This window comes from Pogoniulus pusillus, chromosome 33, assembly GCF_015220805.1.
Source record: "Pogoniulus pusillus isolate bPogPus1 chromosome 33, bPogPus1.pri, whole genome shotgun sequence".
Lineage (NCBI taxonomy): Eukaryota > Metazoa > Chordata > Aves > Piciformes > Lybiidae > Pogoniulus > Pogoniulus pusillus.
The window spans coordinates 2,962,580-3,093,043 of record NC_087296.1 but is presented as its reverse complement, the minus strand read 5'-3'; the positions used below and the strand labels follow the sequence as shown (position 1 = coordinate 3,093,043).

Below are 130,464 nucleotides of genomic sequence, written 5' to 3'. Positions count from 1 at the left end.
CTTCCCAAAGGCCGTGGAGGTGCCTGCCCTGCCCTGCCCTTCCCTTCCTTGCTGCTGTCCCTAATCGTGGGCACAGTTCTGGTCCCTGGCTTGCCCAGGGCCATCCCAGGGAGGAATGGGGCTGGAGGAGCACCTCCTGTGGCTGCCCAGTTTGCGGTGGCCAGGCCAAGCCCCCTAGTGCTGGGGGACCAGTGCAAGAGGCCAGAGGAGGCAGTGCAGGGTTTGGGGGCAGGCAGAGATGTGGGAAAAGATGCCCAGCCCTGGGATCTCAGCTCTGCACCCCATGATCAGGAGCTCTTAGGGTGGTGCTGAGGCCACAGCTCTCCAGGCAGCTTATGGCGCCGCTGATGAGGGCGTGAGGGGTTTGGCAGATTGGGATGCTCTGGTGAGAAGAAGCTCTCTGTGGCCATCCCCTCCCTCATTCTCTGTGCCTGAAGCACAGTTTCTCAGTTTGCAGTGTCAGGGGGCTGGGCACACCGTGAAGCTCTTTGGATTCTGCATCGATAGGGTGAGTGCAAACTGTCCCCACAGCTCTGGAGAGCAGAATCAAACTGAAACTCACCACTCAGAGTAGAAAGCTCCTGACACCCACAGCTACAGACATGCACAAATTGCTGCAACGCAGCTTAGGAAAGGAGCCCCACTCTGCACCCTCTGGTCTCACTAAAAACATCCCCCCAGGGCTTCTCTGAATGACTGTGAGCAGCCTCCCGGCCACCCCAGCAGCTCCTAACGGCCTGCTGAGAAGGCAGCTTTTCACTTTTCATCTGTCCTTGCTCCCTTTCACACCTGGCTGCAGCTTCTGCAACATCTGTAACTTTGGGGTTTTTTCAGGACCAGTAAAGTGAGACCTCTTGGGGCCACCACCCATCCTGCTTCACTGGGTCGCTGCCTGGGGACACAGCCCCAGCCCAGCCAGAAGAAACCAAACCTGCCCTCTCTCCTGAAGAGTTCCTGCACAGGGCTTGGGGGCTGAGAGGAACAGCAGAACGACCTGCACTTGCAGACCAGAAGGCCAGTGGCAGCCTGGGCTGCATCAGAAGAAGAGTGGCCAGCAGCTGGAGAGAGGGGATTCTACCTCCCTGCTCTGCTGAGACCACACCTGCACTACTGCATCCAGCTCTGGAGGGACATGGACCTGATGGAGAGGGTCCAGAAGAGGGCCAGAGACATGGGCAGGGGGCTGGAACGCCTCTCCTGTGAGGAAAGGCTGAAGCAGTTGGTGGTGTTTACTCTGGAGAAGGTTCTGGAGAGACCTAACAGCAGTCTTCCAGTGCCTGAAGGGGGATACAAGCCAGGGAGGGACTGTTTACAAGGGCTTGTAGCAACAGGAGAAGGGGCAATGGTTTTATACTAGAGAAGGGTGGACTGAGTTTGGACATCAGGAAGTTCTTTACTATGAGGATGGTGAAACACTACAGCAGCCTGCCAGGGAGGTGGTGGAGGCCCCATCCCTGAAGGCATTCAAGATCAGACTTGAGTGGGCTCTGAGCAACCTATTCTAGTTAGGGATGTTGGACTGGATGATCTTGGAGGTCTCTTCCAACCTGCTTGATTCTATGATTCTGTGTCCCTTGTTGCTGCAGGGCATTGGCCTGGATGACCTTTTGGGGTCCCTTCCAACCCCATGTGTTCTGTGATCTCAGCTGTAAGGCTGCACAGGACATGTCCTTAAAAAGCCAAGAAAGGCCACCAGAGCACACAAGGTAGACTATGGATGTGAGAGAGCAAACTCCTCCTGCAGTTTGCAGAGAGACAGCCCTTCACCCTGGAGGGAATCTCTAGGGAAGCTGGGAGCCAAGACTATCATATCCAAGAAATCCCACGTGGCCTACTGCCTGCCAGGCTCCTCTTCCTGCCCAGACCTCTCCAACCACAGCTTCTCTCCACTTTGCTCATTGAAATTAGGATTTAGCCTGCAAATCCCAGCTGGTAAAGGCAGGAGTGCTGGGGTCTGCCTAACCCTGAGACCACACCACAGTGTGACAGCTGAGTCCTCAGCCTCTCTCCTGCTGTGCCTGGTTTCAGCACTGCAGGGATCTCTGCTTCTCTTCCTAGCAGAGAGCAGCCACTTTGGGGCAGGAATGTGGTAAGGAATCTCACCTGCTCCATGGATAAGGAAGTGATCAAGGACTTGCCTATTCACAATTAATAGAAGAAAAAAAAAAAAAGAGCTGAAGGCCTTTATTAATCCTTGCACAAGAAGGAAGTCTTACTGGTTTGGCTCCCTTCAGCAGGGCCATTTGCTCACACCTACCTAAGTGGTTTGGCATCCCAAGCATCTCTGAGACAAGCCAAAGAGGAGGAGCAGGAGGAGGAGAAGGGAAGGGCCACTGCACCTGGGTGCCATCAAGGTGCCTGGCTGACAGCTCATGAGGCAGGAAGAGCTCTGAGTGCCCATCTCCCTTTGCTGAAGGGATGGGCACCTCTTTTAGGAGACCTTTGTCCAAGGCATACATCGGTGCCACCATCCCCATGCCCTGGGCACAGGGTTTCTGTCCCAAGCCCTGGCATCAGATAGGAGTTGAGGTTCACACATGTCCTGTGCTGGATGGACTGGCTGTAGGATGGCCTTTTGTCAGCACCTGGTGTGGAGTGAAGCCCCCATGGCTTTGGCTAAAAGTCATGCTCCCCTGCTTCGCAGGACTGCCAAGTGCTGAAGTCGCCAGGATTGCCACTTGTGACCCCAGCCCAGGCAGCTGCCCTGTCCTTGCCAGTCCACCCCAGCCCCATGCAGAGGGAACTCTGCAGTGGTGCCAGGGCAGCTACTCGGATACCAAGGTGAGTCCTCCTTAGGCTTCTGTGGTGGGTGGTGTTTGGCAGATACCTGCCCTGTGACAGGTACATTCTGTGGCTGCACCGCAGCCACTCAGCCCTGGCTCACACAGTAATTAGCCAAGGGCTTCCTGGCTGCCTTTAATTATGGCCACAGCTATTTCCCTGGTGCTAATGTAAGGGCTCTGAAGGGCATCAGAGGCTTTGAGCTGCCTCCTGAGGGTAGCTGTGGTTCCAGCACGTGCTGGGCTGCAGCTGCACACTGGCAGCCGCTCATTTGACCCCAAAGGGCTCATAGCCCCTCCACGAGTCACTGTTTTTGACCTCAAGGTCACAAGTCCCCACGCTGGGAATTAGCAGTGTCACCCCCAGTCCTCCTCTGAGACACACCAGGCTTTCACAATCAGGGTGAAGGGAAAGATCCTCCCAAAATCTGAGTCTGTCATCTAATTCAGCCTGGGCCGTGGCAAAGCACCTCAGCTGGCAGAGCCATGGAAGCCAAGGGCACATCTCCTTCTTGGCCGTGCCATGCTTCTCTCCTCCTGCACTTTCACACCAGCAATCACAGGCTGCAGGCAGCCCGTGGCCCTGTGCTGGGGTGCATGGCCTTGCAGAGCTGAGTCACAGAGTCACAGGGGCTGGAAGGGACCTGGGAAGGTCATCCAGTTGCGAGCAGGAGAACCTAGAGCAGATCACACAGGAACACATCCAGGTGGGTCTTCAATATCTCCAGAGAGGGAGCCTCCACACCCATCCTGGGCAGCCTGTTCCAGCTTTCTGTCACCCTCACAGGGAAAAAAAATCCTCCTCATGTTTCCATGGAAATTCCTATGCCTCAACTTCCATCCATTGCCCCTGGTCCTGTTGTTGGGCAGCACCCAGCAGAGCCTGGCTCTGTCCTCTTGGCACTCACCTTTTACATCTTTAGAAACATGACTGAGGTCACCCTCAGGCTCCTCCTCTCCGAGCCGAAGAGCCCCAGCTCCCTCAGCCTCTCCTGCTAAGGAAGATGTTCCACTCCCTCCATCCTTTATGGCAGCTCCCAAAAGGATGAGAAATGTCCTCCTGCACCTTGCCACCACCACTGAAGTTATCTGACCTGATGGTGATGGCTGAACCCCCTGGTATTTCTGGTGGCAACACAGGCCTGCAGCAGCTTCCAGCCAGCTTGGAGGCTGCCAGAACCCAAGGCAGCAGCTGCTGGGCTCAGCCTGGCGGGGCTGTGATCTATAACATGCCTCATCTTTGTATGTAATGTGTTTTATTAAACATCTTCTAAAGCTTACCAGTGTCCCCAGGACATAACTCTCCAGCCCACCGTGAGGCTTTGCCAAGTAATGCAACTTGATTGATGCTGGTAACCATTATCCCATGGCTTGCTTTTTTTTTTTTTTGCTTTGCTTTCCTCTTCTTTTTTTATTCAACCCAAAAATTATGGCAGCAATAGCTCTGTGGACTGCAGGGATATAACATGCTGCATTTGGCACGTTTATGACACCAGGGCTCTGGTTTTCTTAACTCCACAGTTCGGGGCTGGCAGCGTTTCAAGCTCTCCAGACAGATGGTTAAATGAATCTTTTAAGAGGACAGTGAAGTAGTTTTAAAGCATCACAGGGCCTGAGCAGCTCAATATGAGCAGGAACATGATTCTTGTGTCGTGCAGGTAGGGCAGGGCAGCACATGGCCTCTGCTTTGGCTCTCGCAGTGATGGAAGTGGCAAACAGCAACTGAGGAAGCTGGGGGTGGCTAGTGTGAGGCAGAGGAGGCTGAGGGCAGACCTCATTGCTGTCCACAGGGACATTGTGGAGAGGCTGCTGCTGGGCTCTGCTCACAGGTGACTGGAGACAGAACAAGGGGGAATGGCCTCAAGCTGAGGCTGGGCAGGTTTAGATTGGACATTAGGAAAAAGTTTTTCATGGAGAGAGTGGTCAGGGACTGGAATGAGCTGCCCAGGGAGGTGGTGGAGTCACCCAGCCTGGATGTGTTTCAGGGAGGTTTGGAAGTGGTGCTTGGGGCTATGGTTTAAAGTGAATCTTTGTGGGTAGGGTTCTAGGTTGGACTTGGTGGTCCTGAGGGGTTTTGCCAACCTGCATGTTTCTGTGATTCTGTGAATGAGCTTTTCTAGGGCACCCTGGCTGAGGTGGTGGTGGTGGGGTGGACACTTGGCCTTCCCCTGGCTGCAGCCTGCACTGGCATCTCCCTTGCCAGCAGCAGCAGCAGCAGCAGCAGCATGTTTGTTTTGAGTGCAGTTGCCACTGCTGGTACAGGGCAAAGTGGTCTCCTGCTGACATTTTGAGTGTGTCATTGTGGTCCCAGTGGTTAGGGTTTCAGGCTAGAAATGACAATCATTTGGAAGTATGTAAATGAGAAGCCTGGTCACATAGCTTGCAAGGCAATAGATAGCATTCAGGCATGGCCATCCAAACACTGGGAATTCTGGGCCTTAAAAAAAGGTCCTCTTTTTGCCTTGTGTTTGGAGCTTTTTGGTTGTTGTCTTTTTTTTACCTTTTTTGGTTTGTTTGTTTGTTTCTTGGGTAGTTTTTTTTTCAAGGCAGTGGCTAAACCAAACCAGAGGCCTGCACTGAACAAAGCTCTGGCTGTCAGTCACCAAGAGCATGCAGGCTGTTGGACTACAGAGTGCTTGATGCAACCTTCAGGTCAGGCTCTCTCTTGCAGAATGGCAAAACTAGGGGTTGGGAGCAGCCTGGAAAGGTCTCCAGCAGGACCTCCTGGTCACAGGGCAGCAATCTCTCTAGACCTGATCATCTCAGGCTCTCTACAGCTAAACTCTCACCAAGTCTGCTGGCAGCACAAGGCCTTTGCTGTCCTCTAACATCAGCCCAGCTTTGCCTTGCTGCAGGCTGCGACTTCTTGTGCTGTGCAGCTCTGGGAGGAGTCTGTCTGGTCACCAGCTGGGTGGTTACAGGAGCACTGGGAATCCTTCATCCCTCTCAGCCCTAGCTGGGGGACAGCAGCTTCCTTGGCCTCGGGGAGCTGCCTTCTCAGCAAGAAACATACAGATTTGGGGATATGGTTTGATGGGGGAGGTATAAGCTGGATGTTAGGAGGAAGTTGTTGGCAGAGAGAGTGATTTGCATTAGAATGGGCTGCCCAGGGAGGTGGTGGAGTTGCTGTGGCACTTAGTGCCATGGTCTGGTTGATTGGCCAGGGCTGGTGCTAGGTTGGACTGGATGATGTTGGAGGTCTCTTCCAACCTGGTTGATTCTATGATTCGATGGCCATGGCAGTGTTGGGTCAGTGTCAGACTCTTTGACATTGGAGGTCCTTTCCAATCAAAACAATTCTATGATTGCTGTTTGCAACTTTCAGTCAGGGCAAATCAAGAACCCCCAAAAGCAGGATGGTTGGAGGCATCACCACAGTCCTGTTTGCTGCCAGGAGGGGAAGGCACCCAGCAACTGAGCCAGTGCAGAGAGCGATTGAAGACAAGGGAAGCACCAGGAAAGCAATGAACACTTATATTTAATTTACATTTGACAATTTGCACATAAATAATGATGTAAACCCATACGTAAACATATGATAAGTTTGTTGTTCTAGCAAAGTAAAAAGCCTGGTAACTTTGGTCAGAGTCTTTCTTAAGAGAGACAAAAAATAAACCCAACCCAAAACAAAAATAAAACAACCCCAGAACACTGTTGATTGTTGCTACATTCACATGTAAAACCTCTAAGGGAAGGGGGGAAACAGGAAAGAGAAGTAACAATTCTTAAAGCTGATGCATATAAACTCTTGTAACGTTGGTATCAAATACAAGCACTACAGGCAAAGAATAGGAAGAGTGTGTGTCCAGTGCCAGAGTAGTGATACTTTGGTTTATCCTACACGTAAGTTACTAGAGCATGAACTATTGCTACATTTAGATGTCAGCCTCACAATTTGCAGGAGTGGAAATGTAATGAACTGTAGTCCTTCAAAAGCTATGCTGAGAGATTTGGATTTCAGGACGGTTTGGGTTTGGGTATTTCTTTTTTTGCTTAACAGAAGGCATTAAAGTGAAGTTTGCTGGAGCAAAACAACTGCAGCAAGATCAGAGGGAATCCTGGATTGCTGAGGTGGGCTGGTTTAAAATGTCTAAGGATATAACCAGACAAAAAGGGAGAGCTGGGGGGGAGGGGCGTGTGTAGTAATGCTACTTGAGTCGCCTGTGCAACTCCTTAATGGCAGGGTAAAAACGAGCCGAGAGGCTCGTCCCAACTAACCCCCACCCTGCCCTTTGCTGTGCTCCGTGCTCCACGCCACACACAGGGCATATTTGGCTTCGTTTCAAGTTCTCTCAGTGACATTTTTTTGGCTGTTTGTTCACTGACCACTCACCTCCTTCCCCCAACCCCATTACACACAGCTGGGTGAGCAGGGCACTGCTGACCCCTACCCTGTCCCGCAGGCAGAGTGATGCCCACCGAGAGTGATGTTGGTGACATCAGGCGTTTGCCCCCTGGGGAAGCTGTGCAAGTGATAAAATGCCTTGAGCACAGCCTTTTGGTTTTGAGGTCACTGGTTAGGATGCACAAGTGGAGAAGATTGGATTTTCACACTTAGATGAAAAATAGGTTTTATTACATGGTTTGGCTCACAACTTAAGTGGTATAAATATATATACATATATAGTATAGTGGTATAAATATATCTATAAATATACAGGTATTCTTTGCTACACCTCAAACGTCACCACATCATCTTTGGGCTTAGCAGAACAACAAGAAAACAAAACAAAACAAAAAGAAGCTAAAAGGATGTGCATTCTATCTTTCCCTGTGCACATTTTGGTTTCTTCTCTTGAAGTAGCAAAGCATTTAGATAAAAACAGCATTGTCTGCACCACTGGACACAAGCACTGAGGTATAACTGTTGTTCAACAACTTTTGCAATGCCCTTTTTTTTTTGTTGTTTGGTTGTGTTTTTTTTTTTTCTTCTTTAATTAAATTAACCACAAAAAAAATGTACAAACACAAATACTGAGGAGGGGAAAATAAAATAAAGGAAATAAATCTGAGTTGTACAGAAAGGACAAAAGTAAAAAGAGAAAGGAATATAAATGTATGTGCCAGGAAAGGACTTTTGCTCCCCCACTTCTACCCAGGTAAAGTGGGAGAGGAAAATAGAAGTAAAAACTCAACCTCCTTCTCCCTCAGGGAATCTGAACATGTCTCTTGGATTTTTGTTTTGTAATCCCTGGAAGGCTCTGGCCATTAAAAGGAAAAAAAAAAAAAGTAGGAAGAAAGAAACCTGCCCCCCCAAAAAAGCTCCTTTTAGGCAGAATCTGAACAATATTTGTGTGTTTGCTTTTAAACTTGCTCGGTGTTTTCTTTTGGAAACAAAAGAATGGGAGATGTGTTTTTCTTTTGGAAGAGCCACTTTGAGCTGATGCATTCCTTTGGTCATAAAGTTCCAGGATAATCTGTGGGGCTGTGTTGTTTGGTGTTTATTCCCTATATGTTATCCATGGCAGGGAGGTGGTTGCTGTGCCACAGCTGCTCCAGGTAGAGGTGCAGGTAGGAGAATCCCTCTGCTAGCCTGAGAGAGGCTGGGGTAGCAGTGTCTTCCCCTGCTTGCTGCTACTCGTGGTTGGTTGGTTTGGTTTTGGTTTTTATTCTCCTTTGGGATGGTCTGCACATTAAAGTATCTTCAAGCCAACAGATGTAGGATTCTGTATGTCAAACATCCAACTTTGGCAATGGAAAACAACCCACATTTGTTTAAAAGACATCAGTACATAAAACACATTTACTGAAACCCCAATCTTAGGTTCTTAAAACAGATGTGTGTGTGGGGGGGGAAGAGAGAGAGAGAGAGAGAGAGAGGAGGGGGAAAAAGAGAGAGAGAGGAGGGGGGAAAAAGAGAGAGAGAGAGGAGGGGGGAAAAAAGAGAGAGAGAGAGGAGGAGGGGGAAAGAGGGAGAGAGGAGGGGAAAAAAAGGGGGGGAAGAGAGAGGGGGGAAAAAAAGAGAGAGAAGGGGAGGAAAAAAAAAGGGGGAGGGGAAAGGGAGGGAAAAAGAGAGGGGAAAAAAATTCTACAAAGAATGGCCATAAAAGGAAAAAAAATAAACCCCTTTAAAGTCAAAATTACAATGAATTTTCCAGTCATTGTAAACATTTTCCTAATTATTGCTTTTAGAATGATTAATTTGCATAATAAATTACGAAGTACTATCATTGTAAAAATAATTATGGCTAGAGGATTGTCTTTTAGTAACTGGTGAGGCAACGCAGAGTCCTTTGCCCCTTCTTGGTTTCTTTTTATGCCCTGAGAAAACAGTAACTTTGGAGTTCCTTCTTTTCAGCTGGAGAGCGTAGGGACACTACTGTAAGCCAAGATTGCTTCGCAGCATTCAACCTATGTACAAGCAACTGCTACAGGCACCCTGACTTGCCAAGTCATAAATTAAAAACAAAAAAAAAATAGTATCATTTTGCCAAAACAAACAAAAAATTGAAGTCCTTAAGGGTCCATTGGTTCAACTGTTTCTTGCTTGACCTTTACAGGTAACAGAGGTAGTGGGTGACCGTGAGGCAACTTCATAATTGACATATCCGACGACTCGTAAAGGTTGCACCCTGAGGAGATGAGTCCGTTTCCCAGGTTCCTCTGCAGAGATGCTTTCAGGTTAGCTCCTTCCATTTCCCTCCTGAGCATGGTCAGTATATCCTTCTCCACGATGGCTGTCAGGTCGATATTGTCCTCCACCTCTTCCAGCTTGTCGGCGTTGTCGCTGATGTCGAACTTCTCGATCTCCTCGTTGATCCGGTTCAGGTCCTCCGCGGAGAGGCCGGAGGCGGGGGCAGCAGGGCAGTTGCCCTTCAGGTGGACCTGGAGGCTGCAGAGGTGAATGTAGCTCTTGTGGCAGTGGATGCATTTGTGGGGCCGTTCCCGGGTGTGGAGCCGCTTGTGCAGCTTCAGGTGCACGAACTGGGTGAATTTGGCTGGGCAGAGCTTGCACTGGTAAGGCTTCTCTCCAGAGTGGAGCCGCAGGTGGGTTTTGAGATTGCTGGTGCTGCTAAACCGCTTGTGACAAACCTGATGAGGGGGAGGGGGAGTGGCAGAGAGAGAGTGAATGAGTGGGAAGGGATTTGATGGCTTAAATCGCGGATAGCTAGGAGGAGAGAGCAGGACGAAGCAGCAGCTTTTTGTGTCTTGGTGCTTTCTCACACAGGGGAAAAAAGTCCCCCCCTCTTTCATTTAGATATTGCTGAGCAGCTTTGTGAGTGTGGCCCAGGGCAAAGCTCCACCGGCAGATGTGGGTCTAGCAGGCTGGAGGCAGCCCTGCTGTCTCACACAGGCTGCCGCAGCAGGGCTGGGAACGGCTGCGGGACAGACTCCAGGCCTGAGCAGTCGCGGCTTTGTCACAGCCCTCCCCGCGAACCACCAGGAGTGTGCATGAGCCCAGCCGGCCCTTCTGCCTCCCTGGAGAGCTGTGTCTCTGCGGTGTGCTACCTACCTGACACTCGTGGGGCTTTTCTCCCGTGTGTACCAGATAGTGCTTCTGGAGGTGAGCCAGCTGCGTGAAGCCCTTATTGCAAGTCTGACATTTAAACGGTCTCTCCCCGCTGTGTACTCGGAGGTGCACCTAGGGAGAAGCAAAGCAATCATCAAACAAAAGCTCTTTTGGACGGTTCCTGAAGCTAGCAGAAGGCTCCCCTTGCCAAGCTACAACGTTATCTAGTTAACTAGGTGCCATCAGAGCTAAAACTCTGTCTTTGCAGCCACGCTTTCTTGCTGGGGATGCTGTACCCAGGCCAGGCTGACAGTAGCCTGCCTTTCCAGAAGGCTGGTGTCTCATTCTCCACTGCCTACCTTGAGATTGGAGAGCTGGCCGAAGGTCTTGGAACAAACATTGCATTCGTACTTGATCTTCCCATTCTGCTTCTTCAGTGGGTATGGGAGGGTTTTGTACCCGGTCACATTCCTCTTGCTTTTGATGAGATTCATGGCTTCTTCGCCGCCGGTGGCAGCCAGCACCACTGAGGTAGGTTTAGGTTGCATTATGTGTTCTGAGCTGGCTGCCGTGCCAGCCGTGGGTGAGCCGCTGGTGGGGCTGCACGGCTTGTCCTTCATGCTGGCAGCAGCGCCCGTGATGGAGAAGGCACTGTTAGGTGCTGGGATGAGGAAGTCTCTCGGGTGATCAGGCTGCAGCAGTCGGCGGCCTCCTTCGCTGGGCAGTGAGCTGGGCAGGCTGGCAGGGTTCAGCATGGGGTGGGAGAGGCTACCTCCGCTGAGCAGGTTGCCATACAGAGGATACATCCTCGGGAAGAGATTGAAATTGTTGATGCCATTGATATTGTTCAAAGCGCTCAGGTTGTTACAGCTCATATTGAATGGAGGTAACAGGAATTTGGGATAGTGAGGGTTGTAGGATGGCAGAAAGGCAGGTGGGAGGTGGCCAGGGGGTGCATATCCAGGATAAGACCCCAATCCTTCCGAGCCATACGACCCGTTCAAGTAAGAGTAGGGCTCTCTGTGCTCTTGGGAAGTGGGTGCCAGAGGTGAAACCGTGACCCCTGGGCTGCTGTGAGGGCTTGAGCTTTTTAAACTTTGGTCTGGGCTGCTCCTCCCGGAAGGACTCGGCGTAGTAGACGTCTGGATGGGCGAGTGAGTGATGTAGCTGGGTCTGTCCATCCCATATGCTAGGGAAGCTTTCAGATAGTCATCTGGAATGTGAGGTCGGATCGGGTAAACAACTCGAGGGAAGAAACACCTCTCCGGGCTATAGTTCTTGCGCAAATCGTCCAAGTCTTTTTCTGGAGTAACTGGTGAAATGTTGCTCTGGTAGAAGTCTTTTCCCTTGGGAGGATTGGATTCCATTTTCAGGATTTCTTTCACGCTGTGCTCCTTCTTTGGGACGCTCTTCTGATAAAGCTCATCTTTATCAGCGCTGTGCTGCTTTGGATTCACGTGGGTTTGTGCTGAAACACCAAGGCAAGGTAATGATTAGATAAGGCCAGTGTCATTATCCCTTTTCAAAACACAATCTGACTCCTGCAAGTTTAGTGGGAAGGAAAGGCCCCTCTCAGAGGTGAGCAGCCATTCAGCTGCCCCCCAGAAAGCCAATTTCTGAGTGAAGGAATGCCTGTGGGTGTGAGTGTTAATCAGAGCATCGTTAATCGATGGGATACGACTCCTTTGCAGGGTCTTAGCCTCCACTTTGCAAATGAATTTCACCTTTCTTTCTCCTTACAGCTTTGCTGTCCAGTGACTGGTGGGGCGGACTGCTAATAAACACAGTAAGGAGCATTTGTTTGCGATGCAGGTCTAAGAGAAGGACTTTGCAGAAGGCAGGCTCCCAGAAACGTTCCTCAGTAAAATAACAAGGCATGACAAATCGGCTTTTGCCAAACCACAGCACTCACTTCACCAGCCAGTTCAATTACTTACAGTACCCAAAACCCCATGGCTGGCTAGGATGAAAGCCTTCTTCAAAGAGAAGGTATTCTCCATCAGTAAACAGATCATTACTCATTAAATATACTGCTCAGGAACATCTACAACAAAGCAGGCTATTTACTGCAGATTTCTGTGGCATTTGGTCTATGCAAAACTCCTCTGCTTACAGCTGTGCTTCATAAAAAAAAATGCTGAAGCACAGCAAAAGAAAGCAAGACTGGTTGGCTCCAGCTGAGGATGAAATGCACTTTAACAAATAAGGGAGGGTGGTGGAGGGGAGAAATATGTATTTAGAAGGAAACAGAAGCTAGCATCCACTTGGTTCAGTTCAGAGCATACACTCTCTGAGGGACTCTACCTTGTTATCTAAGCGTAACAGAAACAGGACCCTGAAAGATGACTTCAGGAGAAATAGAAGCCTGCTTTTGCCTAATCTCTCAAAGTCTATAGTAATATGATCTTGAAATGGTGACTTTTAAGATATTTCACTACAGAGGAAGAAAACTACAAGAAGGTTTCATATGTTTGTGGTTAGTTAGGTGCAAGGTTTTCCATCAGGAGGTACAAGTCAGCACCAATAGGTTTGTGACTTGCAAGTGTTGCAGCCCTTTAACCCGATTCTCCCTTTGTGGCTGCCTGTCCTTCCTTCACTAGCTGAGGTGAGAAAAGATTATGCTTTTCTATTTTTTGGAGGACCATTTCAACCCAGAGAGGAAGATGGAAAGAGGCAATGACCACACAGCTTTCACCAAGGATTCTTTGCTTCGCTATTCACTGCCCTGATGGAATCTATCCTTTGGCAACATTACCCTATAAGGCAAAGAAACAGGCATTTACTAACTGTACCTAAGAAAACAGCTGCTTTCAAAGCATGCTTCAGCTCACAGCAACTGACTTTTACAGCAGCATCCTTTCTCAAACAAACAGCAGACCAGCAGTAAGCAAATTCAGTTTAAGATAATGTGGGCAGCTTCTGTAATTTCAAGCTGCAGTGAAAAGCAACTGGAGAGTTATGTTCCACTAAAACATCTGGGACAAACCATAGGGTGTGTTGTACAGCAAACACGCAGGCACAGAACCATGAAGGCAGCTTCCCATTTGCTTCTCTTGTTGTTAAGGTTTAATGCAGAGCTCCTTCAAAAATAAATTAGTAACAGGTTGCACTGTCTGGCACTGAAAAGTCAACTCCTTTCTTTGGTCGTTCTGCACACTGGTAACTCATTTTCTAAGTGTCCACCCAGATTTTGGGGTATGGAGGGCCTGCTAGGTTCACACTGGCACTGTGGATAATATTATCTACATCTTCTTATCAGCTGCCTGTCACCACGCCAGCATCTGAGAGCAAACATTCCTGGTGACGCTATCAGCACGGGGAAGTATCCGGGAAGTATTGAAAGCTGGGCAGGGGTGGGGGAAGCAGGACTTGTGAAGACTTGCAGCAGAAAAAATAAATAAATACCACCTTATCAGGTCCATATCAGTTTCCCAGTGGGGTCTGTTGAGCAGGAAGTTCAAATTGACACTTTTCTCTTAAAAAAAAAAGAAAAGCCGGGGGGAGGGGAAGAGGAAGGAGAAGTGCTGCTGGAAAAGCGATAGAAAACCAGGGCTGCTGCAGCTGGAGAAACGGCCCCTGCTGGCACAGGGTTAAGCACTAGGGTGGGGACAAACATGCCTCACAGGCTGCAGCAAGCCGACAAGTGACAGAAAAGAAGCTCACATTGAGAACCTAACTTGCTTTGTATGACAGGCACATGTCCCCACTTGACAGACTAAAGCAATCTGCTCTCCCCTTCCCTTCGGAGTTTCCCCTCCTCCTAATATCCACATCCAGGCACAAGTCGCACTGTTTAGAGATTATTTTCAAAGTCTAACTGAGAGGTCTTTAGTTTGCAAACTATCTTTGGTCCATAAATCCCCTCTTGGCTTTTTCCATTAGTACCTGAGCACGAGGGATGCTTAGGAATACCAGAGAGAACAAAACATTGACAAGTGTGTCAGCACTGTGTAAAATGAGAGAAGGTAATGTTGGGGGCCAAGGAGAGGTTCTCAGGTTTTAGGCTGAATGTGGATTTAAAGCAGGGCTGAAACGGATTGAGAGGTTTACGACCTTTCTAGTTGCTCTTAAAGGAGCCATACTTGAAGGTTAAAGGAATGTATTTCTTATAAATCAATTTCTTCTTAAGACTTAAATTTAAGTTCTTACTCATCACAGTGTCTCACTCTCCCTCTCGAAATGCATTTCTCCCTCCCACCCCTCTTAGACACGTAAATACACTAAATATAGGCACATCCAAGCTCTGTCTAACTTCTGTGGTCAGAGAGATACAGAGAAAAGAGGCTCATGACAAAACAAGAACAGTGCAGCTGCATTTCTGAGTTACTGATCTGGGGGAGAAGGGAGGGGGGAAAAGAGAAAGAAAAAACCCCAAACGTGCCTTTTGAGGAGCCTGATCCACTTCTAACAGAGGTCTTCAGAGCGTTTGCTCAGATCTGAGATTAGTGAGTGTGTGCAAGAGGAAAAGGGGAAAATTCCTCTTAAGTATTAATAAAACTCGAGGGGCTGCCTGAAGTCGCTCCAGTGTGGGTGTTCCAGTTGCTAGAACCGCTTTGCTCTCATTTCCTATACTCTGAGCTGCAGCCCAAGAGAGACTTCATAAAAACAGTGCTCTGTCTCTTTCTAAAAGCTGGAGAAACGGTTGTAGGCAGCCAGCAACTTCAGCAGTAATTTCAGGAGTGAGATGGCACTGAGCAGGTCGAGCAGCGCAGCCCAATTGTGCCGATTCACATTTTCGATCTAAATTAAGCACCTCTTTTGCTAGTAGGGAGAGAACCTCGAAGTTGTGAGGCAGGCAAAACCAAAAGAGTGGTTCCACTCAAAATGAGAGTGGGGACCAGCATTTACAAGTATATGATTTGATCATCTGTTTTCTAAATGTGTCCAAAGCAGGGTGACACATCCCTTTGAAAGCGGTTTGCACAGAGAAAGCCTTTTAGGGAGCCTTCAAATCATCCTCAATACCAAGTCAGCTTTAGCCCACAGACTCTGGTTTTGTGAAGACAACCTTTCATATCATTTCAAAATCATTTTCCTGAGCCCTTTTGAAGATTCCAGGAGGGTTTGTTTTTTTTTTTTTTCAAAGCAAGTGCAGATGTTTCCTCTCAACCCAAATAGAAAAGCTTCAAAACCAGAAAGTGAAACTGCCCAGTAAACAAAAGGGAAAGCAAGCAGCAAGTGCTTAACTAATGGTCAGCAGGAAGAAGAAGAAAAGGATAAATCACTTTTAAACAACAATCTGCAGAGAATCAGAAAGGTTGCAAATAATTTAGCCTGGCTGAACCTGCCAGTGAAGCAAAAAGATTGCTCAATGTTTTGTAAATGTGCAAATTGCCTCCCCCTAGCTCAACCTTTCCTTCTGAAGCTTGACCAGAAGAAGATGTCACCTGCCTGCACTTGACTGAGGAGACAAACATGACATGAGCAGCAGGAAGTTGCGTCATGTGATTGCAGTACATGAGTGCTATTATCAAATAGTCACGTCCTGACTCAACGCAATTGTTTGGGGGGTTTTGGTCTGGTGGTTTGTAGTTTGCTTTTTTTTCACCTGTTAGCCTCTCCACCCTCCACCCCAAAATAAAGATGAGGCAGGAGTGAAATGGTAAACTATGCAAAACACCTGAAGCAAATTATTTCAGTCTGTTTGCTAGTCCATGAGGAGCACATCCCAGAGTAAAAGACATCTGAGGGCCCAGCTGAATGAGGTTAAGTACATTTAACAAATTACCAAAGACTGCTTTTGTGGTCAGCAGAATCTAGAAACCTTGTGCTTATTGCACTAGAAACCATTTACTGGACAACAGCATCATCTCAAGGTGGCACATCTCAAATCTTGATAGAAAGACCCAACATCAGTGGCCTCAAAACAGGCAGGAAGGAGAATGGGATGGTTTGAAACGAGACTGAGTTTCCACCACTGGGATAATGTGGATATTGTGCAACTCCTGCAGGCACTTCAACATCCAGTTACATAGCTCCACTTGGAGCTAATCACAGCCATGAAGGGAGGTGTGTGCTCCAGCGTCTGAAGGGCTGGGTCAAAGGCCCCAGTTCAAGAAAACACAGAGGACAGGGTTAAAGCCATAACTAAGTCCATGCCTAATTGCTGCCTTCAATCAAGATGCTTTCCTTCTACAGCACCAATGAACTAATGCTGGGGAAGTTACCTTTAATTTGAAAGTTTGCTGTTACAGAGGCAAGTAGATGTTCTGTGTGGATGTGTAAATATATTTACGCTCTCAAGTGGTAGTTCTCTCATTTTTGAGGCCACTAATTACAGGAAATAAAGCCAGAGAAATTCTCTCATACATTTTTCCACAGAGGCCCTTCCCACTCAGGTGCTTAAAGTGGAACTGAGGTGCTGAACTCCCAAGACCGTGATCCCCAACCCCCTGAGGCACCTAAAGCAGCTGCCTATATTTGAAGTTGGCAAGACTGGAAGCTCTCTGTAGGTGTGTGTCCCAGGTGGCCTCTCCTGTGCCGTGCTGGGCAACCAGCCAAGGCACAGCTCGTTCAAAGCCTCCCGCAGGCACCAACATGCTCTGCACAGCCAAGATGAGAGGGAGGGAGCTGGGCACAACACACCACTGCCACAGGCTGGCAGTGCTGCTGCCCCACACAGTGGGAGGGAACTCTGACTTCAGCCTGCACCGGGACCTGGACCCCAACCTTCCCTCCCTCTTCCTCAGAGGATGCCAAAACCTTCAGCCTTGGGCTGGGAGAGGCAGCAATGCTTGCCTGCTGCTGAGGAAAGCCAAGCCACTTTCAACCCCAAGTTATTTTGCAATCATTTGGATGGAGAGAGCTTTCCTGACTTTCTAGCAGGCTGAATAGGTCAGAGGGGTCCCCCTAAGCAAGATGCTGTTAAGATGTTTTGATGGGGTCTGCAGCAGGTGCAGGATGCACCTGGGGACAAGCCTTTTGCACTTTATTCATAGGTGAATATGGCATTGGGCACTTTGGCCAGGTTTGGGACAGAGGGAGAGGCTGGAGAGGCAATAGAATGCTTGCTGGTTTTAGATTTGCTTAGAAGAAATGGCCTGGGAGGAGAGAATAGAGAAAAACTGAACAGTGCTCATACTGACTTTCAACTCCTCTAGCTCCAGTGCTAATGCTGGGAAAACCATCCTTACTTCAGCTCTTGCTACAGGGCCTTCAGCAAGTACTGAGAAATCTGCCCTTTCAAACGTTAAGGCGGAACTACACAACTATTGCTCAAGATCCTGCCTCTTTAAATCCACTTTTACAGCTTTTTCTTCAAATTTCAGTGTAGGCACTGTCAGAAGGACAAGAGAATGGTCTGCTCTAGCTCAGATCAGCTAACAGGAAGACAGGCATCCTAAAATTCAAATCACAAGTCAGCAAGAACTCTTTTGAAGGGGCTTTGAGTGAGGTGCTAGGCAGTGATTAAGCTATGAGTAAAGCACTGAGGCTGGAAATGGTCAGAAACCACAGAGGAACATGAAGATAAACTCCTGGAAATACCTCTTCCCCCTGCTGCCAGCACTACTATTTTTGAACAGAAAATGAAAGCTGTGATACACAGCCAAGAAACAGGGACAAAATGAGCTTAAAGAACGAGTCACCAGATGAGAAGACCGCAGGAGGTTTGCTCCCATAAGATAAGTAAGAGTAGATGCAAGGTTCAAAGGGTACTGTGCAGTCAACATGTATTTTGTCAGACACCTAGACAGAGTCTCAGCACAGGGCCACTTCCTCCAATAGTGAGGGCAGCCCTTTGGGAGCAAGATTGGACAGCTTTGAGTATATGATGTCGAAGCAGGCTTCGGCTCAATGCAGTACAAGGCCTGGACTTGGAAAGCTTTAAAGTAACCCAACATCTAGGGCTCTGAGGGCAAAGGACATATTCAGCTTGCCTGTCCAGACTTTCAGACTGTAAACCAATAACTGTTCAGACTTTTTATGCTCTGTTTACATTTGAACAGCCACAAAGAACTCCTTCTGTTGTGTTGGGTTTAATTCCCTTTTTCCACTCCAAGCAGCCTACTGTGACACAACAGATGATGCAGCTGTATAATTATACAACTTATTATTAGATCATATAGGCAGAAGAGACATTGCTAGCATTCCTTGTTCATACTGTAATCCACTTACTGAGGTTCATCATTGTCAGCTCTCTGGAGGAGGGATAGTGCAGCCTCTCTGCAAAGTCTCGGCAGTACCACACAAGCAGCTCTTGGTTGGCAGGGATGGGCTTGATGGTGTAGAAGTAGATGTTCATTCCATTCTGACAAGCAGCCAAGTTCTGTTCCTGAACAGAGTAGCCAGGGTTTACATAACGCATCCAGTTGCTCTTGTCCTCGTTAAATCCATCAATGAAGTGGTGAAGCTCACCACTCGAATAGATCTGGAACAGAGAGGAAGTGCTCGTGAGGGTGTGCGCTCGCAACAAGCTCTGTGTGAGCACAGCGTCCTGGGGCACAAACAAGAAAGCTTCTTTTTCCCTACAGGTAGGTACTGCTGGAAGAATTGAAGCTGGGTTCTGCCTTTCCACCTGTGTTATCCTCTGTGTTAACAGAAGAGCTGCTTATTCAAAGGCCACAGTCACCTTTTCCTTTCTGCCTAGCCCATGCCTCTACTAGTACGGACACATCAGACCCAAAATGTGAAAGGCAGAGCACTCTCCCTGTCCCAACAGTCCACCCTGGAGTGCTTTTCCTGGTGCTATGATCAACAAGTGAGTGATGCTAATGACTGCAGGTCTGAGTGCATGCTTGCATTAATGCTTTGAGTCACCTGTGTATAAGGCTGTGCTACGTCAGAGTCCTCCTTGCCTTTTTCTATGGCCTCTGTACTTGCAGTTTCCTACCACCTCCACCCAAAGGTTTAAACTATGCAAACATCCTCCACACCCCCCCACAGAGTCCTAAAGCAACACTTGCTCATAGTTGGACTGTAACCCTTTTGTGGAAGGGCTGGGCGAGGCAAAGATGAACTTCACCTGCCATAATAAGGAAGACCTAGAGAGGGGCTGGCCGACAAGAATTCACTTTTCCTGTAGAGAGACATGTCCTGGCTTGTCCACAGAGGGGAGAGACAACCTGAATCTGACAAATGGGAGGCCTTGGTGGGGAAAAGAAATGCCAACCACTGAGAGAAGCTACTGTTTCTTTAAGAGGCAAAATTAAGAATATTAGCTCTTCTCCAAGGGAAAAAGAAGAAAATCGAGACAAATCCAGGAGGCACATTTGCTAAAGACAGGTCCCTTGCTCGTGGTGGCGAATAGCTCTGTGCTGGATGAAATGGGGTTCCTGAGAGTCACAAAACTGATGACTAGGCAAAAGCCAGACACTGGAAGCAGGAGCAGCTGGCACCGTCCATGCACCTCGCCGAGCAGGAAATGCCTTTCCAAAGGGCAGACAGAGCTTATCTCAGAGGGAAAACACTCAGTGGTGTATTCCTGTCTTGGTGCTCACACCAGCGTCTTTTGCACCTACCTGGCTGGGCAGCAGGCCCCGCGGGCACCCGCTGGCCAGCCGGGACCTCTTCTCTTCTCTCCGAGAGCCACCAGCAGAGAGGGGTGAGGCAGCCTGGCCCTTTAACGGGGGCAGTAAACACCAGAATCACTTTCTTTAAGAGTAACTTCCTGTAAACTGAGAAGGGGGAAATACATGTGGCCTCATCAAAGCGGCTTGCGAGAGATTCTGCGGTGTGTTTGTTATGAGAAAATGGAAGAGCGCCGGGCGAGCTGTGCTGCATCAAGAGGAGCCTTCGGGTTTCTCTGCTCACCCCGGCTCGCAAACTTCCAGGAACGCGGGGCTGCGGCGCTCGACACCCGCTGCTGCTTCCCGCAGCAGCCCTCCGCCGCTGCCACGGCAAGGCCACGATGCGGCGAGGAGCAGCCATGCTCCGGCCGAGGCGAAGCCACCCCACCGGGCTCCCAGCTCTTCTGGGGCAGGCAGGGCCAGATGTGCTGAGTCACGGCACGGTTCCCAGAAATGACGTTGGCTCCGCTCCCCTTGCGCGGGCAAGGCGCAGGCAGCGTCCCCCCGCGCACGCAGCAGATGTTCCCGCTCCTGCCAGCAAGCCCAGGATGCCTTTAACAACATGTGGGAAGTTATCTCCCACAATTTCCTTTGCATATGCAAGTCTGTGTGAGAGCCCGAGGAAGGAATTCATTTTTTGGTGTAGCAGCCTGTCTTGAACGCATCAAGAGATTATAGCAGGGAACTTAACGATGCTTAGATGGCTCCTAGGATATTATTTCCAAGGATGCTTCCGCACTGAGGCTTAAAATCTCATCATGGGAATGATGTCACCTTTCTCACTGCAATATAGAATGAAGTCCTGCAAGATGGCTAGCAGCCCCTCTTCCCAGTGTCTCATTAACAACCAGCAGGGCTGGGGCTGGTGTAGTGGTGTCACCTATGCCAGACACAGGCTCCCAAAAGATTCAGCTACAAGAAGCAAGCCTCATGAATGCGAAAGCAGCTGCCTGCTTGCTAAGAGCACTCATGCAAATAACTGCCTGTGCAATGCTCTATTACACTGCATACAGACAACATGAGAAAACCAAAATGATGCAATTAGGTAGGAAGAAAGGGGTGTGGGGAGCGCTGGTGCTTGCCCTGTGTTTCACCTGGATATGAGGTCAGGATGTTGCTAAGGTAGGCACCTGGGCACAGAGGCTTGGATATACTCCCAAATCCGCTGATTTAGACACAACCTAAATGGCTAGAAGGCAGCAAAACAAAGCCATGGAAGGAGATGAGGCTGAATGTTCTCTAACAATTAATAATGGGTCTGAAAGGAGACTGAGGATTATGTGAACTGATAAACTAGAAGTATATTCCCCAGCACAGATTTCCCAAGCAAAAACTAGCTAGCTGGTACTGCCTTCCAGCTTATACTAGAGAGTACAGATGAGGCATCACCTCTGGTTTGTCTGCCAGCAATGGATTTTTCCCTTGACTAAGAGCAGTAGGTCTGTGATACTGTGAAGAGGACTACAAAAGCTTATGACTTGAATGATGGATGCTGAAGACCACTACCACTGTATTATAGCAGTTCTATTCAGAATGGAAAAGGAAAAAATGCTACAATATGCATGATATTTCCAGAGTAAAAGATCATGCAGTACTTTTAAAGCTTCTTCAGAGATGGAAAAAAAAAACCAAGGATAGGTGATATTTGCAGAAAGGAGGCCTTTTCACTCTGAAGAAATGCAAAATCACCTGCCCTTACTGCAAGAAGCAGAACTATTTCTTTACACACTCAAGTACTGATCTGTTCCAGAAGACAGAGCCAGGAGAAGAACTATGCATCTCCTCTGCTCTCTCTCTGTCCCTAAAATCAAGGCAACCAGGCGTTTCTACTCATCTTAGCTCACCCTACAGACTCTGTTGGCGCCTGGCAGCGGACCACAGTTGCCCCCTGCACTCAGAGAGTTGTGAAGCAGGAAGTGACCCAGCTTCTCAGCTGTACTCATTTAGTGATCTGCTTACTGCCACAACATGGTGCTGTTTTTTCCTGCTTACCCGCCAGAAGTATTTTCTGTTTGCATTCTTGGGAACCGTATCGCTGGTGTAGATCTCTCCTATCAGGGGTCCGAAGCGCGTTCCTTTTGGGATGTACTCTTTGCTTATCACTCCAGTGACCTACAAGAAGAGCAGCACAAGATCAGTTCCTCGCCAGCAGAAATCGAAAGGTCTTCCTTCCTCTCCCCTGTCCCTCGAATTAAACAAGGTAAAGAAATCAATGCAAGATTTCTTTTGGTGATGGTTCAGCACAACAGAAATAGATTAACAACGGCGCTGGGTGTGACAGGACCAGCTTTGGTAGACACCAGCACCTTACCACATATACAGAAGCCAAAGTTGAACACTGCCTGAAAAATGTGTTCTGTAAAAATACATTTACAAAGAGGAACGGCAAGAGAAATGTACAGAGACTGTCAAACACCTTCTGAAGTAATTTCTCCTGTCGGAGGCAACTCCCACAAGTGTAGTTCCAGCAAACAAAAATAGTCAGCAGCTCTCAATCGCTTCACTGCTACAGAGCTCACTTTTCTAGTAAGTTAGGAACTGGAATGACTGTTCCTCCAGATCAAAATGAAACCTCCCTCCACACAATCTTCTTCACTCTAACCCCATCCTGATAGCTAAAAGGAGAAGAAAGAGAGCAAAGAGGAAAAAAAAGCCCAAACCCACAGTTCTCTCAGCAGCGGACAGTGGCATACCAAGGAGAATCTGAAATGGCTTTGGGACAGGTACTCACAGATCACTCTCCTTTATAAAAAGGAGGCAGCAGTTCCAGTAACATGGCAAGTGGGTTTGGTCAAAAAGGCGTAAGGGTTTTGGTGAAAATGCTAGGTCTAAGAAATGTACTCTACTTGTGCAGCTTCCTTCTTGACAGTAATTACACCCAAAAAAGTCACTGACCACAAATCAGGAAGCAATTCATCATTATTCAGAAGAACGTGCCTTGGAGTAACCCTTTGCAAAACACTGCTGAGTTACTGTGCTTGTCTCTCTCTGTTCTTCACCAACCTTTTTCATTTTATTGTGTCCAAACAATGTTAGGAAAACAGTGGTTCTGTAAACCCAACCTCCCAAGCCTTTGCCAGACCAATAGTGGGGAAAAAAGGAAGATAAAAAGCCTGTTACTTCAGTATCAGAATCAAACTCTTATAGCAGAATATCTTACTCCTGTCGCCTTGCTGCTTGTCTTTTGGCTCACCAGCATTTCAAACAAGACAGCAGCAGCAGAAGCAGTTGACCAACATTAAGAGTTGGGATTACTGCTGTCTGTGTCCCACAAGGAATCAACCTTCTTACCAAAGCAGCTTAGCACTCCACAAACCCTGCAGAGAGCTCACTTCAAGAAGTATTTCTTTTTCTTAACAGTCCTTCGCAGCAAAGGACAGTAAAAACCCTGGGCTGTAGAGAGCACCTCATAAATTAGCTAAGCCTTCTCATGCTGTATTTTCTTTATGGTATCACCCTTGGTGTGAGAGAGGGAGAGAGAGAAATAGCTGCCCGTGCTGGTCAAGATTAAAAATCCCAGTAAACATCTAACGCCTACCATAATTTCATGTTAAATGTCAAAATACAAGGGACAGATAACAGCTATGGAATCAAGGAGGTAATCCACCCGGAAACAGATTGCTGGGTGTATGTGGTGGCTGTTTGTGCTTGTCTGTGTTTCAACATACTACCAAAAAAATACCCAACCTATATATATATATATACATGTATACATACATACAACATCATCAGTAGAGGTAGTTAAATGCTCCATCGATCTGTGCATCTGGACTGAAGAGAGAGGAAAAAGGGCTTCCAGAAAATTTCCTACACCTACCACAAGCTGAAACAAGCTCAGTGGCTTGGTTTTATTTTTGTCTTGCTTGTACATTTCTCATAGAGAGCTGAAAAAGGCAGATGTTCTTCTCGTCTTCCCCATATATCTTGATTTACATCCAACTGCCCTCTCATGAAAAGTTCACAACCAAGCTACCAGCACACCCGACCAGTTTTACTGCATGGGAGCCTGAGTTTTTTCACAGTTTTAAAATATCTTGGCCATAATTAAGATGACTTTAGTGAAATTCTCAGAATCTCTAGAAATCACTCCTCAAACCAGTCAGTTTGAAACACTCACTGGTGTCTCTGACACAGCAGATACTTTTGGGTATCCATCTTACATGCAGCTTTTGCTTCTCCCCTGGCACAGCTGAACACGAAGCCAATTTCTCACCCTGCCCCAACAAAGGGGTTATTTTGGTAGAGAATGTTCTGCACATCCATGTATGCCAACACCGAATTTTTGCTAGACCACACTAAAGCCGACCTTTAACCGAGGACGCCTCTCTGGTCAGCACTTTTGGCCCCCCGTGTGCCCCCACAAGCTCAGCTGCCGTGGTGGACGAGGGGTACCCACGTCCAGAGCTCAGGGAAAGGCGTCTGCGGGCTGCCGAGGAGCTGTCTCGGGGCGGCATTTCAGACTTGCGTCCACCAGGTGTCCTTCAGCACATTGCTGCCTCTCGGCGATGAGCCCTTCCCGAGCAGCCCGGTGGCAGAGACCCACGGGCGACCGTGCCCCGAGCTCGCTGCCCGCTGATAAAAGCCCACTCAGGGGCAGTGCGCAGCCGCCTGGGTCCGAGCCGTGCCCTGCGCGGTTTCAGACCCATTTCCTCTCTACAGACACCTACCTGCCCGCTCTTCCTTCCAGCTCCAACTTCCAGCCCACTCGAAGCGGGCCGCCTGACACGTTCTCCCGGTCTGGAAAGAAGCGTTTCCAGGACAGGAGAACTGAGCCGGCACCTTGCAGCCTCAAGGACGGCTCCTGACACTTCGTGCCTCAGCGGCTGCTGCCGAACCCGGACTGAGCTCGCCCAGCCGAGCTGAGCCGGGACGGAGCCGGACGGCGAGCGAGGGCCAGCCGCGACCTGCATGCGCTGTAGCGGCGCTGCCCGGCCCGGGGAGCTCGGCGGGGGGAGCCCGGAGCCAGGAGCAGCCCGGGACGGCGGCAGCGGCCCTGGAACTGACCAGGGTCCTAATGCGGCGCCGGGGGCCGGGAGGCGGAAGCGGGGCGACGGGAACGGGCAGGGCTGGAGACCGCCGGGCCCGGAGCGGGGCACGTCCCGTCCTGCCCACTGCCCGCGGACAGCAGGCGGATGGGCTCTGGGCCCAGATCCGACATCAAAAGGCGCTATGGAAGACCCGCGCTCCTACATCTTGTTTGGAGAGAGGGCACTTGGTGTAAATCCGACCCCTCCTCCTGTATTTTGCAATGGGACCACTGCTTCTAGGGAAAACCAACAACTAAACCCCATCGAACAAACCCTTACTGACCTCAATGAAATAACAAGCCTCTCCAAAAGCAAACAGGGAGGGTCTTCACATGTCCTGCAGGAGCAGTTTCGTGTTTTCTTTTAAACTACTAGTTCAGTTACATAAGCCCAGGTAGGTTTTACCTAGTTTTCTAAAAGAGATCCCACGAACGAAAATACTTCCAGGCTGCTTCCTTGGTGATCACAATAAAAGAAACAAAACAGAAGCAATATGGGAAAGCAAGAGTCTGAGGTCAAAGAGGTGCTCTCCCTTAACAGTCTGAAATCATTGCTCTCATCGAAATCACCGATTCAGGGTTTCTCTCTAAGAAACAGGCTTATCAGAGAAAGGCAACAAGTAAAGGCTTTGCTGAGACATGCTCCTGTCAAGCTGACAGACCAGGATGAGGCACTAGTAAGACACAAGACAGCAGAATAACTGGCACTGTCTATCAAGAGGAGCTGCTTGGGCTTTAAGCACTGAGACCAGAGGGGGAAACCATTGGAGAAAAATATTTTAGAAGATCTGTATGAAAAAGATGATTCACATATTGCCTTTCTGGGGCATGATTTTGGTACCGGCATTTCATCATTTTTGGTCAGCTGCTAAAACTGAAGGACGAGATAAATAATTCACGCACAGAAATAAACAAACGACTTCATCTAAGTCAAGCAGCCTAAAATGTTACGAGCAGTAGTAACTCATTTCTTTTTTAAATGCTGACACATACTGTGAACTCACAATGAAAAATGTGTCCTTCAGAAAAATTCCCCGATCGAGATCCAAGAATAAACAAGAGTATGACGCGTCAGGGACTCTCTTGCAAATTCAATAAACCATTAAAGAGGAGTCACTCGTTTCACAAAGCATGCAAGGGAAAGAAAAGCAACCCTCCCCAAACAACAGCAGTTGTACTTCCTCCCTTCCAAGCAGGCATGCAGTATTTTTCCTACTCCAAGTTGGAGATACAATACTAATCGTGACAGTGCCAAGGTTTCATGATCTAATCATGACAGTATTAGCGTTTCACAAGCGATGTATTATATATGTTTTTGTCAATAAACTGACTCAGCATTTAAGACTCTCAACCAGATGAAGCTACACGAAGACAGCTCACATCTGAACCCCATGGCAAACACGCACACTTGCATCCCCCAAAGTCTTACCTCACCCTTTCGCAAGTGAAAAAATCCCCCCCTATTGAGCTGGAATTTGGTGGTTTTCCATGAGGTCAAAACCAGAATCAGGTCCCTTTGCTGACCCTACAAACGCTGATGTGCAGAACAACTTGCACCCAGTCCTGACCCCTCTGAACAAAACCAAACTTGGAAGGTAGCAGGAAAACACTAACATATGACAACAGAAGTTGATAGAATGTGAATGGATTATGCCATTTACAAGTACCTCAGCCTGTAGACAAGCAGCAAAGAACTGACCTGTCTGTACATTCACAGGACTGTAGCATTCACAGAAGGAGGGGGAAAAAGGATCAGGTCGGCTCATTCTTTCAGAGCTACCTTAGGAACACTCATAGTTTGAAAAGTTCTTATTGCTCCTCACAGTAGGTACTGTTCAGCACAAATAAAAGACTGAGGGAAACTCTGGAGAACAAAAGGAGGATGTCCTATATTCAGACTCCCACTAGCAGGGAGCTGCACAGGTCATATTTTACAAGGAAGAACAAGGAATCTTTCAACAACTTCTCTCTCTCCACACCTCTTACACAGAGATGGCAGCAATCCTTCTACCCTGATTCACTGACCTGAGCTATAGCATAAGGAAATTACACCTTGGTGTTTCCAAATAGGACTGGGAATTTTGAAAGCTCCTCGGCTGTCTCCTGCCACGGCAGCAAGACTAAACAGGGGCAGACAGAGCCAGCAACCTAAGCAGCCAATCAGTCACCCGAGCTGTGGTGCTGCGGGCTCATCCTTCAACCAAGAAATCCTCCCGTATCACACAGTGGAGCTGCAGCTCTATCTCCCTGTCTCAGCCAAAGTAAGCCCTATCTAACAGTGCAACACAAAATAAGGGTTCACACCTTTTTTTTCCTCTGGAGTGTGTGTTTTTTTCTCTGCCAAAGTTCTGCAGGGCAGGGCAGGGTAGATGGGAAGAGAAAAGTGATTTTAAAGAGAATTTAGCTTTGACCTCTTACCAAACCTACTAAGCACTTTATTATGCAGTGCCAAGCTAAATTCTGTGGTGCCAATACCCTCCAGCTGGGGGTCTGGCCCTATTTCTGTTTGTGGGATTAAACAAGCACCTACTTTGGAAGAAAATATTTGATAGGCACAGATGAGTGTACCTCTTCTTTTCAGCTCTGTGGTCAGTGTGTTTAGCCAAAGCAGCAGCACAGGTAATAGCTGCTAGACCACAAGTCTCAGCACAAGGAGAAATGAAGGGTTGTCCCTTGGGTTATTACCCCGCCGAACATCACACCTAGCTATAATAGCTACTCTATATGAAGGAGTAAACACAAAACCAAATTGCTCATCCGGGCTCATTTCTTTCCAGCCCTTCTGAAACAACAACAAAGAATGTACCCACTCCAGGGACAAGGATAGGACAGACTCGCACGGTGAGCTACCAGTGAAGATACTGTCCCAGATAAACAACAGTTAATTTAAGCTACGGCCACTCTTCTGTCAAGCTTGTTACAGTTCTACCATCACTTCCTTAACTGACCCGCTGGAGTTTTTAAGAATTTAGGAAGTTGGGAATACAGCAAGCTCATAAAAAAGAATAAAGCAATTTCATAACCAAAGGAAAACCCAAAAAGAAATAATTAAAACATATTTCCAGGAATTTGTTGGTTTGCCTTTTTTTTTTTTTTTACTTCACTCTATTTTTTTTTAAAAGCTATTTATTGGACAAGAGAGGCACTTTAATCTCTGAGCCAGAGGCAATGAATGGTCCTGGCAAAGAGCAGTCTAGAAATTGGCACGGAGGACTACCCCACAGTTTAAATATGCTTATTCAGATGCTGTTCAAATTGTGTGAAAATTTAACTATTTGTAAATTGGTTCAGAATCAGTTTCAGGGCCAGGCTGGCTGAGATTTCCAGTGCAGATATTACATGACACATGACCAGCTCGCAGGTTCTTTAAAGAGTTATTAGGGTCCCAGCGGGCAGCATTTGTTGGTGGTGTTGGGGTGCATGTGCACGTTAAAGAAGGGAAGCCAGGGTGAGCACACACTTTCCAAAGCACTGTGATTTGGCTTGTCTGACTCCAACCTTCCCCAGAGCATTGCCGCTTACCTCTTTGCAGTTAGATGAATATTTGAAAGTCAAGTTCCTTGGCAAAGAAGCCTCTGCCTGAGTTAGGGTGCCTCCATCGGCACTGGGATCCAGCGGGTGATCGTTTACAATGTATGTGCACTTCTCTTCAAAATCAGCTTCTGTCCACAGAGTCATGTCAGCATCCTCCATGTCCATTTTCATTGTCCACTCTCTCCCTTTCACCAGATTCTTGAAACTCACAGCGTCCGAGCTACACTGTGTAGCAGCCTGGAAAATAAGAAAAGAGCCTTTAATCCTCATTGTCCTTCAGTGTTGTGGTTTCCGTTGAGACAGCGTGACTAATACTGCAGTCTGTGACACTTTAAAAGCATACGCAGGATAGTTGGTACAGTTGAGTAATAGCCAAAAAGCAGTGTAAACGAAGCTGCTCTGACTGAAGCAGCGCCTCAGAACGCCAGCCTCAGTAATAATATGGAGCAAACAAAAACAAAGAGGAAAAAAAAATCCCTAGGCTGACAAAAGCTTTACCTTTTCCAAACCCTTTCCTTAATGCCTCAGAATAAAAAAAAGTATTCCATGCTGAAGAAAACGTGGGGTCATGGCCGTGAGACCACTTAGTCGCTTGTGGAAAAGCTGCCTCTGAAAAGTGTCACAAACAAGGAGAGGAAGAGGAAAGGAGCTGCTGTCTGCGTCTGAATGAAGCTAAAAATGGAAAGCGCATGTTGGAAGAGCGGAACCCAGCCTTGCCTCTTCCAAATGGGGAAGCCTGAACTTTCCCACCGGCTTTCAACACACAAACAACTTTCAAAACAACCTGCCCCCCCCCGCCTCCTCCTGACGTCCCCTTATCCTTTGGCATGGAAGGCTGAGAACGCCGACATCCTGCCAGCATCACTGCAGCAGTAACAGCCCTGTACAAAGCACTGCAACACGTTCTCGGGCGGGGGGTGTGGGGGGGTGTGTGGGGGGGGTGGTGTGTGGAGGTGGGTAAAAAAAAAAGGGGGGGGGGGAAAGAGCAAGGGAAATAAATAAAACAATGAAAGTTTTTTCTATCCCTTCTGATTGTGATGGTACCTCCATGAATGACTATCACGAAGTACTGGATAAGAGCCTGGCAGGACAATTCCACCAAGTTCTGCAGCCCCTCTGTCTACCCAGGACAGAAGCAGTGCTACCAAATCCCAAGCAGGGCAGGTTCGGTTCTTAAAGTTCTTTTTGGACTAAAACCTGTGCGTACACCGGTAGCTGGGAATGACCTTCAAGCCCGGCGTAAAATCCCTTCATTTTTCCCTTTCCGATAGGCAAATACTGCAAAATTTACAGCCCTGCTCCGGGAAAAAACGAAACACGAATACTGGAAGAACGCGGTTTCCCGAGGAAGCGGTTAAGGGCTGAGCGACTCCGGGTCAAGGGGAGACCCCCGGTGCCTGCCCCGTGACCGCCCGTCCGGCGCTGGAAAGGCACGATCGAGACTCAGAGACCGAGGCAGGGGGCAGCGGCACACGGCCGGCTCGGACCAGCCCCCGCGCCCTGTGCCGACAGCCGCCGAAGCGAGCGGCGCGATAGTTCCTGACTTTCGGCATTAAAAGGGAGAGAGGAAACTAATAGCGAAACTCGGGGTGGGGGGAGTGAGGGGAACGTGACAGCTCCGCGGCGGTGCGAAAAGGGTTAACGCTGATCACTGGAGCGATCCCGACTCGGGAGAGGCGACGAGGAAACTTGTGATCCGTGCTCCGGCCGCCGGTGCTGCCGGGGAAGGGTGAGCAGAAGGAGTCGCCGGGAAGGTGCGGGGTGAGGCGAGGAGTAGGAGGGTGGTGGTGAGGGGGGAGGCATGGCATTCCTTACCGGGGCAGAATCCGCAAGCGTTTCCACACCGAAGCCCACCGTCGGCGGCAAACCTGGCTCATCTCTACCGAGTAAACATTTCCCCTTCCTTCCAGCGGCCGGGTCCCCGGGAGACTGACTCACACCTCCAGCCGCCGCTCCGCTCCGCTCCTCCCCTCCTGTCAGACACAGGTGCTGCGCTGCCGCCCGCCCTCCGCTGCGCTCTGCTCTTGCCGCCGGGGAACGCTGGGGGGCCGCCTGCCACAGCGCCGCGCGCCGCCCGCTCGCGCACGGCTCGCGCCTCACGCACCGGCCCCTTCCCTCTCCGCTCCCCACAGGGCGGGAGCTGGGGCCGGGGTTGGCTCTACCTGAGGCCCCAGCCCTGGCCCCTGTTCACCGCAGGGAGGCTTTTTGGGGTGTTTGAGTTTGGTTTCGGGGCTTTTTATCTTGTTTTGTTGTGTGGGGCTTTATTCTTCTTATTTTTTTTTCCTCATCCCACTCTCCTCTTTCTTCACAGAGCAGGAGCTGGGGTCAGTGCCTTTAGCTTTGCCTGAGTCCCCTGCCCTACCTCTGCCCAGTGTGCCGTGGCTTTTTCTTTGATCTGATTTGGGTTTGTTTCTGGTTTTTGGTTGGTTTGGGGGTTGGTTTCTTTGTGGTTTTTTTTTTTTGAGGGGTGTGTAATTACTCTTCATTTCATGCCCTCTCCCCACAGGGCAGGAGCTGAGGCTGTCTCTACCTGACACCCTGCCCCCGTCCCACCCAAAGGGGCATTTTGGGGCTGGGGGCTTTGGGTGTATTTTGTTTTGTTAGTTATTATGACTAACATTTATAATTTTTCATCCCCTCTCCCCTCCCCACAGGGCAGGAGCTGAGGCTGGCTCTACCTAAGGACTCTGCCCTGCCCCTGTCCAACCCACAGGGAGCTTCTTGATTTGGTTGGTTTGGTTCTGTTTTGGGTTGGTTTGGGTTTTGCGTGCTGGGTTTTTGTTTGGTTTTGGGATTATTTAATATTAATATTCTCTTCATACCATATTGACCAAGCTGCCCAAGAGAGCTGGCAGGAGGGCGGGCAAGACTTCTCTGCTTCAGAAGCCTCACCACATGCAAGAGAGTTTTTAAGCAGAAATCTGTTTTCCCCGCTATTTTAAGCGCCAGAGAACAACACGTGCCCACTTTCATTTTCCCTCAATTTGACTAGAGCAGGACATTATAAAACTCAACAATTAAAAGGCTCCTCAGGTTCCAGAGCATTGATTAAAACCCTGATTTCAAGTGCTCACTCACAAACCTTAGATGTGTGGTACTATCTGATATGACCAGTTGGGGAGTTTCAGATTTTATCCCTTCCCAGCTTTCTCCTCCTAAATCAGCGCTTGTGAAACGAGTTAGGAAAAGCATTTTGTTTCTTCCTTTAAGAAGGATCTTCCCCCTCTGCCTCAGCACCAGCAGGGAAGCTGACAGAAGCAGGACAGGCAGCATTTGCTAACCCATGGCAAGAAAGCAGAGCACTGATCCCGCACAGGGCAATGCAAGGGGCTGGCTGGCAGCGTGCTGGTGATGGGAGAGGGATTGGCACAGCAATCAGCAGACCCCGGACCGAAAGGTTTTTTTCCCTCCAATCCCAGTCAGCGTGCTGGCTGAAGGAAGGACATCCTGTGATGATGGCATACAATGTCCTGTTTGTTTATTATTAAGAGCATTCCTGCTTCTCATTACCAAACAACCAGATGCCTTACTTCCTTCAGTGGTCCCTGTCTCTTCAGCGAGGCATCCTCAGGCTCAGAGGAACGGTGATGCACAACTCCATTTATAGCCATCCACGAGCCAGTGTGGATGCTAGCTGCTCTGCTGCGAAGCAGCTCTACTGCTCTTCCTTCTTCTCACACTTCTGCAAACACATTTCTCATTGCTTTCCCAGCACTTTACGTGGCAGCTAGCTTCACCTTCTCTTCTGAACACACAGTACACGTAAATTTTGTGGGTGAGCAGGGTACTGTGTATTTCTTCACAGGAAAAAGGGAGAAAGGGGAGCTGGGGAGAAGCCAGCACACTTTATGCAACCAGCTGCTTGTCTCTGACGGACTAACATATCCCTTTCCCTTAACCTACTCCTCCTCCCTCTGGTGAAAAGACCCGTGGAAAGGATTACTTGCCATTTTTGGAGCGTGGTGCTGAGAATAGTAGATCTGTGCAAAGACCTTCCGTGTGTGCTAGCACAGGAGGGCTCCTGGCTGCGGACATAAGTAGGGCAACTGCTAGCAAGTGAGTGCCCTGGCTTAACTTCCACCACAGGGTAATTCCACAAGAGAACTGGCCCGAGCACGAGGCCGAAGGATATAAATGTAATTGGATATATCCAGTAAAACCCAAGCACATCCAAAATGAGGTCTAGGAAGGCTCTGAAGTAGGAAGAACCATTCATTAAAGGAGAGAAATCCGGCCTACTTGATTGGGTTAATTAACTGATGCTGAGTCACCCTGCACAGAACAGAAAAACAATGTAGTCATACTGAAGGTGATTATTTTACTGAAAAATAGTCTCTCTCCGAGAGGCAGCTGCTTCACAGCTTTTCACTTCCCTGTTAGATTGAAAGGGAAAAAAAAAAATATATATATACATACAAACAAAAGGGAGGGGGCCAAGACCCAAAAAAAAGGGTTTCCTTCAAGGGTTGATCTTAATGTGAAGGAGAGTTGGGAGAAAAGTAAATCTGCCTTTCAAGGAGCTCAGAATGCTTTTGGGCTGGAGAAGAAGGAGAAACAGAGATTAGATCAAACCAGATGAAATAAAATATTCATCGGGATGACAGGAGGATGCCAGCATCCCAAGTCAGAGCAGCTCTCTCCCCAGATCCTGGGGAGCTGAGTACAGCCTATGAAGCCTACTGACTGCAAACATCTCCATGGCACACTCACAGGCTATCCTGATGTGAGCTCCAGTGTCTCAGCTAAGCTGAGCCCAGAACTGCTGCAGCACAGAGGAAGGGATTTCACTGGCATGCAGGCCTAGCCTAACGGTGTCTGATCTGGACTAAACCTAAGTTTTTTATCAAGGAAGAAGAGACAGAAGCACATTGCTAGGAAGGTGTACTAAAGCAAGAATCACAACGGAAACTCTGCCATTAAAGAAATATATAGACTGACCTTCTGACCTTCCTCCTTAATAGAGACACAAAAAGAGACACCCTGTTCAGCCAGAAGTTTTCTGCTCTTTTATAGAAATCTTTCATAGCAGTAGCTGCTATTGTCTGGAATGTGCAATCTCAACATGTAGTTCATTTCAGAAGAGCATTTTTAGTCATATTTTCATTTTTTCCTTCTTGCTCATAGAAAACCTCAATTACTGTATTAATCAGCATTTCTCAGGCAGCTCTCTCTGCAGCAGCTTTCAGCTTGGCAACAAATCATGAATGGCCCTAACAGCTCTGATCTCAGAAATCCCCATCCATTTCCTTTGATGCTATCACCACTTCAGCTCAACAACAAGCCTGCGCCACTCCGCCTCAGCCCCTGCTGCTGCTGCTGTTCTCCCTGCGCCTGCTGTAGTTGTAAGGGGAAGGAGGAGAGAAGGGAGCTGGCTCTAATACACGAAACTTCTTTAGAAAGTTGGAGGGGAGATAAAATGCACACAAGAGATTAAAGCAGAGTCTCATTTTCACATCCTCCCCTTCCCCAAACAAGGTCAGTGGCAGATTGACCACATCAAGAGTAACTACCAGACCCACCCCCATTTCCCACTTCCTGCATGTAGGCATCCTTGTGCTGGTAAACATTTGGGGACCAGTTGTGGTCAATACACTCAGGGAAGGTACATGATGTAGTTGCATGACTGCACATCTTTTAAACCAACTGAGAAATCAGACTCAAAGAGGAACTTACTTTCAAGTTCTGCTGAGATACACTCATGTTTTGGGGCCACGTTTCAGAAAACACGGTTGCTGTCAGATTCAAGGGAAAGAGAGAGACCCAGCAAGCTCCATGACTGTACAACAGGAAAAGTTAGAGCCTTCTTCCCACAGACTCGCCTGACCTCTGCCAAACACAGCCTATAGGCTTCAGATACCATCTCAGAGGCTTTGTATGCCCTAGACGACCTCACCATGGTATTGCCTATAAAGAGAGAAATTAAAATTGCACTTGAATCTACATGAAGGTTTTTGCAAGGGCATTTGGGGTGGTGTATGTTGTAGCCAGGAGGCTTTTGAATTAGCACATGCATCTTTCAGGGACTGCCTTTAATTACAGAGCACCCTGGTCATTGCCTTCTAGCACTTCCAAATGCCTTTACGTTTATTTTTGTCTCGGCTGTGTAATACCAAGAGCAGATCTTCTGGCTGCACTCTCAGCTACTGCCTAGTGCAAGCCCTAACAGCTCTTTTGATTTCTGTCAGTTTATCCTCTTAAAAAAATTTTTTTTCCCTTAAAAAGAGAAAAGAGGAGACAAACTAAAATACCATAGCCCTTTTTGTTTCCAGCCAGGCCTTCTTAAAATGCTGCTCTGATGACTTATGAATAAGCCAAAACAAGCCTCCTCCAATGGAAAAAAGCCATTCTTGCAGCACACAGAAGCAAGAACTAAGCTTCAGCCATTTCCTCTCTTTGAGGCTCAAGTCTGAGAAGATGAGGCTGTCTGGGCCTGCTATTAGGAGGGCAAGAAGTCACTGTGAGAAGTTTGGCTTCTCTTCACTGTGAATGCAGCTGAGAAGGACAAACTAGCGTAAGGCTGCTCACTCATTTCCCAGGAAGCAAGCAGGGCTGAAGGTACTGAGAAAACAGCATCACCAGAGGCTTTGTCACTGGGCAGCTTTTCACTGTGGGAAAAAGCAGCAGATCTCAGGGCCTGGCCTGAATGTAAGGAGACATCTCCTTGTCTCTTACAAGAAGGGAAATGCTGCTCAGCTAAGGTCACCCATGTTCCCCTCTTGGCTACCATCAGTCTTCTCATCCCACTTCTGAGAAATAGTGATCTTGGGCAAGGCTGGGATGATAGCCAGAAGCCCATACCACAACGCTTCTACTGTCTTTGCATGTTTCTACCAGCCCAAGTTTATACTGGACAAGAAAACCTGAGTACAAAAAACAACCTTCCACACCCCAAACAAGGACTTTCAAATGTCCTGTCCACAGCAACTGAGTCAGGAGAAAAAAAGAACGAAAACAGGTCAACCCATTCCAGTCTTGTTGGTGACAGAGGAGTGAAAAAAGGGTTTGCTTTTGGAAATTCCCCTTTAAAACAGGCTGACTTCCAGATTTTAACTGAGGAGGGATGGGATGGTGCACACATACTAGAGGGCTCACTCCTCTGAACATTTTAAAGGCATCAGCTCCACAATAAGCTGCCAACAATCTGAAATAACAAAGTTGCCTCAGAATTAATTGCATTAATTCAACTTTCATGCCTCTTCCCAGCTTGGCAGTTGTGACTCTTTTGGGGGTATCCTCTCCTCAGCATGCCTGGCAAGACATCATGATAGGAGAACGCTGTAAAACTTCAGGCTCCGTTGGTGCGCAAGTCACCTCTCACTCACTCCAGCTCCTCTCCAGGCTGCCCAAACACAGCAGAAGGAGGGTGAGCTGCATGGGTGGAACCACACCACTTTTCTCAGACAAAGGACTGGCCACGGAGCGCGTCTCAAAAGAGATTAACAAAAACAACAGTTCCACACCGTGACAAAGCTCATTCGCTGGAAATGAAAATGTTTACCCACAGATTATCACAGATCCAGCAACGCCACTACTGTGCGTCGAGGAGCAAAGGGTTCCCAAAAGCGACTGGCAGAGCTCTCCGGGGAATCCGGCAGGGGTGGGCTGAAGGAGCACTTTTTTTCACTTCCTAAGAGTACAGTTGTCATTTCTCCACCTTTCCTCCCCCAGGGTGGTGAAATAACAGTCTTTTCATACCTGTGTGTTGGCAGGGGGAGGGAAGAATTCCTCTGCTATTAAACACAACTTCTCATTAAATAGTTGACACCTTATCCTTCTTTAAATGTTGTAATGTTTACTTTGCAAAACCCGGGAAAGCTTTTAAAATAAAGATAGCAGAGAGATTCCTAAGCCGGCTGTCCTTGCTTATCTGCTCTTTATCAAGCAGCTATTGTTTCTGGAGGAGCTCGTTGGGGAAGGTGGAGCAAAGAGAGTTAATGTTCAATAGGTATCTATCAGTTCCCCTGAAGGAATAGGAATAGCGCTGCTGACAGAAGAGCAACACTGAGCTCTCAGCGACTTCCTGCAGAATGGGAGAAACCAGAGAGAAAAGGGGGAGGGGGGGGGGGGGGGGGGGGGGGAAGATGAGGGCTGCAGCCACTTGTTTCCCCCTTTCCTTCTTTCTTTCCCTCCCTCTCCCAAAACAACTAGTTTTAAGAAAGACATTGTCCTTAGGAGAGATAATCCCACAATAGAGAGTCCATTAGAGGTATTAAAGCATTGGCAGTGCCTGATCTACAAGAAGGGCTCTGTCCTGACAATAGACAATTAAAGCTGATAAATCTGCACTACTTGTTGCCGTTCTAATTCCTCGTAATTGTATGCTACTTGTCCCTGCCTCCTGCGTCCAGGGATGAAGCATGCTTCTTTAATCTTCAGAGTACCTGACCTAGTTCCTATGTGGTCTTTTCAGGACCTGTTTTCTTCCCATCTGGACTTCTTCCCTCCTACTCTCCTTTCCTGCTTCCCTCCCCTAAGCATTAAGAAGAGGTTACGATAGAGGGCACAGAAAACACCAGAGCACAGCACCCGGATCAATAATTCTGAAGCCCCAGACAATGCACTAATCTGCAATAACAGCTAATCATGGTCAATTTGGCACACCAGTGATTAAACTGTACTTTTCATTAGGCTCAACAAGTAGAGCAGACGCACACTGACAATCCAAATTGCCCTATCAGTAAGAGCTGCCAAACTTGGGATAGGCTCTCTGGGAGCCTATCTTTTTTCCTATACCATTTCACAAACTGGGACCCCCAGCTGTGTTTTCTGCAACAAGCTTGCCCCTGCCACCCTTTACTACCAGGAGTTCTCCTAGTTAAAGGGCTCAGTGAGTGAAACTGTGATGCGCAGGGCACTGAAAAATGATCGTCACAATGACATGTTCCCTCCTGGTGCTGACAGTGTTATTTGGTTTATTTTATGTCTCAAAAATATTTGGTGGTTTTCTCAATTTTTCTTTTCTCAAAAAAAGTTTGGAAGTCTGCTGGTGACAGAGCAGAAGCCTGCAAATGTGCATCACAGGACTTATAAGATGGAAAACAAGTGAAAATTGCCTTGGATCTGTTTACTTTTCGAACTGAACTGCTCATCCAACATCACGAAACATTCAGGGGCTAAAGGATGGTCTGAATTTTCTTTTTTTCACTCCTGAGCAAGTGAACAAGTCACTACTGTGTCCACTTCAGAAATCCACACAGTTATTAACCCTTACATGCCTATTTGATAGTCACCTTCCCAGAACAATTTCTTCTGACAACATCCTCTTCTGGTTACCACTGCACCTAGAGGACTCATTTTGCAAACTGCCCTGAAAGCCTCACCCATGAATTTACCACAATCTTTCTGTAAAGCACAGCACCAAATTCCAGGACTCCTAGAGATCGACCTCACACACTCAGGGGTCTCCTTCTGTTTAACTTTAGCTTATCAACCTTGTATTAACTTGAATAAGTGTTAAAACTGCACCCCAGGTTGCTGTTTAAAACAAACCAAGCCCCTCAAAACACCAAAAACCACCAATCAAATTAAAAGAAAAAAAAAAAAAGAAGAAGAAAAAGAAAGGAAAAAAGGAAAGAAAAAGAAGAAATAAAAAAGGGACCGTGGAAGATGTTAAAACGACTGCAGGAAGTGTCTATTCTACTATTAATATTAATGAATCCCTAATGCATTTGCAATCCACTGGAGGTAAGCCAGCAGAGTTCTTCCCCTGACAGCTATTCCTCATCAAACCACCACCACTGAAGATGTTGATGCTTTCCCTTTTGCTTTGTAATCTTTAAAACAAGTTTAAATCACAGCAGAGCCTACCACAAAATCGTGTATTTTACCCTAAGTGAACACAGAAAGCCCTGGAGACAGAGGTTTAGAAGAGAGCACACGTCCGCTCAATTCATCATTTTAAGATAGGAAGCTGCCGCAACAAACAAAACACCTCCTTGAAAGTGGGACAGCAGCAGATTGCGGTGCAGAAAGCTCTGGGATCTTTTGTTTTCCTGGAGAGCAACAACGGGGCTTTGCAGAGGGAGACAACAGCTTCCCCTTGCTGAAACCTAAATCAGTTCATATAGGAAAGCCTGCCAACTGCTAGTTAGACGGTAACAAAATATTGCAGATAATTCACTTTTCACGATAAAGCAGAAACAAGCAGGCATGCAGCACCCAGCAGGGGCTCAACTGATAAAACGGTGTCAAACTCAAACCATTTGTCAATTGGAAGGGAAGAGAGCAAGCTGAAAGATGGACTCAGGAAGTAGATTTATCTCGTGCGACACATTAACTAGTATAAATACTACGGCAAAAGTAAACACATTTACCCAGCGGTATCTCCAGCCAGCATGAAAAGGCTTCTGAGCCTCAGAGCCACGCTGGCCATCTCAGCACTCAGCTGTCAGCTCCACCAGCAGTAGCATTTTTCTTCCCGTGCAGGATTGCGATGCCATTTCATTCACGGCACTAAAAGGTTTTATTAAAAGCCTACATTGTAATTAAGCAAAACAAAAGCGTGACTCCTCTGCTGGTTTAGTCTCCTCCCTCCGCCCAGTAGCCAAAACAATAAAACCACCTCGGCGGCAAACAAGTCAGGTAACATACCCCAGAGAAGAGCACAGATTTGTTATATAATCATTCGCTGCTTTGCGTCCGGCTTGCTCAAAACTGCCTTATCAGAAACTTCTGTCCCGGAGGCTCCCGAGGCAACAGAGGGAGCTGACAATGCAGGTCAGGCACTGTAAGTCAGTCGCCAGCAGCGTAATGTGGGGCAGACAAACAGCCTGGACTAATGCCGGGCTGAAGGGCGCTCTGGATGTGTGCCTTCTGCTGGCAAGTCTGACCAAATAACACAGTTTGTGGGCAGCACATCTCTGCTGCAATCACCAGGAAGAAGGAAAGCGGTTCAAAGGGAGATTGGATACCAACGCGCAGCTACGTAACACACACCTTGTGTGGCTGGCAACCCATAATAACATCAGAGTGTGGCACGTCACATCAGCGAACCAGCCTAACAATCTGCCGTCAAACTTCAAAACTAACTAAACCCTGCGTCATTCCCCCGTCCCCCAACGTTAAAAAAAGAGAAAGAAAAAGGAAAGAAAAAGGTAATTGGTAAAGCAACAGGCAGCAGAGTTCTTTGTTCAGCTGTACCTTCATCTGTCCACACAGCACAGGCTCCCCACCTCCCGCTGAAGCATCTCAGGGTGTTAGTCCACATGGAAGCTCTGCCCCTCACTCTCACGCCGGTGCCCACAGACGCATGCTCGCACACTCCGCCAGGCACTCCGCACCCGCGCTGCGGCTCCCCGACACGCACTGCCTGCCACCGCGCCGGGGACTTTAGAGTTTCCTCTTGCTAGCAGATTCCTCCCTCCCCTCGCATCCACTCCACCCCGTTCTGTAATTAGGCTTAACAAGAGCAATTAACAAAACAAACTCCTCTCCGCCTGGTGGCCTGATAACTCTGATTGTCATAATGTATTAAGATGTGTAAGCCAGTTGAAAATAAAGGTAAATTACAACATTGCACAAGAGCCATTTTGCGGCTGTTTTTTACTGCTTTTAGCATGGGGGTAATGAACGCTCGACCACGCCTTCGATTTAAAACACAACCCCCGAACCTCACCTCTGAAGAGCGGGACTCAGAATTGTCACTTTTGGACCAGCAAGACTAATTTTTTTGCTAAGAGAGGGCAGTTCCCTCCTCCTGTGGATAGCAAACTCCATAGCAATACATTTTTCTGTTTGGCATGACTCTATGACTCTAAAATTCAAGTTTAAATCATGCCTCTGGCTTACAGACATCCACAGATAAATGGGTTGTGACTGTTCCTTTTGCCCTGCCTGGTGTCTAATGCCATGATACAGGAGAGCAAAGTCTCTATTTTTTTTCCCTGATGGTTTGTCCATCCACTTCCAGATCACTTTCCCTCAGCAATCAAATCAAAGAAATTTAGTGTGGGAATCATCAAAAAAAACCCCAAACCAACAACTGAGGACTAAATGATTTTGGGTGGCCAATGGGGAAACTCTGATGTCCTTTCCTTTCAATGACTCCAATACACTCAGAAGATTTACACATAGCTTGAATTCACTTGGCAAACATATCTCATTCTGGCAGTGTATAATTAAAACTGTCAACATAAAATTAGTAAATACATCCAAATCACCAGCACACAGAAAATCCATGAGCAGTAGAAAAACGTAGAACCACCCACCCACACACTTTGGTATGTGACATGGATTTGGGTTCCTATGAACTGAAAAACCATTCTGTACAACCTGATTCACAACACCATCTGCCAACGAGCCACAAATCATCAGAGACAGAGAGAGAGAGAGAGAGGGAGAAGGAGAAGGAAAAGGAATTAAAAAATAATAGCTGGTGTTGCAAGTGTATTGTTGGAATCCTGCAGTTTCTGACAAGCTGGGTATGTTTTCCTAAGTCAATGATTTCATCTCTGCTGGGTGTCAACATTTGCACAAGAATAATTTTGGGGGTCAGAAAGACATCAGCGAATGAGATTTCAGAAGGTTTCATAAGAGTGCAGATTGCTCAAACGCAGGGAAAGGAGGGTTTCAGCTTCCAGAGCCTCACTCTTCTGCTTCTTCGCTCGTCCTTCCCTGAAGCTGAGTCAAAGTTCTGTGAAAACCTACAGCAAACCCATCTGATTTGCAAGAAAGTCTCCTTCCATGAAACGCTGCGCTTCGCAGTGAGACAAACACTGCAAAATTACACTAAAAGGGGACCATTCCGGTGCCAAATTACACTGAAAGGAGACAATTCTGGTGCAAAGTCACAACAAAAGGACGTGATTCTGGTGCACAGTTACAATAAAAAGAGACCACTCTGGTGCAAAATCAGACACTCCTTCAACGGCAGGAGCAGCCAGGTTCAGGAATGCCTACTCGATGCTGTGTGCCCTGTATATGATGCACCATCGATTTATTTTTTTCTTCTCACCAGATCTCTTCCTCTTTCAGTGTTTAGAAAGATGAGTGGTCACAACAGAAGTCTTTCCCCCTGGATCTTTCCTCTCTTTCTATCTCCCTGAAAGGCCCAGTGCCTTATTTTCACCCTGCACTGTTCAAATGGAAGCCAAAACTCATTTTGTCTCGTGTTCTTTCTGCTTTGCTCCTCACAACAGGAGCACTTGAATGACTCCCAAATATCAAGTAATGACTAATCTGATATTCACAATGCCTCTCCCATATGCTGATGAAGGTATCATTGCTGTTCTCGCTCTGCAGGGGCAGTGTGGAGGCACAACGACAACAACATCAAAACCATCCATGAATTTTGAGATGCAGAGCAGCTGATGCACTTGGCATGGCCTATGTACTGTCTGCGTTCAAAGCGTTCCCTCTCCCTGGCACCTGTGATGGCTTTGTATTTTCAGGGCTCCACATCAGGCACCCGGGAAGATGTCAAAATGAATGACCACCTGCAAAAGGCTTTGCTGAAGTGACCTGGCCTGGATCTTAGTCAGAACCACAAGCAGAAAGAGCACCTGGTTCCTCAGAGCACAGCTCATCTGCCCGGAGAACTTCAACACTTCTTCCTGCCACAGCCATTTGACTTCCTTACACTGCAGCAAATGAGATGGAAGGAAGAGGTGATAACATTTCATTACACCACCCCAGCTTATCTCCCCTGGCAAGCTTGTCTGCTGCCTGAATGAGGCAAGTAACCAGTCAAAAAAAACCCCAGTAATTAAATGAGTAATCAAAGACACTATCATAATGTGCAAGGATCAAATTTGGGTTAGGCAAACAACCTAAACTCTGGAGAACATGAGTTTGCAACTTTAGCAAAGTTCTTCAGCAGCTTTTGTGCTGATTTTTGAAGCTGCAAATAGAAAAATCAGAGATCCCATGACCTGGCACCACACTGATGCCCACAGGGATCGTCACCAGAGCCAGGACATTCTGACCTGCCACAGGCAGACCTCTAGCAGAGCTGCCTCACAGCGACCATACAGCTGTTTTGGGCAAGGTCAGCACAAGCACTGGAAGGGATAGGGTATTTCTGCTGGTAGGCTTCCCCCAGCACTTGCTGGAAGCAAAGGAATGACTGCCTTCAGGCATCTTGGTTTCATGCTATGTTTGATGTGGAGTTTGGTCCTTCTCTCCTCTCTTTCTGTCTCAGTCCATCTTCCAGAACTCATCTCCCACACTTCTGATTGGTTTCCTTGCCCAGCATGTCCTCACTTTGCTCTTGCTGACCCCTCATGTAGTTTCCCTTTCCAGTCACTCCCATTTCCACTCCCACACCCATGTCCTGTGTGCCAAATCTTCCCATCAAGCCAGTTTCAGTCCCTCCTGGTTCCTCATCTGCACTGCACTTCTATCTAAGCAAACATGGCACACACTCCATTCCACATGTCCTTTCCTGCTGTCTAGCAGGACAGGACTCCTCAGCCTGAACAGCAGCATAGTGTAGTTAAATCTGCAGGCTTCTCGTGGTGCTCCTCTGCAGGCCTGCAGTGGCGAGTGGAGTTCACACGCAGAGCAGCCATGGTGTCAAGCCAACTGGAAGTCCTGTGACTATGTTAGTGTGGCACTGAGCCCGAGCTATTAAGCCCTGGTGAGAAGCCGGATATATTAGCTTGGGCTTAGCACCATGCTAATGCAGTCAGGCAGCTTTTGGATGAGAGCTGGCTTACATCCCACCCGCTTTTAACACTGAGCTTGCTCCTCTTTGTCTACCATAACCCATAAAGATAAATCCCTCAGTCTTGTACCAACCTTACTCTCAGTTTCCCAGCTCCCTGACACTGCTGATCTCCAGGCAGTCTCTCCTGCTTCATAATCCCCTCCAGGTTCAGCTCTTGTCCACAAGCTTTAGAAACCAGCTCCTTCTGATGACTCTCTGGCCTCAGAATGGTTTGCAGTAAGCACACACTAAACACAGGTTCTTCTGGTCTCAGTTCTAGACCCACTGCATTCACTGAATGAAGACAGCTGTGATGCCCTCCTATGGTTCCTGAGGTGTTGCTCTGCCAATTGTCTAGGTTGACTTCTAGCTGAAAAGCAATACTCCCAAGCATGGGAGTCAGAAATGGAGTGCCCTAGTCTTGCTCTGCCAAGGCTCCCGATATAAGTGAAGCATATGTGCAGATCCAGGGAATCTGGGAAGTGCTTCTGGCAGAGACATGGCATTCAATCAATGACCATCACCCTCCCCTGCCATTCTTTGGAGCAGATTACTTTTCAAAAGCAAAGGCACCACAGTTTCAATGTTACCAACCCAACTTTTGATGTAGCCATGTTCTTGGAAATGGCAGACCAGATTTTGGGAGGAAATGGTGTTTGAGGAAAGTGATCTGTAAGAAACAACTGAGAGTGTTGTTATGAGCACCTGAAAGTGGGACTTCTGAATACAAATGACCTGTCTTAGCAAGAGCTGATGCTGCCAGCCCTGCTTATAGTGGAGATTAGTTTCCTGAGATGAATTTTACAGGGGGGGAGAATATTGCCATCACTCACAAATAACATAGAAAGCACATGCAGAGATTTAAACCCTGCTTCCTCCTTGGCCTTTCAGTGGCCCAGGCCATCTCAGCAGAGCTGTATCAATTACACAGCATAAAGCCAGAGAGGATGCTGCTGTTCCAACCACTTCACCTAAAGTGCTTCTTTTCATACACCAAATCCTAAAGGGCAATGGAGACCAAAATGCTGACGCTACTATTTTTCATCGCTATTAAGAACTAACAATAGACAAGTGACTAATTGCAGTCCTTTGCTGCAATAAACCCAGAACCCTGACTGACTAATCTCATTACCAAATTACAACAATTTTATTCTCTTTTAAATTTGGGATATTCTGCCAGTCTGTGCTGCCATATCCCTCCTCATCTAAAGGCAGTAGGGCTGCGTGCACGCAAACCAGGCAGCAGGGAGCGAGGGAAGCTTGCAATCAGCCCTGATGCCTTCCGTTCCTCTCAGCCCCCAGTACAGGACAGCCACTTCCTTTCTACAAACGCTTTGCTCAGATCTGTACACAAGGCAGGCCACATCTTCCGGGGAGGCTCAAAGACTTTGCAGACACACAGTTGCCTTCAAAGCATCACTGGAAATCTGTGTGGGAAGACTCTCAAATATTAAAACCATCCTATACTCTTTTCTTCTCAGCCAACAACAAACACTCTTTAAAACTTATCACTTCTCTGTTCTGGGCTTGTTTATTCTGGGCTGCAGAATCAACATTCTGACTAGTGAAAAAGATGCACAAATACAGAAGCTGCACTACATGTGCAAAGGAAAAGAGCAAAAGAAGAGTTTAAGTACCCTTCTCCAGAAAGACAGTTCTCTTCCAGAACATTCAAGTTATGCATCAGCTTTTCCTCTGTGGCCACAGGCAGGCAAGGAGGCTGCTGTGCAAACACTGTGCTTCCAAATGTGGCTTACCTGTCCTAAATCCAAACTGACGTACCTTATGGAGCAACACTCCCTTACTGCCTTGCCAGATTTTCTTCTCCCAAAGGTAACTGCTTGTCCTCTAGCAGATTCACAAGTTATTTAAGCCATGATACTCACTCTTAAGAAGTCCCCAGCTGAAAGTTTGCTACGTCACCCGTAACCACAGCCCAGCAGCGAGCAGGACACGGTGCTCGGGTGGCCAGCCTGGGCTTGCTGACTGCAGACCAGAGATTGCCACGCTCTCTCAATTTCCCCATTTCTAACCTGAAAGCTGCTCTGTGCAGCAGGACAACTTTCTGAGACACATCCTTTGTACCCGCTCCTTGCTGCCAGATGTCCTCTGCAGCCAGTTCATGGCTTTCGGTTTGTATTTCACAACAGCTTAACAATTTTGCTACATATTTGCAGAGTACTACTATTACTGAGGGAAGTCTGCGTCCTCAGAGAAGGTGGAGAAGCCAAAAGATTTGATCTCAGTTAAATCCTCCGAACTTCTCTCATTTCACATTTCTCGCTGGCTGCCAAAGCCAATCTTTTGCCAGTCCCATGTATAGATAACTGAAGCATGGCCAAGCTGACAAGGTGTGGGGCAGCATGACCGAGATGCTATTTCCCTGAACACTTGGCATGTCTGCAGTGTGCCAGGGCACCAGGAAGGTGTACACTACCAAAACTCACAGAGGGAAGAGTGTCCTAACAAACCTCTGGAGGTCAGTTTGTGAGGATGGATGCTGTAGCCCCACAGATAGCAACGAGGCTGGGGAAATCAGTTTAAGTCTAGCGAGGCTCTAAAGACAAACAGGTACCCAAAATTCAGTCTGTGTGCTTGTTACTCAAACAGACAAGGCACACAGGAGGATTTTTTTTTTTGTCCAGGTTAATTTAGATTTAACAAAATTTAGATCTGACTCTTGGATGTACAGTAAATGTGATTTTGCAAATCCCCGTGTCGAAGAAAACCCAACAAAAGCCATATGCATGCTTCTAAGCATGTAAAAGTGTTTAAGGCTCACAATACACTTTAAAAACCCAACAATAATGGTTAGCCCATGCTTCCAATTATATTCCTTCTTCAATTAGTCTAGAAGAAACTAACACCTCTATTAATCATTTCAATTAACTCCACGCACCACATGACATCCGCACCAGCAGCCCATATGTTGCGTTCCAATCACCCAAATATTAAAGCCTTTTTAATTGATTGATCTAAAGAACATTCAACAGGCTCAAGGTGGCAGCCAGCCAGGAAATCCCAAAAGAAGATGACAAAAAGGTGGGGGTGCTAAACCAGCTTCCCAGTTTGTTTTTCCTCTTCCTCCAAGGGTTCACTAAGTTAATCCAATCACAGCCCATAAAGCCCTCCCCCCCCTCCCCCTTTTCTTTTTAATAAAATAAATAAATAGATAAGAGAACACACATGTTAGCTTTCCCCCAGAGCAGCCCCCTCCAGCAAAGCCGGAGGAGAGCCATCCTGTTAGGAAAGTGCTGCATACAAGGGTGCATTTTTGATCCGACAGAAATATTTAGCTTGGCTGCCCGCCAGGGAATGCTGAAAGAATAGACTGAATTAGGGGATTTACCTTCCACGTGTTTGGCACGCGTCATTAGAGGCTCTGAAGAGCTTGACTTGACTCTTTTGCTCTCTCACTCTCTGTTTTTTCTTCCCCCCCCACCCCTCCTCCTCCTCTCTCCTCACCATCCAGAGCTTTGATGCAGAGAATAAAGCAGGAGCTACAAAAGCAGTTGATATGTTGAGTCCCCAAGAGTTGGCACAGTGGCTTTTGTTCTGTCCAGGAAAACTGATGTCCAGTTTCTGAAGGTTCATTTTTGGTTTTACATTCCAGCCAGCCATGGGGTAAAAAGTTCCAAACCTTTAAATGCAGAAAAACAAACAAAATCCTCCCAACCTCCAACTGTAATTTTCTTCTTCATACAAGAAAAAGGAGGTGTTGAAGTTTCCCATAGACAGTGTGAAAGTTGGGAGAAAGTGGCTTGAAAGTTAAATTCCTTAAGTGAAACTCCAACCACAAAGCATCTTAGGAGCTCATTTGAAAGGTTAGATTTGTAGCAGTAAGCCATGAGCTGCTTTGTCATTTTGACTTTTATATGCTGTCATGGGGACTTAGGGTGTTTTACAAAACACTTCTTTACATAAGCACTTTGGAACTGCAAATACCTCTGAAGACCTATAATCGGAGCACACTACTTGGAATGGTAGCTCCATACCCCAAAGGAATCCATGCAGCTTCCCAGAGTTTCCAAAGTGGGAAGGGGAAGGCAATGTTTTTGAGTTAGTTAATTTACAGAAGAGGAGAAAGCAAAAAAAGAGGGAAAAAAAGCAAAAAAAAGGGGGAAAAAAGGCAAAAAAAAAGGGAAAAAAAAAAAAACAAAAAAGGGAGAAAAAAAGGCCCAAAAAAAAAAGGCAAAAAAAAAAAAAGGGAAAAAAAAAAAAAAGCAAAAAAAGGGAAAAAAAGGCAAAAAAAGGGAAAAAAGGCAAAAAAAGGGGGAAAGGCAAAAAAGGGGGGGAAAAGGCAAAAAAAAGGGGAACGAGAAAAAAAGGGGAAAAAAGGAAAAAAATGGGAAAAAAGGGCAAAAAATGGGAAAAAAGGGCAAAAAAATGGGGAAAAAAAGGGCAAAAAGCAAAAAAAAAAAGGGCAAAAAGGCAAAAGGCAGGCCTAAAAGCAAAAAAAAGGGCAAAACCAACCCCCCAAACACACAAACAAACAAAACCTGGGGAAAAAAAAGCCAACCCAACCAAGCCAGGAGGGTTTCTAGCTGATAAAAAGCCATGGGAGGCTCCTTAAGCCACCAGTGAATGCAGATGTTTGTGTCTAGCACACACCGCCAAACCTAGTTACAGGGCAGAGCTTTGCAGAGCAGCTCCCAGTGCCACTCGCACCTGTCCACTGAACTGGTGCTAGCAGCAGGAGAGCCCTGCTGCAGCTGCCTCTGTCACAGTGTCCTGTCGCAGCACCAGCTAGACACAGGCCCTGTTCACACTGTGGGGTGATCGTTTTTGGTTCAAGCAAATCAGGTGAGAAGGTCTTTGTTGCCAGCCTCACTCAAAGCAAGGTTCCAGCGGGGTTTCTGAAGTGGTGCTGGTTGTATTTTTATCCCACCTTTGCTTGCAAATAAATCTGGGTCTGCTGCTGGTTCAGCCACACTCATGTCACCAGTTGCCAGTGTGCGATTCTTCGCCTTCAGCAAACTGGTTCATTGCGCATCAGAGGGTCCTGGGTGCTACAGAAGAGTGATTAAAGGGATGGACGCTGGCTGGAGAACAACTGAAAACACAAGACATGAGCTGCAGTGCCAGAAGGATGCCGAAGCCCTTCTCCTGCCTGAATGTAAACCAGCCCAGCTGTGAGCACCTCCTCGGGGCTGAAGGGCAGGCCCGTAGTTTATCACGTCTCAGATAAATCATTCGTAGTTCAGAGCCAGGTTGAAAACCACACACATAATAAGCTCTCGGTATTACTCAGTGGAAAGTGAGAACTGGAGTTTTCCACCCAAACCTGTAAAGGCTGACAAGCTCAGACATGTTTTTGTGATCTCTTTTCTGGGCTCCACGGTTTGAGTTCAGTTTAAGAAATCCAGGCAGCCACTTGCCTCTGTCTTTTAAGATGTTAACGTCCGTGCTACCGATACAGCTTCCCTTATCAAAGGCTTCAGCAATAGCAGAGGCTTTCATTACATTACAAGTGAAAACTGCAGAAGTAAAGCTGCCTGCTTCTGCTGCTGACAGGGCAGGTTTGGCTCCAGACACTGCAGAGATGCCAGTCAGTGGCTGAAGCACTGCTTTATGTTCCCAGCAGAGCATCTTTGCTGCTGATTCAGTCTCCAAACGCAGCACCTGACCGCTGCAAGCCAGCAGCAGTAGGAACTGCAATAGAAAATTCCCCACTGGTTGTTTCCACTTTACCAGAAAAGAGAGCAAAGTGTTCTGGAGTGAGAGTGCCAAGGGGGAGAATTGTTCTGTGGAAAGACTGCAGATTAAATAGAAAATAATTGTGGATGCAGCTGTGGATGCTGCAGACTGACACTCCACGACAAAGGGCAGGCTTTCAGCGCTCCCTGCCCCCCTAGCCTCCTGGAAAACACTCACCAGCACAAAAAGTGCACTCTGCCATCTCCATGAGCAGTGCCAGGAATATGGGGTTGGCGGTGACTGGGAACTGCCTGGGCATTGCCTGCTTGCTTTGCCTCCTGAGAGTCTCCAGTGAGGAGTGAGGCCAAGCCCCTCTCAGCTGTGTGGCTGGTGTTTTGAAACCCAAGTCAAACAACACAGAGCACTGGCCTGACAGCACCGTTTCAGTGGCAAACTGCTGATGGATTTGTCACCGCTGCAACAAACCTGTGTTTAAACACAGCCTGCCAAGCTTATCATATTTACAGATTCAAAATATGACCTTTATAAGTGAAATAAAAGAACTCTTCCCCCCTCCACCCCCCGCATCTCCTCCCTCTGTGCCTTTAATTAAACCCACAAACCAACACACGTATCCAACCTGCTTTCTGCAGCAGTTTGGGACTCCTCTCTCCCATGTGGCACAGAGCAAACGAACCTTTCTGTGCTAGCGATTTGCAGTGCACTAAATTCTCCTTTCCAAACCTGCCGTCTTCATTAAAATCTTATTTGCTTGGTAATCTCCTTTGATCGCTAAAGTTATAAGAAGCCCCCTCCTCTTCTCTTGATACTATCAGTGTAGCTTTTGACCAGAGAGCGTGATGAATTAAATGTATGACAGATATGACAGGTGAGGAGTGCTTGGAGAGGGCTTAAACAGCAGGGATAAGACAAAGCCCCCATTTAAGAACAAAACCCCTACCCGATGGCTAGCCCGTTAATGACCAACCACTCTATTTGTCCTGGTGGATGAGGAGCAAGCTGATACTACAGACAAAGCTTTGTTAGCCAAGGGGCTGTTCTTCAATCAGGCCACACAACCAACTAATTGAAATGCCTACTTTTCCCCCCTCCACCCCGCAGGATTTGATATAGAAGCTAGGGGGGTTGTAGGTAAACTCTTTTTTCCCCCTCTCTCTTATATATTTGTCCCCCCTATAATGTATTAATTCAGCCACCACAAGTTTACAGCTGGACTAAGTGGAATTACAGCATATAAACCTGAAAATCTATCTGCAGGGATCCAGCTAAGCCCTGGAGAGAGACAAGTCCAGCAATACAAATCCAAGGAATTTTGGAAGTCAATCCATTAGGATTAATAGGCCTTTGATTTTGGAAGTCTCAGGCTCAAAATATGGAACCGATGAACTCTCAATCTTCCTTCCTTTTAGCCTCTTTCCAGAGGCCTTACTGACCCCATTTTCCCCCTATTAAAACACATTGATAAATAGGGATGAATGATGATGGGTTTCCATTACATTTGCCATGGAGGAGGACAGGGAAACATCTACTTTCCTGAACTCATAGCTAACATTTTGTGCCTATTTCCTATACATTTAGAGCTGTCAGAAGCTAACTCATCACCCTTTCTCCTCAGCTAAAGACCATGCCTCCCCCTTAAACTTCAGGACGATTTTCAGCACACTGGGCTGTACCTTCACAAGGGGACTCAGGCTCTAGTCGCTCTGAACTACAGGCTGCTTTCCAGAGGTGAAGAAATCTCTTTCCCCCCTGCAGACCAGGATTATGTCCTCCAAGGGCAGTCTCCTGCCTTAGCAGCTTCCCAACACGACATTCATCACGAAACCCAACTGTTACAGAAAAGGAAAATTGGATTACAGGGATGCAACAGTGAGTCTGGCTCTAAAGGAAAACACTACCTGAAGCAAAAAGAATCTTCACTTTCAGAAGAAATTCGGCATTTATCTCTTGCTTCCTTTCTGCCCTGCCCTTGGTGCGTGCTGGAGGTGACTCACAGGTGCTGGTATCACAGGTGCTGGGTTCTGTTCTTAGCTGCCACTTCTAACGTGGCTTCTGGCATGCCTTGCACCCTCTGTTTCCTGATATAAAGATGCAAATATTCCTACCTATTTCAGACAGAGTGTGGTCTAGTGGTTTAAACCACAGAATCAAGACATCCGAATTCTCAAACTGAACGCGGCAGCAGCCTCTGCTGTGGCTTTAAAGCGACTTACTCTTACATCTACCCAGGGGATCAGCTTCCCCTGGAAAACGGTGAATGGCCAACCCCCAGACTTACCCCTGAGACACGTGTGCTGCTTGTCTAAGTGAGTCACGTTTCTGGCTGGATGAGAGCTCAGCCTCACTTTGCAGTGAGATCATTTACCTGGAGCGCAAGAGGAAAGAAAATCTGAGCTATGGGCAGCAAAGCTTTTGGGAGCTGCTCTCCTTGGCATGTTGTTGTGCTCACCTCTCTGAGGGCTTCTCCTCAGGCCATGCAGCAGAGGTGGCCTGCCTCTGGCCTAGCCAATAGGATCTTAATCCAGCATGTGGAGGGATGAAGTCCCAAATCCTCATCAAGCAGGAAGCTTTTCCTTCCTCAGGGCGCACCTCCCCTATCTTTCAGCTGTTTGCAGCTCTCTCCTCCCTCTACTTTTCCTCCAAACAGAACTCCCTGAAGTTCTGATTCCCTACTGCTCTGATTCCCTCAGTAGCAATCTGAAAATCTGATAGGATAGAAAACCTTTTCCTGCCTGGCACTACCTCGTGATGTTTGGCTCACTGGACACTTGCAAAGGTTAAGTAATGCTTAGATATTCATAATATACAAAGTCCAAGACCAAATCGTAAGCATTAACATTAAAGAGTAAAAGGTCACTCAGAGAGAATAACCTTAAAGAAGTCTAGAGGAAGATGTTGTTAACCCCACAGGAGTATGGTTTTTCTTCACTGCAGACTCTATCTAATAAAGCCTGTAGAAGTTGTTACAGCACCATCACAAATCTTGTACTGAAAAAAAAACCACACCAGGCTGATTTTTAGGATCAGATCCATAAATTAGGGGAGGAAGAAATGCCCCCCCCCAAAAAAACCATTCACTGGTGCCTTTTGGTTTTTGAATGTGCTGATCTAAATGGGAGCTGCTTTTTGCTGAGGCAGCTTCCCAACCTCCCCATTAGATATAATGTTATAGTCTTATTACACATGTTGTCTACTGGATGGGCTCTGACTTTTATAGATGTCAACCCCATTTCTTAATTCAAGACATTTGTCTCTTGTGATCTCTGCGCCTCTGGGTTAGAGTTCCAGCCAAAGAGGTGAGCCAGCTCGTATCTGCAGTGCAGCCATAAAACTCTCCAGCACTGCATCCCTGAAAGCTGCTGCTGCCCTGAGAAAAGGCCTGGATTGTGTCTGTCTGCAGCTCAGCACCCAGAGAGGACGTTTTGCAGAAGGATTCAGTGGACATCCAGGAAAACTGCTTTCAGGACCTTATCTGAAGGACAATACTTAACTTTCACCACCTGGGCCTGGCCCCTGAAAGGAAACAGTCACACTCAATTATTGTCTTTTTCTGGACAATTACTATTTAATCAAACCTCCAGCTGATATTAACCGGTGTGGGGGGGAACAAAAAGGGCTATTTTTAGTCAGGACAGTGATTCCCCCTCACTCTCTTTCATCTATGAGTAATGTATTTCCTTTTGCTCTCAGTACCACAAACCAGTCCACACCAGATGCTCAGTATTAGGTAAAATTAAAAATGTGGGCATCATACCCTTTGAAAGATGCTTTGAACTCAAATGAATATACCTAAACCCCACTATTTAAATTGAAGATATCCTGTCTCTCCGCTGTGTAGTTTTCCCTTTTATCAGAAGGGGAATTTCAGCCCCATTTAGAGGAGTTTTGGTTCAGCTCCACAGACCCACACTTTTGACTTAACAACGCATTGCAATTTCCTTTCAGCCACAAGAATAAAGGAAATGGATAGAAGCAACACCAGCGTCTTGTCAAGCACCCTCTTTTGTTTCCCTGAACAAGCCTGCTGGAGAAAACGCAAGCCTAAGATTTTTAAGATGTTTAGATCACGAAATCCTTTTATTGCAAACAGACACAGGTACTTTTAGGCATCTACTGATGTATCCACGCACATAAAATATGTTCCTACTCAATTCCTTCATGGAAGAGAGCAGCACAGGCTGCAGCCTGCGGAGGTTTGGCACAATTCAATCCTCTGGCCTCAGCATTTTAGTCTTCCTAGGCTTTTGCCCAGAATCTGCATGGATACTGGAGGCATTCTTACAGCCGGGGAGCACCTGCACCCAGCCTCACCTGCGAGCTGCACTCACCAGCTGCTGCCAGAAGCAAAGACTCTCTGAGCAATGCCAACTGCACCCATTTCTTGTGTGTCCCTAGGTAGGAAATGGGCTCCCACCTGGCTCATGCCATTTATTTGCATCTTAAAATCTTTTTTTTTTTTTTCCCAAACCAAAATGATTTAGATGCAACTGCCCCACCCTGGAGAGCCACAGGACTGATGCAGTTTGCTGAATGCACTCTGATTTTCCATCCTACAGGGAAAAGCTGTCCACCTTCACATTCAGGCTGTGCCCTCTTGATGTCACCACTGACAACACTCAGAGCGGAGGCAGAGGTTTTAGAGCTACCTTTCGCCTTTGGAGCTGGGCCACGGAGCTGCAAGTGCCATAGCCATGGAGAGCTGGCCTCGTTTGAGGGTCCCACTGGACCAAGAGGCATGTCCCAACACAAACAGCAAGCCCTGGGGGCAGCCATGTGTGCTCTGTGGGCACTCACCTATGCACAGGATGTAGCTGCCTCTGCAGACCCTGACAGCCCTCCCTCGGTCCCTGTGAGCTTCACGGAGGTGCCAGTGAGGCACTGACCCTGGCCACAGCATGAGGAGGAGGAGCTGCCAGGAGGAAACCCAAGCAGCAGTCTGCAGAAACCAACGCTGAACCTGCTGCGCCAAACGAGGGGAAAGCAGCGCTCAGGGTGCCAAGGGAAGGTACTTTGGCACAAAGCAAAGGGGCAAGCTGAGCACCTGGGAGTTCTCTTGGAGCAGGTTAGACAGCGACAGTAAGGGCAGTTTATCCCCAAGAGCTTTCTCCTCGCTGGAGGTGTTGAGTTAACTGGCGGTGACCTCGCCCTGACCCACAGGCAGCATCTGCAAGCAGTGGCAGCCAGGAAGCACTTCTCCCAAACAGAGTCCTTTCAAAACACCACTCCGAAAAGCAACAGCTGAAGTGACCCAGGAGTCAGCCGCCCAGCCCCGGCCAGCATGGAGGACGTCTCCCTTCACCCTCCTGGGGTTCCATCCATCTTCATTTGCTTTTTCTTGCTGCCATTTCCTCTGGCTTCTCAGTCTCGGGACACTGGTAGCTATTATTCATTCTCTTGTTTCTTACCAGCCACGCAGCCAAGAGCTGCAGCTTTCCTCCAATAAATACCAGACCAGTGCTTATAAGGCCATTCATTTATCTGATGGTTTTGCTTCTCATCAGGTATCTCTTGAGCAACAGCAGGTTTGGCTGCCATGACTGAAGTTCAGCTTTCTAAGGGAGCAACATCTCAGTGTGATCCACACAACGTAGCCACAAAATCATTTGCTCATGAAAACTCCGGATAGGAACAAAAACACAAACTGAGCTATGAAGGAAGTTAACCATCCAAACCGTTTGAGGAGGAGCAAAGCAAGTATGAACAAACAACTTCACTGTGCACCCTTTCTGTCTACCAAAAAGGGGTGAAGAGGTGCAGCAGCAGGACTTATCCTTGCCACCGTGAACGACGCTGTAAACACCAGAGGCTCTCCAGTTTCTAGCTACAACAAATCATTTAGCTCTGAGTAATTCCAAGCATTTTAGTCAGCAACTTGCAAAACTGTGTCACTTGTACTCAGCTGACATCACTTTGAGTAATTTTGATCCCACATCTGGTTAAGAGGAGACTTGCAACAACATGTTTTGACTTCACAGTGGGGAGGGGGAAAGCTTGCCCTTCTCTTCCTCTCTGTTTCTGGGTGGTTCAGGAGGGATGGGGGAGAAAAGGAAGTGTTGGGAGGGAGAGAGCTGGAGGAGAAGTGGAACAGCGAGTAGGAGTGCTGGTGTGAGATCACCTTCTCTGTTCCATAAGCAGACTCCAAAACTCTTACACCTGAGCCCACATGTGAGGGGGCAGGCTGCCCAGCCTGCCCAGCGGGCAGCAGTGGTGGGGAAGGCACACAACTGTGCAGCTGACGACAAGAGCCTCTCTGCTCCACAGCAAAGATGAAGGAGTTGGAGATTTTGCGTAAGAGGAAGATCAAATGACTTCCCCAAGGGCTCCCTGAGAGCAGGCAGCAGGGACAGGAGCTGAACCCACGCATCCTGAATCACAGCTCTTCATCCCGATCACGAGACCCTCCCCTTCCTCTTGCATGTTTTGCATTATCTGGGGTAATCAAGGAGTCTGCCTTGCCCCCCTCGATCGAGAGCTGAGTAGGAAGCCTATAAATCACCTGGAAGAGTCCGAGGGCAGCGGGCTCCAAAGCCATGGCAAGGCTTGCTATTGTTGCAGAAGGAGGGTGTCATTTCCTATGCTGGGCATCTGTGTCGAATCAAGATCAATTTAGATGGCAATAGGTTAGCAAACACTGAGCCTTTCTGAGGCAAACCCCCGTGCCTACGCCTTGTCGCCAAGCCCACGGAGCCAGCTGCAAGCCTGCTGACGGCAGGAGAGTGCAGTGTCGTGAGGGTCACTGCTGCATCAGGAGAGGGACACAGATACATCAGCAGCTAAGTTAATAAGCTTTACAGCTCAAAAGGCAAACAAATGTGAGTCCTGGGACATACTTACAGTTTCTGAGGCTATCTCAGTCACCGCTCATGCTCTCCAAGGCCACTGAACCTTGTTCCTTTATGCAACACAAGCATGATTTGCCTTGCTTTCTGGCTTTGCCAAGGTTGGGAAAGGATATGGTTGTGCTCCATAAATATGTCATGGGGTAAACAGCAAGGAGCTATTTCTTGAGCTTTTTCAGCTGAAGAACAAAACTGATCTGAGCAAGTTTGGGCCAGAAGTTGTTTAGTCTGAAAGGGGCTTTTCTATCACCGCAGTGCAGCAAAAAGCTTTGGCAGGACAGGTCTTGCTCTTTAGTAAACTCATTTCTTTTTTACCAAGTTGCCCTTCCCATCAGGAGACTGGCCTGGGTGGCCTGGGAGACTTGCTTTAGAGCCCTCTTTTCTAGGAAAAGATGCATCTCACCAGCCTCATAGCAAAGAACTTCTTCCTAAGGCCTAATCTCAATCTTCCTGCTCTAGTTTCAAACCATTGCTCCTTGTCCTGTCACCACAAGCCCCTACAAAAAGTCTCTCTGCAGCCATAGAATCATAGACTCACTCAGGGTTGGAAGGAACCACAAGGAGCAGCCAGTTCCAACCCCCTGCCATGCTCAGGGACACCGTACCCTAGAGCAGGCTGCCCACAGCCTCAGCCAGCCTGGCCTCAAACACCTCCAGGGACAGGGCCTCAGCCACCTCCCTGGGCAACCCCTTCCAGGCTCTCACCACCCTCATGCTGAACAACTTCTTCCTAACATTCAGTCTGAATCTCCCCATTCCCAGCTTTGTTCCATTCCTCCCAGTCCTATCACCCCCTGACAGCCTAAAAAATCCCTCTCCAGCTTTCTTGCCTCCTTGCAGCCCCCTTTAGTTACTGAAAGGCTGTTCCTAGGTCTCTCTGGAGTCAGGCTGAGCAGACCCAGCTGTCTCTGCCTGTCCTAATGGCAGAGGTACTAATATTTAATGCCTAGGGAGAATGTCACCCTTGGTGGCACCACTTTTTAAAGTGCCTGTGCCTAGTGGAGTGAAGAACAACCACAGGAGAAAAGCTTCAAAAGTTAGAAATGAAGATCTGCACTAGAAGGGAGTTGGGGTGGGGGAGAGGAAACATGAATGATCCTTAAGGCAAAATAATTCAGAGCTGCCTTTTAAATTAAAAAAGATCTTTTTTTTTTTCTTTAAAGTCTTCCCTTTTCATCCCACACCCAAATGAAGTGAGAAGCATTTCCCCCCCTTGATGATGGAAGTAATAGAAGTATTATGTTAGCAGCAAGTGAACCTCCCTCTCACCCATTCGCATTGGTTTAATGTCCTCTGACCCAGATGCAATTAATAGAAGTGATCTGTTCAGTTCCAACAAACTAAAGCCTCCCAAGTTTATAGGGAGAATAGCTTCAGGCTCCTCCCAGGGTTGATCAAGCAGAGTGTCTGTTGAAGGAACTCAAGGAAAGACATTTTCCCTCCTGTCAGGCCTAGATTAATATCCCTGCTAATTGCACTTTAAGGACAGCTAATTAGTTCTAGTTCTAGAAGCTCCCATGGGTGAGGGGAGCAGCAGCCTGTTATCACCGCCAGCACTCATTGTTCCCCTGAACTGATTTGTGTCCCAAACCCCAAGAACCTCAGTGGTTTGACTGCAAGCCCCCTCCCCACTGCACCCGTTTGTCCTGGGGCTGAACCCGCTTTAATGCTGATGGAGACAGCAGAGATGCCCACGGTTGTAAAAGGAAAATAAACTGGTGCTCTGCTGGGATGACAAAGCCCAGCACCCCCTTCCCAGCTAGCAGCACTTTGATGAGGTTTCCTCATTATCCCAATTGATTCTTTTGTCTCAGATAAAAATATTCTGGCTCTGAAGGGGCAGTGCTTGGTTTGTAATAAAACACTGGCTCCTGCGAGAAAAACACCACCAGAGGGTCAGAGAATGATAGGGGTTGGAAGGGACCTCTGAACATCATCCAGTCTAACTCCCTTGCCAAAGCAGGATCACCTCAGGCAGGTCATGCAGGGATCATAGAATGAAGCAGGTTGGAAGAGACCTCTAAGATCATCCAGTCCAACCTAGCACCCAGCCCTACACAATCAACCAAATCATGGCACTAAGTGCCCCAGCCAGGCTTGGCTTCAACACCTCCAGCCACAGCCACTCCACCACCTCCCTGGGCAGCCCATTCCAATGCCAATCACTCTCTCTGCCAACAGCTTCCTCCTAACATCCAGCCTGGACCTGCCCTGGCACAACTTCACACTGTGTCCCCTTTTTCTGTTGCTGCTTGCCTGGCAGAAGAGACCACCCCCACCTGGCTACAGCCTCCCTTCAAGGAGCTGCAGACAGCAATGAGCTCTGCCCTGAGCCTCCTCTGCTGCAGGCTGCACACCCCCAGCTCCCTCAGCCTCTCCTCACAGGGCTGTGCTCCAGGCCCCTCCCCAGCCTTGCTGCCCTTCTCTGGACATGTTTCCAGCACCTCAACATCTCTCTTGAATTGAGAGCCCAGAACTGGACACAGCACTCAAGGTGTGGCCTGAGCAGTGCTGAGCACAGAGGCAGAATGCATCCATGTGGGTCTCGAAAGCCTCCAGAAGAGACTCCACAAGCACCCTGGGCAGCCTGTTCCAGTGCTCTGCCACTTCTGCAGCAAAAACGTTTTTCCCTTGTGTTGAGGTGTTCCTGTGTAAACAGCCCCAGACCTCTCAGCCTTTCCTCACGAGACAGTAATGTTGCTGAATTTGCAGAAGGGGCATAAGTAAAGTTCTGGCCTTGAGGCAGCAGCCTGAAGAGCGCCAACCGCAGAGCCAACACCACCGGTGGGACGCTTGAAAACAAGTCAGGGACCAAGGGTTAGTCCAGCCATTCGAACAGGACAGGAAGGCTAGTTAATAAACACCAGCTAACCCCTTCAATTACAGCAATAAATTGTTCAATTGGTTAAATGTCCACAGGTTCTGCCCCAAACACCACTGTGAACTGTTTAATTAGCAAACTCTTGCATCACTGGACAAACAGCTCCGGGCAGCTCCCCCTGGCAGGGCTCACCTCTGGCAGCACCGCAGCAGTTCCACAGCTCTGCAGATTATTCACTCTATTTTTTTTTCTCCATAGCATTATGGGGCAAATATGGCTTAATCACCATCCTTTCCACATCGGTTTGGTGTCTTTTGATAAGAGCTCCCCCCCTCCAAGTTACAGCTTCTCACCTGCCCCGAGATTAGATAGGCGCGCACGCGAGACGGCTTGCGCAGCACAGGAGATACCGAGGAGCTGGAAACTGCAGGCTGCACAAAACAGGCCTGCAGATGAAAAGTCAGCAAGCTTGGTGCTTGCAAATATTTAACACACTCGAGCTGGGATTATCTGCCCCCAGAGTTAAGAGCGTTCATGAGTTTTCATCGAGATCACTGCTGGCTACGAAGGGTACTCGAGAGCACAGCCATGAGGAAAATGGCACTGTCAGATGGAAGTAGTCTGGTACCAAAAAAAGGGGGTTGAGAAAAGCTGTTTTATGAGGGAGGAAGAGAGAGGGAGGAAGAGAGAGGGAGGAAGAGAGAGGGAGGAAGAGAGAGGGAGGAAGAGAGAGGGAGGAAGAGAGAGGGAGGAAGAGAGAGGGAGGAAGAGAGAGGGAGGAAGAGAGAGGGAGGAAGAGAGAGGGAGGAAGAGAGAGGGAGGAAGAGAGAGGGAGGAAGAGAGAGGGAGGAAGAGAGAGGGAGGAAGAGAGAGGGAGGAAGAGAGAGGGAGGAAGAGAGAGGGAGGAAGAGAGAGGGAGGAAGAGAGAGGGAGGAAGAGAGAGGGAGGAAGAGAGAGGGAGGAAGAGAGAGGGAGGAAGAGAGAGGGAGGAAGAGAGAGGGAGGAAGAGAGAGGGAGGAAGAGAGAGGGAGGAAGAGAGAGGGAGGAAGAGAGAGGGAGGAAGAGAGAGGGAGGAAGAGAGAGGGAGGAAGAGAGAGGGAGGAAGAGAGAGGGAGGAAGAGAGAGGGAGGAAGCAAAAAAAGAAAAAAAAGGAAAAAAGAAAAAAGATTAAAAAAGAGAGGAGAGAAAAATGAATTATTTCTAGCAGATAAAGCAACAAGTTTAGCTCTGAATTGATCCTCAGCGATCAAGACTCACACAAGATGCTAACCTTTCATCACTTCGATGAACCACTGACCCATTGTGCTCCAACTGTAAGCCACACACTGACGCGAGGGGGGACAAGGAGGTTTGGTTTGTGGATTAATTAGATCCATCTACCAGGAATCTCAGGTCTGAAAAAACAAGCCAAGGGCAGAGGCACTATTTGTTATGTTTACACAAGGAGAAGAAACTGCGTTCCCCTAGCCATCTAAACAGAGATAAATTCATCACCGCTGGGAGGAAAACACAGACAGCGTTTGCCCGTGGGAAGCTGCAAGCGACTGCTCCCTGCCCCTCTAGCAAAGTATTTCTTTGGAAAAGGCCTTTAGGCAGAAATGTTTGTTTAGAAGCACTTTTTGGGTTTATAACCTTGAGGAAATCTACCATTTTGCACTTCTGCCTGAGAGGTCAAGCCTGGATCCTCAAAGGATATTGAAAGCACAGGGCAGGCAATTCAATTTCTTGGGGGGAGGCTGGGGTTGGACTATGTCCCACCCTCCCGTCCGCAAACTCATAGCATTGGAGTCAGCTCGGGATGCTTGTGGCTGAGCCTGCTGGCTCCTGGGAGTCTCCTGAGCAGTAGCTTCTCCCAGTGAGCCACCTGGAGAGCCTCAGCGTCTAATTCACGCTAAACGCCTAAATTTGGATTCACAAGAAGACTTCTCTTGCCTCCAGCAGTCATTGGGGAAATCTTGTTCAGCATTTTGAGTGCAGATTTCAATCTTTATGTTGCCAGACCCAAAGAGAAGAAAAAAATGCTGCAAATAGACCCTTTGCTGCTACCAGATTCCATCTAGCTGATGCACGGTGCTGAACGCTAAAGAGAGCACTTCTATTCTTCAATTAGTACCATTAAAAGCAGTGGAGTGACTTAAAGAGCTTGCTGAATCCAGAGGTTTAATGTCTGCGCCTCTGGAGGGGACAATTTAGACCTACTCTTCTCTTTTCCCCCCAAGTTTTGTAAAGCAAATTAACATCTCTGAGAAGACTGAAGGTCTTAGGACAGGCTTCTGTTGACACAGATTAGCATGGCCACACTGAATTAAAGACTGGAGCAGGGCAGGCCATTGGGAATCCACGGGGGCAGGGAGGAGAGAAACTGCAAATTAGGAAAAGAATAGAGCAGACAATAGCAGCACTGATGTCCTGGCACACAGGCTTTTATTCTGGAGACAGTTTACAAGCAGTTCGTAACCTTTGGACTCCAGACAGTCTGTAGAACCAACAGGAGGAGGTTCAAGATTTGGTCTGAACTTTCCATCCAGCCCCAGCACTGTCAATATTTGGAAGGTGCACTGGAACTTATGAAGCATCCATAAAATGAATGTTGGTGAAACAAAACAACACTCTCCCCCCCTCCCCCGCCCCCCCCCCAAACCTTGTATTGGTAAAGGCATTTATTACTTTGATCCAAAAAGGTATTAAGGAGATAAAGATTTATAACTTGGCTGTGCTTAGAAGAGGAATTTCCCAGCAAAACAGCTAAATAAAGCATTTTTGCCTAACAAATACGGGTCCAGACCCAGCTTCTCATTCCAGACTCCCTAATTTCAGACACACTTCCAGAACTTTCGTTTCTGATCTGAAACCTTCTGCATTTAATAGAGCAATTCGTAGGAATGGTCCAAGTGTGATTTTTCTGCCTAAGCAAAATCAGGACCGGAGAATTCACAAAACAAACCCATCTGTGTTTCAGGGCTGTCGATATCTCATTCACCTCTTTAAAATGCTTTCGGTTTTCTCTCATTCTCCATTAAAGATCAATTCAGTCACCACATCAAACCATACTCATGCATGAATTAAGTCTGTCAAGAGCAAAGTCTTTTAACAAACTCACTTCAGGCTACAAATTAAGGTTTTGTTCTCTGATAGTTGCTTTTAAAGAGTGAATAAGAAAAGATTTATAGCTATGGATTTTACTCTGCTGAATGAGAGAGTCTTAAACTAATCACTGTGTACTCTTGAGGCTTTCAGGACGTGTTAACTAGAGAGTGACATTTACTATTAACCTGGTTGACAAGAGCTTTTGTGCAACCAAAGTCAAGGATGCTGTTAATAAACAACACAATAAAAGAGTTATGCTTTAAATTCTCTCATCCTTTTGTTTCTTCTCACACAGGTTTCATGTTCTAAGTTCACCGAACTTCCTTGAAGTAAATGTACTTAGAGCAGAGTAAGCACAACCTAAGTGAGGAGGGATCTGAACACTCAGCTACGCTTTATCTGGTCAATAAAAATACCTTAAATGCATCAAATTCTAACTTCTGTCCCAAGCAGAGGCTTCTATTGTGTGCAGAAGATGCTACACAGTTATAAAGCCATGGCTTTCTTTGAAGCTGGCAATCTCATTTGTTTGTCGAAGCAGGCCACTTAATTCAGCCAGGGAGGAAAAGTTAGTCCGAAAAAGCAATCACGAAGAGGCAGTTTCTGAAGTACTTGGGTTAACTCCCACTAGTTATGGTCCAAAAACTGAAATACCAACTTACTCTGCCTGTAGCTGTGAAAAAAACACCCCAATGCATATTGCTTTTGAAGCCTCCCATGCTGAGTTCTGGGGTTTCTGCCTGTCGGGAAGAATGATTTGCTCAGGCTCAACAAAATCCTGCTTTCCTTATCTCCAGTGCAGAGAGAAGATTCGTGTTTGCCATTAACTGAGAGACAATGACAACTCGCTCAAACCCAGCACTTTTCCAACAGTCCAAGAGCTGCTCAGATGAGAGATCCAAACTCCACCCATTGATACAAGCCAAGAGAATTCACCAAGCTGGCCATGCAGTACAAGAACTGCGCTTGGTAGAAAGGTCTCTCCCGCAGAGAAGAGGCACCTCGTTGCCTCGGTAGGAGTTCAGAAAGCAGGATTGTTATCCTGCATGCCTCACGAGTGACAGCCACAGAGTTTGCAAAGCCCCCAGCACGTAAGCAAGACCCAGAGAGTTTTGACTCACCTGATCTATTAGGGTTTTGCCTTGAATAGAAAGCTGAAAGCTTCAGCACTATCTTGCCCCTTCATTCAGCGTACAGAGTATCTCCGCATGGGAAGCTCCTGTGCAAAGCATGATCTTGCCTATTTCTCTCCCCTTTCTCAAAGCGTGGAAGCAAAGCTACGCCAACTATCCTGAGCAGCTTTGTACTGCATCCAGCACCTGTTCAGACCACAGTCAGTGAGAAAATCAAAGGAACAGCTGAGTTGAGGTCAGCCACCCTACCAGCTCCAGGACATACTCAGAGATCCCACTGCCCTCATCCCTCCTGCCTTCGCTTGAAAATAGCAGCTCTAGTAACGTGATGCCTGTTGGAGCAGGCACTAAGAGCTCTCCTGCTCTCTTCTGCTGCCGAGAAGAAAGCAGCACTCTCCAACCTGCACTACGCCTGTCTGCGGGAATAAGACAACCCATCCCACGCTGATAGCGTTTGTTTAAGGAGGGCAGGTTAACCATTAGCTTGCACCCCTACAGATCGTATTACACTCACTGGGCATACTTGTTAAGGTATCCTTACACGAAGTTTAGTCTCAGAGCAGCACTCGAGGCAGTCTGTGCTCTCTGAGCATCCCTTAAGGGTAACGCTGACTACCTCAACATGCTGCCCTCGATGCACACTCAGCCAGCACAAGCCCCACGCTTGCAGATTGTCAAATACCTCACTTGCACAGCACAAATGTTGATTACTGATACCAAACACCCCTCTGCAGGAATAAACAAGCAGGAAAAACTCCTGTTAGATGCCTGCAGATGTATAAATGTCCTCAAACCCAGTTCTAGGCAAACTTTCTCCTGCACTCGTCCATAACTCCAGAGGCTGAACACAGCAGCTGCCTGCCTGAAAAAAAAAGCAGTGGGAAGTTGCCACTTCTTCTTCAAAACTTTTCCCCTGGGGTCTCCTGAGTTGCTCATGCTGGTCAGAAAACCACTTAGTGCTGCCGTTCCTTGGTATTAACCTAAATCTTGACAGAAACTTTAGCTGCAGCACTCTGTCATGTCACACAAATTACTCTGTCAAGTCCCAAGCACAAGATTTATGATTATGCACTTCAGCTACAAAACCACTGAGAAGCCACAAGCCAGAGCAACGTGCCAGGAGCTAGGTAAATGTGTAGAAGGAAATCTCACCAGCACCTCACAAGCTCACAGGATGTCAGGGGTTGGAAGGGACCCAAAGAGATCATCCAGTCCAAACCCCTGTGCCACAGCAGCACCACACAACCTAGCTCCAGTCACACAGCAACACGTCCAGACAGGCCTTGAAAGGCTCCACAGAAGGAGACTCCACAGCCGCTCTGTGCCTGTGCCAGTGCTCTGGGACCCTTACAGGAAAGAAGTTCCCCCTTGTGTTGAGCTGGAACCTGCTGTGCTGCTGCTTCCACCCATTGCTCCTTGTCCTATCCTAGGGAGCAGTGAGCAGAGCCTGTCCCCCCCCTCCTGACCCCCAGCCCTCAGAGATTTATAACCATTTATTAGATCCCCTCTCAGGCTTCTCTTTTCCAGACTAAGCAGCCCCAGGTCCCTCAGCCTCTCCTCACCAGGCAGTGCTCCAGTCCCCTCATCATCCTCAGAGACTGGCTCCAAGAGTTTGCCGTCAGATAGAGAAGGGGAGAGGGGCACAAAGTGAAGGAAAAGGCAGTGGAGTCACCTTCACTTTAGGAGACTAACAGAGCCTGTATGGAGGCTTAGAAAGATTAAGCCTCTTCTCCTGCAACTTCAGACTTAGCACAGCAGCTATGAATGTTAGAGGGCTTTTTGTGCATGCCAGGGCTCACCAGCCCCAGGAGTGAAGCACAAGGGATTGTCAATCTCGAGTGGTTTAGTCTCAAACAGACGTAGGAAGCAAAGGCACATCCCTGCTGTGTCCTACCCACGATGTGAGCAGCCTCAGCTGTACCCCACTTTACACCTATGCACCCTTCTTGTGACAGTTGGTGCTACCCTCTTCCTGCTTCACATTAATTCAAGATCCAAATCTAGTGCCTAGCTTTTCAATCTTTGTAGCACAAATAAGATTACTTTTTAATTTTAAGGCCCTGATTCAGCAAAACATTCAACTCTCTGCTTAATTCTATCCCTATTCAGTAAAGTACTTAAGTATTTGCTTAATTCTCATTTACTCCGCTGAGACTTGAACATGTGCTTAAAGATAAGCCTCTTCTTAAGTACTTTGCTGAACTAGGGCCTAAACTGTGACCTGGGAGCCAGGGAGAGGGAAAAATAGAAGAGAACTACAAAATAGATCAATACTGCCCAGTGTTATCTCCTCACAAATATTAAGCCAGCTGAGAGGAAAAGATGAGGAAAGATAAAAAGAAGCACTTGGATTTGAGTAGTCCATACAGTTAGCACAGGGCTTTGAGAGGGGAGGCACAGTTTATAAAAGTCCTACTAACAAATCACTCTTAAAAATACTCCTGTTTGTTGCTCATTTGTATCTCTTAACCCAAACACTCTCTGTTCTCTCACTGGAACCTGGGAATTTTTCAAGGGAGCTACCCGATGACTAAACACAATGTAGAGCAGAGCTGTGTGAGTTTGAGGCTGGCTGGAATAGTCTAGGGAAAGAAATTAGATGATGAGCTGTGAAAAGGAAACAGTGGTGATGTCTGCTTCACTCCTAGGCTTGCTGAGATGGATAAAACAAGAACACAAAAGACAGGTAAGACAGTTGCAGTGGCTCTCTGTTGCAGCTGGTGCCTGTGCTTTTCTCCCTACTCTGCAGTCTGTGTAACTAATCCCTCTGCTTTCTAACCCCCCTGGCCAATCCTTCAAACTCACCTTGCACGTAAGGCAAAGTCTGGGATAAGGTAGAGGGGTGGAAAGGAGGTGGAAGGGTGATTGGGAGCCCCTCCTGGGGACTCTGGTTTCTGTGAGGGCTGCTGTGTTTCTGTATTGCCTTTAACTTGTCTATTTCTTTATATAACTGCATATACTTGTGTATGTCTGCTTGTATCTTGTGCTAAGCTGGGACTATAAAGCTTCATTCCTTAATTTCAAGTCTGGGTGATTTCATAAGACTGGGGAGAAGGGCAGGTAACTCCCTCCCAAACCATCACAAGAATTCAATTCAGTAAGTACAGCTGAACACAACTCTGGTTTGTGTTAAGAGCAAAGTAATGGAGAGACAGCAGGGAAGGGCCCTCTTGGTGAAAAGGAGGAAGGGGGAAAAAAAAGCAGATACTGAAACTTCAGTAGGAAGAAACTGGTAGAGTTTGGTCACCATCAGCAGAGATCATAGAATCAACCAGGTTGGAAGAGACCTCCAAGATCATTCAGTCCAACCTCGCACCCAGCCCCATCCGATCAACCAGACCATGGCACTAAGTGCCTCATCCAGGCTTCTCTTGAGCACCTCCAGGCATGGCAACTCCACCACCTCCCTGGGCAGCCCATTCCAATGCCAATCACTCTCTCTGCCAATAACTTCCTCCTAACATCCAGCCTAGACCTCCCCTGGCACAACTTGAGACTGTGTCCCCTTCTTCTGTTGCTGCTTGCCTGGCAGAAGAGACAAATAAAGGTCTCATCGTGGGTGGATCCTTGGGCCAGCATGGAGGTGACACAAGATTAGGATCAAAGAGGCCCTTGGCAGGCAGAGGGAAATGTATCTACACAGCCAAGCTCAGGCTTAGACAGCAGAGAAAGCAAAACACTCCCTTATGTTAGCAAAGACAAACACCATGGCTAGTGGCTTATTTTCTGATGACCCTGAGTCATTCAGCAAAGCATCCTTCTCCTGTGGCAAGCTCCTAAGATGACCAAACCCCCTCCTTGGACTGCAGGCTCACTGTTCAATGTAAAGCTACCTTGTCTGCTTTAAGGTACCAGTACCAGTGCAACTGTCCACAGAAAATACTGAGGAGCTTCAAGTCAGGATAAATATCTGCAGTCAAAACTTGTGCTCTGCTTCTTTCAACAGTGCCTCTGATACCTTACTGGAAAAAAGGCTGGTCAAGCCCAAACTGCTTGAACTGCTGAACTGTAGAAACCTCCACCACATGTGTGTCCATGCATGTGGAACTGGATGCCCAGGTAATTCCCACCCTCAGAGAGCCTGGTCCATCAGCACTTTGCCAGGAGAAGGATCCTTCTCACAAGGAAAGGCCAAACAGTGTCCCTGGCAGGTCCTTTGCTGGCAAGCCTTTCATGCCAGCTGCTGCTCCTCCTTCAGGAACTGCTGAAGGCTGTGGTCACCCTTTTCATCTACCTTTTGATTTCCAGAGAGCAGGAATGCTATTTAACCTTTGCAGTTCCCAGCTTACACATATGCTTAACTTCATGGCACTGCGAATGCCTCTGCTGACGCCTGACTTAGGGAACACAAAGCTAAAACATATGCCTGCAGGGTTGGGGGCTAAAAACCTGAACATTTACTGGTTGTTCCCCTTTTGATGGATCCACCACAGTGGAATGAGGGATAAAAGTGTTTAGAAAAGAAGCTTTGAAGATGAGGGATGCTCCATAAGGACATGTGTGGGGTAAGGGAAGTGGAAAGGGCTAGAGACACAGATTGCACTGGCTGCTCTGATGCTTGCCATAGAAACCACACATCATTATTAGCAGCTGCAGGATTAAGAAGCTTACATAGCTGAGGTAGTTCCTCCTATTTTGGAGGAGCACAGCCAGGAAGCAGAAGATGCAGTTTCTAAGCCCCCAACTCAGTTCAGTCCCAGAAAGAGAGATCATAGAATGGCTTAGGCTGCAAGAGATGAGCACAGCCAGAGAGCAAAAGATGCAGATTTTTAAGCTCCCAACTCAGTTCAGTCCTAGAAAGGAAGATCATAGAATGGCTTAGGCTGCAAGAGGTCCCTAGAGATCATCTAATTCAACCTCCCTGCTATGGGCAGGGACACCTCTCAATTGGACCAGGCTACTTGAGGCCTCATGCAACCTGGCTTTGAACATTTCCAGGGAGGGGTTAACTCACAACCCCTCTGGACAGTCCATTCCAGCGTAGTGAAGGATTTCATCCCAAGCTGTCCCACAAAGCACTCCTTGGGAGGCTCTGCTGCAGCCATACCCAGGTTCACTGTCGAGATGCACAAGCACCCCTGTCAATGTGCCCTTTGTCTCTCTCTCCTGCCCCTGCAGCAGTGGTCATGTCCAACGGCTAAGAGAGAGGATGGCAAAGGGATGCAAAACGTTTGCTCTGTCCTCCGGTTGTCAGCAGGGTAGGAAAGGTCACCCAGCACTCCCCTTCAGTCACACACAGAGGCAGCTACCTGCTGCCCCTCCGGAGCTGCTCAAGCTGTGGAGGTATAAACTATTTTCTAACCAAAAGAAACTGGATCAGTTGCCCGGGGGAGCCAGGACGTTTATGCTGAGGACAGTGAAAGGCAGCTTTGGTCAGCAGCAGCCTGCAGACAGCAAACGCACCTAGCGCGGTTGCTGCGCGTGTATCGGCCCCCTCGCTCCGGCCGGGCTGCATGGCAGGCTAAGCAGTTTGAGCTGACAGGTTTTAATTCAATTAATTAAGACCTTTCTGAAGGGGCTTGATTAGTATTCCACAGAGGAACCTCTCATGAAAAGAACCCCTGTCAGGCAAGGCACTAAGATGTTTTTTTTCTCCTCTCACACTGAGAATTCTCTTGGGTTGTTCTCAGATTTTCACTGTATTTTTTTTTGGCGTCCTCAATAAAAACATTTCCTGAGCAGGTAGCATGGGATTGCTTCCCGAGGCTTGCCACCCGATTGCACTCAATTAACAGCTGCCTTTCACAAGCAGACAGAAGAGTTTTCCTGTCTCCCTTCAAGCAGTTCTGTTGCTCTGCAGGTACTGCCAACTCCAGCATTTCAGATGGGACCACTTCTCCCGACTGACTCTTGCTTGTTTCTCTTTCAAGGTGCCAAACGATCCTGATCACTTCCAATCAACCTCCTCAGAGCGGCTTCTGGTACAAATACTGTAGGAATGCAGTGCTGCTGACACAGAGAGGCTTGCTCCCCACCTTGGGTTGTACAAGAAGAGAGTATTTGTGTTCCACTTGGCTGAGGATATGTCAGCATCATTTTGGAAGGGCTCTTCTTGGTGATGCCCAGCGACAGGACAAAAGGCAATGGGTGGAAGGTGAGGCATAGGAAGTTTCATGGGAATCACGAGGAGGACTTTTTTTCCCTGTGAGGGTGACAGAGCTCTGGAACAGGCTGCCCAGTGTGGGTTGCAGAGTCTCCCTCTCTGAAGGTACTCAAGACTTGCCTGGATGTGTTCCTGTGTGATCTGCTCTAGGTTGTCCTGCTCTGGCAGGATGATTCTTGAGGTTCCTTCCAGCCTTGGCAATTCTATGATTCTATTTACAGTAAAGGTAACCTCAACCAGATGATAACCATTAAAACACAGGTAACTCTCAGAACTACTTTAAATTAGAGGCACTCACCTCTAAAACTACTATTCTTCTTCTTCTTTCTTTACCAGGCAGAAAATGGACTTCTTTGTGAGTTTGTTTTTAATCTCCTGTTTTTCCTCACTTTGCAGGTTGGATTTAATAGCAAATGAGGCTTCCCCCCAAAAGCTGCAAAGGATTTTGAATTCAAGCTGAGAGGAAGAAGCAGTCATCTTGCTGTGGCTGAAAGAATGCTGAAAGCTCAGGTGCTGAAAAATCACTACATCTACCAACACTTCCTTTCCCTCTGAAGTTACCATGTCATTCAAAACACTTCATCTCTAAGTGTCAAGTGATGGTGTGCCCTACAATTATTTCCTTCTGACACAAGCTGAAGAGGTAGGAAGACCTTCCTCTGAGGTAGGAAGATACTGCATTTGGGATGGAAGCCAACATGAAGGAGGGAAAAAAGGAAGGCAATGGGAAAAGGATAGAAAAAAGAGGCAAAAAGGGTGGAACAACGAGGTAGAGAGAGAGATGATGAAGATACAGAGTACCCTGAAGGAGAGTGAATGAGAAAAGAGGTGAGGCTGATGTCCTCCGAAGGGGGAAACAAAAAAGATCCTGAAAAAGAGAAAACGGTGGAGAAAATAGGACTTTACTGGATGAGAGGAAAGAAGAAAGTAAGTCAGTCAGAATCTCTATTCCACATCCTTCTCTCTGCATTTTGTTTTGCTTTCCCATTTCATTTTCAACGTACCTGTGATGCCATACAAGTCCCAGGAGCATGCTGTATTTTGCTGGGTCAGCCCCCTTTTTCTCTAGTGCTTCAATAACCAAAAGCTATCCCAGTTTGTCTGCTGGCTCCTTTGAATCCGGCAGACCCAAATGGTTGTGTTTTTTTGGGTGCTGGTTTGATTAGATTTTCGTGGTTATCTGCACTTTAAATTCATTTATTCTGAGCCTGAGCCAATAACTAAAGCCTTTCCACTGCTCTGAGATTAGATTTACATCTCAATGTACAAATCCCAGACTCAAAAATATACCTGGTTGCAGCAACTACTGCAGTTTATTCTCAGAACCACACTCAGGCAGGAAATAGAAACTGGCCACAGTGTAATTCTGTCTAGAAATTCGTAGGATCAGTCAGGGTTGGAAGGGACCACAAGGAGCAGCCAGTTCCAACCCCCTTGCCATGGGCAGGGACACCCTACCCTAGATGAGGCTGCCCACAGCCTCAGCCAGCCTGGCCTTAAACACCTCCAGGGCAACCCATTCCAGGCTCTCACCACTCTCATGCTGAACAACTTCCTCCTCATCTCCAGTCTGACTCTCTCCACCTCCAGCTTTGCTCCATTCCCCCCAGTTCTGGGCCTGAAAAGTCCTTCCCCAGCTTTTTTTGTAGCCCCCTTCAGATACTGGAAGGCCACAAGAAGGCCACCTGGGAGCCTCCTCTTCTGCAGGCTGCACAGCCCCAACTCTTTCAGTCTATCCTCACAGCAGAGCTGCTGCAGCCCTCTGAGCATCCCAGTGGCTCTTCTCTGGACATGCTGCAATGTTTCCAACAGAAACCTCTGGTTTGGGGACTTTCAGGGCTGTTTTATAACAGAACACAGGTAAAGAGGGGAAGATTTGCCCTTGCAGGAAACAAACAAACAAACAAAAGGTATTTGTCTAATACATTATACAAAGAAAGGCAGGATGCAATGAAAAATAAAGAGACACAACCAGGAAGAAAAGAAATTCAGTGTGACTGACCTTCAAGTTCCCTCTGCTCTTTCATTAACTGTCCACTGAGGTGATCCCTGGCCAAATACGGGCACAATTCAGAGCCTGTCATAGAATTACAAGATGAATTAGGAACTGCTGCCACAAATTTACAGCTACCAAGGTCTCTGCTGATTAAATTTTCCCAGACTTGAAAAGTAATTTCACTGGAAACACTCTTAATGTGGCTCCACCATCAGAACAAATGTGGAAGGGGAATAATAACAACACTTTTCCCTTGCAGTTATGAGGTGGTTTGGTTGTTGGGTTTTTTTTCCTCCTATGTGATTTGTAAGCAAATAGACATAACTTAGAATCACAGAATCAGGCAGGGTTGGAAGGGACCACAAGGATCATCTAGTTCCAACCCCCCTGCTATAGGCAGGGACACCCTACCCTAGATCAGGTAGGGTATCACCCTTAAACTAAGCCCGACATAGAAGTGCCAGACCTAACAGGGATTGTTTGCATCCTGAAGAACCAATCTCAGTTTGCAGCTGCCTTCAGGGGAGCTGCCTCCTGCATCTTAACTTCTGCCTCGCAGAGCTTAGCAAACGACTTCAATCATCACACCAAACAATTACTGACTCACGGCAAAATCAATCGAGAAGCTAATGCAGTTGAAACTGTACACAGATACGCTTCCTACAGGTGAGTAACTTCTCATGCATGAGTAGTGTGGCTGCTCTCAGTGGCATAACTCATGTGCAGAACCATTTGCAAAACCCAGGGCCCGGGATTGTAAAAGTCGCCCGAGCAGAAACCAGATCTTATCTGCCCGTAAAGCACCTGGCAGGGCACCTATCTTTGCCACTACATAAATTAATTATCACCACCATCTGAATTTTGTCAGCTCCAGCACTCTCCCCTAGCCTCAGACAGCAAATCCCTTCCCGCTTGCGCGCAGTGGATGCTGCTCACAAGCCCAGCCAGTTTCGATTGATCTCCTCGCGTCAGATTACAGATGTGAATATTTAACTGTTTGGGGGAGGATGGCCATGTAGAGCTGTTCCCAAAATTTGAATGCGAGGTGAACATGTGTAAGACATCTGAGCGACTTCTAAGGGCTGAGGGCCGGGTGGGGCAAGGGAAAACTTTAAAGGTTAAAAATATACCAAATTGAAATCCTGAAACATTTTGACCTTTAAACGGAACCTTCCTCCCCTCCTGAGCTTTAAAGATAAGTTTAGCAAACAAAATTTCACCCTGGGCTTGACACATAATCTGCTGAACTACTGAAGAAAGAAACAAACACTTTTTCTTTTAAGGAAAGAAAAAAAAAGGCATCTCGATATAATTTTAGGGAAGAGGCTCCCATAACTGCTGGGGATGGCTTCTACGCAGGAGTTTGGAGGCAAGGTGAAGCCCTTTTAGGTTTCAACAGGAAACAGAAACTTAGAAAGACAGAAAGAGTTGTGAAATAGCAGCTCAAAGATAAGGAAGCCTCGGCAAGATGACTTTTGGTCATCTGAAGAGAAAGAGAGTCATCGTCCTTAATCATTTCGGACTGATTGCTTCAGCTTGCCAATCTCACATTTCAGTAGGGGTTTACTGCTGAACCCACAGAAACAGGGAGGAGGGGGATGGGGAATGGTGGGACTGGAAGTGCCAGGCAGTTCCCTCAAGCCTTTTGGTGCACCTCAGCGACCAGTTTTTAGAAGTTCTCCCTTTTTCCCTTCAGGATTCTACCTCTAGATTTCATTTCCAAAGACAAAAGAAAACCAAACAAACCTCCAAAGACAACAACAACAAAACCACCACCAACAAAAAAACACCCCAAGAAACCCAGAAATACCAGGGGCAAGTAAGTCAATAGGGGAAAAATAAATGCTTCTTCCTCCCTTCCTTCTTTTTTTCCCCCACTCCTTCTCCCTAGGACAAACACCACATTTGAAGGGAACATTTCCATGTGTGATCGTTCGTTGGTAAAGCAAATCTTACTCATCAAGGCAGCAGCTGGTTTATCTGCTCCGTATGGGTACTCAGTGCACCTCTTTCTCTTCCGAGGTGTAGCTTTTGCTAGTGGAGTACTCAGCTCCTGCAGCAGGCAGGAAATACTCCAGCGAGCAATGAAAGTGCTCACCAGAGCAAAGCCAACCCAAAAGGGAGAAAAATAAACAACACCAATCAAAAATAGAATCACAGAATCAACCAGGTTGGAAGAGACCTCCAAGATCAAAGGAGTAAAGTTTAGGTGAGATAGAACTCCTAACCTACTGACCACATGCAGGCTAAGACATTGGTTTTAACTCCAATCACAAAGACTCTGATTAAATTATACATTACACCAAAAAAACACCCAACCTGTCTCACTGAAATGGGGGAGGGAAAAAAAACACCCCAAGGTTGTTTATTCTTATTCAAGAGACCTGCTTGGGTGCACACAACAACTCCTCACCTGCTACCTTATTTCTATACCTTATGGACGCACACTACAGCTCCTCACCTGCTACCTTAGTTCCATACCTTCTGGATGCACACAACAGCTCCTCACCTGCTACCTTAGTTCCATACCTTCTGGATGCACACCACAGCTCCTCACCTGCTACCTTAGTTCCATACCTTCTGGATGCACACAACAGCTCCTCACCTGCTACCTTAGTTCTATACCTTATGGATGCACACAACAGCTCCTCACCTGCTACCTTAGTTCTAAAAGCTTTTTCTTTTGTTGCTCCACACAACCAGAGAAGCTCCACAAGGCAGTTTCTGGTAATGTATCTTCAAATTCTTAACTAGGTCCTTGAAAAGCTCCCAAATGTCCTGATGAGTTTATTGGTGTTTACCATTTCTGTAGGCAGTGTGGTGCCAAGCTCTACATCCCAGAGCAATACTATTAATTCTCAAGCTTTAAGTGAAAGAAAGCACTCAAGTGGATGATTAAAAATACAGGGGGTGGGGGAGATGTCAGCTTAAACCTGTCACCAAAAGAATTCCAGAAATAAACAGTGCATGATTAAAATCCAAACAGGGACAACATCAATATCATCCACTCTGAACCTTCACCTCTTTGCCTACTGGTGCTGTGCAATAGAAAACTGAACGCACAACATCCCACCCCGGAGACAACTCACCACGCTGCACCCAAAACCCGAGTACATCTTGAAAAAGGAGGGGAGGGAAGAGAAAGTCATTCAGGTGAGAAGTGACACAAAGCACAACTGACACTTGCCTGCACAAGCGCTTCCTTCAGTGGTACATCACCCTAGCGGCTGCGTCCACCTCAGGCGTTAACCCTTGGTGGCAGCTACTTACTCACAGCTCTCTCTCTCTCCATCACAAACACCAAGTGGAAACCTCACCTGGGATACAGGTCAGAATAAAGTGCAGTCTGCTGGCCGGTGCTAGGGCAGGTGTGAACAAGGGCCAGTCGGCAGCTTTCACACTGATGGCCAGGCCAGCAGCTCAGAGTCTTTATGAAGTGAGAAAGTAGAGCAGAAGCTCAGAGTACATCTTTTAAGCAGGATATTTAGGAGCCTCTGCAATCCTTTTACCAGACACACAAATGCAACCTGGCTGCTTGCTGCTGCCTCTTTTTTTTTCTCTTCCCCCCCCCCCCCCCCCCCCCCCCCCCAAGTCCTCCACTCTAAAAATACCAATCCTTCTCCCGAACGAGTTGGAAAGGACTTGAGAAGGGGTGGAGTAAGGGAAATCAGTGCAGCAAGTCACCTTTCAGCCACCTATGACATCAGCCTGCTGCCCTGATTCCTTCATTAATACCTTTGAGCTGAAAACAATGGGGCTGCCATTAAGCACCACACAGTTCGAGATAAGAAAGCCCTAAGCAGATAATAATCGGTGCATTTAGCTGGATTTCAAACATTCAGCTGCTTAATCATTTCTTCCTCACTGCATGCTACCCAAACACAGGGGGAATGCTTTGGATGCCTTGGGCTAAGGAAGAAGGAGCTCTGGGGTGTGGGGAAGAGGAGGGAGAGAGCGGTGTGGGGATTGGGGAGGGGGGGGGAAGGGGATTTCATTGGCAATCCTCTCGCTGGGAAATGAAAACATTTCTTAATTGCCATTAGGGAAATAGGTTAAATACAGGCTTGGTAAGCTGCTAAGGGCTGGCTAACAGATTACTGAGCGGATGGCTGCCGAGGTACACTCATTTCCACCGTATGACAGAGCAGGGAGTTCTTATTTTCTTCATAGTCTGCAAAGTCTGTTCCTGTCAGGCACTGGGTGTGAGACTGCTAGTTAGATTTTAACTAGTCACCTTCCAGCTGATGAAACGAGGCGCAGTTCCCCAGCCCTGAAGTGATTGCTTTAGTGCTTCATGCAGGGAAGCAGAAACTGCAGGACACGCTGAGGAGGAAGGCACTGCAAGAGCTGCCTGCTTTGCTCGCACGAATAGCAGTGAGTAATCACAGAATCAGAGGCACCCGAGACAGGATGCACATACCTGCCACACCAGGGAAAAGCACCAAACATCTCAGGATCCCCCCAAAGTGAAAGGAATCAGCGCCAAGCTTGAGCACCACAGTGGTCCTGCCAGCGTTGGGTGACTCTTCACCTCTGACACCTTGGGGCCCATGAGGGTGGGAGTACAGGCAACTGATGAACCCAAATGCCATCACTTGCCTGCTAAGACTTTCACAGCCTCTCCTGCCCCACATTCATCCAAGGCATCTTCACCTGTAGCCCACAAAGAGGATGGGAAAATAAAGTTTCCTTAAACCCTGCAGGAGCAAACCGAAACCAAGTTTCTCCCTAAATGGGCACAGCCTTACTCATCCACGACACTCAAAAGCGGCTCCAAGCAGCGCACACTGAGACACCATCCTGTAATCCTTCGTCATGCAAAACTCCCTCAGGCAGGAGTGGGAGTTCTATCCGAGCAAGGGCTGGGTTGCTCTAAGGAAAGCCTTTGTTCTGGGGCTCCCTGAAGCCAACGTACCGAGCTATGCAAACGATCCCGGGCTGGCAGGTGAAGCCGACAGGGGGTCATCTGAAGAACAAGTTTCTGGCAGCAATGCTACTTTACAGCAGTTGCTGCCACCCTCCTCTTTCTACCTGCGGACTCACTGACCTCCCCCCCACCCCAGCCCTCCCCCATGTGATGAAGACACAAGAACCTGGCTGTGCAAAATGGAGCAAAGAACTGCTCCAGCTGATAACTACCCTGTCTGGATGCTCTTCCACAAGCTTTACCTCACGCCCAGAACCAACTCGCAGGCAGGAAACACTCTGGCCATCATTTAATAAGCAAGGGACAGGCAGGCCACAGATATTCTACAGCACTGCAGATTAATCACCCAGAAAGGCCAATGCCCAATGCCCACCCTACCCACATCTTTTAGCCTCTGTGACAGGGTTGCACCCAGGCCACCTACCATCAATGACCCAAAATGTGTCCAGAAATTGCCCAAAAGAATGCTGGTTGACTCAGAGCAAAACTGTTAGCAGCCATCCCAACCAACACCACTGACAACCATCCCCACCAGTGAGCAGCAACAGATTGCCAGCACCTAGGGCAGTGTGCAGCATCCTCATTCTTACTCCTGGAAAGGGGTAAGAGTCATTTCTGCCCACCAGTACCAGGCAAGCTCATGGCTCAAACTGGGACAGGCTATGCCTTGTGCTAGCATCATTAACCCAGAGGCTCAGGGGCTGATTGTTAAAGGTATTTTGTCTCCTCGGGAAACAGGGCAGAGCCTACATTAATCTCCACCACCTTTTGACGTGTTCAGTGTATGCCTGTCTGCACCACTGGACATCTTAACACGTTTTAAAGTCTGGTGCTAAGTGTTGGTTTTATCTGATTATATGTAAACCTCTTCCTTGCAGATGTCTGAAAGAGATTGATAAATGTGTTGTAAACTTTGGCTGCTTTTCTCCACAGCTGGTAAGGGGAGCTCTGAGAGAACAGACTCAAATTCAGGCACATGAAGCTGGGTCAAAAATCCCCCAGAAACACACTGGAGAGGCAGAGAATCACAGAATCACAGAATGCCAGGGGCTGGAAGGGACCTCCAAAGCTCATCCAGTCCAAACTCCCTGCCAGAGGAGGATCACCTAGAGCAGATCACTCAGGAACATGTCCAAGTGAGTTCTGAGTATCTCCAGAGAGGGAGATTCCACAACCCCCCTGGGCAGCCTGTTCCAGGGCTCTGTCACCCTCACAGGAAAACAATTCCTCCTCATGTTTAAATGAAACTTCCTATGCCTCAGCTTCCACCCATTGCTCCTTATGCTGTCACTGGGCATCACCCAGCAGAGCCTGGCTGCAGCCTCCTGGCACTCACCTGCACATCTTTATGACCACTGATGAGGTCACCTCTCAGTTTCCTCTCAGCAGCACAGCCCCAGCTCCCTCAGGCTCTCCTCCTAACAGAGATGTTCCATTCCCTTCATCATCTTTGTGGCTCTGTGCTGGACTCTCTCAAGCAGTTCTATGTCCCTCTCAAACTGAGGGGGAGGGAGCAGAACTGGACAAAGTCAACATTCTGCTGACTGGAGACAGACAACATTCCATTTGGATGGTCTGTCTCTTCCAAGTCAATATGCCTGCTATGAGATGAGACTTAAAGCCTGCTTTCCTGCGTGTGCAGCCAGGAAAAGATCACTGTGGAACAGCACCCACACTGCTAAGGGCTGCTGCCAAAGAGCACTGGCTCAGCTGTGCTGCTGTCACAGCCTGAGCTGGCACGGGCAGGAAGCCTGTTCACTTACAGAGCAGCAGACAGCATTTTACACTTGGCTTCATTTGCATGGAGTGTATTTCCCAGGAACACACTGGATCTTGATCCAAAGTCCACAAGACATGCACAGCTCAGCACTTTCCTTGGCTCTTGCTTGCCTTTATCACTTCTCACTCAGCAATGCCTGCCTGCTTCCTGTGCATATCAAGGACCTGTGAATTGACACAAGTCCCTGAGCTATGGAGAAGTATCCAAGGCTGATCCAACAGTGGAGAGGAATCTGAACACCCACCAGGGCAGCTGGGGAACCAAGGCTATAGCATGCTTGTTTCAAAGAGCCTGGGACAGATTCTTTGCATCTGCCAATCATCTGAGGTCAGATGTTTTCGTGCATGTTTTTCCTGTGACCACATATTTAGCCAAGGCCAACCTAAACTGGCCACAGCACTGCCAGAAGACAACTGAGTATGAAAGCATGATTTTTTTGCCAGGCTGGATGGGTGGGCAGAGGCCAATGGGATGAGATTGAACAAGGCCAAGTGCAGAGTTCTACACTTTGGCAACAACAACCCCAAGCAGCAATACAGACTGGGGACAGAATGGCTGAGAGCAGCCACTCAGAAAGGGACCTGGGGGTGCTGGTAGATAGGAGCTGAAAATGAGCCAGCAGAGTGCCCAGGTGGCCAAGAGAGCCAATGGCATCCTGGGCTGGCTCAGGAGCAGTGTGGCCAGCAGCACAAGGGAGGTTATTCTGCCCCTGTGCTCAGCACTGCTCAGGCTACATCTTGAGTGTTGTGTCCAGTTCTGACCTCCTCAGTTCAAGAGAGATGTTGAGGTACTGGAACACATCCAGAGAAGGGCAGCAAGGCTGGGGAGGGGCCTGGAGTACATGAGGAGGGGCTGAGGGAGCTGGGGGTGTGCTGCCTGCAGAAGAGGAGGCCCAGGGCAGAGCTCATTGCTGTCTGCAGCTACTCGAAGGGAGGCTGTAGCCAGGTGGGGTTGGGCTCTGCTGCCAGGCAAGCAGCAACAGAAGAAGGGGACACAGTCTCAAGCTGTGGCAGGGGAGTTCTAGGCTGGATGTTAGGAGGAAGTTGTTGACAGAGAGAGTGATTGGCATTGGAATGGGCTGCCCAGGGAGGTGGTGGAGTGGCTGTGCCTAAAGGTGTTGAAGCCAAGCCTGGCTGGGGCACTTAGTGCCATGGTCTGATTGATTGTCTAGAGCTGGGTGCTAGGTTGGACTGGGTGAGCTTGGAGGTCTCTTCCAACCTGGTTGATTCTGTAATTCTATGTATCAGAATATCCTTAGCAGCTGAGTGCAGCCAGCAAACTCTGGCTGGGTATAAGCAACACTGGGTTAGGTCCATGGAAATCAGTAGTGATGCAGAGAGTTAGGCAAGCTGAGAATGTGTCTTTTGTAACCTCTTTTGTGTAGGAACACTGAAATCTTCTCAAAAATAATCATTAATGCAGTGTTCATCTATGCTGTGCTTCCTTTTTTTGGCAGGGGAGTAACAGAGGTGTTCACTGTTATCTCAGTCTTTGGGACAAGCCTTTTCTTTTTTCTCAGCACAGATAACAGTTCAAGATGTGCACCTTGCAGCTCTTTTCATCTGGACATGCAAGCACAAGCATGACATACACTGTAAGCCTTTTTGAACATAGGACTAGGCTCTGGTTCAACACTTCTTAGCAAACAGGGGGGAAGGGGGGAAGGAGGAGAAAGGAGGGGAAAGGAGGAGCAAGGAGAGGAAAGAAGGAGAAAGGAGAGGAAAGAAGGAGAAAGGAGAGGAAAGAAGGGGAAAGGAGGGGAAAGGATGAGGTGAGGAAGGGGAAGAGTGGGTTGAGAGTAGCTCTGAAGAAAGAGACCTGGGTGTATTGATTGATGAGAAGCTGGAATAGGTTGCCCAGGGAGGCTTTGGATGCCTCCTCCCTGAGGATGTTCAAGGCCAGGTTGGATGAGGCCTTGAGCAGCCAAGTCTAGTTGAGAGGTGTCCCTGTCCGTGGCAGGGAGCTTGGAGTAGATGATCTCTAAGGTCCTTTCCAACCTAATCCATTCTATGAACTACATCAGAGCAGCTTCACTACAGCCCAGTACAGCCACATTAACAAGAAAATGAAGCTGGATGAAGTTATGGAGAACTAAGGAGGCAGTTTAAAGACTAAGCTTACTTAAAATAACTAATAACAAAGTGAACAACCTGACATGGGAGGGCTGAGTTTCTGTGTCACTTAATGCCTTTCAATCAAGATTAGATGGCTTCCTGAAAACAACTTTTAGGCCATTCAGTTAGGACTTGAGACCTGTGCAGGAATTACTGTGTGAACTTCTCTGACTGATGTTCTGCTGAAGATAACAACAAATTGTAGGCTTTAAACTCTTCATGCCTGGGAATGTGACCCACCATCACTTATGATGTGACAAAAACAGCTCCCTCAACTATTTATTAGAGAAGGGAAATTAATTTTAAAGACTATTAACTGAGCTTTTCATTACCCAAGTGCAATTTTTTGTGGCTGTCAGCCTCCTCTCCCTGCTTCTATCCGCAGCACAAACACACAACCCCCCCCAGCTCCTTTCAAGATGAGACCGAGTTAACGCTGGACTGACTGCACGAAAGGAAAAGAAGCTTGAGTTCCTATAAACCTTTCCAACTCCCCTCCCAGCTCCCCTCCCAGCTTGCACAGAGGAGTCTACTTTACAGCTTTATCCATGTAATGGTCCTGCAGACCTCTTCTTCGTGCCAAAACTTCCCTTTGAAGTCTGCTCTCCCATTAGCGTTTCAGTGGAGGTATTCGAACTGATCGCGCAAGCACAGCAGAGCTCCAGAACTGTCCAGGTTCCACCCCGTACAGTTGTTTCATGTTGCCTGTGATTTACAGGCTTAATTAATGCTCAAAAGAAGAGGAGCACATCTTTGGAGGAGCGTTCCCCCTCCCTCTGCACACAGACACACACGCACACCCCTCCTGCTTTGCTTTCTCTCCCGCACAAAGCAGCGCTCTCAGGGGCCCGCTGGACATTGTGCAGGATGGCTTTGCCAAGCAGAACGGAGCACACTTAATACTTCTCCTTTATAACCTTTGCAATAAATCAGCTACCACTCCACTTGCACGAGAACGGCCATTAGTGTCCTGTCCCCTCCCCCAGGCACTTCCCGAATGTTAAACAAAGTAGGAATAAACTGAAGCTGAGCAGAGCCAGCGAGCCCAGTAAATCAGTTTAATGAGAACTGCATCGCTCCTATGAAGTCCACTACTGAGCAAATAAGGTGGGCAGGAGAGGCTGAGCTCTCCACGGAGGCACTGGGGATGGGGAAGCACCAAGGTAGCGCTCGCACAGCCGATCCTCAGCAGCGGTGCATGCCTGTTGTGAACTCTGCTCTCCAGAGCCACACTGCCTGCAGCTTGCTGCTGCAATCCATTGTTTGGATTTGGCTGTTTCCTCTCCCGTCTGTGGTTTTGCTCCTCCATGCTTTCCCACAGAAGTGGAGGGGTTGGGTTTTTTTTTGTTGTTGTTTACCCATTTTCACCACTTATCTCCTCTGAGATTCACTTTGACTCTCTACATATCCTTCTCAGGTCTCCCCTAGTCCCATATCTACTGCGAGTGACCACATCTACACAGCTACACGAGACACTGCTGCTCCAAAGCTGGAAAGCAACTCAGCCTGTATTTGCAGGAAGGCAGAATGCTAAAGAAACCACATCAAATTCTGTATGTGACAGCCTGTAGACTCCAGACATTCAGCATTAAAAAGACCTCAAAAGTGTAAACATCCCCCTTCCAAAGAAAACCAAACCCAAACCCAACCAATGCGAGCTGGCTCAACCATTTCTCCAAACCAAGGGCAGTAGCTCGCACAAATGGGGCCAAGAATTAATTTTCTTGGTCAAAGGGGACTAAGAAGCCTATTACCACCCACATGTCAGTTCCCATCTCACTGCTTCAGCCTGTCCTTGTTCACTCAATCTCATGCACTCAGAAAAAAGAGCTGAGCAAGCTCAGGACTGAGCATGTCCCCTCTGCACAGCGCTCCAGCCACAAAGCTGATGGACAGGAGAAGGCACGGCCCAGCCATTCAGATCACCTCTGTGGATCATCAGACTTCACTGCTGGTGCCCCAGCCCCAGCTGTAACTCTCTCCTGCTTGAAATGGGCACCTCTTTAAAACTTAAAGGCAGAAACATGGATCAGACTGGGAGGTGATGTGCTGGAGAGCAGCCCTGTGGAGAGAGACCTGGGAGTGCTGGTGGATAACCTCTATGGGACTGTAATGTGCCCTTGCGGGCAAGAGGGCTAATGGGATCCTGGGGTGCATTAAGCAGTGTTTAGCAGATCCAGGGAGGTTCTCTTCCCTCTCTACTCTGCCCTGGTAAGACCTCATCTGGAATACTGCCTTCAGTTTTGGGCTCTCCAGTTTAAGAGGGGCAGGGATCTGCTAGAAAGGGTCCAGCAGAGGGCTATGAGGATGATGAAGGAACTGGACCACTGCCTGATGAGGAGAGGCTGAGGGACCTGGGGCTGCTTAGTCTGGAGAAGAGAAGACTGAGAGCAGATCTAATAAATGTTTATAACTATCTGAGGGCTGGGGGTCGGGGGGGGGGCTCTGCTCACTGCTCCCTGTGATAGGACAAGGAGCAATGGATGGAAGCAGCAGCACAGGAGGTTCCAGCTCAACACAAGGGGGAACTTCTTTCCTGTAAGTGTCTCAGAGAACTGGAACGGAGAGGTTGTGGAGCCTCCTACTCTGGAGCATTTCAAGGCCTGTCTGGATGTGTTCCTGTGTGAGCTGAGCTAGACTGTACAGTCCTGCTCTGGCAGGAGGGTTGGACTGGATGATCTCTTTGGGTCTCTTCTAATCCCTGACATCCTGTGAGCCTGTGATCACCTTTTGTCTTCTGTCTTCTTACCTTCTCCAGAAAGAGCAAGCAGAGCCCACTTGTGAGATCCTGCTAGCACACAAAGTTTGGACCAAGATATAAACCTGTAAGCTTATATGCAAAGCTGATTTGTAAATCCTGCTCCCAGAACGTTGCTCTCTGCCCTGGGTGAAGAGTGGAACTTGATTCCCTCACATCACCGCACAGCCACACTTCTAACCCCAGCAGGAGGGTCATGAAACCCACTAGGAGCATCCTGTGCTGCTTCTCTGCCAGTGCACCAGTTCCTCAGCTGCACAATTACCTGAGAAATTTCCATCTTCATGCAATTTCCAGACTTGTCAATAGGAAAGCATATTATTACTGGCACCCCTCCACCCTCTGCATGGCTTCTGGGAAAAGGCAACTAATTGCTGCTAATCAGAGAGACAGAGCCCACTTTGCACTCTTTGGCCTCATGCTTTCTCCTCCCTCAGTGCAATGGAGAGGACACAGCTGGAGCTGCCAGCCTGGCCTGGGAGATGCAGAACCTCTGTCACTGCAGGCACAGCAAAGTCTCTTCTGTACAGCTAAGGGGAGCAGGTCCTTCAGAGCTTATGAACACAATATTTAAGGATGTTAACATGGTATCTGTCAGATGAGGAGAGGAGCAGAATACATGTACTAGGGTTAGTTTGGAGACCCTGCTTATCTACCATCAGCTTGCACTTTATGCAAAGCCAGTGCTGAGAGCTCTTAAGAATTCCACTGTTGAGTTCTACAGCAGAGACTTTGTTTAAATCCTTGCATTAGAAAAGAAGTAATTGTGTGGGAATCAACCTTCATGAGAGAAAGAAATTAAGCATCTAGCCTTCTTGATGACAAAACCAGCCTGAAACTGAACTAGTTGTCTAGTTCAGACTAGCCAAACCAGAAAACTAGTTTTCTAGTTCCAAACTAGCCAAATTCAGAAGGCTAATTGAAGAACTCAAAAGACTGCTTTCAAAACCCGTGATTTTTAAGCCAGCTTCATGATCTTAGAACCTGACTTGGAAGCTGAGGTTTGGTCACACCACAAGTGATAACCTAAAGACCTCGTTCCCTGCACTGTTTAATTCTCCCTCTTCCTTGGGCTTTTCTGCAGGTAAAAAACACTCCAAACAAACTCCTTTCTCCAACCTCTAGACCAATGCCTTACTCTAAGTTGTATTCAGCAGCCCTCTCCCGATAAAGGCAGAGGTTTTCTGACGAAGCAAATGCCCTCTGTGTCCACCGTTCTCAGGTTAATGACCACAACCCAAAGCCAAACGCTAAAAAAGCTGAGCTCAAGGCTTTTGGTACCAACAAAGAAGCAGTTTCAAGCTCCCATTCCGCACAAGCGCTCAATACGCGACACATAAATTAGGACGAACTTTGAGTTGCTCTTTCAGTCCCCGCCGCTCTCTGTCTCTTCTTCTGTGTTGCGGGTATTCAAACTACCTGGGATGACCCAGGGCTTCAGATAATCCAACAAACCCAGCACTTAAGGGAAACAAAGCAAAAGGCGAGCGGAAAGCACTAGAAGCCCCCGGCGCAGCTAATTCACCTTTCATTCTAAACGGCTGCATTTATCTCCCCCCTTTGTCCAAAGAGAGGGGAAAAGGTACTGCGTTCAGAGGAGAATAATAAAACAGTCCATAAATTCCACTTTCAAAGAGTTTGGAGAAGAGAAGGAGGCCTCCTTCACCTTCTCTCACCAGAACTTTGCAGGCGCCTGCACAGCAGGAATCTCACAGAGGTGGCACTGAGCCTCAGCAAGTTTGCTGCCCACACCAAGCTGTGCAGCGCAGCAGACAGGCTGGAGGCGCAGGGAGGTGCTTGAGGCTCTGTCCCTGGAGGTGTTTCAGGCCAGCCTGGCTGAGGCTGTGGGCAGCCTGCTCTAGGGTAGGGTGTCCCTGGCCATGGCAGGGGGGCTGGAACTGGCCGCTCCTTGTGGTCCCTTCCAACCCTGCCTGATTCTATGATTCTATGATTTATTGTACCAGACTCATCAGCTTTGGTCATAGCCACCAAGGGGCCAGACCCAAAGCCCTCTGCACTGAGAGTCTTCCCTGTTGCCTTCACAGCTTTGGCTCAAGACCAGTGTTTGTCCATTCCTTTCAAGGAGCAACTTTCCCAAATAAGCCAGGGTTTATTTGGGATTCTTCCAAGGGCTACGTGACACTTCCAAGACTTTAGATGCATCCAAGTGACTTTCAGGAGCCAGTTCTCTGGTTTGGGTATTTTTTTTACATGGATAAAGCTTGAAGGAGGATAAAGCTTGAAGGAGGAGGGGATGGAAAGAGTCCCATATGAATCCATCTAGGGTTTTCTAGAGCCTTCTTCAGAAGTCTCCCTCAGGTCTGCAGGCACAAGCACACCACACCATCACCAGGCAGCCCTTTCCAAGCAGCAACCACAGCTTCTGAAGCAGTTGTGCCCAGGGGTGCTTATGAGGAGGGAATTGGTCAAACTGCCCACCTTAGACATTTTAGTGCTGGGGACCAGAGTGACCTGTTCTAGTGGGAGGTGTTCCTGGCTATGGTCAGGGACTGGAACTAGATGATCTTTGTGGTCCAAGGGGGCAGGAGAGCCCTGGGCTGGCTCAGGAGCAGTGTGTCCGGCAGGACAAGGGAGGTTCTTCTGCCCCTGTGCTCAGCACTGCTCAGGCCACAGCTCAAGTGCTGTGTCCAGTTCTGGGCTCCTCAGTTCAAGAGAGATGTTGAGGAGCTGGAAGGTGTTTGGAGAAGGGCAGCAAGGCTGGGGAGGGGCCTGGAGCACAGCCCTGTGAGGAGAGGCTGAGGGAGCTGGGGGTGTGCAGCCTGTTCAGGGCAGACCTCGTTGCTCTCTACAGCTCCCTGAAGGGAGGCTGTAGCCAGGTGGGGTTGGGCTCTTCTGCCAGGCAAGCAGCAACAGAAGAAGGGGACACAGTCTCAAGCTGTGCCAGGGAAGGTCTAGGCTGGATGTTAGGAGGAAGTTGTTGGCAGAGAGAGTGATTGGCATTGGAATGGGCTGCCCAGGGAGGTGGTGGAGTGGCTGTCCCTGGAGGTGTTGAAGCCATGCCTGGCTGGGGCACTTAGTGCCATGGTCTGGTTGATTGTCTAGGGCTGGGTGCTAGGTTGGACTGGATGAGCTTGGGGGTCTCTTCCAACCTGCTTGATTCTATGATTCTGTTATTCTGTGACTTGGCCAGTGCTACATTTGTTTGGTGTGTCTGGAGTGGAGCAGGTGGCAGTGTGCCTGCCATGGAGTGTCTCCCAGGTGGGGTGAACCCAGCATCCTGCTGTCCTTTCTGCCTGCAGCCCTGTGCACCCAGCATTTGGAGCACTGGCTTTGCATGGCCATCCTGAACTACTTGCAGAGCTCCTTGGGCAGACCTCTTCTCCAGAGCCTACAGTCTCCCACTCTGCCAGTTTTCCAGAAGTAACAAGTGGCTTGAGTTTGACAGGTCCTACAGCTGCTCGAGCTCACCTGGTAGGCTGAACCTGCCCTCAGTCACCAGCAAGTGAGGAAGAAGAGGGAGGTTTGAGGCTAATTGGAGTATTTTAATGAGAGAAATTAGATTGTTGGCTGTGAAAAGGAAACAATAGTGATGTCTATTTCACTGATAGGTTTTGCTTAGACATATCAAAGCAAGGACACAAAGGTGAGTGAGTCTCTGCCTGGCTGTCACCATATTAACTCTTCTGCCTGAACCTGCATATTCCCAACTGTTCATTCTGCTTCTAATACCTCTTGATGACCTTTCCAGCTCACCCTGCATGTAAGAGGGGATCCTGAGATAGAGGAGAGGGCAGAAAGGGTGGAAAGAAGGAGGGAGGTTGGTCGGGAGCCCCCTCTTGGGCTGCTGGGAGGTAGTTTGTATTTCTGTATTAGTTTTAGCTTGCATATAGCTGTAAATATTTGTAATATATTGTATATAAATGCTTGTAAATTGTACTAAGCTGTAAATGTAGCTTCCACAACTTCCAGCTGACTGAGTCTAGTCTGGTGAATTTGTGTGGGGAAGATGGGTTAAGTCCCAAACCACTACAACCATCTCCCTGGCCTTCCACTTTTGCTGCATGCTGGGACACCAGAGGCGGCTCAGAGCACCTACTGTGGGGCAGGCTGGTTCTCAGCAAGCACAGAAAAACTCTCAACATTGCATTTTGATCAGTGCCTGCTCCTTTACTAGGACTGGGGACCATCACCAGCCTCTGACTGTCTTCATCTTAAACATAAAAGCCTTCCCCTCAACAGTATCCAAAGGAATCTGGTGACAGCTCTAAAGCATGAGCAGGCAAAAATGCAACAGCCTTTCTCACCTTCATGGGGTGTAATAAGAGGAAAGTCTGAAGAAGCTTCACTCACTGCTGAACCTCCTGCTCACTAACAGATATATTTATATATATTTTTAGTGCTTAGAAATGCCTGTGGCACGTTTGAAATAAATACCCAGCTACAGAAATACTTTAACATTAAAATCACATGAAAAAAAAACCTCCTTGGCAGACCTGTGAGATCTACCCAACCCACATTCAATACCAGAGGGCTTATGGATGTCATGGTGAAGAACTTCTTCCCAGTGTCTAATCTAAATCTCCCTTCCTCTGGCTTGGATCCACTCCCCTCAGTCCTATCACTCCCTGACATCTAAAAAAGTCCCTCACCAGCTTTCTTGTAGCTTCCTTCAGATAGTGGAAGGCTACAATAAGGTCTCCTGGGAGCCTTCTCCTCTCCAAACTGAACAACCCCAACTCTTTCAGCCTGTGCTCACACGAGAGGCGCTGGAGGCTTTCCAGGCCTGTTTGGATGCTTTCCTCTGTGACCTGAGCTAGATTGTATTGTCCTGATCTGGCAGAGGGGTTGGACTCAATGATCTCTTTGGGTCCTTTCCAACCCCTCACATCCTGTGATCTAATTAACACAGCTTGAACCCTTCAGTACAAACGTTAAGCAGCCTGAAGAGGTGCAGGTTTTACAGCAGTACCTCTGCACAGGTGGAATTAGAACACGATTTGTTACAGCAGCACAGCACTGCAGACAAGGCAGCATCCTTATTTAGCAAGCTGCTAACATCCTGCAGTGACCACAGGAAAGTATTCAGGCTCTGGAAGAGTATTCCAGGTGGTCTTTAGGGCCAATATCCTGAGGTAGTTAGGTGCTTAACCTCCCTTCAAATCAAACAGGTTTGTTGGTATGCAAGGAGCTATATTTTGACTCTTTAGCAGCATTTTTACAGTATTCCCTTAAGAAGCTTGCTGCCAAAAAGCTGCATCTACCAAATTCCTACCAGCAGCAAATCCCTGTTTCCATCCAAAAATTAAGAGGGTCTTAATTCGACCTGAGCTGTGGCACAGACCTGCTCCTATGCACTCTGTGATTTTTTTAACTGCCCCTCGCAAGCACTACTGTGAAAACTCAACAGCACTTTGCCAAATGAAAGAAAATCAGAGTGTCCAGGGCAAGGCCCTGCAAAGTCCCTGCATGTTTACACTTGGCATCGGATTACACACGTTTGACTCCTTGATTTAGTGCCTGCACTTGTGTGTTTTCCCTGCTTTTGTCAGGAATAAAATACTGCTATTCCAAAGAGAAGTCTTTTGTTTAAAAAAGGGGGGAAAAAGAGGGAAAAAAAGGGGAAAAAAAGAAAATAAAAAAGAAAATTAAGAAAGAGAATAGAGAGATAAAAGAGAAAAAAGAGATAAGAGAGATAAGAGAAAAGAGAAGAGAGAAGAGAGAAAGGAAAAGAGAGAAGAGAAAAGAAAAAGAGAGAAGAGAAAAGAAAAAGAGAGAAGAGAAAAGAAAAAGAGAGAAGAGAAAAGAAAAAGAGAGAAGAGAAAAGAAAAAGAGAGAAGAGAAAAGAAAAAGAGAGAAGAGAAAAGAAAAAGAGAGAAGAGAAAAGAAAAAGAGAGAAGAGAGAAAAGAGAAAAGGGAAAAGAGAAAAGACAGAAAAAAGAAGAGCAAAGAGAAAAAAGGGAGAAAAGAGAGAAAACAGAAGAGAGCAGAGAGAAAATAGAGAAAAGAGAGAAGAGAAAAAAGAGAAAAAAGAGAAAAAAGAGAAAAAAGAGAAAAAAGAGAAAAAAGAGAAAAAAGAGAAAAAAGAGAAAAAAGAGAAAAAAAGAGAAAAAAGAAAAAAAAAGAAAAAAGAAAAGAGAGAAAAGAGAAAAAAGAGGTAAGAGAGAAAGGAGAGAAGAGAGTAGAGAGAAAAGGGAAGAGAGAAAAGAGAGAAGACAGAAAAGAGAAGAGCAAAGAGAAAAGAGAAAAGGGAGAAAAGAGAGAAAAGAGACAGAAGGGAAAAGAGAGAAGAGAGAAAAGAGAGAAGAGAAAAAAGAGAAAAAAGAGTAAAAAGAAAAGACAGAAAAGAGAGACGAGAGTAGAGAGAAAAGGGAAGAGAAAAGAGAGAAGAGTGGAAAGAGAGAAAAAAGAAAAGAGAAAAAAGAGAAGAGACAAAAGAGAAAAGAGAGAGAAAAGAGAGAAAAAAGAGGTAAGAGAGAAAAGGGAAAAGAGAAAAAGAAGAGAAAAGAGAGGAGAAAAAAAAGAAGCAAAAAGAAAAAGGAAAATATGAAAAAGGAAAAGGAAAAAGAAATAAGAAAAAAAGAAAAGGGAAAAAAATAAAAGAGAAAAAGAAAAGAAGAAAAAAAAAAGAAAAATAGAAAGAGAAAAAAAAGGGGGGAAAAGGCCTAGTTTGTACTGTGTGTACTTTTTGCCCCAGCCACAGAGAGGAGAAAAAAATTAAATAAATACATTTTAAGAAGAAATAAATAACCCAATAGTCAGAGGAGGGACTTTTTAGGCTGTCAGGGAGTGATAAGACTGGGGGGAATGGAGCAGAGCTGGAAATGGGGAGATTCAGCCTGGATGTTAACAAGTTCTTCACCATGAAGGTGGTGAGGGCCTGCAATGGGTTGCTCAGGGAGGTGTTTGAGGCCCCACGGCTGGAGGTATCACAGTATCACAGTACTGGATTGGAAGAGACCTCATAGATCATCAAGTCCAACCCTTTAGCACAGAGCTCAAGGCCAGACCATGGCATCAAGTGCCAAATCCAATCTTACCTTGAACAGCTCCAGGGACGGCGACTCCACCACCTCCCCGGGCAGCCCATTCCAGTGTCCAATGACTCTCTCAGGGAAGAACTTTCTCCTCACCTCCAGCCTAAATCTCCCCTGGTGCAGCCTGAGGCTGTGTCCTCTCGTTCTGGTGCTGGCCACCTGAGAGAAGAGAGCAACCTCCTCCTGGCCACAACCACCCCTCAGGCAGTTGTAGACAGCAATGAGGTCTCCCCTGAGCCTCCTCTTCTCCAGGCTAACCAATCCCAGCTCCCTCAGCCTCTCCTCGTAGGGCTGTGCTCAAGGCCTCTCCCCAGCCTCGTCGCCCTTCTCTGGACACGCCAAGTGTTTCAGGCCAGGCTGGCTGAGGCTGTGTGCAGCCTGCTCTAGGGCAGGGTGTCCCTGGGCACGGCAGGGGGGTTGGAACTGGCTGCTCCTTGTGGTCCCTTCCCACCCTGCCTGATTCTATGCTTCTGTGATGGCAGTCTGAGTAGTGGCGACGCCTGCTTGCAAGGCCGACGAGGGAGAAAGGCCCAGAGACAGAACACAAACAGTGGAGCCTTTGGACAGCTGTGTGGGTTTGGTGTTTTTTTTGCTGCATCACAAAAGCAGTTCTGCTGAAATCTTGACTCGGAACATTGCCTGAGTAAGAAAGAGAAACACACTTCTTAAATTGTTCTGTACTTTCCACGTAGAGAGGAAGAGTCAGAACTGTATGGGGTTTTACGCCTGCTTAGGAGCCAGCTGACACAAACAGCAGAGCTGCAGCCTTGCCACGGGAGGGACAACGCTCTGCGGGCAGCAACAGCATGGCTGAGCTGCACCCAGCAACAGAACGAGGGGACGCAGCCTCAAGCTGTGCCAGGGCAGGTCAAGGCTGGATGTGAGGAGGAACTTGTTGTCAGAGAGAGTGATTGGCATTGGAATGGGCTGCCCAGGGAGGTGGTGGAGTGGCTGTGCCCGGAGGTGTTGAAGCCAAGCCTGGCTGGGGCACTTAGTGCCATGGTCTGGTTGGTTGTGTGGGGCTGGGTGCTAGGTTGGACTGGATGAGCTTGGAGCTCTCTCCCAACCTGCTTGATTCTGTGATTCTGTAAGTGCTCAGGGTTTAGGGCTGAAGAGCACTTTCTGCTTGAAATACCCTGCAGCAGGCCTGCGGGGACAGAGTGAGGGGCAAGGGCTTGGAATTAGAGAGGAGAGTGCCCAGGGCAGGGCCAGGAGGGTGAGCAGAGCCCTGGAGCTGCTCTGCCGTGAGGGCAGGCTGAGAGAGTCAGGGCTGTGCAGGCTGGAGAGGAGGAGGCCTTGTGGCCTTCCAGGATCTGAAGGGGGCTACAAAAATGCTGGGGAGGGACTTCTTAGGCTCTCAGGGAGTGACAGGACTGGGGGGAACGGAGCAAAGCTGGAAATGGATAGATTCAGCCTGGATGTTAACAAGTTCTTCACCATGAAGGTGGTGAGGGCCTAGAATGGGTTGCTCAGGGAGGTGGTTGAGGCCTCATCCTAGGAGGTGTTTGAGGCCAGGCTGGCTGAGGCTATGTGCAGCCTGCTCTAGGGTAGGGTGTCCCTGGCCATGGCAGGGGGGTTGGAACTTGCTGCTCCTTGTGGTCCCTTCCAACCATGATCGATTCTATGAGCAGATTGAGATTGGAGGAGAGGCACAAGTTCTGTACCATGAGGGTGCTGGAATACTGCAACAGGTTGCCCAGGGAGGTGGTTCAGAACCCCATCCCTGGAGGTATTCAAGGTCAGGTTGGACAAGGCACTGAGCACCTCTGGGTTCAGTTCACAGAGTTGTTCTTCAGGCTCAGAGGCTATCACAGTAAACAGGAGCCTGGCACCTTCCCAGGTATTCTTTTTTGTGTCAGGAGGAATCTCTGCTCAGGTCGTCAGCTCTACCTAGAGTATTGATGCATCTTTGTCCTTAACCATTCCCTCCTCTTCTACAGATCTCAAACCAGTAGCATACCTGGGCTTATGCTGAGCTCACATCAGCTTTTCAAGCTGTGCCTCTACACACAAAGTACTTCAGTCTTTGTAGCTCCTTCCTACCCTTCTGCTAAGTACTGGCCTGGTCGTTTTCTTCCACCATTTGACTGTCTTCTTGTGCCTGCAAGACCTCTGCCTTCCAACCAGCTTGCCGCTGCCACACAGCGCACGCCCATGCCTGTGGCTTTTGGAGAGCAGCTGCTTTTAGCCCATTATGACCAAGGCCCTTTGTGCTTGGTGATTTATTTCACAGTGCTGTGTGACAACGACTGTGTAGCTCCACTGTCTGTTTTGATAGGTTATGGTCTCATCAGGAACCTCCAAGTTCCACTGTAGACAAAGTAATAATACCTGAGGCAGAAGAACTACATCAATTAGCAAAAGGAGTTGCAGGAAAACTCTGGGACACCTTAAAAAACCCAACCAAAACTCACACACAAAACCCCCAAACAAACACAAAACAAACAAAGTACCCCCCTCCCCCCAAAAAAAAACCAAACTCATAGATAAAATTAGTAATTTGGATAGCTCTACCATGGTAGGCAGCTGACAATGAGAAACAGGAAATCTCACTTACATGCCTAAGTGAGAAGGGCTGGAGACTTTCAGCAGCCTAGCTATAATTTCCAGTATTTTGTCTTGCTCACTCTGGAGCCAGAAATAGACAAGAGGCTCCATCTAAACACGAAGCAGCATTACAGGAAACATGAGTTTTTTCTTAATTTTAGGGAAGTGCTTGCCACACTTGTTTACAGAATCACTCATTCTGTTTACAGGGACATTAACTGCGTGAGCATCGTTTTTCCTCTCTGTGATTTTTATGCACTGCTCACTCATTCTGAAAGTAAGTCAGTGGACCCTGTTTGGTTCACTTCTAAGCCTGGCACTGCCACACAGTCATTGCAAGGCTTCCTACATGCACCAGTTATTGAAAGGGCTGACCCCAAAATAAAACGATGCAAATCGTATTAGTGCTCAAATCGGCTGTAGCCTGTGCTGGGAGAAACAGCAAGGCACCAACGTGGCACCACAACCAGCCCAGATGCAAAGTCCTCTCTGGGGTTGAGCAGCAGGAAGCAAGCCCAGGGCTGGCAGCTCAGAGAAAGGAGGACAGGAGGAGAGCAGAGGACTCGGCAGGAAGCGAAAAGCAAAAGGCAGAGCACGAGAAAATATGTGCTAAAACTTGAAGGAAAGCAGAGTGAAAGGAACAGGTGTGGGCAAGCAGATAAAGGATGAGGAGAAAAAAACCAAAACACCAACACAAACCAATCAGTCATCATTCTTATGCTCAAAAATAAAAGAGTAGATGAGAAAGGAGGGGCAAGACCACCCTTTAGATAGGACGCTGGGAAAAGAAAGGTGAGGAGAAAGGTCACCATGAAAAATGGAAAAGGAAAGAGGGGAAGGGGAGGAAAAAAATCATGAGAAAATTGTGCAGATCTCTCCCCTCCCCTTCAAAGTTCCCTCTTGTGTTGTTTTTCTCTTGAAAAAAAAAATAGAAAGAACAAAAAAGAAGACTGAAAGAAAGAAAGAAAAAGGATGATTATGGCCTCAGAGCAAGGAGGGGGCAAACTGTCGTCAGAGGATATGATATGTAAGAGTAGCTGAATTCCAGAGCATTGCCATGCAAAAAGAACACAAAATCAAGGAGGAAAAACTATTGCTCCAGCAGAATTCCTGAAATATTACTTCAAGCCCACAACTCTGTCCAATAATAAAAAAAAAAGAAATCCAGTAAATAAAACTTCTGTCTGAAACTTTTCCCACCATTCCAAGACCGTGGGTATTGAATCTAAACAGCCTCCTGCTGAGTGTTGGTCGCAGCCTGTAGCTCTGCCACACAGTCTCATCATGGCCCAGTCTAAAGAGAGCTTCAATGAATACTCTGCTGAAATTCACTCAAATTCCAGCTTGCTTAGAGTATGATCTCTATTTCTGAACCTGAAAAGGCTGAACCCAACATTGGAACTCTGTGGTGTTGGGGGAAGGATGGATTTTCACGCTGGGTCGACAGATTTCAGGCTGTTGGGAAGCCGCTGCCGTTTGGTTCAGCAGTCGTGGTTGGACAAAGGAGGTTGCGATTCCAAATGCAGGGCAAGTCCACAGCCATGGGCACTGTGAATGCCTCGATGGTAGACCCACCAGCACTGCAGCTCAGGTGTGGGCTGAGAAGGACAAGAATTGTATTTCTTTCAGTCCGGGTTCTTCTCACCTTACTCCAAATGCTGCTTTTGCATCTGGTTTGCTTCCACCCATCTGCACTCATTTTCATGGTGTAGGCACCTCGCTGCCAGTTCTGTGCCCACCTTGAATCTCACTGAGCTATTCCCATCACAGCAAATCCTCACTGAATGACAATGGATTTGCTGACATAGACTGGGGTCCAAACCTGGCAAAATTAGATCTGTTCAAATCCAAATTTCACTGGGAATTGGAGCCTAAAAACCTACAGGCATTATTTCTGATTACACAGGCATTTTTAAGCTCCCCAGGGACTCTACTTCCCCATGGATGTTCCCCCCCCCCCCCCAGGACAAAAAGGGAGAGCAGATGAGAAGCCTTCACCCAGTCCTCACTTCAAGGCAAAGCACTTGCTGCAGTTGCTCCTTCAGGCAGATACCTCATCCAAAATAGCCCCTTCCCACCTGCCGGATCCAGTCAGTGGCCTAGAGGAAGGCTTTTACAGAGCCCAGCTATCCTTTCCTCCTGCTTTACATCCAGTGACCCAACACTAACACCACTCTCTGCTCCGACATTACCACCCTGACTGACAGGGTCAGTCTTTGCTGGATGTCACTAGATCAACATCCCTCCAGGGTCCCTTCCTAAAGGGAGAATAAGCTCTCCCGGCTGACCTTCAGAGTTCACAAGTGGCTGAGGCAGAAGCCCTGTGCCATCCATCACTGCGGCAAGAGGGGACATTTCAGAGGGTCAGAATGGCACAGGACTGCCATGAACTTCCTGCACCCTGCCTCCCTGCATGCCGAGCCCTGCTGCTTCCAGGGATTCATTTATCAGCAGCAGGGAATAGAAGGTGAAGGCAATGAAGCCGCAGTGAGCGCAGCAGAGGTCAGGCCCAGGAGGGACTCGGAGCGCACACACCCCCATACACAAGAGACTCAGAGGGAGGGCAAGAGTGTTTTCTATTAGCTGCCTGCTATAAATATTACCTTTCAGGTCAAATATTTTGTTTTGAAAATAGCCAAATCCCAAGGACTGCTTCCACCCATCAATCTAAAAGGAGGGGAAAGAAATGTCAATGCTTTCTTCTTCCGAAAACTAGCTGAAAACAAACAAGGTCACGACTGCTTTGTGGCTAACATCACTGAGCCGCTTCTGTCAGCTCCTCCTTTGTTCCTTACTGGGGTAAGAGAAAAGCCAGATTTGTGAGGCATGCTGGAGCAATTCCCAGGATGATACCTGGAGAAGCAGTCCCTCAGGTGAGCTGTGATCCGAAGCTGCCTGCACAGCAGCTCCAAGACCGAGCAAACCCATTTGCAATATGAACATATCAGACAGCTGACACTCTTACTGTGCAGAGATCAAACCATAGCACCAAAAGTAAAAGGTTAGAGAGAGGATTCATTTGCCAGGAGGTATGAATCTTCTGTGGTTGACAGAATTTGCAGTCCTTGACAATTGATAATTGGGCTGCTGGGGCTTGGGTTTGGTTTGTTTTTTAAAAGGGGGACAGCTTCCTTTGCCATCCATGACATGCTGCTCCCCGAGGAATGTTCGGGAAAAGCCAACTGTTTGGATGACAAGTGACACCTGAGGCCTGACAAGCAGCCTTCTTTTCCTTGGCACAGCCCTTGGTGGGGACAGGGGGGACACAAATCAAGAGACTGCCTTCAGAACTCCCTCATTCTGGTGGCTGTAAGAGCTCACAGCCCCAGCTATGTGGCAGCAGTCACTGGGAGCACACCTGCTGTCCACCTGCAAGCGTGGGAACCATGATGGTCACCTCTTCCACTGCTCTTCCCTCTCTGTCTGCTGAGTAAATGACAGGGCAGTTTCTCACAGGCACCCAGCAACAGAACAAGGGGACACAGTCTCAAGTTATGCCAGAGGAGGTCTAGGTTGGATGTTAGAAGGAAATTGTTGCCAGAAAGAGTGATTGGCATTGGAATTAGCTGCCCAGGGAGGTGGAGGAGTTGCCATCCCTGGAGATGTTGAAGCAAAGCCTGGATAAGGCACTTAGTGCCATGGTCTGGTTGACTGGATAGGGCTGGGTGCCAGGTTGGGCTGGCCGAGCTTGGAGGTCTCTTCCAACCTGCTTGATTCTGTGACCTCTGTTGCTCTACTCCCAGCCAGGCAGAGATGGAAATCTGGACCACCGTAAGTGTCTTGAGTTTGCAGTTCTGACTTTCTAATTTGTAGAGTATTACAGCTGAGAGAGGGACACTGCCCTGTCTTATGCCATCAGACCAGGCATGCCAAAACCAGCTCTTTCACAGTCACAAAGCAGATGGGCAAAGAGGGACTGCAGACGAGAAAAGCATGAAAGAGTGACCATGTACCACACAGGTCTTACCCCAGGCACAAAAAGGGCAAGGAGTAGCTGTGGAGCAAAAGGTAATGCTAACGCTGAGAAGAGGTGTGCATGCAGCAGAAGAATTGCTGTGGGTACAAAACTTGCTCTGCGTGCTGGGAAGCACCAACTGGAGATATGCTCTCTGGGCTGCAGCATTTGAGGTCCCTCTGCCTGCCCAGGCACCTCCAGTGGGTGTACATCTGCAGTGAGCAGCTGCTCTGCAATTGCTTACTGTTGTTAGGGCTGCTCTGGTTTATGCACTGGAATGGGATTATCCAGGGTTCTTAGGTGATGCCTTGGGATGATGACTAGCTGTCTGAGACTCAAGCCAGCCAAAACACAGATCACCAGAGGGGTGCAGAAGGCAGGTGGGGGTGGAGAGGACAGGAAGAGTAAAGCAGCATCAGCCCTTCCACCTCACAGTACAGCCTTTCATACACAAAGTTTGAAGCGCAGAGGTCTTGCTAGAGACAAAGCTGATACTCCACTAGAGCCACATCAAAGAGCCCTTTTTCTCTGTGCTTGGTAAAGAGCCTGCCACCTCTCCTTTTAGATGTGGATTTCTGACTTTTACCATATTCTGGTCACCTCAAGAAGAGGACACTGCCATGGCCTTACTTGCTCAGGTCCTTAGGATTGCTCAGAAGCTGAAGTCGAATCCGGCACACAGCAGCCTTAAGCGTGGCTTTATGATTACTTACACATGAAGGTCTGCATGCTGAATTCAGTGCAGTGGTATGGGGTTTCTAACTGCAAATGCTTTCAGTTTCCCCAAGATACGTCTGCCTAAGCTGCCACAATAGCACTGTGCATCTGCTCGAGATTATTGATATGCAAGAAGCAGCATGATCTAAGTGCTCATCTTCAGTTTGTTATCAATTCACTGGGGAGGCAAACCTCTTGCTGTTTTCATACCCTCCTCTCCATTTATTCCTGCTTTTGCTTGGTTACTGAGAATGATGTTTCTTAGTAGAGATAACTTTTACATTGAACATAGCCAGGGAGAAGGAGGATTGTTTGTCTGTGCACCTCTGGAGTAGTAATAGACACAAGTATCTCACAAGCTGTTAGGCACTGAGTACTGCAGTTCAGCCCTTCAAATTCAGTGGTTATGCTGCATGATTATTCAGCTTTCACATTAAGGCAACTGCTTCTCAGGCAAAATCTGTGCCTAGGGATAATGCATATTTAAATATACAAAGCTATGCCCCAGTCCCTGGGACACATCTCGCTGCAAAGCAAACTCAGCATAAAACAATGTAGAAGATATTACCTCCAGTACCATAAAGTGTTTTTTTTTCCTCTTTCCTATCATCATCAACAACATCATTCTTAAATGGAAAGTGCTGAACAAGACAGATTTTCTGAGAGGAGCTTTCCAAAACCATCACAATTTACCAATTTCAAAAAGGCTCAGTAAAGCTGCTGGTGGAAACCAAGACCGCTGCAAGGTTTGCAACCTCGATGCTGCAGCAATGTGCTGCTGTGTCAGAACTAGAAAGTGATGCAGCAGTTAAAATAAGTGACTTCAGTGAGATATTCTCAAGCAAGAGGCAGCTGGAAACTAAGCTAAAAGCCCAAGTAACTAAAGTACCAAACGTTACTGTGAGCAGGAATGGAGTTTCGTATGTTGGATATGCAGTTAAGTATTCATCTTCATGTACTACTAGCTGCAAGTGGACACTGAGTATCTGTTCTTGCCCAGCACAAAGAACAAACTCACTTTTTCAGGTCAGGAGACATTTTGCTGCCTTGCTCCCCTTCCCAGGGCAAGGGTGGAGATTCTGCCCCTTTACTTTGCTCTCTTCAGACCCCATCTGGAGTCCTTTCTGGAGCCCCCAACACAAGAAGGACATGGAACTGTTGGAGCCAGTCCAGAGGAGGCCACAAAGATGCTCAGAGGCCTGCAGCAGCTCTGCTATGAGGACAGGTTACAAGAGCTAGGGCTCTTCAGCCTGCAGAAGAGCAAGGAGACCTTATAGTGTCCTTCCACTATCTGAAGAGGGCTTACAGGAAGGCTGAGGAGGGACTATTGACAATGTCTTGTAATGACAGGATGAGGAGGAATGGGTTTAAACTGGCAGAGGGGAGATTCAAACTAGATGTTAGGAAAGAGTTCTTTACAGTGAGGGTGGTGAGACACTGGCACAGGTTGCCCAGGGAGGTTGTGGAGCACAGGATCACTGAATGTGATCAAAGATCACAACCTAAACCATTGCATGATTCTATAATCTTTATTGAAACTTCGCTTCACCAAATTCAAGCCACTCTGCAATGCTCAGATCCAAGACAGGCGCATAGAAAAGGGAGTGGAGAAGAGGAGGAGAAGAATGTTCCAAAACCAGTTAGAAAGGGAGGAGATTTTTTTTCTTCCTTCTGCACAGTGAAAAAGTTTGGATTTGGGACAAATTAATCATTTCTTTTTGGAGGTTTTTTTTCCACATTGCTTAATGTGTCTCATCAAGGATTCCCAGAGAAAGTGTGTCCATGCCAGAAAGTTCATGCTTTATTTTGAAAGGGATGCTTTGAGATGCTGCACTTTGAGAAGGATTAAAGAAATGAAAAACGGCTTTGAGAAGTTTCAACTGAAAACTCTCCAGCTCTGAACCAGAGCAACAAATTGAATTCACAACCAAGTTAATTGCTTTGCTTTCCAGAACAGCACATACTGGCAAACAAAGTCATTAGTCACAAAAACCTCTTTTACCCAACTCTAGCTAAAAGGCACAGGACTGCTTCCCCAGACTTAAAAGATGAAAGAGTTGCAGTGACTTGGTTCAGATCACAGGATGCTGCTCCGGTTGCCAAAGGCAAGCCAGTGCTCTGCAGAGCTCCAGCTACACCTTATTTTCTCTCAGCTCGCTTTAGAGATAGGATAGTCAAGAGATAAAAGGCTCGGAAATTCCCCCCCCAAGAGAAAGAAGGCTGGAGGAGGGGGGAAGCATGCTGGGAATTTCCCCTGCAGAAGGTGGATTTCCTGGGAGCTGGAGGGGAGTTTGTACAGGAGCCAGAGTCAGCGGCTGCAGCAGGACACAGCATTTCCATGAGGGGCAACCAGTGACATCACTGCATCCATCATCCCTAGTCTGTGATGTTCTGCAGCCACAAGGTCTGTCATGGAGTTACCTAATGTTCTGGCATACTTCTCCATTTATCTTCCCCCAGCAGCACGAACATGACTTCAAACCACCACCAGGTAAGCTCACTGATCACAGCTGCTCCTGGCTCTCTGCTCAAGACATCACTCCAAAAACAGTGTTTAAAGCCCTACTTGAGCAGGAGTCTCCTCCAGGTTGAGGATTGAGGACTATTATCACTCACCTCATATCTTCCCACCTGTTTTATTTCATGACAGTACTTTGCCACTACATTTAGTGAGGCACCTTTGTGAAAGGTTTCATCAGAAAAACATCCAAAGGTTTCAAGGCTTGTTTTCAGGCATTTCTCTCCCTGTTTTCTCTTTAGAAGAATCCAGAACAGCCAACAGCTTGTTGCATCTTACAAAACCTATGCTACTACTCATTGTCTATTACACTTCCTTCTTTTACTTACTGTTGCCATCAGTTAGCAGGACCAGAGATTGATTACTCACATGAATAACTCTCAGGAACAATATTCATGACTCTTAGGGGGAACAAGTGTAAGATATTAAAAGTCTGTTGCTCCTGCTGGGGAGAACTGAAGGTGACTGTTCTTACACCTAGTACAGCTCTTCATTTGCTTTAGGAGCCAAAAAAGAAACCCCAAACAATGAAAAACCCAATCCACCAAAACATGGACATACTTCTAAGTACTTGGTAAAGCCTGTTCCCATTTCATTCTTCAGGGGAAGGAAAAAGAGGGAAATGGGTTGCCTTTTTCCAATTCCTCAACTTCATAACTGGCAATGAGTAATGCCAGGATGGTTATTTCCCTCCATCATTCACTGTGGTGAAGCTGACACAGTAATTCCTAGCATTCACTTGAGAGGAAAGCCCCCACAATCAGTTAATTGCCATTATACAACCGCTAGAAGGACTTGCAACTGCAGTCGAGGAGCTATCATGTAAAGCACTGAACACTTAGTTACTCCTGCTTCAAGCAAGCGCTAAGTAAAAGCCTAGCTTCAAGAGCAGGAATGATCCCACCCATTAAACCAATAACCTCTCACGCAAGTAAAGCTGAGGATGCCAGAGAAGGGGGTGCCAGAGCTGAACACATCTCTCCTGCACCAGCAGCAGCATGGCACTGCCGTAACCCCCTTGCCGACCTGTTTGACACACAGCCACAAACGCACCTGCACTTCTAATTAAGTTCAGTTATCAAACGATACAAGTAATATAAGTGCCCAGTTTGAGGACAACCAGAGGCACCAGAGCACAAGCCCTCTGCTGCTGCCAGGGCCGAGGATTTCAGAGCTCGCAGAGCTCACACATCATCACTCCCCGGTGCAAAGAAAGCTGAAGAGAAAACCCCAACTACAGAAGCTTCCAGGGATTTTCAGCATATGAAGTTGTTGCGAGAGGTGCTAGAAGAAATCATTGGGAGCCAGACTGCTGGTTTGATGGCTCCACTAATTACAGGCCAGGGCTGCTCCTGCTGTGCTGAAGAGCACCAAGGCTGTTGTCACGCAGACAGATTAGCCACTGGTGCCCATTAAGACCACCTGAGCGTAGGCAGAGACGTGGAAGGAAACATAAGAAGGCGGCATGTGCATAACCAAACAGGCTACCTTGCTGAAAAGAAACCCCCTAAAGCCACATTCTGCTTCATTAGCACATGAAAATAAGGTAATTGAATACTTCATCCCCCCTTCCAGAGCCAAGATCCATCACTCATGGAAATGGAGTTTTGATAAGGTGAGGTGTTTAAATGAGGCAGAAAGAGACTTTGAGAGTGCGTTGCTGTGTTTATCCGGGAGAAATCCCACTGCTGCCCAAGCGAAAAAGACAGAAAAGTCACTTTACCACTATGAATCACTGGGACACAACAAAGCCCCTCCCAGGGCGAAACTTAAGCTCATTTAAACACTTTTCAGCAAACAGAAGGCATTGTGCTTGTTGCTGTCGCTAGTTTTGTATCAAAATCCACCTTTCGCTCCTGTTTTTTCCTTGCTTTTCTTTTTCTTCTTCCTCTCCTTAAATCTCTTTCACCAGCTGGTTTGCCTGGCTGTTAATGCATATCACGAGATGAGAAACCAAGCCTTTGCCAGGGCAAAGTATTTTAATCAGACTTTTGTTATTGTTGGGGTTTTTTTATTGGTTTGGGGTTTTTTTTGTGATTTTATTTGGTTGGTATTATTTGGGGTTTTGTTAAAGTCATGCATGGTGTGGGCTTTTGGGGAGGAGGGGGTGTGAATTCTTTTGGGGAGGGAGGGAACCACACTTTAGTTGACGACCAAACTAAGAAGTTTAATACAAGATTTATTGTTCCCAACTCTAGACTGAGACAGCTCCTGGCTTTAGCTCTCTAGCAGCTTGGTTTAGGAAAAGGAAAGTAATTAAAAGCAAACAAGAAAACAAAACACAATTTTAATAATAATAAGTTGTTAATAATAAATAACAATAACCACAACTACAATAATAAAATTAAAAACATGTTTATAAAATATAAATAATGGTAAAAGTAAAATGATAGTGATTATAATGATGCTAATAATAATGCTGGTGACAATAATAGTAGTAATAATAGTAATAGAAGTAATACTACTAGTAATAATAATAATGATAAAATTAAAAGCATCATGATAAAAATTAAAATCATGGTAAAAAAATGGTAATGCTTATAATGATGATAATAATCAGTATAATGATATCAATTATAATAGTAATAATAATAGAGGTGATTATAGTAGTAATGATAGTAATAATGATAATAAAAATGATGATGGTAAGATTAAAAGCGTCATCATAAAAATAAAATTATAATTATTATAATGATGGTAATAATCATGATTATGATGATTACAATAATAGTAGTAATAATTATTATTAAAATGATGATGGTAGAATTAAAAGTATCGCGATAAAAATTAAAATCATGGTATTAATAAAATGATAGTGATTATAATGATGATAATGATTATCACAATAATAGTAGTGATGATAGTAATAATAGTAATTATTAAAATGATGATGGAAGAATGAAAAGCATCATGATAAAACTAAAATCATGGTAAAAATAAAATTATGATACTAATAATCATGATAATGATGATGACAATAATAGTTATAGTAGTGATTATAGTACTAATAAAAATTATGATGGTAGAATTAAAAGCATCATGACAAAAAATAAAATAATGGTAAAAATAATAATTATTATAATGATGATAATCATGATAATGATGATGACAATAATAGTAATAATAGTAGTGATTATAGTACTAATAATAAAAATTATGATGGCAGAATTAAAAGCTTCATGATAAAAATTAAAATAATGGTAAAAATAAAATAATAATTATAATGATAATCGTGACAATTATTACAATAATAGTAGTAATAATAGTAACAGTAATTATAATATCAATAATAGTAATAATAGCATTGATAATAGTAACAGTAGTAATAATAATTTAAAAACCAAACCACCCAAGGAACATGAAAAAAATTCTTGACACTTGAAAGGCAAAAAACCTCACCCCAAAGTAGAAAATGTTTTCTCCACTTCAGCAAGCTAAAGAGCAGCAAACTGCTTTTCTGCCACTGGCTGATCACTTTAAGGATGCTCTCAGTCAGTGGCAACCATAGGGATTTGAACAACTTTTAAAACACCCCACACACTCTTTATCTGGGACACAGCAAACGTCCCTAGCTGCTGTCTTGCCGTCTCATGGACAGAGTTGGTGCAACAATGGAAAGGCTTTCACAGAATAGTCTGGGTTGGAAGGGACCTCCAAAGGTGATCTAGTCCAATTCCCCCTGCAGCAAATTGGGGCATCCTGGGTGGGTGATAGGTTGGACTGGATGATCTTGGAGGTCCGTTCCAACCTGGTTGTTTCTAATTCTATCCTCCTTAGCAATATGGGCAATAAATCAGTGCTGGGAAAGAGCTGAGTTTTCACACAGCTCTGTGTTGCTGCTGCAGCCATGCTACCATCTGCCCTTGTCCAGACTGCCTGCTCCCAGCCCGGTCTTTGCTGCTGCTGGCAGTGGAGTGCATCCACTGCTGTGAAAAGCCAGTTCAGGGAGATAACCCTGCAGAAAGCCACTTGATCTTCTGTGGCTTGTTTTGCAAGTTGAGGGCCGTAATGTGGCTCATACAGGATCAGTTGTGAGCCAACTCTAAAGCAAGGGAGAAGGCAGGACTTAGAAGGAAAAAAGAGAGCTCAGGCTGCTGTGGACCTGCACCTTTGGAAACAATGCCACCTTGGCCAAATGACTGAAGCTGGACTGGAGGTAAACCTGAAGGACTGGGGCAGGGTCTAGCAGGTAAACATTTCACCACCTCTGCTCATAGCCAATGTAATGATGGGAAAATTAAACAGGTTGACATATGAAGGCAAACATCCTTCAGACCAAGGCTCCAGGAACCAACCTTTAAGGTTCTACCACATAGCTCTGAAATACATACAGCAGCACCACCTTAAAGTCAAGTCACTATTTCATAGCTTGTCTACCCATCAAAATAGAGGCTTGACACAGCAAGCAATGGAGTACCTGACAAGCAACCACACTGCTACTTGTTGAGAAAGCAGTGGGCAAGCAAAGAAGCTAGATGGAAGGCTCTGCTGCCAAGAGCCCAGCCTTGTAATGCCAGCAGCTTATGCTGCTGCTGCTGTTGCACCACAGCTGCCATAGGCAGCAGCAAGGCAGGTAACACTCTTTTTGTGCTGCTGGCTGAACAGACCTCCTAAGCAAAACTAGCAGGCCACTAATTAATGCCCCTTTTAGTGTTTGCCAACAGAAAGCAAAAATAAAACAAAACCACGTGGCTGAGAGTTGTATCAAATGGTGTCAGAAGCCTTACTGCCTCCTTCCCCCCTTGCTTTGAGTGGCAGAACATACTGTGGAGACACTGCAAATAAAGCAGCCAGCTTGTGATTTTCTGTGGAATACATCTGGATAAAGCAAAACCAAGACTTGACCTGACTATCTCAGAAGGAACATCTTCAACTGGCCTAACAACTGCCTTTATTGCCTAGTAAGATGCTGGCTTCCCGGGCCCCTGAGTACAGTTCACAAACAATGTGCCCTAGGAGTTCATCCAGAGGAAACTGGAGCTGCGGAGCCCACAGGGAAAGAGAAAAATGTGTGTTATCAACGTGCTAATCACTTTCCACAACACGCTGGGGGGAAAAAAAAAGCTTGCAAGAGGTCTTAAACACATTAAGCAAAGACAAAAAGCTAAGCTCTTGATGGCCACAGTTACCCAACCACTCTGGCTCACTGCCGCTTACCAAACGCACCCAGGAGTGACTTCCCTTAGGGCCATGTCTACACTCAGATTTCCATATAAAATCCTCACAGTGCTGCTGGCTTCGTTGACCCAGTGGAAAAATTCCCCCTGAAATTCCTTGCTGCTGACAAAACCTCAGCATTGAAGCAGCATGATAAATTACATCATCAGGAGCCAAGGCATTGATCGTGACCGAAATATTCATGCAACAGAAGCAGAAAACCACTGAAGGCTCTGGAGAGGAAAGTTTGTACTCGTGTAAAACACCTTTGTTGTACTGAAACCAAGGCAGACATGTCACAGAAGCAAGCAAAACTCTGGGGGTAACATAAAATTCAGAAAGCTTTAAGCTAATTCGAAGAGGTGAGAGTTACTGCCAGGTGTGATAGTGCACATGGCATTCTTGTGGCACAAAAACGTAGCAGGACAAATCACACATAACTTACAGGGGCAGAGGAAAACTAAATCAGGCACAGTTCTATTTATTCTGCATATATAAAATTAAATCTGATTCCCCCCCCCCCCCCCTCTTATTTTTCCTTCTCTCCCCCTCCCCCCCCCCCCCCCCCCCAACTGTGCTTAAAAATAGAGGAAGATTTAACAGGTGTTAATTGTTTCTCCTAGGTGTAATCATCTTTTTCATTTGCCCAGGTGAGAAAAGAAAAGCCATTTAATGTGCAAGGCTGAAAGTGATGATTAATTAAACAACTTCCAGGGCCCTGGGGGATCCTCCTCCATTCGGGATACATTTCCTTTAGCTGTAAGCAAGCTGGAATCAAAAGACAGGCTCCTCCTCAGCTTTTTGTTTCAGCTGCCATGTAGTTGTAAAAGGTTGAAGATGCTTAAGCTGGTATGTGTTTGTAAAGGCTTGAAGACATTTCTCAGCTTACTTGTCAGCCGTTCTGGCATCAGTCATCCAGGGGTACCACTCACTGCCTAACAACACAAGGGGGTTTTAAGCGATTGGGAGAGTATCCCAGCACTGCCTAATGCAAGATTTGGCATCACTTTTGGTATTTAATTGGCAGAACTTGCTGATAGACTTTCTTCTTTTAATCACTAAGGCTCGAATCTGCAGGGGTTTGTACTGAGGGAGCCCCTGAAAGTAAATCACCTTATCAGGACCGATTTTCTAGTGACAACTTGCAAACAAGGAGCAAGACGACAGGTCAGAGTTGGGAGGACATGTGGCCCCTTTCCCTTTTTTCTTACTACAACAACGCCTAGAGGACCTTTGATCTGAATGTCAGTGGTGAAAATACACAAACAGAATATTATATACCCACAGGTGTACATTCCTAAAACTGGGACATTCCATTACTCTCGGCTGCGTTGGAAAACAACACCTTCAGAAGCTGACCCCGGCTCTCCTCTGACCACACTGGCATCCAGGCACAAAGCATCACAGTGTGCTGGTTTGAGGCTAACTGCACTATTTTAATGAGGAAAAAATAGATTCTAGGCTTTGAACATAAAACAGTGATGAGGTCATCCATCTCTGAGTGAATTAGACAACAAGGACGCAAGCATGGATAAGGCGGTTGGTGTCACTCCATGGCTTCTGCTGTAGTAACTGCTTCTGCTTGACCCTGCACATAACCCAACTGATTTTGTTTCTAACCCCCCTTGCCAATTCTTCCAACTCACTTTGCACATAAGGCAGACTCTGGGATAAGGGAGGGGGGGTCAAAAGAAGGTGGAAGGGTGTTTGGGAGAGCCTGCTGGGCACTCTGATTGCTGGGAGGGGTATTGTGTTTCTGCATTACCTTCAGCTTGCATGTTTTTGTATATAGCTGTAAATATCTGTAATATATTGTAACTATCTGCTTGCAATATTGTGCTAAACTGGGAATATAAAGCTTCATTCCTTAACGCCCAGCCAGCTGAGACTAGTCTGGGTGAATTAACTTGAGGGGAGGGAGGGCAGGTAACTCCCAGAACCACGACACAGGCAGCAAGCAGGGTGCTCTGAACACCATCTCTGATCCACTACACAGACAGCAAGCAGGGTGCTCTGAACACCATCTCTGATCCACTACACAGACAGCAAGCAGGGTGCTCTGAACACCATCTCTGATCCACTACACAGGCAGCAAGCAGGGTGCTCTGAACACCATCTCTGATCCACTACACAGGCAGCAAGCAGGGTGCCCTGAACACCATCTCTGATCCACGACACAGGCAGCAAGCAGGGTGCCCTGAACACCAGCTCTGATCCACGACACAGGCAGCAAGCAGGGTGCCCTGAACACCAGCTCTGATCCACGACACAGGCAGCAAGCAGGGTGCCCTGAACACCAGCTCTGATCCACGACACAGGCAGCAAGCAGGGTGCCCTGAACACCAGCTCTGATCCACGACACAGGCAGCAAGCAGGGTGCCCTGAACACCAGCTCTGATCCACGACACAGGCAGCAAGCAGGGTGCCCTGAACACCAGCTCTGATCACACCAACAGACCCTCAAGAAGCACATGTTGCAGGGACAGGGCTAAAGCGTGGCTGAGGTTAGTCTGCAGCACTTCACACCTCGCAGAGCAAGGCTGCTCAGCAGAAAGACCTCCGGGCCAGGCAGGTGACGTTTTGATGCCGAGAAGGCTGGATTTAAAGGCAGCTCGACTCGATTTTGCCAGTGGTAGCAAGGATTAGAAGTCTTGTTGAAATAGATATACAGCCCCTGTGGGCGTTCAGCTCACTTCTCGCAACAGCATGCTGCAAATCATCTGTTTGGGCCGAGGCTACTGAATGCAAAAGCACATCCCATCCTCGGAGAAATCATGTACCTGCTTCTTAAAAGCAGGCTCCAGCTTCGGCAGCCTGGCGTAGGAGGCAGCGCTCTTGCGTTAGGAAAAATACAGTACACTTCAGTGGAGAAGGTGAGGAGGTCCCCGCCTGTATCCCTCCGTCCTGCAGGGTGCTTCTCAGCCGGTTTGGTGCTGCGTCTCCTTTTGTTAGAAAATTAAAAGTGGAACTGCAAGCAGGAAAGCCACCGCGAACCCTGCAATAACCTTCAGGCATTTTAAGAGCAGCAGAGGTTAGAAGGGCAGCTCCTGACTCTAAACAGCAGCTATTGTCTCTCTCTTCTTGAATAACAAAAGCGGAGCTGAAAGCTATTTACCTGGTTTTACCTCGGTCGGATCTCATTTCCCCCTCTATTTTCAGTAGATGATCTTATCAAATAGTGTCCTTTCTAACAAGTGCTTTGATCGGATTTTTCTTATTTTATTAGTAAGTCTTACAATAGAGAGCTCATGAGACCAAGTCACAGCACAAGAGCCCTTAACAGACTTTTGTCAAGGCGTATTTAAATGAAGGATAACTCTTTTTAAGCTTCTAGGTCACTCTGCTTTCATTTTGAAATCACAAGGGCCAGCTTGCAAGTACAAAGCTTGCAAACACTCCCACGCCAACAACTTTCTGCCGCCACCATCCCGCCTGTGCCTCTCCTGCTGCAATCGGATTCCTATGGCTGGACACTGAACTTGCACACAACACACGACTGCAGAGCAAGGGTGGGAAGATCAAACCCCTACCTTTTGAGTGTTTGCTGGTCAATGTAGCGTATCCAAGATATTCTTCAACTTGTTTATAATGCAGAAGGGGGGGGGGGGAATACATCTTGATTTCAAGACCAAAGAAAACTTTACACGGTTGGGCATCATGCAGAGTTTTTACGACTGGCTGGGGATGAACTGAAGTTAATATATAAAATCCTCTCAGATGTAGCCTTAAAAGAATGCCTGCTACAGACAAAACCAATCCACAATACATAATTCCTTCCACTGTTTACAATAGATACAAAACTTTAAAAGGGGGGGGGGGGGGAAGGGAAATATCTTTTGGGGGTACTTTAGGAAAGAAGTTCACATAAAAGCAAGCACTTGTAGCTTCACTGATCTTAATAATAATGCTATTATTCCTCTAAGTCACACCCCAACACCCATCCCTTGCTTTTTGTACCTCTCTACACTTCTAATTTTCAATTATAAAAAAAATACATATTACTCAGAAATTATTTTCTAATTTAGAAGCTTCTGTCAATCTTAAAGAAACAGAAAACAGCAACTGTTTCCTTTTAGCTATAAATCAAACACCCAGTGGAGCATTTGCAACCCTGAAAACACAACTGGATATAGCAATCTACAAGGCAAGTTTATGGCATTCGATTCTTCATCACTAGCAGGAGTTTGGAAATACCACAGGGAAGCTTAAGGAAAGCCTTAAAAGGCAGAGAATTAACAGGAGTTCCCTCTCTTATCAAAGCATTTTTATATTTGGACTGTTAGGGATTTCTTGGATAAAAAACTGGGAGTGAAATGCTACCTATGAAACCTGATTCGCTGAATGCTACATTAGCAGGACTAAGCTCTCAAGTCAATTTTGCACCAGATCCTCAGCCTCTACAAGCTCTCAAAGCTCAACCGGAGCTGATGTCCCCCACAAGGACTAATTTAAGACCTGCAGAGTGTTTCTGACAATAAAATAGACACACACAGAGACTCAACACATCGTCTTGCACAAGCTGAAAGTACATTGAAGGGACACACTTAGAAAATGACCTTGCAGTCGAGCTGAGAGTTTTGTTAGCGTATATTCGGTTTCTACAAATCTCACATCACCAACAGAAAATGAAATCAAGACAGCCTCTGAAACGTGCTTTTTTTTTTATCTGGCATCAGCTCTTGCCCTTTTGCAGCCCTGTTTCCATCCAAAGTTTTGCCTAACTACAAACAGAGAGGAAATTGACATCCGAGTGCCTGTGAGAACTGAAATTATTGCGTATATTATTGCTTCTCTACCTATCTTTATAGAGTCACTTGAAAAGTTGTAATTACCTATATTTCCTGCTTTAATAAAATGGTGGTGAATGGTTTAGTTCCTACAGTACTTTATAGCTTGGGAAGAGCTGGCAAGCTGGAAAGCAACTTTCCAGTCAGTTCAAAGGAAGTGGAGTGTGCTCATTTCCACTTGCAGAATCCACTCTTTATCAGGCTCTACAGGCATTTGTGTGACCTTCTGCAGTGCAGCATCTGGGCACAGTATTTTCAGCTTATTACATTTTTTTTTCCCCCCTACAGAAGATATTACTAGTTTATAAAGCTCAGAGAGGGGGGAATAGGCATAGGGTGAGATGTAATTTGAGCAAAAAAAAAGTATTATTGGGAGTTCATCACATTCTCCTCACAGCTGCTGCATGTGTTAGGATTTATGCTTTCTCTGGAGCTTCCAAATCTACACACACAGTCACCAGTACCCCATCTTGCTTCAAAACCATCCATTTTGGGTAATCATCTAACAAACCTGATTGCTTTTCTGCATTACTTAACAAAGCAAAGTTCAAAATACTTCTGCTGAAACCCTGAAATTGCCATTATGCTTCGAGAGGAAGGAGCAAGATGCAGCCTGAGCTTCTTAAAAGCAGCAGCTCTCTACTCAGACACAATTTTCCCATGTCTAACAAAAGAGCTAGTTTACTAACACTGCCTTGAAAATGTTTATTAGAGGCTTGGAAGCTAGAGAACAATCATTTCTTTCCCCTCTTTACTGCCCAAGTATAATTTGAGTCTTCCCACCACACAAGATGTACACACTCGCAGCATTTCAATTACTTCATCTGGATGATGCAGCTCAGTAACCGAAACATTAAGGGCGCTTGGCAGACACAAGGAAATTAATTCTGGAACATGGATGTGGAGGACAGTGTTTCCCAACTTCTTCCCATGCCATGAATTGTTAACAAGAGAGTTACTACCACAGCATTTAGAAAGCTTGAACTCAGAGTACAACATGGTCGAGAAGCTATTTTCAATAAGAGAGTTACTACAACAGTATTTAGAAGGCTTGAACTAGGAATACAATATGGTTGAGAAGCTATTTTCGGCACACCTGCCCTTGGCAAGCTAGACAAGACTGGGGTGTTTCTGAACATAATCACATCCCTTTTCAGCTGTGATTTTGAAGAGGACATCTACCTTTGCAGGCTTGGAGTGGCTGGAGCATATATGTCTAATAAAGCAGACATCATTAAGCAGAAGAAAAGCACTAAAGGCTCAAAGGAGCAGGAGAATAAGGAAATGTTATCCCATCTTCATCCCACGCTTCTGGAATGTGGGCAGATCATAGTAAAAGTTTAAGTGGCAAGAAGATTAAAGGAAAACTGTTAAAGCCAAAAAGGACACTCACATCATCTGCTGTAAGTCAGCCGTGTCCCTGCAGACTTCAGTGGAGATCCACTGATTTACACCAGTTGATGTTTTAGGCCAATGGCTTCACAGAAGATACCATCGATTAAATCTGTGTTCTGTTTCGATTCAAAGCTTCTCTCGCCCTCAGAGCACATCTTGCCCCAGCTGGAAGCCACTCTGGTATTTTTGTTTTTGCTAGAAAGTGCCCTACAGGCAAATTCCAAAATAATTTAAAAACATTTAAAAAAAGAAAATTGTCAACTACTGCTTGTTATTATTTATATTTCCCTTTCTTTTGGTACTTTACAGAGAACACTTCAAAGACAGTTCTGTGCCCTGCAGAGCCTAAGAGACAAGGGCCAGTCCATTCTGCAAGCACTGGGCACAGCTGTACTGAAATGCATTCCAATTGGTAATAAGCACTGTAGTAAAAATGTGTTTATTATGCACGTTAGCAGCTTCAGGTCTTCAGTGACCAACAAGGGAAGATAGAAGAGAAAGATATTTCAGAGAGAAATGCTTCAGATGCTCTGCATCTGGAAACCTTTCTAAACCTGAACACTTTTGCTCTGTGTTTAACAGGACAAATTTCCACTCCCCCCACCCCAAAAATAAACCCACCCAACTCTTCAAGGCCTTATCCTTCAAAATGTCACTGTGCAACTAGCCCATGCTTAGCCTGTGGTTTCTAGTGGGATCCACTGCTAATGAAGATCCTCAGCCTGGGTTTCAATAAGAAAGAGGAATCATGAACAGTGACAACAGTCCTTGAAGAGTAATACCCATATGGTTTCAAGCACAACCGCTCAGCCCTGCACAGAGCAGCACAACTGCAAACCCTGACAAGCTTTCCACCCAGCCTTCAAAGCCAAAAAGAAAAGTGGAACACGAGGCCAACAGTGAAACTGAAAGAGCAGTGAGGTTTGAGGAGAGCTGCGGGGAAAAAAAACACAACCAACAATAATCCTCACGCATTAAAGCTGAACAACTTCTAACTTCTCATCCTGAGTGCCAGAAAGCCATGAACCTAAATATCAGAGCATCCTATAAAAGGAGTGACCTACTCACTGGCAAAAAAAGAAAAGAGGTTTGAGGAGGGCTGCAGGAAAAAAGAAAAACAACAGAAACCCTCATGCATTAAAGCTTAACAACTTCTAACTTCACATCCTGAGTATCAGAAAGCCACGATCCTAAATATCAGAGCATCCGAAAAAAGGAGTGATCTGTTCACTGGCAAAAAGCTGTTTCTAGAAGTGCTGTGCTTTCACATCGTCCAGTGTCTTTCCAAATGTTACTTGGGAAGAGCAAATATTTGGTTTTAAGGAATAGGGCAGATCCACACTGTCACAAGTGACCTAAAGAATCTATAGTGAATATATACATAAAAGCAGAGTCCCTTCTTTGCGCAGCTCTCTGGGCCACGGGAGTTTCATGAGGAGATTTCAGTGCTACCTCAGGTTGTGTCTTTCACTTTTACAAAAGCCAGCACTGAAATAACTTTTGAGGTGGCTCTAGCAACATATGAAGTAAAAAAAAAATCAACATATTAACAGAAAGAAATCTGTCAAGGCTTTTAGGGCAGTCGTTGATGAGTTTTATTAATTACCTCCTGTTACTTTTAAGATATAGGTAGGATCTCATTAGTTTTTACTAGTCTCAAAAGGAATGAATTTTGCAAACAGCCACCCAGAAAAAAACCACCCAAACCCCAAACCTGTGCCATCAGACAATCTGCATTCATCTCTTAATTCCCAAACCCCCAGACTTGGCCGTTGAGAAGAGCATTTCCAAATGCAGCAGTTTGAGCATACTACAGTGTAGTATTTCAGCCACAAGACATGGAACGTATTATTATTATTAAGCACTTTAGCAAGCTCTTAACAGCTGTTGAGAACATGAGCGATTCTACAGCATTTGGCAAGATTTAGCAGGTGTGGAAATCAGGAAGATAAGATCTAGCAAAGATATTTTTAGGATGGAATCTCTCTCTCAAAGAAAAAAATATTATAGTCATAATCTAAGCCATGATAGATGTAATTTGCAGTTAAGTTGTCAGTTGTACTACCCTGCCTCCTTCCCTGTAGTTTCAGATTATCTCATTGTCTTTTCATTCTACAAGGGGAAAAAAAAAATCAGTATGGGAGTGCTAGAGGTACTAAGAGAACTTAAAGCCCCACTGTGAAAGATCTCACTGCTTGCCAGTGGGAATTTATTATCAGTTGCTCCAAGGTTACCTATTTCCAGTTGAAATTGGCAGAAGCAATCATTTTCACTTCCATCCAAAACGGTTTACAGGAATCACTGAGTGTTTTTCACTTATTAGACATATTATATCATCTCACCAACTTCAGTGTACAATTATTTCCTCCTTTGAAGTGTTTGATAAGGATTCACTGCAGTGTCCCACACGAATTTATTACCACAGGGGGAAAAAAACCCCATAATGAAGTGACACTGCTAGCAGTAGAGTCCGTGGGAGGATTTTAGCATTTGAAATTCTTTCAGATCAAACTAATTGGCTTTTATTTGCCTGAAAGACATCAAATATTTAGATGAGAGGGCTATATTTTGCCAATTCTTGCCGTTCATCTGGAACTAAGCATTTCACATTTAGTCAGGCAGTGCAAACCAGAGCTCATGTGAACAGGAGAGTGAAGGCTCGAGTTAATTTGTCATCCACGATTATCACTTGGGAAGTTCACTGAGTTTATTAAAGACAACTACTGTGTGATAAGGACAGCAGAGACACTATTAACCGTGTCATTTAAATTGCCTGAGCTGGCATCCTGCCCGAGTCCTTCAGATCAGTGTGTCAACACACTTGTTGCTGGCAGGGACTCATTTAAAGGGCGGGGTGGGGGGGAAGAGGAGCTCGCACAGGACTGAGTGTGCTACACAGATTTCTGTAGCAGCTCCTGAGAGTAAGCAGTAATACCCAGTCTTTGTATTTTTGACTGCTAGACAAGAGAATGACAAGTGAAAAGACTGTTTTTCCCTAATAATAATAATAAAAATGAAAGAAAAAAATCAATTTTCATTGTAAATTACTTCAATTTGCATTTCCTGGAACTGCACATTTTGCAGCACTAAACAAACTAACAAAGACACACACACTCCCCAAATCAACTGCTCTGCCAAAATTGTTTAATCCTGTATCTCTCCTACCTTTGCCTCCTCCCCAGGATCTCCTGCTTTCACTTCATTAAGCCTGTAGGAAGAGAGAAAGGTCTGGTAGCTGGCTGGGCACAGTTTACTATTAGAAGTAATTTTCTCTCTCTCCCGACAAGAATCACGTCACAAAGTAACAAAACACATTTGGGAAAGCTGTAGTTAAGAAGCTACAAGGATTTAATTATCCCCCACCTCCCACCCCTTCTCAATTCATACTGAAATTAACGAAAACATCTTTGTTGGAACATCACATGCATATTAAATAACACACATGCCAAACTTAACAGACAGGTTAAGTTAGGCAGATTACTCCTGCGTATAGAAAACAGCTGGAACAGAAAGTTTTTCATCTCCTGTTTTCCCATGTCCTGATAATGAAAAAAAGTGCTTTTTCCCCCCCCCTTTTGCTTGTTTCAATCTTTTCTTTTAGGGTGAGATTTTTTTGTTTGGTTTTGTTTGTTTATTTGATTGATCTTTTGCTGTTGTTGTTTGGTTGGGTTTGTTTTGGTGGTTTTGGTTGGGGTTTTTTTGGGAAGGCAGGATTTCATCAGCTTAAGCAGCATCTCAGTTCTACAAGCAGCTTATTTGTTTGCTCAGAAAGCGCTGTGCTTTCCATCATTCATGCCGTGGCCAGCAATGGGCATCCTCCTACTGACCACTCCCCAGCACCAGTGTACTGCCGGCCTGGGCAGTGGGCAAATACCCAGGTACACACAGCCCATGGCCTTGGAAGATAAAAAGAATGGGGGAAAGGCTCTTACCTTCCACAGATCGTCCACAGGCGTCTTCAAGTGAATGATCTGTAAACACAAAACCAAACCCCCCTAAAGTAACAGCACAACCCGCAGCAACCCCCCCCCTCCTTCACCACCCCCCTGCCGCCGCTTTGCCGCCTCCCTCCCACCCCCCAAGCACTTTCCCACCGCTTGCACTACAAACAGAAACTTTCCCGTGGCATTTATTTTCTACTGGTGAGCCATAAAATCGCCTGCTTGTCCCATTAATATGAGCATCGTCCTTTACCTTTCACCATCTCCAGAGAAGGGAAGCGGGGAGGGGAAAACAGAACAGCAAATACATAACTGAAGCTTCAGAACCACGAGTTTCAACTCATTTACGATCCCAGATAAAGGTTAATAGTTAAACTCCTTCCTCTCCCTCCCACCCTCCCAATTATTGATGCCCTTCAAGAAACGAAATGGGTTTTGTTCTCGTTTACCAGAGGCTAGACAAACTGTCAACATCTCCGCTTTATTTACGGGTTGAGCAAGAGCAGTTCCTCAAACATCAACATTTTTACGTTAATCCTGGAGAGAATCCACTTCTCTAAAACTACAAAATCTGCCAACTTATGTAGTATTTATTTTTAACGAACGAGAGTGAGAGTCTTGATCTACCCTTCCTGCCCGTAGAGGAAAGCGCGGCTCCACTCTCCCAACTTTAAATCCCTCTTCCCCTCCTTCACACCACTCAGCCCCTGGTCACTCTCTCTCCCACCACCCAGCTCCAATCCCCCCAAGTCTCTCCTCTCCCAAACCCCCACCTGCTCCACGTCCAGTGGGATTTCAGGAGAGGAAACGAAATCTGCCAAGTGGTTCCTGCCGGGCGATTTCTTCAACCCGTCTGGAGGTTTAAACCTGAAAAACAAACACCTCTATTGAATGCAAACTAAGCTTTGGGGGTAGCCGAGTTAATTCCTCAGCAGACAGCTACTCTCAGTGTCTGGTTACACAAACATACCTACAGACAGGTTGGAGGGGAGTCCCTTGGAAACCGAAGTGCGGGGATAAATCAAGAGAGGCACAAAGGTTGGGGAGGGAAACTCGGAAGGGCAGCAGGGTGTGCAGGATGGAGAGACTACAGGCAGCAGGAGACAGGCTTAATACTGGGGAAGGGATGGGGGAGTTTAAGCAAGGAGCAATCCAGGAATGGGCAGAGACCCTACAGGTCTGAACTGGAGCGGGGGGGGGGGGGGGGGGGGGGGGGGGGGGAAGGAGGTGTCCCTTTGAGTGACGCTGATAACAAGTTTTTATACACAACCTAAACAACAAAGGCAGGCAAAAATCGGCCGCTCGCCGTGGCGCGGGTGCGGAGCGGGCGGCTCCGGGGGCGGGTGTCACTGTGCACGGCAGCCCCGCTCCGCTCCCTCCCTGGGCAGCGGCACCTCAACCCGCCCGAAACCGAGGTGAAGAGCGGCTGCCCTGCCTGCCCGCCCACCCTTCGCCGCCGCTCCGCTTACCTGCCGCTGCCCCCGGGCGCTGCGAGCCGGCCGCGCCCGCCGGCCGCCGGCCCCTTGCCGCATCGCGCCGGGCACAAAGGGGCGGCGGAACAGGGCTGCGCCGGGAGCCCTTGGGAAGAGCGGTGGTTAAGACTTAACGGTGAGAGCGATGCCAGCCGAGAGCAGGAAAACTAAAAATAACTTTTTTAAAAGATAGAAAAGAAAATAAAAGGAGAGGACCAAGCGGCCGCGACCGTGCCGGGGAGGCGAGGCCGCCCTCCCGGGGCAGCGCTGCGGGCGCGCTCCTGCCCTGCCCGAGGGGGACGCGGCCGAGGCAGCGGACGGGGGAGCCGCCGACCCTACCCTGCTTTGCCTTGCCCTGCCGCCCTCCCGCCCCACCGCCGCCTCCAGGGTCGGGTGGCGGAGAAGCTTGTGCGGGTCGGCGGGGAAGGAAGAGAGAGGCGGCACGGAGGGGCCGCTCGGCGGGCGGGGAGGGGGCACCGCAGCCGTTAGACACACGCACACAACCCCACTGCCGCCTCCCGTTAATCGCCCTCCGCAGCCCCGGCTGCTTCCCGGCTGTCACATGGCTCCTGCCGCCACCCCCAGAGGGTTTCGGGAGTCGCTTCACTTTCGCTTTGGCTCTACCAAGGGGCTCTCGGGGGGACTCGGAGCCTGGCAGGAGCTCCCGCAGCGAGGGGGTCGCCCGTACCCCGCCGCTTCTCCCGCTGAAGAAAGAACAAAGCTGAACCTCCTTCACCCCCTGTCAGCTCCCGAGATCGAGCAGGGGCAGCAACCTCGCTCCTGAAGCCCGGCAGGGTGCGGGGATGCCCCCGGGCCCGCTGCGGGGCCTCTGCTCGCCCAGCACTGTCAGTCACCCTCGCATTTTGGGTAGGAAATAAAAGGAGAATGAAAGATGCCCAGGTCCGTGCGAGCTCCTGCCTGGGGAAGAGCACACCGTGCTGCAGCACGGGAACGGATAGGAGTGGGGCATCGCAGAGCCACAAGCGAGGACGCTTTCCCTGGCATCAGATGGGATTGATCTCATCTATTTCCTGTCCCTCCTCAACCTGCTTAATCCTTTTGGTTACTTTAGATAAAGGGGTTGGTGAAAAGCCCCCTGGAGAGCCAATGCCATGCCTTACACAGGGCAAGCTCCAGCGTCTGGCACAGGGACATGGCAATGCCTCCATAGGGCTTCTTCTTGCTCCCCTGCCAAGTGCTGTGCACCTACACCTATGACACAGACTGCTCCACATCCCCCTGACAGCAAGTCCAATGACCCACACACCGGGAATAGATCTGGCTCGGTGTTGTCTTTGAGCTCAAAACAAACACTTCCCAGGTGGGAAGTGCACCCACCACAAAGCCCTTGAGTCAAATGCTGTTGCCTCCCAGCTTCCTTCTAAAAGAGCAATTAAACAAGAGTTAGTACTTGGATCTTGCTCCCAGCTTTTACCATAGGCACCCTGCTCTAACGGGCATGACTCTCCTGAATGTGGAATGAGATTTTCCATGAGCACCTCCGATGTAAACAGGGGTACCATTCAGACGAGGAGAACACTAGCAAAGAGCACTGGCCCTCTCCAGAGGAGGACTTCACGTGCTGGATCCTTTCAGCAATGTATGAGCACTCTATGTATTGATTCCAAACAAGATGGGCAGTGGAGACACAAGACCCAGTTTTAAAATACATATTGCTGATCAGAATAAGCACTTCCTTTTTGGTGGCAGAATGAACAATGCTGGACAACATCCAGGCCCTTAAAACAGTCAGTGTCTGCCCTCCTCCAACAGATGGTCACTGTGTATATTTTATGGGAGAGTCTGGATCCATGCAGCTTACTGCATCACTGACTTATTGCAACTGGTTGTGCTACAGTTGGGAGAGCCACTTCCAGGGCAGATGAGAGAGTAATGTGTACAGAAAATGATCACTATGCAGCCAAATCACTGTACTGAAAGGATTAATTTCTAGTGACACAAAGTGTTTGGGTTGAAGAAGGCAGGTTATGGCCCTTTGCTCATTCACTGATGGCCTAATTAGTTTTCTACTATAATGAATTAGGTAATTGCTGATAGAAGACATCTTACACACCTGCCTACCTCCATTCAACTTAGTAGTACCACAACATGGGATTGCTGCATAAACAAACTGGTGTGTTTCAATGCCTTGGCAGCTTGCAGTAAAGGCAAACAGCATCCTGGCCTGGATCAGGAATAGTATGGCTTGCAGGACCAGGGAAGTCCTTCTGCCCCTGTACTCAGCACTAGAGTGCTGTCTCTCCAGTTCTGGGCTCCTCAACTCAAGAGAGGTGTTGGAACATGTCCAGAGAAGGGCAGCAAGGCTGGGGAGGGGCCTGGAGCACAGCCCTGTGAGGAGAGGCTGAGGGAGCTGGGGGTGTGCAGCCTGCAGCAGAGGAGGCTCAGGGCAGACCTCATTGCTGTCTACAACTACCTGCAGGGAGGCTGTAGCCAGGTGGGGTTGGGCTCTGCTGCCAGGCAGCCAGCACCAGAACAAGGGGACAGTCTCAAGCTGCACCAGGGGAAGTCTAGGCTGGATGTTGCTAGGAAGTTGTTGTCAGAGAGTGATTGACATTGGAATGGGCTGCCCAGGGAGGTGGAGTCACCATCCCTGGAGATGTTCAAGAAGAGGTGAGATTAGGTACTTAGTGCCATGGTTTAGTTATTTAGAAGGGCTAAGTGATAGGTTGGACTCCATCTTAGAGGTCTTTTCCAACTTGTTTGATTCTGTGAACTTCAGGAGAAATGTTCTGTTGGCTAGGGAAACAGCTGAGCTGAAATAAGTCAGGCACAGCAAACTCAGAGACAGCTTTTCCAAATTAAAAACTGTTAGTAGCAGCTCAAAATGAGGCCAAAGTGTGAGAATGTAACATCTTGCTGCAAGGTGGTTTTATGAAACAGCAAGGGAAAGGTAAAGTTCAGATGTAAAGGAATTCCCATTACCTTGGAGATTAGCCTGAATATTAGCATCCAAAGGGAGCTGATATATGAACACATTGTAGAAGCCATAACCTCTTGAAGAGTGCTGAGATAAAAGATTGGTAGCCTAAATTTAACACATTAGGGTGTGAAATGAATCATTGGCTGCAAGTGGTGCATTTACTACAACCAAAATGCTTTCTAAGTACTTCTAGTTACACAATTTTGCAGTCAAGAGCACTGAAATAACCTTTTTAGCATTCCTATTATACCTGAGTGTTAGGGACTAACCCCTGCATTAATGCATATCCAAAACTCCTATTCATGGCAATTTCTATTTCAAAGCCTAAGAGCAGGTCAGGTTTTAAATCATCCAGTAAGGTCCTCACAAATTAGTAGTTACTTACAAACTGCTAGAGCCAGGGTTGATCCCTAACAAGTTTCCACAGATCTGAGCTTCAATAGTTAGAAATAGTCTTCAGTGTTCAAATAGGCACCAGGAGGGTCCCTTCCCTAATTGATAGCAACCCATGTCGTGGGAATTCACTAGCCACTGCTGCCAAGTTCCAGCCCATACCTCAGAGATGACTTCATGGTTCAGAAAGAGATTTTGTAGCCCTGTTTGCTGCAGCCCACTGATGCAGATCAAGTTTTCACTTAGTTACAAACCAAGCCAGTTTTAGCCACCCTGATGTAAAAGAGTATCAATGAAATCTGATTTTTGTTCCATTTTCCTTGTTAGAGATTCTTAGGTATCCCTTCCATGCCAACTCAATGCTTCAAGGCTCTCCATAGATTCCACCCTGCTCTCTTTACAGTTTCACAAGTGAGCAGAAAAAAGCAGCTAAACAGAGAGGAGCTCAGCCAAAGTAAGGAGGCCCAGCCAGCACCCATGGGTGATATTAGAGTGGCCTTCAAGTATCTGTTCTCCTAAGCCAGGGGGCCACCAAGCCTGCCAGCCTTTAAATCCTCTCCACCATTCACCCAGTGCACACCATGGGAACTAACCAGTGATGATTAGAGCAGTCATCATCCTCTAAACTTCCCTTCATCCATCCACATAAAAAGTGAAGTTCAACACTTCCTACCACAAAAAATGATTTCAATTCAGCATACCTCACCCCAGTTCAAACAAGAGGGGGTTAGAGCACTCATCCTAAACGTCTGGCTCAGATTGCAACCTTGTGGCCAACCCCAGCCTTTTCCAAGAAACAGGAAACAATGCTAAAAACCCCAGACAAAATAAACCCCCACCCTAAAGGACACCTCGGGGTCAGCTTAGTTTACCGGTTTCAGAGTCTCTAGGGTGGGTTTCACCTGGTACCGACTAAAGCCAGTTTCCACTTAGTTACAACACATGACAAAGTTTTAGCCACTCCAACACAAAAGACTCAATGACATTTGAGTTCTACTCCCTTTTCCTTGTTAGGGAACCTCAGACGTTTCCTCCACGCTGGTTCAATGCTTCTCAAGATGCTCTACAGACTTCTTCTTGCGCTTATTCCAGAAGCAGCTAAACAGAAAGGAGCTTAACCTAACAAAAAAAGCTAAACTCAGCACCCGTGAACAAAGCCAACACTAATGTTAGAGCAATCACGAAGTATGGACCCTACCCTAACGAGCCGGGGGGCCAAGCAGGCCCCCCGGCCTTTCGAATCCCCTCCACCATTCACCCAGTGCACACCAGCAGGTATGGGACTCACCGGAGACGATCGGAGGAGGATCCCTCTGCCCAAACGGGCAAGCTTAGGGCTTCCTCCTCCTGGTCCCCTTTTAAAGGGCAGCAGGCAGGGAGGGCAAAGTGGCCACACCTGGGGTGGGAGGAGACTCTTAACAGGACTCAGGTGCTCCTTGTTCAAGCTGCTTCGTGACCCGAGCCAGCTGGAAGCTCTGCAGGGTGAAGAGATCATCCCCTGTCAGAATGTAATAGAGTCATATGCTGGAAGATTAAAGCATCTGTCCATAGGCAGCTACAGAGGCAAAGTGCCTGGGACATGGAGACACAGAGCTAGGACTGGACTCCAGAGGCTGCTACCAAATTCTGCTGGCAGTGGCCACATAACACTTTGGATGGAGTAATTTGCCCTACTTCTGTGAAGTGGTTAGACATGTTTTGACGTCCATGCAGGTGTCTGTCACAGTGTAGCTATCAGCTATGACATACTGGCAAGTGAGCAGGTGGCAGTGCCATCAGACGTTGGCAACATCACAGGAACCATGCCTTCTGCATGCACTATTTCTTCATGAGGAATGTGAGGCATTTGATAAGGGTTACCCTTCATAAAGAGGCTAAGCTTCTTGACATGGACAGAGGAGGCTGCAGAGTAAGATCACGTGGAAGGACATCAGGGCAGCTGATTCCTTGTGTGTTAAAGCTTTGTGCCAGACTGAAATCCAGTTTAAGCTAAATCAGTGCAATTCTGCCCTGCAGAGGGGACATGGAGGTTAGTAGTACACACTAAAAGCTATCTAGGTACAGTATTGGTCCAACAGATAGGTAAGTTGGTACAATTTAGTCACCCAGTGTGAATGGGTGCATGTTAGTTCGGTCCCACAGGGGAGGGGGCTAAGTCCCGCTGGTCTAAGGCTGGATCTACATGACAGATTTCACTGGCATAGGTATATTAGCCAAACCCCTGACACTGCATGCTGTGATTGGCACAACTAGAGGAGTAAAATCACCTGAAAGCCTGTAAAGAAACAGTTAAGCCAAGACCACTAAGCTCTTGTTAGCAGCAGTGTACATTCGAAGATGCTGTTTCTGGCCAGCCTAGATCAAACACCCTTAAGCAAAACTGTCATGAAGCAGAAGTGCTTGTTCAAAAGTCAGGAAAGAATTGTTTTGATAGTAGATGCTGTTCTGTTCAAGGAGCTGTTTGCAGCTGTGCCTGCAGAGAAAGCTGTTTTATCAGAGTGATCTATTTCTGTACTACAAAGGAGTGGCTGGTGTAATTCTATCAATGTAGCTCTTATCACCAAACCTGCCAAGTGCAGCCAGGCTCTCAGGATAACTTATTTATCATAGGAAGAGAAAAAGGTGTGCTCCAGTCAGGTATACTTGCTGGAATACAGTTCCTCTGCTTTAAGCTGCCTTCTCAAGAGAAACATTTTGCTTGTCATATTCCAGCATAAAATACTCTAAGAATGACCCTGACCTTAGAAAAGCTTTAATCTATCTTGTTAGGGCTTGCATCACTTTAAAAACCTGTAAAAGTTAAAGTAATAACTGCAGTGGCTATGTAAAACTGTATCAAAACCCCTTTTGTAGACTAATATTTAATCTGAGGCTGGGTAGGTTTAGGTTGGACATCAGGAAAATGTTTTTCAGGGAGAGAGTGGTCAGGGACTGGAATGAGCTGCCCAGGGAGGTGATGGAGTCACCAACACTGGATGTGTTCAAGAGTGGTTTGGCTGTGGTGCTTAGGGGTATGGTTTAAGGTAAATCTTGTAGAGTAGGGTTCTAGGTTGGACTTGGTGACCCTGAGGGGCTTTGCCAACCTGCATTTCTCTGTGGTTCTGTGAAGCTCCAGATATCTTCCTTTCGAAGCTGTGGCTGAATATTTTTCTAGGTTAGTACTTAAGTGTTCTTCCTTGGTCCTGATCAAGAAATGCACACAGATCCACACAAAAGCAAGGGAAATGTTTAGCCTCACACAGCATAAAAAGGAGATTTTCTCTGGTGAGAAGCTGGAACACAAATATTTGGGGTTAATTGTCATCTCTTTTAGAGATGGGCTATGACTGGAGCAGTAGAGTATCCCTTACTGGCCATGAGTTTGGGACAGCTTAAAGGACACTTTTCTGTGATCAGTCTTGTTCATGTACTTATTCTTACATTGTCCATGAGACCAAGAGGAAATGTTTTCCCACCACAGGTCAGCAGAGATCATTGGACTTCTGTGCAGTGTGGTAGGAGTCCTGTAGTACAATTAACCATGCATGTGGTGCTTGGTCAGCAGTCACTTACTGCTAGACTTTGGAGAAACAGTGGCAGCCTGATTTCACAGTATCACACAGTATCATCAGGGTTGGAAGAGACCTCACAGATCATCAAGTCCAACCCTTTACCACAGAGCTCAAGGCTAGACCATGGCACCAAGTGCCACATCCAACCTTGCCTTGAACAGCCCCAGGGACGGCTGCCCACAGCAAGTTGGCATCAACTGCAGATCAAAACAGAAATTCAGTCCATCTCAAACACTATGCTCAAAACTGGTCTAGGGAGTAGCATTGAGAAGTCTGGGGAAAGAGTTTGAAATGACTGTCAAATGTCTGTGCAATCACCTGCCCATCTGTGCCTCTGCTTCCTGTAGTGCTGACCCATGCTGCGCTTAAGGCACTTCACTGGCACTTGTATAGCACTGCAGGACTCTCACTCTGATGCATGGTCAGGCCACAGCTTGAGTGCTGTGTCCACTTCTGGGGTACTCAGTTCAAGAGAGGTGTTGAGGTGCTGGAAGGTGTCCAGAGAAGGGCAGCAAGGCTGGGGAGGGGCCTGGAGCACAGCCCTGTGAGGAGAGGCTGAGGGAGCTGGGGGTGTGCAGCCTGCAGCAGAGGAGGCTCAGGGCAGAGCTCATTGCTGTCTGCAGCTACCCGAAGGGAGGCTGTAGCCAGGTGGGGTTGGGCTCTGCTGCCAGGCAAGCAGCAACAGAACAAGGGGACACAGCCTCAGGTTGTGCCAGGGCAGGTCTAGGCTGGATGTCAGGAGGAAGTTGTTGTCAGAGAGAGTGATTGGCATTGGAATGGGCTGCCCAGGGAGGTGGTGGAGTGGCCGTGCCTGGAGGTGTTGAAGCCAAGCCTGGCTGGGGCACTTAGTGCCATGGTCTGGTTGATTGTGTAGGGCTGGGTGCTAGGTTGGACTGGCTGAGCTTGGAGGTCTCTTCAAACCTGCTTGATTCTCTGATTCTGTGTAACAGTTTCCTCAAGTGAAAAACATTTAGAAGGGGATCTGGAGTGCCTCAGCCCTGCTGATGTACTCTCAGGTACCTCTTTGCTGCCTTAAGATCCATTTTCAATGGATGCAATATATTACATTTCAATTTTATTTCTGTTTTAATTCTTGTCTGGTGTAGTGGCAGACCTGCTATGCAAAATACTCTGCAACAATGCAGAGCAGAAGACTGAGATCTGCAGGAGCTTTTTGCTTGTTTTGTGTGCTGTGGGTGTTGGAATGTGCTTAGTGATAAGGCATATATTTCCAGAACTGGAACAGAACAGATCTTTTTTAATGGTAAATCCAGTCTGGAAATATAATCAATTCACAGAATTTTTATGTGATGTTGTAAGAGTGGTTTAAATAGTACTAATCTCTGCTCATGTGTCCCCTTATTCTCCTGGTACTGCATTTGCAGAAATCCTGACAATTCCAGGTGCAGAAAATGCTGAGTAGCCTTAACCTGCTGCATCGTTCAGTTTTTCAACATCTCAGGCTGGACTCCCAAAATCTGTGCACATTTTGATTTTCAATCTCCATATAGATCACTTAGCATCCTGTGAAAGGGAACCAGCACTCCTCACAGGACGTGGAGGAAAAGAAGTGTTTGCATCTGTGAGTCGGTCAGGCAAAACAGTAATCATAGAACCATAGAATCAGCCAGGTTGGAAGAGACATCCAAGATCATCCAGTCCAGTCTATCACCCAGCCCTGTCCAATCAACCAGACCATGGCACTAAGTGCCTCATCCACTCTTTCCTTGAACACCTCCAGGGACGATGACTCCACCACCTCCCTGGGCAGCCCATTCCAATGCCAATCACTCTCTCTGATAACAACTTCCTCCCAGCATCCAGCCTAGACCTGCCCTGGCACACCTTGAGACTGTGTCCCCTTGTTCTGTTGCTGCTTGCCTGGGAGAAGAGACCAATGTCTCCTGACTACAACCTCCCTTTATGTTGATGAGCATCTGAGTAGGGAAGAATGCACCCAAAAGCACCCCAGTAGATGCAGAATAAGTTTAGCTGTCACACCATGGACACTGGGTGAAAGCCAAAGCATGAGGGCAAAGACCTGCATATTCAGCTGCATGTGATGCTCCCCTGCACCCTGGGAGAGCGTGTGGAAGCCAGGCTGTGTGATCCCACGTCCTGGCACACCCTGGGAACTGACTGAAGGTATCACAAATGCTCTCCTCCTGACATTTCCCCAGCCCCACTCCTCTGTGCAGGGCTGTCTGGGATGTGTGAAGGGCTGCTCTTGGCTGGAGGTGGCTGACGTTAGCCTGGAACATTACAGTTGCCTTTATAATGACAGGGGCTCCACTTTTTGTAGCTGGGCTCCTACCAGCTACTTCATCAGAATTTCTGAGCTTGTAGGGCAAATTACTCCATCCAAAGTGTTATGTGGCCACTGCCAGTAGAATTTGGTAGCAGTCTCTGGAGTCCAGTCCTAGCTCTGTGTCTCCATGTCCCAGGCACTTTGCCTCTGTAGCTGCCTATGGACAGATGCTTTAATCTTCCAGCATATGACTCTATTACATTCTGACAGGGGATGATCTCTTCACCCTGCAGAGCTTCCAGCTGGTTCGGGTCACGAAGCAGCTTGAACAAGGAGCACCTGAGTCCTGTTAAGAGTCTCCTCCCACCCCAGGTGTGGCCACTTTGCCCTCCCTGCCTGCTGCCCTTTAAAAGGGGACCAGGAGGAGGAAGCCCTAAGCTTGCCCATTTGGGCAGAGGGATCCTCCTCCGATCGTCTCCGGTGAGTCCCATACCTGCTGGTGTGCACTGGGTGAATGGTGGAGGGGATTCGAAAGGCCGGGGGGCCTGCTTGGCCCCCCGGCTTGTTAGGGTAGGGTCCATACTTCGTGATTGCTCTAACATTAGTGTTGGCTTTGTTCACGGGTGCTGGGTTTAGCTTCTTTTGTTAGGTTAAGCTCCTTTCTGTTTAGCTGCTTCTGGAAAAAGAGCAAGAAGAAGCCTGTGGAACATCTTGAGAAGCATTGAACCAGCGTGGAGGAAACGTCTGAGGATCCCAAACGAGGAAAAGGGAGTAAAAATCTCACACTTTATTGATTTTTTTTTTTCTTTTTGTGTTAGAGTGGCTAAAACTTTGTCTTGTTTTGTGACAAAGTGGAAACTGGCTTTAGTCGGTACCAGGTGAAACCCTCCCTAAACCCCAGAGACTCTGAAACCAGTAAACTAAGCCGACCCCGAGGTGTCCTTTAGGGTGGGGGTTTATTTTGTCTGGGGTTTCTAGCACTGTCTCCTGTTTCTTTAGAAAGGCTGGGGTTGGCCACACCACTGCAGTTCAAACCAGACACTTAGGATGAATGCTCTAACCATCTCTTACTCAAATTTGGGAAGGTTACATAGAATTGAAAGCAAGTTTTGGTGATGGAAAGTATTAGAAGCTTCCCATTTTATGTGGATGAAGCAAAATTTAGACTACAACTCGTTCATAGCTGTAGTTAATGAGTAGACAGAAAACAAATTAGTTAGCTCCCTATGGACTGGCTTTCCCCCTTCTTTCCTTGCCTTTCCTCCCTTTGCTTCTGCCCTAATCAAATGTATACATGTGCTTTTGTGTCTTTCAACAGGACTGCTGTAAAGATTTGCTCTCTGGAGCTGTTCATGGATTTGCTTTCCAAACAAGACTCTTCTGTGCCACAAACTCCTATGAGAGAGCTGTGACCTGAGGGGTTTGTCCAAATTAGCTCAAACCTCTTCAGGTGAAGCACCAAAATAGTGAACTCTGCCCTACTCCACTGTGGTTATTTTGAGTATTGTCAAAGTGGCTTTCCAGGAGCCTCCAAAGTAGGCTGACTTTCTCCAGTCCAGCCTGTGATTGAGCTCCGAGCTCCCTGAAACCAACACCCAGTGTCGCACTTAACAATTGCACTGCAGTCAGCTCTGCAAAGCTCTCCTTTTGATCCCAGATGGTCTGCTTAATTGCAATCAGTTTCCACGAGTCAATAATACTGACATAGGCATGACCATCAACGTGGAGAGCCAAGTTCAAAATGCTTGTTTTTTTAGGTGTTAATGCCCTAAAGCACAACTTACTCCACCTTATTACTCCCTTGCTAAAAGGAATCTTCATGGAGATGAAGACTTCCTAACTGCTATAATGTAGCACATGTTTGCTGCTTCAGCCGTGGAGCTCCCAACAGCTCCCAGAACGTACAGCAGCACTTAAGTCACAAATTAAGTCACAAATTACAGCCTCCTCACATGCTCTGTGCAGGCAATGTTGTGCCATGAGTCCACTGCCATTATGTCCTTAACGCTTTTACATGAAGTCCTTCGTTCTGGCCTTCTCTCAAACAGCCATCGAAGGCTGCACAAGACATGGTAATTGCCTTCAACGAGCTGTAACTACCTTCAGCCAAGCCCCATCACAAGCCCAGCAGTAATCACTTGAGTCTCATCAAGGCTCAGCTGTTGCCAGTACCAACCATCAGGCTATGATGTAGTCTGAAGTACTGGCACATAGAATCAGACCAGTTTAGGTTGAGAGTGACCTCAAAGCTCCTCCTGCCATAGGTAGAGACTCCTCCCACTAGAACATATCGCTCAAGTCCTCATCTAGCCTGGCTTGAATATCTTCAGGGAGATTGATCACATTCTGTGATCCACAAAGATTATTCTCTGTGATCTGCAACCTGTGCCAGTGTCTCACCACCCTCACTGCAAAGAACCCTTTCCTAATATCTGGCTTGAATCTCCTCTCTGCCAGTTTAAATCCATTACTCCTCATTCTCTCATTTCAAGACCTTGTCCCTAGTCCCTCTCCAACCCTGTTGTAGCCCACTTCAGATACTGGAAGGCCACTCCAAGGTCTCAAAGCCTTCTCACTTCCAGGCTCCAGAGCCCTGACTCCCCAGCCTGTCCTCAGAACAGAAGCTGCTGCAGTCCTCTGAGCATTTTGGTGGCCTCCTCTGGACTGGCTCCAACAGTTCCATGTCCTTCTCGTGTTGGAGGCTCCAGAACTGCACACAGGACTCTAGATGAGGTTTCAGAAGTGCAAAGGGGCAGAATCCCCTCCCTTGCCCTGCTGGCCACACTGCTCTTGCTGCAGCCCAGGCCACAGTTGCTCGTGTTGTGTTCCTGCACACCTCAGCCTGCCCTTCCCAATGCTCTGGCATGTTTTACTCAGCGTGGAGTAGCAAAATATAATTACAGTGGGTTTGAGTTGGGTTTTTTGTTTTCAGAGCACTATGAGATAAAAGGTTACCACCCAGAATCTACATTCCAGTGACAACAAAGTGCCAGTGCCACACATTTCAGCATTCTGTCCTGACGTTTCTGTGTCTGAACTGCAGTCATTAGCCTGAAGATGAGCTGTTAAATGGAACAACAACAAAAAGTGACATCTGTTTGCGTTTCTCTTTTGTCCTTGTTGTTTTGTAGTGTTTATCATGAGTCAAGCAGCAGCACTGCTAGGTCAGACTGAACAAAGCTCTCACAAAATCCCCCCCATTGCCTCTTACTCTATTTACTAACTTTGGAAATCAATTGCTGTTTGAAGACGATTCCATATTCCATAATAATCATAGAATAGAATCATAGAATCATAGAATAAAAAAGGTTGGAAGAGACCTCCAAGATCATCCAGTCCAACCTAGCATCCAGCCCTATCCAGTCAACTAGACCATGGCACTAAGTGCCTCATCCAGTCTTTTCTTGAACACCTCCAGTGATGGTGCCTCATTATCTTCCCTTAATTTTACCATCGGTTACAAAGCCGAATTCCACTCCTTTTGTCCGGGCTTGGTTGGGTGTTTTTTCCTGCTAGAAACTACCTTGGAATGAGGAGCACCAGACAAGAAGTTATTGCTAGCTGGCAACATAGGGCACAACCTATTCCAGGTCCCTCTTTCTGTCCCATCTCCAGTGCAGCATGCTCATTAACCCGGTTAAGAAAGAAAACGAGTTACAACAAGTGAGATACAGGCAAACAATACCCTAATGTAACAAATCAGAGCAGCGAGATATCCCTGAAAAGAGTTGAGAGTCATCCAGATAAAAGAAGAGAGAGTGATGAGACGATCAGGCAGCCATTCAGGCTCATCTTCTGATACTGCCCGAAGATTAAATCTGCCCTAACAAAACAGAGCAAGGGCTTGGAATAATGTTATCTTCCCTCTCCTCCCCCTGCCTGCTCCCCCACCTCGCCCTGGCTGCATTTTTATCAATCTCTATTACCTTTGCTTGCAAAACAAAAGGACAGGGCGGAAAGTACAGAAAGTGAGAGGAAGGAACTTTACTTTTTCTTTCTTTTTCTTGCTTTAAAAAAGAAAAGGCACCAGCCTGCTTGTGTGTTATCACACTTTCATCGCAGGCCACTTGGATTTAGATAATTTGCAATCAAAAGCCCATCAGTTCTCCTTACAAAAGGCTGGAATTAAAGGAATATCGAGTTTAAGCGTCCACCAAGTGTCCACGATGCTTGAAGTAATTTGGGGGGGTTTGCTTTGTTTGTTTGGTGGCTTTTTTTTTCCCAGGTTGGAAAAAGTGGTCTCAAAGCAGGGAAAGCCATTTTTAAATCAACTGACTGGAAAAAAAAGGCTCTCCATCCTCAAAGATTCCAGGGAGGGATGCTGCCTAGCAGAAAAATAGTGCTCAATTGCAGAATAACCTGAGACAGCTAAACCTGCGTTTGCATGTCAAGGCACACAGAGACCAGGCAGAGCCAGGGGTGCTGAGCAGAAAAGGCAGGGATGATCAAACCCAAATCTACCCTTGAGTTTAGCTCGCACAGCGTTCTGATTTAACAACGTTTCTAAGTGAAAAACGAGAAAGGAGGAGAAACTGCAGTGTAGACCCGGCACAGAGTTGTGTTTCCAAGTGCTGCCAAACTCCGTTTGTGATGTAAGTAGCTCTGAGGTTGTTTATGATAATGCTATGCATGAGTCTAAACGGCATCCTGTGAGAAGAAAAGAGCTGATGGAAAAGCGCTTTGGGGCAGTCTACAGCCGCCTTTGTCCTTCAGCCGGAGAGGCGACTGATAGGGGCAAAATGTGACAAAAGTGAGGTGGGCAGGCTGGATCGAATGCAGTGTGGAAAAGTGGCTTTCTCTTCCTGACTTGGGGAAACCTCCTGCAGCCTTGGGCAGGACATTGTACCTCGCTTTTTTCCCCCCTGCAAGAGGTAAAGAATATTTCCTTGTAGCACAACCCACCCCAACTCGGCAGCTGTGTCCTCGCTTGCAGTTTGTAGCTCACTGCAGCACACGGAAAGTGCTTGACCCAAGGTGGCAAGGAGTCCAGTTAAAGAATGTCCTTCCCTCTGAAATCTCAGTTGGCAATGATATTAAAGCTACATCTGTAGTGAGAGGGAAATTACTATGTTAGAGTCCTGGCAATTTGTTCCTCCCTTCCTCCCTCCCTTCCTCCCTTCCTTCCTCCCTTCCTTCCTTCCTTCCTTCCTTCCTTCCTTCCTTCCTTCCTTCCTTCCTTCCTTCCTTCCTTCCTTCCTTCCTTCCTTCCTTCCTCCCTTCCTCCCTTCCTCCCTTCCTCCCTTCCTCCCTTCCTCCCTTCCTCCCTTCCTCTCTTTCTTTCTTAGCTTCGAGCAGCTTGAATTTACTGGAGGTGTTTTCTTTCAGGGTGCAACCCCCCTAGTCTTTTTCTCTTGCCTAGAATAGGAAAGGGTAAAGAAGTAGCATTACAGACATGCAAAGGAAGCTGCTGAGTGTGAGTGGTTGTTCTTGGGTTTAATCTGAGACTTTAGTTTTCCTTTAATTTGTTAAATATTTCATAGAATCATAGAATCAAGCAGGTTGGAAGAGACCTCCAGGATCATCCAGTCCAACCTAGCACTCAGCTCTGTCCAGTCAACCAGACCATGGCACAAAGTGCCTCATCCAGGCTTTTGTTTTGGTGACTCCACCACCTCCCTTTGTCCCAGAACACGGGCACTGTCTGAGAGCCTTGCAAGCTGCTCAGATGTGTTAAAGTTATTAAAAGTTGAG

At 47.3% G+C, this 130,464-nt stretch overlaps 1 protein-coding gene and 1 long non-coding RNA gene across 12 annotated transcripts; one reads left to right on the top strand and one right to left on the bottom strand.

Moving 5' to 3' along the window:
• Positions 1 to 8,801: 8,801 nt before the first annotated feature.
• On the bottom strand, positions 8,802 to 115,033 carry PRDM1 (PR/SET domain 1). Of its 11 annotated transcripts, XM_064170215.1 has the most exons (10): positions 114,942 to 115,033; positions 114,160 to 114,198; positions 113,393 to 113,435; positions 70,584 to 70,658; positions 28,285 to 28,533; positions 21,729 to 21,848; positions 18,346 to 18,598; positions 10,590 to 11,698; positions 10,234 to 10,362; positions 8,802 to 9,812 (listed from the first exon to the last, which is right to left on the bottom strand). In XM_064170215.1, exons 5-10 carry the CDS (start codon positions 28,465 to 28,467, stop codon positions 9,237 to 9,239), a joined length of 2,370 nt encoding a protein of 789 aa, XP_064026285.1. In that variant the 5' UTR covers positions 28,468 to 28,533; positions 70,584 to 70,658; positions 113,393 to 113,435; positions 114,160 to 114,198; positions 114,942 to 115,033; the 3' UTR covers positions 8,802 to 9,236. The 11 variants fall into 11 exon arrangements, 4 of the variants coding, with proteins under 4 accessions (XP_064026285.1, XP_064026284.1, XP_064026286.1 ...); XM_064170214.1 differs by lacking the exons at positions 70,584 to 70,658; positions 113,393 to 113,435; positions 114,160 to 114,198; positions 114,942 to 115,033 and adding an exon at positions 39,436 to 39,656; XM_064170216.1 differs by lacking the exons at positions 70,584 to 70,658; positions 113,393 to 113,435; positions 114,160 to 114,198; positions 114,942 to 115,033 and adding an exon at positions 38,610 to 38,639.
• Positions 115,034 to 125,216: 10,183 nt separating this feature from the next.
• Positions 125,217 to 126,702, top strand: LOC135189601 (uncharacterized). Its single transcript, XR_010308165.1, has 3 exons — positions 125,217 to 125,253; positions 125,410 to 125,544; positions 126,092 to 126,702. It is a non-coding gene; the product is annotated as an uncharacterized LOC135189601 (long non-coding RNA).
• Positions 126,703 to 130,464: the final 3,762 nt, after the last annotated feature.

Coding starts and splice junctions, on each gene's coding strand:
- PRDM1 (XM_064170212.1), bottom strand. CDS start 28,566: ATGAGGATTAAAGGCTCTTTTCTTATTTTCCAGGCTGCTACACAGTGT. Junction 11,699..18,345: donor GCTGACAATGATGAACCTCA/GTAAGTGGATTA, acceptor TTGGTGTTTCAG/CACAAACCCACGTGAATCCA. Junction 10,363..10,589: donor GCCAGCTCTCCAATCTCAAG/GTAGGCAGTGGA, acceptor GCTTCTCCCTAG/GTGCACCTCCGAGTACACAG.